General features: G+C 43.3%; 2 protein-coding genes across 5 annotated transcripts; one reads left to right on the plus strand and one right to left on the minus strand.

Annotated features, from left to right (window-relative positions):
* Positions 1-6,309: 6,309 nt before the first annotated feature.
* ELF1 (E74 like ETS transcription factor 1) lies at positions 6,310-83,307 on the minus strand. Of its 4 annotated transcripts, none has more exons than XM_066621873.1 (9): positions 83,172-83,307; positions 40,308-40,600; positions 25,140-25,314; positions 23,392-23,499; positions 21,412-21,573; positions 20,130-20,213; positions 18,100-18,292; positions 15,964-16,434; positions 6,310-7,558 (listed from the first exon to the last, which is right to left on the minus strand). In XM_066621873.1, the coding sequence occupies exons 2-9, from the start codon at positions 40,377-40,379 to the stop codon at positions 6,940-6,942; spliced, it is 1,884 nt and encodes a 627-aa protein (XP_066477970.1). In that variant the 5' UTR covers positions 40,380-40,600; positions 83,172-83,307; the 3' UTR covers positions 6,310-6,939. The 4 variants fall into 4 exon arrangements, with proteins under 4 accessions (XP_066477970.1, XP_066477972.1, XP_066477971.1 ...); XM_066621875.1 differs by lacking the exon at positions 83,172-83,307 and adding an exon at positions 67,859-67,942; XM_066621874.1 differs by lacking the exon at positions 83,172-83,307 and adding an exon at positions 61,321-61,399.
* Positions 83,172-103,403, plus strand: WBP4 (WW domain binding protein 4). Its single transcript, XM_066621876.1, has 10 exons — positions 83,172-83,416; positions 90,186-90,258; positions 91,795-91,857; positions 91,940-92,063; positions 92,929-93,132; positions 93,822-93,871; positions 95,808-95,874; positions 96,831-96,997; positions 97,546-97,748; positions 103,027-103,403. Coding segments are annotated over exons 1-10 (1,161 nt in total). The 5' UTR covers positions 83,172-83,414; the 3' UTR covers positions 103,235-103,403.
* Positions 103,404-136,906: the final 33,503 nt, after the last annotated feature.

Here is a 136,906-nt window from a genome sequence, read left to right on the forward strand (position 1 = left end):
GTTCCAGGGTTGCAGCCATAAGCCACTATTAGAATGGACACCATTGTGTGTTCAATGAGACTATGAGTAACACATAGCCAGCAACATTAAGGGGAATAATAAAAGCTTCTTCAAATATGTTAGAAGCAGGAAACCCGCCAGAGAATCGGTTGGCCCTCTGGATGGTGAGGGAGGGAAAGGGGAGATAAAAGGAGACTTAGAGATGGCAGAGAAATTAAATGAGTTCTTTGCATCTGTCTTCACGGCAGAAGACCTCGGGCAGATACTGCTGCCCGAATGGCCCCTCCTGACCTAGGAGTTAAGTCAGATAGAGGTTAGAAGAGAAGATGTTTCAGACCTCATTGATAAAGATCAATAAGTCACCAGGCCCGGATGGCATCCACCCAAGAGTTATTAAGGAATTGAAGAATGAAATTGCTGATCTCTTGACTAAAATGTGCAACTTGTCCCTCAAAACGGCCACAGTGCCGGAAGATTGGAGGATAGCAAATGTCACGCCTATCTTTAAAAAGGGAAAGAGGGGGGACCCGGGAAACTATAGGCCGGTCAGCCTAACATCTATACCGGGTAAGATGGTGGAATGCCTCATCAAAGATAGGATCTCAAAACACATAGATGAACAGGCCTTGCTGAGGGAGAATCAGCATGGCTTCTGTAAGGGTAAGTCTTGCCTCATGAACATTATAGAATTCTTTGAAAAGGTCAACAGGCATGTGGATGCGGGAGAACCCGTGGACATTCAGAAGGCTTTCAGTCTGGACTTTCAGAAGGCGTTTGACATGGTCCCTCACCAAAGGCTACTGAAAAAACTCCACATACAAAATTATGCATGGGAAGGATAAAGTGGATAGAGAGATGCTCTTTACACTCTCACATAACACCAGAACCAGGGGACATCCACTAAAATTGAGTGTTGGGAGGGTTAGGACAGACAAAAGAAAATATTTCTTTACTCAGCGTGTGGTTGGTCTGTGGAACTCCTTGCCACAGGATGTGGTGACAGCATCTGGCCTGATGCCTTTAAAAGGGGACTGGACAAGTTTCTGGAGGAAAAATCCATTATGGGTTACAAGCCATGATGTGTATGTGCAACTTTCTGATTTTAGAAATGGGCTATGCCAGATGCAAGGGAGGGCACCAGGATGCAGGTCGCTTGTTGTCTTGTCTGCTCCCTGGGGCATTTGGTGGGCCACTGTGAGATACAGGAAGCTGGACTAGATGGGCCTATGGCCTGATCCAGCAGCGCTCTTCTTAATTGTTTTTACACAAGCCAGGGAGCCAGGGTGGTGTAGTGGTTTGGGAGGTGGATTCAGACCTGAAAGACCTGGACCTGGAAGAAACTACTCCCTTTGGGAGGGGGGACATGCTGCTTCCCATCCACAGCCCCTCCAACGTGACCACTGATTGACAGCTCCGGGGAGCTTCAACTTCCCTCCCAAGAGAGACGGGAAATGGTGCCCACGGTGTGGGGCTCTGGTCTTTTCCTGCCTCTGAGTGAGACACGCACAGCCTCCTGGCCGGGGGGGGGGGGGGGAATAGAACGTGAGGCAACCAAAGAGACGCGAAGGTAGCTGTACTTCCTTGCTCACTAGACTGCTGTTGCCATGGCTAAGCCGCGGAGTCCTCCCTTGCACGCCAAAACTGACGCAGAGAACCAATACGAGGAACTGCACAGCTGTAGAAGTGGAGTGACTTTGGTTGCAATCCTAGCCACATTTTCCTGGGCGAAAGCCCCATTGACTCCAATGGGACTGACTTCTGAGTAGACATGCATAGAATTGGGCTGTAAGACTGCAATCCTAGCCACACTTTCCTGGGAGGAAGCCTCATTTGTAATGGGGCTTACTTCTGAGTGGGCATGCATAGGATTGGGCTGTCAGGGCCCAATCCTATCCAGGTTTCCAGCACAGATGCAGCTGCAATGCAACCCTCAGAAAGGGAACAACCTTCCCTTACCTTGAGGAGGCCTCTGTGACTGCCCCCCATTGCAGTGGCACACCTGGAAAGATGGATAGGAACTGGACCCTTCCCCACTCCCATTTTGCGTTATGCCCTTGGCAGGCTCATGTAGCACTAACAGCACAATCCTATACATGTCTACTTAGAAGCAGGGACATGGAGTGGGTGGTGAGAAAGAGCCTTTACATAATGTAAAGTTTGACTTGACCATTTTATTGAGAAATGTACCATGTTATTTCCAGAGAATGCAACTAGAAGCAATTGAAATATTTAAGCACAAAGATAACATGAATAAAAAGGAGGAAACCTTATCTCTGAATTATATTTGGATACCAATTTTGGAGCACTCTGGATCAGGTCTGCTGCCCAGAAAATAAAGTCTCATGTCATTAAAGAAATTGATAATTGTACTCTCTTTTAATATGATTGGAAGTATTTAGTAATGTTGATAGTAAGAACTAACTTAAAGGAAACTGTCACTTTAAGTGTTTCTTACAATTACAGTAGGATGAAGTCCCATGTGAATTGTATGCGACTAAGGGCACACTCCTAACCCCTCATGTCAGCGCTTTCCAGCACTGCCATAGCGGTGCCAATGGGACGTGTGCTGCATCCTGCAATTGGGTGTCACTCATGGAGGATTCCTCAAAGTAAAGGAATGTTTGTTCCCTTACCTCAGAGCTGCACTGCCCTTATGTCAATGCTGGAAAGCATAGGATTGCACCCTCAATTGAGTTTGGGAAGACCTTTGCTGTCAAATAGAGATCAGGAAGCTGACACACCTTGGAATGGTGGAGTTTTGTTTTGTATGCCTGATGTCTACAATGATTGTAGGATGAAACGTTGTTTTTAATTCATCAAAGAAAACTAGTTTTGAAATTTTATGGCCAGTACTGCCGCTATGAAATCAGCTCCAAGACTAATTTATGATTACAACTATGCAAAGACTTGCTTTTTCCATACTTTTGTATGTGCAGCTGTCACTTTTACTCCATTTGAAAAACTAACGATGATAAATGTAATCAGAAGTACAGCTGCTACAGAAGTTGCTGGAGAAATGGCTCCTGGATCCACAAACATCTTACAGTTTATATATTTTGGTGACACTGGAGATTGTGCTTATTGCTTTCAAAATGGTGATGGTTTCCTACATGCATTGATGTTGCAAAACTAGTCTTTCACAGTGAAGTTTGTTATGTCTTCAACTTCCCCCTCTTCCTTCTCCTCAATTGCAACACTCTTGCAGCTGTGTGGTGAAACGCTAAACTTTCAGATTTATAGCAGGCTCATCAGCATTGGAAAGTTTGAAAGGTTCAAAATCAAAACTGATTTTATATATACAGTACTCGCAATGTACCTGCAGTCAGAAAAAAATTAGGATAGTGGTTCTCACACATTTAGCACTGGGACCCACTTTTTAGATTGAGAATCTGTCAGGACCCACTGGAAGTGATGTCATGACTGGAAGAGACATCATCAAGCAGGAACATTTTTAACAATCCTAGGCTGCAATCCTACCCACACTTACCCAGGAGTAAGTCCCATTGACTACCATTGTTCAAAGAATATACGTAGTAGCTTGTTAAAAGTACAGGTCTGCAACATTTCCCCAAATGCAGTCACATACCATAGTAGAATCAAGTCTAATATATTAAAAATATTAAAATAGCAACCCACCTGAAATTGGCTCACAACCCACTTAGTGGGTTCCACCCCATCGTTTGAGAAACACTGCAGTAGGAAATATTAAGAGATATGATCCGTGCATATAGATTAACTTCTCAGAAACAGTGCATTAAATAAGCCAAATGTGGGATATGATGCACCCCATAGGTATTTATCTTGACAGTTCTTCCAAACATATCTCAACATGCTCCATTGCAAAGTCGTCCCCCCCCTTTTGATCTACAGTTATGGTAATCATTACAAAAGAACCTTTCAAGCTACTTTTTGTTCAGTTTGATTTTGTTGCAAATTCCAAAGACTCATAGGTTTGCTCAGGAACTATGGTTTTCAATATCTTGCAACTGATAGTAGCTACTGTACTCTAAAATATCACTAGTCACTATAATTGCAGGAAAGTTTGTCTTATATGAACAATTGCCAAGAAATCTAAATGCACTAACAGCAACATTTCTGCTCCAGAAAAACTGCTTAATGTTGTGGCCTCCAGACTTAACCATCACTCCAAGATTTTTCTCTAATATTTTTTCTCAAAGCTCCAATAACTTCTCCAAAATGGTGATGGCCATTGAAAGCCAGATGTGTGTTTCTTTGTGCAATGCTGGTGTTTCAACTCAGCTCCTTCAAAAGCAATGCTCATTAGGAAACAGGAAGTCCATTGAGTTGATGGGGACTGGACTTGGGGATCTTTGAAAAATTAGAAGAGTAGCTTTCGAAAGGCAAAAACAGGAGAATGAAGGCAAACAACAAATCATATTACTCTGAAACAAATAATTATTCCCATTTGCTAAAGTTGCTATCCTATACACAGTAACGAAGGAGTGTGTCTAATTGAACACATAGAACCTGATTCCTCAGGTTCCTACGATCAGGAACCTGCATAAGATCAGGCCGTATGTGCCACAAGATGATAGAATGCAAGAAACAGACCTCATAGAAAGGAAACATCCACTTTTATCTAATATGTGACACATGCACACCCTATTCTTCCCTGAAAGAATGCAAGAAATGGCCTGGTACCGGAACAGCTCAATTATACCCAACTATGTCCCTGAATGCTTCATTAGTTGGGTACAAAGAACAGGTTCAAGGAGATCCTAGGTATAGATTTACCCTGTATTATGACCGAAATGTATGAACTGGTAAGCAGGAAACGCAGGGCAAGTGTACGTATGAGCCCAAAGCATGTTTCACTTCTCATTTTGCATATAATAATGTATATCAAATCAAGGGCTCCATGTGCATCATAACGGCTGGGATCAACATTGTTTGCACTAGGATTTGTTTGTCTAAAGGTCAACTAACTTTCAAAATATGGTATCTGGGTATAAGTGCTAGTAGGCTCTTTCTAGCTTATTATTCCTGATACTTATTCTGGAATCATTTCTCAAAACTGCTGGGTTAGAAATGACTCCTGACCATGTACAAAGGGCTTGTCTTCCCATTGAGCCAACCACTAACTACCATGCTTCCATAACCTTAAGTTTAGACTTCTCAGACATTATTCCTAGGTGGCTCTCTGGGTTACCTGCTGCTTGCTAAATCACAATGGATTCCCAGGCCCTGGAACTAACTCTTGACTTTGCATTTCAGCAAGCTTTCACATTCTAGTTCAGACTTGTATACCGTATCAGAGAGCAGCACTGGGCTCTGCTTATTCTGTTCCTGCAGAATCCTTCCTTCTTGATCAAAACAATTAAAAAGTTTAGCAAGCTTGTCTGAGCAAACTGGGAATTTGATGCGATTTCTTTGCTAGATGCATTTAACGGCCATGTCAGCATAGGCATTTCATGTTATTTGCAGTACTGAGCAGCCTCAAAGTTACCAAGATAGGTTCATCCTGAACTATTCCACCTGCTATTGTTTTCCAGATCAATCTAAGTCAGTGTTTCTCAACCAGTGGTACAGATACCACCAGTGGTACTTGAGGTGGTGTCTAGTGGTATTTGCAGGACCCCTGGGTACCAGCCACCCAGGAGTGAAACCAGCAATGCAACAAGACAAACAGCAGTAGGAGGCTTGGCTTTGTGGGCAGAGCTCCAAAGCATGCTTTTCCACATTCGAAAAAGTCCTCCTGTCCACCCTGAGCCTCTTACTAGTGTTTGTCATGTTGCATCTGGCCTCCCAACCCATAAGTAACTGGTGATTAATGTCATCACCAGTTGCTTCCAGTGGTATTTTGAATAGGTGGACCATGTGAAGTGGTACAGCAGAGGACAAATGTTGAGAAACACTATTCTAAGTACCCAGAACACCAGACTTCCAGAATCAAACAGAAAATGGTACAAAGTTGTATACTTGATTTATTTTCATAATAAACCAATTAAAAATACAAAAAAAACAAAAAATTCAGAAGGAATCCACAATTTAAAATTTTGTTTTTAAATACAAATTCACTCTGTAATATATGAATACATATAACATTAGAGCTCTAAACATAAGGATCTTATTTGTATCTATAAAATATTGCTCTATGGAAACAGTTTTTATGAAAACCATTTCTGAGAAATTAAATTACATATGTACAATAGAAAAAGTACTCTTATAGAAACATTTTAATCTCAAAATACTTGCATAAATCAAATATATTTCTTATTTCACCCACTTATAAAAAATGGGAAAGAAAAAGCTTTTTATTTTTAATTTTGATGTTAAAATGGTCTGAAAATAATATTTGCACCTATAGTGATAATTTTTATTTTGTTCAACAGGTTTATCTAATATATGCACATTATGAAAATATACAAATATAAAATCAATAACAGGCACAAATGTTAAACATATCCTGGACAGGAAAGGTACAGTTCCTTAGCCTTTTTTCTTTTTAAACAATATATCATCTTTGGTGCAAAATGCAGCACAGTCATGACTGAGCGTATCCACTTGTTTACTGTCCATATAAAAGGAAAATCACTGGCAGATCTTTGGAATTTGTAAGAAGAATCACATACATGGAATGAAAAACACTTTTGGGAAAGCTAATTTTTGTTTTAAAGCACTGATTAGGAGCACTGATTATATCATTATGCAAGACAGACAGTGTAAGAAATTTAAAAATTTTAAAGAGTGATCTTAGAAAAAGACAGACTGCATGTTCCTTCATGCTTGTATTTTGAAAGTCATAATACATACAATCATTTAGCAAATAACAGAACACTGAAATAAATTCTATAGTATTACTTCTAAAATTTAATTTCAGAAATTAAAATAGTTTTGTAATGCCTGCTTCTGAATCAAATGATGCGTATAGAACTGAAGAAGTTTCTTCACCTTTCACAGAGTTCATTTACTTTTGATTTACTCATATGGACTTGGTTCCAACTGTTCACTTTCTTGTTTAATATGCACCGCTGAGGGAAATCCATTTGAACTGGATACCATCACCACAAAAGGCTGCTGCTGAAAACTTTCCTCTGAATGTTTGGGATCTTCCACTATGCTGTCCTCTGCCTCCTCTTTTATTACCCCCTGTATAACAGTAGGCTTAGTTTCTGGTGCCTTAATGACTGAAGTGATCACTGTGTTGGATGGCTGGGCAACCATTTGTGAACTACTGGGTGTGAAAGTTACAATAGGGGTAGCAGTGGTGAAGGATGGAGAAGAAGCCACATTGACAGTTCCATTGCAAATTGTCTGCACGTTGCTTGTGAGAACCTGGTGAACCTGAGCAGGGCTGAAAACAATGGATGAAGGAGGCGAGACTGGCTTTGGAGACTGCAACAGGATATTCTCCTTAAGTACCGTCATGGGCTGTGAAGCTGGAATGGCTTGTAGAATAAACTTTTGAGACGTTGCAGAAGTTGGATCTCCACTGGCTATCACTGTTGTTAAAGGCACTGTCTGGAGTGTCACAGTATGCAGCTGTTGGTTTCCAGGTGAAACAACTACTGGCACTTGGCCTGGGGCTTGAATGCTCCTATTCGGATAGATAGGAAAACAGAAATGTTGTTAGTATCTGGAAAACAGCTGACAGTGAACTGGCCTTCAGTCTGGAAGGCCAACACTGAATCAGTGAGATCAGTGACTGAAGGACTCACTGGTAAATACCAACGACTCTCTCTTGCTCAGTCTACATTCAGAATCTTTAGGGTAGGGTGAATGAGTAGCATGGTTTATTTATTTAAAATATGTGTACCCTGGCTTTCTTGCCTTGACAATGTAAGGCAGTTTACAAAATTGAAAAGCAAAAACATGCCATAAACATAACATAGAAGACAGCTCAAAAAATTTAATTCCCAACCCAAACACTGCAATATTACCCAAGCACAGTTGACCATCATATTCTCCCCCCAAAGAGTGAAAAAGACAAGTTTTTATACAATATTTGTAAGAAGATAAAGGAGGAGTCAACTGGGCCTCTGTTGGGAGAGTATTCCACAGACTCAGTATCACCCCCATTACAAGGATCAGACAAATGGAAAGAAAGGCCAAGACATATCACACATCAGGCATGCTAAAAGCATGTAAAACTGTTGAAGAATCTAGTGATTGGCTTACAATGCCCCCTTCTTCCTGCCAAGTAATGGCTAAAGTGTACAGTGGGCCCTTGGTATGTGCAGGCGATTCATTGCAGGACCCCCCACAGATACTGAATTCCAGAGATAGGAAAACCAGATAGGAAAACCCAGCAAACCAGAAGTGCCTTTCAGAAGCATACAAGGAGGTCTTCTGAGGTGCAAGGTGGCCATGTGTTACTTCCCCACACCTCGGAAGGCCACCCAGAGGCTTCTGAAAGACCCTTCTGGTTGCATGTGGGAGGTCTCCGAAGCTCTTCAGCTATGGGTATGGCATCCATGGATATTCAAATCTGCAGATGCTGAGCCCGCAGATAAGGAGGGTCCACTGTACTTGATGAAGTTATATTCACTTAGAACCACAATATAGTATGTTGTTACTAAGAAAACACAGTCCAGCAGTGATTTGCTTTTAGCCTGCTATAAAGATGATAAAAAAAGCCACAAAGTCAGTAGCACTGTCCCAAAATTCAGACTGCAATGATTAAAATGTTCAGACAAGTTTATATTGCAAATACACTCTGGCAGGCCCAATGCCAGAAATACTGTGGTAGTCATATGCACAGACTTTCATAGACGCACCTGCCATACCCTTTCTGGTGTCTGCCTTTTCTATCTCTGGTCAGTAGAATGTATTTAGTACATATGTATTTAGTATAGTATATGACTGCTCACAATGAGTTCATGGCAATCCAGATCTTTCCTCTGTTAATTTAAAAAGGCTGCCCACACCCAATTGCAAAATACATTTTTCCAACAGGATGTTGAAATATACTTGACTTCCTGATGAGTGGTTTGCAGATAGCCAAGCAACTATTTCTGATCTATCTAGTAATAAGAAGCAACCGAATATCCTAACTAAAAATGAAGTTGACAATACAAAAAAGAATTTGGGGGGAGGAGGAAGGTCGCGTTCATAAACTTCATCCAGCCCTGCACGTTTCAGTCCCTTCTCTGATTCTCACTCCAGCTTCTTCTCCTTCCCTAGAGTCCAATTTCTTTCTCCTCTGATCCTCTTTTCTTTTCGTCCAGTTCTCTTTGCTTTTGTCATCCGTGAATCACTCCAAATCTGGCACAAGCAGCAGAGCCACAAGGTCAAGCAAAGCAGTTTCACGTACTGCAAGACAACTTACCATTATCTGTAATTCTGTTTCTGCTGACCACTAATGCCTAAAGATCAGCAGAAATAGTAGTGGAACTGTTTGCAACAACTAGAGAATGAAGCCTGCGTTCTCCATACATAGTTCTATATATCTGGCTTCTACCCCATCTCCAAATTCAAACTTGAAGAGGGAACAAAAATCTCTTTTTTGTAAGACTATGAATGCTTTTTGCATGAATGCTTTTTTCTCCCCCATTCTTTTGCTATGTAAACAGCAAATACTTTTTGGTTGAGAAGCAAAACAATTATTTCACCCCAGAAACTCCTTGGCTTGCTCTCTGTAAAATGTTGTCATCTCTGTGAGGTAAACATCACACCCCTTGTTTTTACTGTTTGGCGAGTTATCAATTTTCAGACTTTTCAAATGATTGAGTGTCTCTTTCTGGACTTCACTAATAAATTACAATTGGCTAGAAAAATTAACTCATTAATTCTGAAGGAGATTTTATTTTGATATGCATTCTAGTTGTAAAAACTTTTCCCAGCAAAACAGTGTGTGTTTTGGAGCTAAAATCTTGTCTTCTCTTTCCCATTTATGTGAATTAATTGCCCTAAGAATCTTTTGAACCTTGAGATTTCTGTAGATTAGTGGTTCCCAAACTTGTGGGTTGTGACCCACCAGCCAGGGAAGCACTTCTCCCTGCCCCTTTAAGGGATAGGGAGGAAGGAAGACAATGATGCAATCCCCAGGATTGCATTACTGCGGGCGGGGGGGGGGGGTTAAAACTTACCTAAGGGAGTGCTGGCCTCCAGGGGTTGTGGGGAACACCAAAGATGCATCTACAGGGCTCCCAATGCCTCCCAAACAGTATAAAACACAATCAAAAACCACTTCCAGGGGCTTCCCACACCCCCTGGAGGTCAGCACTCCCTTAAGTTTTTTAAAACTCCCTTAAGTTTTTAAAAAAAATAACCTTCCCCCAGCACAATTCTGGGAATTGCATCACTGCCATAACCCCTCCCCACACACATTTACTGTGCTCCCAACTCCCTTGTAGGAGTTTGGGAAGCACTGCTGTAGATTCTATCTGCTTGGTAAATACAGACAGGTGTGGGTGTAATTCCTACCAGAACTACCAACCATGTATCATTGTGATTTTCAATATTCAGTTAATGACACTACCATACAGTCAAGAAGGTATAACAGCTTATAAAGCACAGATGCCAGGCAATTCCTCTTATAAATCAGGCCATATTTTAATAGTAGGAGAGGACACAAATTTCTATGCTGATTTTGTGGGAGCCAACTTACTAGTATTTGACTACATTTCAGAAATGCCATTTATTTATAAGATTTACACACTGTCTTTGTACGATAATGAAACAGATTAAAACTAATAGATAATGCTGCACGATAAAATGGATTAAAAGAAACAAATACATTATTGGAAACAAGGAAAATTGTAAATAGAAGGTACAAGTGGATACGCGATTCCTATGGAACCCAAGATAACTATGTTTGTTGAAAGATCAGGTGCATCACATATACTTTACAATTATTGGTAAATATGCTTACTGTTGCAAAAATTTCTATAGTTAGTGTACTTGAAAACAATTTGAAGCTTACCCACCAATGCTGCTTTGATTTTTAAAAAGTGTGTGATCAGTTTCATATAGTTCTTAAGAACTATAGTTATCAACTATATCATTCAGATAAATGATAAAAGAGTGCTCTGTATTTGTGAATTCTTGAAACATATTTCAAGATACTATTCTCGTACGTGGTTTTTAAAATGTTGTAAAATGGTTGATATGTTGGTTTGTTGTTTAATGTTATCATACTGCAATAAATATGAATTGGAAAAAATACGAGTAAACAACAACAAAAAACCAATACTTTAATTAAAAACACAATGGCAGAGAAAACACCACAGACACACTGCATAGCAGGCACAAAAATAAAAACAGCCAAGACTGTTCAGAGGCCTGCCACTAGAATGTATACAGAAACAACCCACTGGGCCTCCAGAGGAACAGTGTTGCACAACTTTAATTCCATAACTGAAAAAGCCAAGTTTGGGACGCTTGTCAATTCCCCTGACATCTGCTAGAAGTAAGCAGGGGTAAGAGTTGGGAGGTCCAGTAAATTTTTTGAGTTGCCTTGCTGACAAACTTATCTTTCAGAAGGTGACGAATGAAAAAAAGAGAAAGAAGGGGCTCAACTATCCTTGATTTAAACCTCATCAACAGGGAAGAATTGGTCAAGAAAGTGATCTGATCCACCACTCCAGTGGTGTAGCTAAGCGGGTGCAGGGGGTAGCAACTGCACTGGGAAACAAGCTTTAGGGGGGCAACAAGCTGAGCCTGACACTCATGGCCAAAATTGTGAAAATCTTGGTATGTACAATTAATACCATTATATTATATCATTAGAAAGGTAATTTAATGCAGAATGCAATGAAACAGACCACATTGGAATATCTGTATAGTATCAGAAGTTATGGCCCATTAACCAGAAAACAAAAACACAGCTGCCTTAAGGAACAAAAAGTGGATTTCTTTAACTCAAAACTGACTTATAAGCCTGATTGTTCTGAGAGCCAATGAGATGTTATTATGATACAGCATGAAACCAATAAGGTGTTAATAGGAGTCAGCTCTCATTTCCATGTATTATAATACAGTTAACTCCTGCTAACTGGGGAAAGAAGTACTTTTTCCTGTGGTGCTCCTTTTATATTTAGCAAGGGGAGAATAACAGTCCCTCTTCATCCCAACATAGTGTCTCTCACCAATAAGGGGCACACTTTTTATTTATTTACTTAATTAAATTTGATTTTGTCATGGGGGGTCTACAAAAGTCTTCTTTGACTCCAGGTAGCAGATAATGCCTTAGCTATACCACTGGTTGGAAGGAGACGGCAGAGCAAGTGGGTGGTGAGCTGCTGGGGGAAGGAAGCAGGTTTTCCTCCATTTTTAACTTTTTAAAAAGTCAGGGCATGATGTCACTTCAGGTTGTGACATCACTTCCAGGGCATCATTTTAAGCTTCGCACCAGGCTACACAATCATTAGCTTCGCCACTACACCACTCTGTTCATTTCTTCATTCCAGAGGTAAACCAGGGCTTTAGATGAGTCACCAATCCTAGTAGCAGGAAAAACCCCTGGAGTTCTCAAGAAACCCTGGATCCATCAGCTTCTGAAGGCAGACCATTCAAATTGATCCCTGGCAGAGTTAAGAGGCCATGATCAACCTAAATCCTACTACAGAATGATCAGTCCGTGACAGTAATCTTAATGTCTCCACATCCAAGATGACCACCCACCTGCCCTAGAGTAAATATCAGGTTGTAACATGTGTCCTGCCACATGCATTGGGTCCAAAATTACTCAAAACAGGCCAATGATGGTCACTTAATCCTGAGCTGCACCTATACTAGGGGATACTGAAGTCCTCCAACACCAACAGTTGTTGGCACTCTTAACACCATGCTAAAAATCACACCAGCCAGCTCAGGCAGGGAGACTATTGGGCTGCACTCCACTCTTGTCTCACCCATTCAGCATCACACAAAGACATTCAAACCTAGTGGACTGCTGGACAAGACACCTGACAAAAGGGATGGCTTCATGATAGACTATTGCAATTCTGCCTCTCTGCCCCTGCAGCCACAGCTACTATAGTACCCAGAAGCTTCACAGACAAAGCTGGAAGAAACCAACCCATTCCAGCTCATCCAACCAAAATCTCTGTAATACGAGTCCTGGATCCGGCTAGTCTTACAGATAGACAGGCTATGACTAACCTTACTTCCCATGGAACAGCCAGACCAAAACCCCATCACCATAACTCCCTCGACCTGCCACCCTCTCAATGGCAGCACTGGCTACCTCCCACCACCCTGTCCTGAAAACATATGCTCCCTCTGCCAAGGCCAAACCCACCATCGAGATAACCCCATTTAACAACAACAACAACAACCACCAGGTATTTATATACCGCCTTTCTGGTCATCGGATTACTCCTCTGACTTTATTCAAGGCGGTTTACATAGGCAGGCGTTTCTAAATCCCTCAAGAGGATTTTTACAATCACAGAGGTTCTCTCTTTCAAGAACCAACAACATTTCAGAATGGATCTTCCTGGTTTGGTCTCACTTCTGGCCTCCAGTTCTCCCACGCAGGCACTTCGCCCACTCCCAGAGCAGGCACGCTCTGCCACGCAGGCACATAAAAGGGCTTTTATGGTTGAAAGGGGGAGACCCTTGCTCCTCCCCAAAGGAGTACAGTGAGTACTTAGGCACTACTTGACATCCTGAAGGCTTTATTTAACTGTTTTTATCTTCTGCATGTTTAACTTTTATGTTGTACACCGCTTTGTGTATCACAAAAGTAATATAGAAATCTTTTAAATAAACAAATAAAATATCCCACAGACAGTGATAATTGCTGGGACTGTAGAAACCAAGGGGCAGATATTTTGGGGACATGCTCCAGGATCAATCTTTTTTGGTTCTTATATTACAGAAAATAGAGAAAAGGACAGAATATTTATTGTCATCTGATTATTTTAGTTGTGCTTTATGGATACATAAAGCCAATAGTGCTAGCAGATGACCTTCACCTCTTAACTGTAGCCTGTTTGCATATCAGCTGTTTCTGGAAAAATGTACATCCTACAACCTTAGTAGACTGGTTAAATAAGATTGGTCTATTATTAAACTAACATGTTTTGGTTAAGGAAGGAAGGCAACCCGATGACAAACTTATTACTGTAAATGACGTTTGTTTATACAGTTTTGTAATGATAAAGTCCAAGATAATGTAATCCATTAATTTTGCTTGGAACAACTTATGTTCATGTAAAATTGTATTTATTCCACAGTTAAGGATGAGCTCAGCTCATTATATGAGAATAATTAATGATTATTATTGAGGTGATTATGCTATGAATGTTGGTGCATTCATTCTATTCTATTGCGCTTATTCATTCTGTTCTAGAAGTTTGGTAAGAAAGTATCTATTCCTGTATAACTCATCTGAGGTTGTTAAAAGGAAAAGATGCTACAAAAACATACTGGTAGGACTACAGAGTCTTAGGTAAGCATATACAATTTTATTAGTTGCTATATGCTTATATGATTGCAGTTTAGACCATGTGTACAAATTGTATTTGTATAAATTTTTTGTGTGTATGTATAAATAAATGAATAAACGTAAATATGATTATTTACACCTCTCAGCACACATATCCAGGATTTTAAGAAATCATTAGAGGACAACAATTCATTTGCTTTCTCACTTGCACAGTTTATAGTTTCCTAACTACAGCCGTGCATTGCTTAGTGACAGGGATGTGGAGCTGCACCCCCGTTGGCAAGACAGGCTTGACATTATACAAAGCCTCTGAAGATGAGGGGAGCCACACTCCCCTTGCCTCTGAGGCTTTTCTGAGGCACGCAGAGGCTCAGAACGCCCATTTCAGGAGGAAACACGCAACTTCAGATGCATGCTGCCTCTGTAAGGCTCAGAAAAACCTCCGGAGGCGAGGGGAGATGACTCCCTTCAGCTTCGTAGGCTGGGGGAAGGGGGAACAGGAACCAGTAGCAGCTATCGCAAATGTGGGCTGTTGCTGGTCGAAACACCACTAAGCAACACTCACCTGTATAGTTTTTTTTTTTTCCCTAACTCTCCTCGGCACAAACATTTTTAAAGCAACCAGACCCATAAAGGGTTGGCCAATTTGCAGCACAACATTTTAATGTGCAAAATCTTTGAATGTGCCACTCTACCTGTATCCGGCAGCATCCCAGCTGCATGCCTCGCACTGTTGAGAGGGCGTAGGAACTGGCACAGCTTGCCTCTGGCAGTGGCCAGATCTGCTGCACCTCATCCTGCCCCACTCTGCCACCAAAGGCCCCCTCCATGCCTAAGACCCCATCAGCATCCTTAACAAAGCCTCAGCGCCTGACAACATTTACCACCTTGGCGCAAAGGCTGCCAGCAAGCCAGGTTAGTGCAGGCCAGTTGGCCGCCAGTCACCCAGATGTTAGGCCTGGAGTTAACACCTCTGCATGAATTGTGTGCAGCTCGACAGTGGCCTTCGCGCTGAGCCAGTCAGGTGCAGAAGCTTTGCCCAGGTTGCTGCTGGGGCCTTTGGTATGGCAGGCGTTTGGCATGGCAGGACAAAAAGCAGCAGGTCTCACTACCACCAGAGGCAAGCTGCATCAGTTCCTGCTCCTCTCAGCAGTTGGAGGCAACCCAGCCAAGCCACATGCAGCTGGGGGACCCCCCCAAGAATTCACCCACGTCACTGATGGGGGAATAGGCTCTGCTATGTGTGCCACTTGGAAAATGTCTGTGTGTCACAGACATGCACAGACACAGACACTAGCATGCATGCCACAGGTTGGCCACCTCTGATCCAATACTATGTACTATGATCAGAGTACCTTCCACTCTCACTAATTCAAAATACATCAAAGAATAGAAATTATTTCTTATTGACTATATATAATCATAATGTGATGCCTCTGATTAACTGCAACGCAGCAGGAGAAACTTTGTCATAGGTTTTTTTTTCCTTTTTAAAAAAACTTTCTTTTAGAATATTTCCTGTTTGGCAGTTCAAAAGTAAGAGCAGTAACCAGAGCTCTACATTTTGTTGCTCTTCTTATAACTAAGACCTCTTTCAGTTTTCTTACCTTATACTTTGAACTGAAGAATTCATCGTTTCATCCTGCGTGTTATTGGCTACACCAGTGTGTCCTTCTGGGATGGATTGCATTGGTGGCATTAAATGAACAGTTCGATAAAGCTGAGTTGGATGTACTGGGTGAGAAGACTGCACTGTCCTCAACATGTCTGATGCCATGTTAGGTAGTTGCTGCTGTACAATTTCCATGGGCTGCTTAAGTTTGGCTGAATTGGAATTGACTGGTATCTTTAAAACAGCAGTAGATCCTCCTCTTGGTCCTGTGTTTGAAGATGCTTTGGTCCTGCTCACTTGGTTTCGATTGGCCACAGGTGTTGAGAATAAAGAGGAATCAGTGGAGTTTGAACTTGAACTAGGATCATCATCATCTATGTAGATGAGGTCTTTTGGCATTTCCTTAAACTGGTATACCAAACGTTGTCCCTCTACTTTGGCCAGGATGCCTCTTTGGTAATAATATCTGTTCAAAGCAGAAAAATACAGCAAAAGGTTACACAAAAGAATACATACAGGGAAGAGAGGCTGCCGAAATATTTTTAACAACTAGTTTAACCTAATTAGAGATCATACCAACATACCCTTACGATAAACAGTGTTCATTTACTACTAGTTCTGCTTTAATGCTGAGCCTATGAATATCTGAGCAGGATTTTTTTTTTAAAAGATTATTCTCCATATGTGAAAGGTGTATAAGTCACCTCTGAAATGGCATATTGTGCAAAATATGAACCAAAAACTAGAAGCAATTTCATCTCATTTAAAAAATGAATTTTTTTTAATATGCAGGCTGAATTGCATATTAAGACATTGCATAATAACCATTATTTCTTGTTTCAAGCTATGGAGAATTGGTCAAAGGATACTTGTTTTAAAACCTTCATAACCAATATGGAATCTCTTTAATTTTGATACTTCAGGTCACTTTTTGAATTTCTAAAACTCACTGAACGTATATTAAAAGGAATATATTATATGGCTTGTATTAAACTTAATTTTTAATTAGAATATTCATGGGAATTCATTTGATTAGTAATGGCAATCACTAATCAAAAAGTGATTAGGGAAAAAAAGAAAAAAGGTAAGAGAAATAAAAGATCTAAGGTGACAGTACCAAAGTACTATCAAGCATTATCCAAAGCTGCTGCTCTTGAAGAGGTCAGAAGACAAATCAATGGAAATGTGCTTGCCTCATTCAGTTAAATTGGGAACTCATCCCTCTAGAGGGAGGAGGCAAGCATCAGATCTCTTGCTAAATTTCTGGAATTTTGTGAAGTTCTATAGGTATTGTGAATGGAATACCTTGTTTATACAAAAGCAAAAATAGTGGCTAGCACTGTTTTTAAAACATTTGTGCAAGAGCTAGTGTAAGAGCTCACACAGTGCTACAGGAGGTAGGTTCACAATTCAAGTTGCATGAGCAAATAACACATGTGGATTTACTTTTTTCATACAGTGCTGTAACACAAGGTATAAAACAGTTCTCCTGTGAGTAGGAGATAGCTTTTACATACAGAAGAGCATGTCTAGATCTAACCCATGCAGCCTTAAGTTGGTGTTTAAAAGGTAAAGGGCAAAATATTAACCAGGTCTACTCAGAAGTAAGTCCTATTGTGTTTAATGGGACTTATTCCCAGGAAAGTGAGGTTAGGATTGCGGCCTAAGTAGTTGCAAGAAAAGGATGATATATATTTTTAGAAATATTATTTCATAAGCTTACACTTTTATTTATTATTCATATTTACTACTATACAAATGATATTAACATTGATGAACATTAGAAAAAATAAAAAAGTTAAGAAAATTACTACATACATATAATTTAGTAAAGCATGGGACAGTAGGAAAGAGCTGAAAAACTCTTAATTTCTAAACCACTTTCGTTATTTTTTTCATATTTTCAACCTAATTCAAAGTTGAACAAACATGGGAATGAAACAGCACGGATTTCTAAGGAACAATGTACATTTAATATTTTCAATTAATATTTGTTACATATATTTTGAAATGATGTTTTGTTGCTCTGAACCAATTGACAATGCTTAATTTGAAATGCTAACAGGCTTTCAACTAATAATATTCATTTAGAATTAAGAGTAGATTCTCTTATTTTGTTGAGGTTACATACCTGAGAGCTCTGCCCATTGTTTCGTAATTCATATCGGGTTTGTTTTTGTGTTTTCCCCACAACTTGGATACGGCCTTGGAATCAACTAGCTTAAAAATGCCCTTCTCTCTCTGAGTCCATTTAATGTATTTAGGACAAGTAGCCTTGTCCTGAAGCAGTGCTAGTAAGAACTCCCAAAGATAAATGGTGTTTCCTGAAATAAATAAAAAGCTTTTCAGAACTAAAAAAAATGTGCAAAAAGAGGACGTGCAAATTTTTGACAGACATAAAGACTCTTTAGACTACCTATCTCAAACTATATACACAATATAGCTATCTCTGTTCATATATAATAGACCAGTGTTTCTCAAGCTATGGGTCAGGACCCACTAGGTGGGTCGTGAGCCCATCTCAGGTGGGTCGCCATTAATTTCAATATTTTATTTTTAATCTGTTAGACTTGATGCTACCATGGTATGTGACTACATTTGGGGAAATGTTACAGACTTGTACTTTTAACAAGCTACTATGTATATGCTTTTAAGAATGATAGTCAATGTGACTTACTCCTAGGTAAGTGTGGTTAGGATTGCAGCCTAGGATTGTTAAAAATGTTCCTGCTTTATGACATCACTTCCGGTGGGTCCTAACAGATTCTCATTCTAAAAAGTGGGTCCTGGTGCTAAATGTGCAAGAACCACTGTTATAGACTATTTCTTGCTTTTTGCTTGAACAAATATCATAATTTTAGGGAAAACAGATTAGGAGGAAGAGGTGGCCCACAGTGAATTGTGGGTAAACGAATGAAGCAAGCACAAAGGAATTTTAACAGCACCATGTTTCTTCTTGCCCCTATAGCTGGTGGAAGTTTTTAAAATGTGATGCTAAATAATTTTGCTGGGATCTCCTTTATGAAAAAACTGTCAAGAGATTTCTTTGACAAGAATGGTTTCAGATATCATTCAAACAACTTGAATCAGAGCAGTCAGCACAGAGCTATGTAATGAATGTGAGGGTAGGGTGGAATTTAACTCCACAGTCTTGGCAAAGTCCCATAACCCATAGTCTTCCAGGTTCAAGCAAACACGTTAGCCATTCTACCCTAAATATTGCAGTTATTACATGGAGAACACTGAAAGATGATTCCTTGTGGCACCAGCCCCATGCATTTGTAAACTGCTTTACCACATGGATCACCCCAACTTCAAGCAGTCTCTTCACACAAGTATTACATATTTCAGACAGTCACTGGCATAGAGAATGTACGTAGTTATCTCATTCCATATAGTCAGCATTGTAATGATTATAAAACTGCTTACAAGGAGGTAGAAGCATTTTTTTTTAGCAGACTCAAGCATGGCTGTAATATCTAACTTTGTTCTGACTTTCACTAACAGTAGCAGCAGGAAATGTCATACTATTGTGCTACTGCATTCAGACTGGCTATATTTGACTGGTACTATCAAAGTCAGGTGGGTGGATAACTGTATGTACACTGGAAGAAGCAATAGCCACAAATGAATAGTATCATATTATTCTAACAGAAACATGAAAAAGATCGCACTTGCCAGGGAACAGGGTCTGGGTTGACAGAATAAAGACGTCTCAATTACCCATTTTGCAGTTATCAGAACAGACTAAAAATTCACTTCTAGTAAAAGGTAAAAATATTCCTATTATTCCCTCCCCACCCTTGTGATCAGAATCTAGCAGCTGTCCTAAAGTAGGACCAGTTGAAACAGGATGCACCATCAGGTAGAGGCTCAAATGGCCCGTTACTGCAGAGTTTTCAATGGACCATTAAGGCCTTTTTGCAGGGCATTCAGCCTGACCAGAGTTCTATAACTGTTGCATGCTGTAATCTCAACTGCTGCTGTCCCTTGCTGCTACTTGTCCGTGTTGTTTTTACTGGTTTATGAATTTTAATTATGGGTCAGACTGAAGTCTTTAAGAGTGCAAACACAGTGTAATGATAATTCTATAAATAAGTTACCCAGAATTTGACATTTAATTATGTTCATCAGCCCACAACTTGCACTGTCCATGCTTACCTTTCCCATCTTTATTTTTCTTTTTCACTGAAATGTTTGGAGTCAGAGTAGGGGATTCTGGACGAGGAGCTCTCGGCTTTTTCGCTGAAAGAAACACAATGTTGTATAAGTTTTCACACTGAAACTAGGAAAGATACAGGACAATCAGTTTTAGTCCTGGTCCTTCTCCCTCTTTCCTTTTGAGCAGCTGTATTGCTGTGGAAGAGGTCAGTAGTTTGACAGGCTGTTAAGCTACCACACTGGGTTCCAAGTCAATAGTTTTATAGTGTTTTTATCACTGAATGGATTTAATAGTAGCTCAAGCATAAGCAGTTTAATTATCCAAAGTAACAATAAAACTTTGATAAATACATACAGATAAGTTACATTTATCCCATTTAAGGGCCAGGCTAAGAGACTTACAGTTAATGCCAATAAAGGTTCTCAAAATCAAATCGAATCGACTTACAGTTTAGTTAAATATGGCTGGTGTAGTGCAATTGCTAAAAGTGTGTCAAGAAGCACCTGGTTCAAACCTCACTACACACACTACGTGGCCCTAGCTATGTTACACTCTCCCACCTTTGAGCCAACCTACCTCACTGTATTGATATTAGATATTACTGAAGTAGCATGTGAAGTATGAATGCGAAGCATTATTACATACTGTATACTACTAATACTAAATACATGCTTATTAATACTCTTGGCATTGAATTTTATTGCTATTTTTAAAAAGTGATTAGCAATGGTGAGATTCCACAGTTAGCATTAAAAAAACCTTTCACTTCGTGCAGTGGCCCAAATGCATACAGAATGTTCATAAGTAGTCACCAGGGATGAGCAACACTTGCAAAGCTGCTGCATGAGTATGTATCAACACACACTGTGGGCGAGTACCACAGCTCTGTGGAGCTCTAACTCAATACAGTGCTTTTCAGTGTACTTCCCATTTTATGTTCAGGGTTTCTGAGTGTGCGAAGGTTAGCTTTAGTCGTCTTAAAGAAGGAGAGAAAAAATCTCTTGCATCAAGGAGGAAACCTCTATTCACAGAGTTCAGCTGAAGGTATTATTTCTCTGAAGAGGATCAAATTTGTCTTCTATAATGTATAGTAACTGCAGTGTAAAGCAATCTAGAACATATCTGCTTGCCTAAAAAGATATTATTCTTTCCTAATAAGCCACTACACCAATTTGGATTCCTTTTTCCAATTCATATTGTGAACTGGATACTATAAACACAGACATAACTAAAAAATTACATTTTTAGATGGCTGTTTAGGGCACACTCACATTTCCTTACCTTTTCTCTTCTTTGGTTGCTCCAGTGCTAGAGCACTTTGTGATTCAGCAAATGAATCTTGGATTTGATGAACTTCTACCACTTCTGGTATTCCATCCAAGGTGACCGATACATGAGTAATAGGACCAATGTCAACATCATCTTCAGATCCAAATACATGTGCTTCAATAATACAGCAAAGAAATCACAACCCACTTTAGAGTATTCTGTCTAAGAGCTTCTAGCAACTAAATTATTCAATATTTATTGATCTAAAAATATTTATAGCCTGCCGCTTTAGGATTCAGGGTGGATAAGTACATTTTACAATGATAAAAATCATTAATGAATTTCAAAAGTCACAAATGCAAATATTAATATTAGTAAGAGACCATCAGCGTTATACCAAGTGTTATCATAGCAGGACAACAAGTGGCTGCTGGAAAAGGAACATCTTTGCCATATGCTGAAAGAATAGTAATGAGAAAGCCTGCCACATCACATGGGCAGGGGAATTCCATGGTACGGGGTGCCTACAGAGAATACACCTTTCACAGGTCACAGCCAACCACACCTCAGAAAGAGGCACAACCTGCAAGTTGAACTTCCTAAGACAAAAGTTCCTATTCAGACTTTGGGATCACACTACTTTGCTGCAAGGGGCAGGGTGGGAGTGGAGGGTGGCCCAATAGCACTGCAGTGACCCAGGTGCTGAGAGGTGCCCATTTATGATTATGTGACACAATTATTGATGCAGCAGCATGGGTTTCCACTGCATTTCCTTGTGTGATGCTGGTTATTGCCTTGAAAGCCCTACAAACCACCTCAAGGACCATCTCCCAGAACACAAGTTTGCTTGTCCTGTGAGATCTCTTAGGGCAGCGATTGCCAAACTGATGGGTTGCGACCTACCAGGGGAATGGAAATGGACCATTCCCTTTTAAGGCAAATGGGTCCCGGATGGCGCTGCAGCAATCGCGTCACCATGGAAACCAGGAACATTGTAACATACTTAGGGGCATACTGAAGCCTCCTGGAAGGTCCTGGAGGTTCATAGCCTCCTCCATGACCTTCTGCATGTCTGTGCTGAGCTCTGGTCCTCATGAACAGCCCCATACAATCATATCCTAGACAGGCCCCCATCATGCATTAGCACTGACGCAGCCTCCACTGCAGGCTATGGGCCAGCCAGGGAACAGAGAGCCGAGGAAAGGTAGAGAGTGTTTATATTTACCTACTCCACTAGGCCATTGCCCCCAATGGGTCAAGACGGATCCACACCAGATCTTCTGCTGGTGTCAATCTGAGTAGGCCCAAGGGAGTGTGTCACACCCTGGCTGGGAGCACAAAATATCAGTGCCTGGATATTCCTCCCCCAGAATGCCCTCTCCACCAGCCTACCTGTTCCAGTGCAGGCTCAGCACTCTGCTGGGGTGCACATGGGGGCTGCCAGCTGTTTGAGCTGGAGGCCCTGTCCCATGTGCCAACACAGTGACTGCTGTGCCAGTGGCCCCAGACTTGTGCTGACAGAGTGCAAGTTTTGTCAGCACAAGGCCTGGATAAGAATAGGCCATGAATGAATTATGTTTGTCACTCTGATAAATTTGAACCATTTCAACTACTTAACCAGTACAAAGATGTACAAAATGTTACAGCATCTCAGTATAGACAATATTCATGCACCAGCAGGGAAGCCACCAATAGAAGGACAAAATATACTGTTACTTTAAAATTTAAAAAAACCATTACATTGACACATTCATTTCTAAGATCATAAAATTAGCACCACACGGATGTTTTGCTTAATGAACTTTCTGATAAGATCAGCCTCATTTCCTTCACTTTTTGCAACAGCAAATGTGAACCTACCAGAAACCACTTAATTCACAACGCATCTCTTGCAATATCCTCTTTCTGCAACATTTAGTGTTTAGAAGCATATTCATATAACTTATTGTTGCTTTTACACAGACTCCTCATATTTATTCCTTTCATACTCACTTTCTCTCTTCTCATCCAGCATGGGACCAGGGGAATCCATATTGAGAAGAGCTTCAGCAGCTTCAATGGTTTGCATTGTTTCGTCTCCATTATGACAGGATGCTCCAACTACAAGTTGAATGAGGGAAAGGGGGGGAGAGGATGAAGAGAGGTAATTCATAAAAAAAAAAAAACAATAGCAAGTGATACAAAAAAAAACTTCCTCTGATGTAAGCTTCACTTCACATGATATCTGGGGATACACTATAAATAATGAGAAGAGAGGCTATTCGTTGCTGACTTATTGTGTTTCACCCACTCCTCTAATAAATGAAGCCACTCGTCTTGTTCAGTTGTTTGTACCCTGCTTTCCATATACCCCATTTCTTTATTCATTGATTGATATTTTGTGCATACAATTTTTTAAAATAGTACTACTAATAGTGCATAAAATTAACCTGTCTCTGACTAAGTTCTTCAGATTTTCAGCAACACACCAAAAAGACTGACAAGTTTTGCAGCTTCTTTTGTAAGGGAACATGGACAAATAGAAACTGCGTTTTATAGAGTAATATTAAAAATTGAAGGTTACATCAGTGAAGTCGAAACTAAGATGTTTTATATACCTTAGGGCAGTTGTTCCCAACTTCTCGGGATTACATTTGTCACTCTGATAAATTTGAATCATTTCAACTAATTAACCAGTACAAAGATGAAAAACAATGTTACAGCATATCAATACAGACAATATTCATTTGGGAACCAGTAAGTATCCCAAACCAGTAAGTTTGGGAACCAGTAAGTGTTTGCGGGGGAGGAGACAGCAACATGATCACCACAGTCACATTGTTGCGGGGGGGGGGAGGGGTTTGAACTTCCCTGGGGGTTGCTATCGCTCTCCAGAGAGTTCAGGGAGCTTGCAACTCCTCTACAGGCCACTCTGAGTCTCCTAAGAGCTGTAAAAAGAATTTAAAAATCCTACTTCCAGTTTTCATGATGAAAAGGGAAGACAGGTTTGGCAACAGTGGCACATTCCAAATCCTGACACTCTTATCAGCTTTCCTAGGTCAACAGGGACTTGCACCAGTGATTGTGCTGGCACAGGTCCGAGTTGACCCAAAGCAGCTGCTGGACTTACCCCAGGGCAAGGGGACAAATGTTCTCTTACCCCTGTGGTTTTCAAACTCTCTGGGAGTTTGAAAGCCGCAGTAAGTGCTTGCAGAGAAGGGGAGGGAGGCAGCGGGGGAAGGCAGCAAAGTGATTCCCAGGATCTTGTCGCTAATGGGGCTGCAGGGACTTTGGTTTTGCAAAAGTGGAGCGCGATCGCTCCACTTTCACTTTCTGCAGGCTGGGGAGCCCTGCAGATGCTCGCACAGGGCTCCCCGCACCCCGGGAAAGCTGCTGCAGGGACTGGTGAGTACATCCCAGTCTGTGCAGCCCCATTAGCGACATGATCCTGGGGATTGCATTGCTGCCTTCCCCCCCTGCTCCTGTCCCTTAAGGGGGCAGAGGCCATGGCCCTCAGGTTGAGGCGTTGCAATGCTCCAGTCTAAATACCACTGCCTTATCCTGAAAAGACCTCCAGTGGCCAAAAATCCCCTGCAAGATACAGTGAAAGTTGAGCTGGTGCCGCTGCATAGCTGCACAGGGATTTAGTTAGAATTCAGTTGTATGGCATGGTGTAGGGTCTGAACTGACAAATCATAATTATCATAATTCTGCCACAAAAACCAGTGTATAACATAACTGATGGTGTAAAAAACACAAACCTGTAAGGGTGATGTCATCATCTTCTATAATTTCTTCTTCTGCAACATCCAGCGAATTCTCTGTAATCATGTCACTAGGTTCAGCAACACAGGATAAACCAGAGTAATTGTTCAGGAGATCAGCACTAGGTACATGTTCCACAATAACAGCAGGAAAGATAGATGGATCACCCAGCTATTAAAAAAGATGAGAGATAAAAAAATAAACTACTTTATCAGTGATCAGACAGAATATAACAAGCATGTATAAAAACAAAAAAAATCATTTGAAAAAGTTATGGGTACAGCAATCCTGATTCGGACCATGGTGCACAGGGAAAAGGTCAACTCTTTCCCTTTGTGGTATTTTCCTGCTGAAAAATCACCCCCTGAAGCAGCTATTTGCTGCAACTGGAGGTTTCAGGATGAGGAACTTTTTGATGGGAAAATGGTGCCGGGGCAGAAAGTTAACTTTTCTCTCTGCACATTCTGTAGTCTCCATCAGAATCAGGGTACCTGTGGCTGTGTGGTGTTGTTGTTTTTTAAAGTGAAAGAAGAGGCATTTCCTCTTGTTAAGCAGACAGTTAAGTGAACATCTAGTCTGACTACAAGAGCGTAAGCTGAAAGCCAGTAGCTCCCCAGTTCAAATCTCACTTCAGCCGTAAACTCAGCAGGTAGCCTTAGACACACCTTTGTCTCAGTCTGGAGTTATATTACAATAGCAACAATACTTTGCAATCTTGTTGTCAGAATTATTTGTATGTGAAGTTCAAACCGCACTATATAAACACAAAGTATAATAATTATTAAAAGTTCCTGAATGCTTTTTATAAAGGTACAAAGCAAAATTGGCTACCCATTCAGGCTGGGGACCAACATCACAAAATATTATATGTAAGCAGCACATTTAGTCTGAAGAAAAAAGCACTTAACATAGATCCAGATGGTGGCCATTTTACATCCTTGCACTTCAGAGGGAAAAACTGACAAATGTGTGCAAGAAAATAAACATAAAGGAAGGCAAAAGAGAAGGAAGGATGGCCTTTAAAAGATTCACAGGCCAATCCCATACTGACACTGCACTGTTCTAAGCAGCATATGCCTTGGCACATGTCTCCAGATGCTGGCACAATGACATTGGGGCAACAACAACCCAGCATACCTCAGACACTGGGGCAACTCCCACTAGCGGGCAGGGCAAACCTGGAGACATGGGTGGGACATGAGTGGAACGAGGAGGAGTCAATGTGCACCATATCTGAAACCCCTTTCAGACAACAGATTTTGGCCGATGCTGGAAAAATGCCACACCAATAACAAAGGTAGTATATGAAGGGAAAAACCCATGGGGAACAAAGGAAACACAGCATTCAGGTCTCACCTCCTGCCACCCCCCTCTAACAACAGCATAGGATACAGACTACACTTCACAGCCAATCACAGCATACCAACGTTAGTACTTAACAGACCTTCTAGGGAGGACAGATCCCTCATTCTTAAAAGCCCAATAGGTGAGTTTTAGGCTTTAAATGTTAGCTGAAGGAGACTGCCAGAATTTAGATACAAATGTGCTTCTAAAACTGCTACTGTAAACTTCTACATGTACAAACACTATGAAACATACATACTGTGTCTTTGCTATCATTATACTGTCAGTTTTCCCCCCAAGAAAAGAATCCCCCTCCCCATATTTTATTTCAGCAAGGGTCAATAGAAAAGCTCATTCCCAACCACAACACAGAGGCTTTGTATGAAAAATGAAACCTACAAGACAGAAGTCTCTTAAAAGCCAGCATCCAGCTAGTTCCAATCAGGCAGGTCTCAAACCGGAAGTGAAATGAGCCACAGATAGCTGTGTACAAACCGACAGCTAGATGGAACAGATTCAAACATCACAAAAACAGCAGCTGTTAAGCAGTTCAATATCATCATTAACTCCTTTAAAGGCACCTGCAGTGCCACTTACCAGCTTGAATTTGTAGCACATTGGTCATCCCTTGTCTCTATGTCTATTCTTTAGCAGCTCCCAAATTTAAAAAATCAAACCTGAGTTAACATTGCATTACACCAACCAGACCAGAGCTATTCAAACTGGGGCGTCACAACGACCCAGCCTGACAGCTCTGGCCTCTGCCCCCTTAAGGGGCAGAGGGAAGGCAGTGACACGATCCCCAGGAGCGCGTTGCTCAGGGGGACTGCAGGGACTGGGATGTACTCAACAGTCCCTGCAGCAGCATCCTGGCAGTGAGAGGAGCCCTGCGTGAGCGTCTGCAGGGTTCCCCAACATTCCATAAGTGAAAGTGGAGTGATCGCACTCCACCTCTGCAAAACCAGAAGTGCAGTGCGATTGCTCTGCTTTCACTTTTAGAAGGCTGGGGGGCCCTGCAGACACTTGCGCAAGACTCCCCGCACCCCCAGGATGCTGCTGCAGGGACTGGTGAGTGCATACCAGTCCCTACAGCCCTGTTAGTGATGTGATCCTGGGGATTCAGCCGCTGCCTTCTCCCCACACCTCCACCCCCCCAAGTATGCCACTGGCCCAGGCCTAATCTTTATGCTTTCTACCTTGGATGCTAAAATTCTTCCCAAGATAGATTCTGCATAGACAGCTTCAGTTCAAAAGGCTTGTCCAGGTCTCAGTTCTTTGTATCTCATGTGACAGCAAAATCAGAATCTTGGGAAGAAATCAGAATTTCTGGGAAACAACAGCTGCAGTTTACACCACGAACCAATAACTATTTTCCTCATCTTACTTTTTTTAAAAAACAGAGAATTATGAAAAGAGATAAAATCTCACCACATGATCAATGTGGTATAGTAGGGGAAAAGGCACACTTACTATTTTTCTATTGGAATAAGGTGAAGCAGAGAAAGACAAATTAGAAGGGCTACTCAGCAATGCTGCTGACGCAGTGGTTGAAACCAACGGAAAGACTGAGTTTTTTTCTTGTCCTGGAGGTGCACTTTTCCACTTGAGAACAGAGTCAAAACACTCAAAGCAACTCTGGAAGCTTCTGAAGTCGGCTCTGCACATACATATCCCTCCACTCCACATGACTGCACAGAGACCATGAGGAACCCCCACAGTTTTCTGCCATGTGACCATAGCCTCTAACTTCCTCAATCCTACACACTTCCTCCTCATTGCTCTCTTTATCTCCTCAAGTTCTCACACAGAACCACAACATCAAAATCCTGCAGTTCATGCAACAATGAGGTCTGAGGATTAATTATAGCTTCTAAACCAGAGTATGAAGTGGTTCGCAAGACTAGTTTTCAGTTTCCTGTATTAAAATATTCAAATCCTGCAATTTTCCCCTTCCTCAAGGGAGGTGCACAAGGCAGTTTACAAAAAACACCAGTTAAAGCATCTAAAAGCATAAACACACAAAACAATCACAACTGTAATAAAAAAAGAACAGCTTTCCTAACAGCAGCAAAACAACAGAGAAAACAAATACACAGCAGGAATCAAAAATGAAAAACTGAATGGAAAAGGAACGACATTAGCAGGTGCCAAAATTCAAACAAGGATGGGACCAATCTCTCCTCCAACTTGAATGCTGCCACAGAGAAAGCACTTTCATGCATGTCCCCCAGACTTTCACTAGCAGGGGCACACACGAAGAAACTCTCAGATCTTAAGCTAATGCACATGCAGGACAGACAAATACAGAGCTGTTTGTCATCTGCTTATTGATGACACCCAGCCCCACACCCCCTGATGAATTCCGCCAGCAATTTTATGTAAATATTGAAACAGGACACCACAGAGCAATAGCCTTCCAAAAGCTGCCTCATGAAAGGACAGGAGCCATTGTGCTCCCAAGCCTCGTCCGGTTAAACATCTCAGAAGAATACTATGGCTGATGGCATCAGAATCCCTGAGCAGTCCAAAAGAACTATCAGGGCTGAGCACTCTCTGTGCGCTCTCTTTCAAGATATTGCTATACATAATAACAACAGGTATTTATATACCGCCTTTCTTGGTCTTTATTCAAGACTTTATTCAAGGCGGTTTACATAGGCAGGCTTTTATTTAAATCCCTTATTAAATAGGGATTTTTACAATTTGAAAGAAGGTTCTTTCTTTCAAGAACCACTACATTCAAGGTGTTTCATTCTGATCTGGCTTCACATTCTGGCCTCCATCCTCCCACATTCAGAGCAGATGGAATAGCTCGGCTTCAGCTTGTCAGCTGCTTCAAGGTCGCACGGTGCCGGTGGCCTCAAACCGGCGACCTTGTGGATGTTATCTTCAGGCAGACGGAGGCTCTACCCTCTAGACCAGACCTCCAGACCACCCCATAAGGGGTGGGCAAACTTTCAACTTTAGGAATCCTGGACTTTTAACAATTGTGTAGGAGAGAGAATTTTACTAGGTGCAGCTTGTCATCTGTGAGATGACAAGTTGCACCTGCTGAAACTCCCTATACTCCACAATTGTTAAAGGTCCAGGATCCCTAAAGTTGAAAACTTTCCCACCCCTGGCATACATCATCAACTAGGGAGGTCAAAGACATTTCTATTCCAAACCTCTGCTGGAAGTCAAACAATCATGGCTGTGGCTGCTACCAGACCTGGAAGACAAAGCTAGGAATGACGCATCCCTCCCACTTAATTCAACCAGAGCTCTGAATCATACAAGTATCTAAAAAAAAGTCTATTCACACCTGGAAAACATGTTTCTAACCCTTCCAGGACATAGCTATCTTGCCCAGCTTGTTGCTGGTACCAGATGCTCCTGAAGGGCCTGATGTCCATGGAGCTGACCTAACTAATTAGTCAGTGTCTCTATTCCTTGTTCTGGCTCCTCTCCTAGCAAGGGCAGCTCAGTAGAAATCGATCTAATGTGGTGAAAGTTTACTTGTTTTTTGATTCCACGATCGCTATTTTGGGGCTGAAATGCACAGAGTTCTTGGTTGACTACACTTGTCTCTTCACTTTTGAATGGATTTTTTTTGTGTTCTGTGCTTCTCTTTACTGGCAAATATGAGCAAAACCTCTCAAGAACCTGAATAACTGCCAGATCATGCATATCTGTTACCAACACCTTGTGATCAACAATATGAAACAAAGAAAAACCTAATAGGAACAGAACATAATATTCCTCATCAGTCCCACAGTGGACAAAATTAAGGCCTCAATGTCATCATATGCAAGGCTCAGGGCCTCTGAGAGGAATTTTATCAGGGGGTACAAAGTTTCTTTTGGGCGCCTTTGCAAAGGGAGAGGGGTGAGACAGAGTGGCGAAGGTAGTGACAGGTGATCAGAATGGGGCAAGGAGGGGCAAAACAGGGTGGAGAGAGGATAGAGACAGGTGGAAAAGTCTTTGGAGCCCAGGTCTACTAACCCATGTGGCATCAGTAGGGTACCCAGCATCCCCAGTTGTGGTAGTGTCCCCAGCATCCCATGCGGACAACAAGTCTGAGTAGATAGGAAAATGTAAGAATTCAGGAAATTTCTGGGCCCCCTCCTTTGGCTCCTAGGCCCCCTTTGGACTCTGGGCCCGGGTACAAATTACCCCCTTTACCCCCCTCTCCTAAACAAGACGGAAAGGATCTAGAAACCAAAATTCTATATAAATGCACATGGAGCTGAAGTGCCAATGCTGTCACAACAATACCGAGAAAGGACAAGCAGAGTTTCCAAACAGGAGCTGAATGATGGCAGATTTAGGGCTGCCTAAAAGTCTACCTTCCTTCGATGATGCCGAATGCATAAGAGTCTTGATGGATCAGGCCAAAAGCTCATCTAGTTCAGAATCCCACTTCTCACAGTGAATAAGCAGATACCAACCGGAAGCCCATAAGCAATAGACAGAGGCATACCTCTCTCCTGCCACTGCTCCCCCAAAACTGAGGTATTCAGAGGCAAAGGGAATACCTAGCCTTTTCCAATTAACTTTTGCCAGTAAGAACATATACCAACTCAAAACATGCACATTGAAACTCATCTAAATAAAAATCCTCAAACAATACATCTGACAAGATGCAATTACATACTGAGTCCAAGGCAGGCAACTTTGTCCACAAAACAATTAAAAATACATCACAATGATCTGGTAGTGCTTTAACTTTGAGTGGACTCAATTTGGTTTTACTATCCACTGTATCATGAGCAACAGAAATGTGGACAGACTCAAACTCTAGAGTGGGAAACCGTTGGAAGTGGCAACAGGCATCTATGGGACAGAAAGTGTCCAGGCAGAACCAGAGTTTCATTGAAACTTGAGGAAGACAGACTTGCAGGAGCTGAGATAGAACACAAATAAAGATCTTACCTCCTGCAAGGTTTGCTTTATGTTAATGAAACATTTGCATCTAAAACAACGCCACTAGGCAAGACTCAACAGATACAACAGCAGTCAAGGAGAACTGCTTTAAAGGTGTTGCAGAATAGTTCTTTTGAAATGCTCTCTGCTGTCTTCACAGTGAAAGTCCAGAGTCACCAGCACTCTAATAATTTCCATTTTATCTGCCTCTTGGCCATTAATCTGCCTCTCATAACCAAGAGAGTCTGTGACAATGAAGTTGTGGCAAAGGGCATCTAGGCAAAAACAACATCAATAAGGTCAAACTATGCTTCACAGGCTCAATCAGGTAATTCACTAAGTAGCTGCCAAGACTAGTGTGTATATTCTCCAGAAATACCCAACTCCTGTTGGCTTCACAAAACTCCAGGAGTGGACCATCTTTAGTGGTCTCCTTTCATGATGGGACAGAGGTGGAGAGGACCACCTTATAAAATGGTATAATGAGACCATAGACCCCATTTCTGTCAGAGTGGGAAAGTTTGCCTATTTCTTAAATGTTTCTTAAACTCTGAAATGCAGCAAAATTTTTGTGCTTGCTATTCTTCCACTTCTAGTTACTGACTTGTTTTAGCTACTTGGGAGCAAAGACCCAGTCTTGCTGTTGTATCTTGTCAACAGGTTCTGGTTCTTTGTTTACTTATCTACTTACTCAATTTGTTCTATCCCATTGGCTCAAAGCAGCTTATAGCATTCTTTTCTAAATGATAGCAGGTACTATAATGTTTAGGGAAAGAAACATTATCATTGTTTTAAACGTTTATTTAAAGCGACAATGGTGTTTCAAAAATATCAACAAAATGCATTCCTCTATAGCAGGGCTTCTCAAACTAGGGCGTCGTGATGCCCCAGCCTCAGGGCCCTGGCCTCTGCCCCCTTAGGGGGTGGGGCCGGGGCACAGGGACTAGCATTTACTTATCAGCCCTTCCTGCAGCCTCCTGAGGATGCGGGGAGCCTTCCCCGGTCTTCAAAAAGTGAAATGCTCCACTTTCAATTTCTAAGCTTCAGGGAGCCCTGTGGACTGTTGCGCAGGGCTCCCTGCACCCTCAGGAGGCTGCTGCAGGAACTGGTAAGTAAATGCCAGTCCCTTGCAGCCCCCTTAGTGACACAATCCTGGGGATTGCGTTGCTGACTCCACCCACCCCCGCAAGCTCAAACACTTCCAGATAATTTGAGAACCACTGCTCTATAACATTAGTTCCCAAACTGTGAGCCATGGCTCCCTGGGGAGCTGCAGAAACCAGCCAGGGAAGTTGCAGAATCTTCATGAAAAGCTCAAACACTTCCAGATAATTTGAGAACCACTGCTCTATAACATTAGTTCCCAAACTGTGAGCCATGGCTCCCTGGGGAGCTGCAGAAACCAGCCAGGGAAGTTGCAGAATCTTCATGAAAAACCCGTCACGCTATCCAATGTATAGGATTGTAGCCCTAACGGAGAGCCATGGCTTAAGGCCCAGTAGGTCAAGGGAGCTGCCAGTCAAAAAATTTTGGGAACCACTGTCCTACAGAACTGCCTTTTCTTAGGAAAAAAATCTCTTCTTTTAAAAAGAAAGTGGTATTGCTTTTAAGCCTGAAAAAGTCATCCTTGGAACATAATTTTACTCCGTAAAATGAAAATTATATACAAGCAGTACCCACAAAAAGTTTGCATTTTTCCAACCTACCAATTGGCTCAAGCAGGCCGATTCTCTTTCCTTGCCCCACCCCCCACTGTATCCTGCCATTAACTTTATTCCAATTAACACTTCAACATTCCATGATTCCTGGAAGGCCACTGAACAGGCTCAAACTGCATTAAGCTGCTTCTGAATTTGTTTTAAAAAAAACATTTACTTCTTTTAATTTGCAAATGTACTGTACTGTACTGTTCAAGTCCTTATCTGTGCATACACACATATCATTTTGCATACAAACTGACTGGCACTCAATCACCTGAGTTCTCTGTTAGCATACAGACAGGAAGCATTCTATAAACAAAGTGTGACAATATGTAAATTCTCCAGGGATGAAGTCCCACTGGACTCTATGGGTCTGATAGAGTTAAAATATCCTGGATCAAAGTGTTAGGCTGCAGGGGCCCTGTGGAAGTTTTCCATTTTGAACACCCAGTTTTCTTATCTTCCCCTTCCCCTCCCCCCAGTTTATTTTATCTCTTTCCATTCCCAGTTTTGGCAGCTTTGTTGTTTCCTTCTCGTTCTATTCACCCCTTCTTTACAAATGAAGCCTTATGCAATTCAAATAAGGCTTATTCCATATCTCACTCTGACTCCTGGCAACTCACTGAGAGAGCGAATGTGTCAGCCTGAGTTCTGCTAAGCAGCATGCGCTGCACCAACCAATAAGAAGTTGGTTTCATATGAAGTGAAATACACTTGGATGGATGGGGCTTGCCTGATCTCAAAAGGCAAAGAATTCCTAAAACTGGACGCAACTGTGAAAAAGGCACTCGTGGGCATCACCATCAATTGCATTCCAAGAACAGGGCACACAAGTGGGCTTGACTGAATGACCTCAAGAGTTGGGCAGAAATATCCTTCGGGTAATAATCCACCCACGGTAATAGCATCATCTCTCAGTCTCTTCAATAAACCCATCACAGAACTCATAATATATTCCTATACATCAGGAGTGCTCAGACCCCGGCCCGGGGGCCACTTGTGGCCCTTGGGGACCCCCAATCCCTCAGGGAGCCCCCAGTCTCCAATGAGCCTCTGGAGACTTGCTGGAGACCGCACTGGCCCAACACAACTGCTCTCAGCATGAGTGCAACTGTTTGACTTCTCGCGTGAGCTGTGGCACAAGGACTCCCTCCACTGCTTGCTGTTTCATGTCTGTGATGCAGCAGCGGCAGTGAAGGAAAGGCCAGTCTTGCTTTGTGCAAGGCTTGTGCTATTGCAAGACCTTCTTTCATTCATATGTTCCATCTCTAATATATTCATTTATGTAAATTTATTTAAGTTTATTCAAATCTGAAATGTAAATTAATTCTTTTTTCCCCAGCCCCCAACACAGTGTTGATGATGTGGCCCTCCTGCCAAAAAGTTTGGACACCCCTGCTATAGATGATGAAGCCAATAAAACACACTGCAACACACTGAGAGAGAGAAGTGCTTACAATTCTGGTAACAAATTTCTTCTTTGGGATTGCATAAGTCTTCTTCATAGGTTCCAGGTATGGTAAGCAAAAGGTAACGTTTATAAGAAGACACGTAAGACGAACAGCAAAGAACACAGACAGAATTTTGGAGAAAGCAAAGAAATTTCTTCAGTTTCACTTTCGCATCCATAGGCAAGTCCTACAGCAATGCAGTATTGCCGATACTGAGATATGTCTGTCTGACATTCCACAAGCCTACCTAAATCTCAAACAAATGAGCAACCAGGGAGCAAGAAAACAGAACAGTAAGTGAAGGAGAAAGACTGCTACTATCTACATTCCCCTTGATCTTTTCTTTTTTCTTACTGTAGCCAGTCAGCAGCAACTCATATGTGCCTAACAGTGAGGACCTTTTGACAGTGGATGAGTAGGCATCCTGGAATACCTTGGTGAGCAGGGGATCTGAAACAATGCTTTTGAATTGGTTTCAAATCTACTTATCAGAGCACATTTAAAGGGTAGTTACAGACAACTGTCCTGTACAGTCCCACTTTATAAATCATTTTATTTAAAGTGCATGTGAGGCCACTGGAGTAAATCATCCAGTCACCAACTCAATCTTCTTTCTTCAGAAATTCTGGGGAAGGCAGTGGTGGCCTCCAAAGAGGACATCAGGATGGCTAGTAGGCCCCTCCCCATTTTTTTTTAAACCTGACCTCACACAGAGGCTACCAAGGCAGCTTACAACAACTAAGTTGCTATAGTGTTGCTTTTACATGCTATGCTACTGAGAATTAGAATTCCTATATAAAATGAAAAGAGGTCTCTCCTCTTATAGGTGACATGTATGTTGCTATGATGTATACATACAAGATTCTGGGATGACATTGCTCATATTACTGCAGAATGTTATTTACAAACCCAGCCCAGTAGCTCAGACAGTCAAAATGGAAAAGAACTTGAGACAAATCACTAGAATATGACCAGGAACTCTGATTTCTTCCTCTACCAACACTGTCCTCTCTCTTCATGGGAAGTAAAGGCATTTTATACAGGGTTTTTACTCCAAAGTACTGTATGCAAATCAGTCAAAGTGAAAGCAACATCAAAAATATTTACACAGTTGTGGAAGAAAATGTGACTTGTGCTAACAGAATGACTAAGTTTGTAGAAATGCAGCCCAGATCGCAAACAAAACAAATACAAAAAACACAAATAGAAATCCTAGTTTGTGTTGGTAAACTGCATTTTTCAGAGCTGGGCAACTTGCTCAATACTAAAAGTCACACAGATACAAGGCACTTGGAAGGGCAAGGCTAATTTTCTATTTGGTTGTATGTAATCAACATAACGTATGTGATCTTAGTGATTGCCAGACTGCAGTCTGTGAATAGCTGTGCTGGTTCCACAACATTGTTTATCCTGAAGCCTCAGCCCAGCTCCTTATTGAAGTCTTGATAGAAATAATGGGATTTGAAAAACTACAGATTTTGCTTCTGTTTACTCCTCCATGTTACATAGCATTTCAGATTTTTTGCCATTATAGGACTTTTTAGAGTGTTTTCGGTGCTTGAGTGATCACAGTTTGCTTTTCCCAATAATTATTTGTGTATTTCACCTAGAAACAGAAGGCAGCCACAACTACAACACCACAAACTACAAAAACCAAACTGAACCTTTCATTTCACTCAACATTCTTCTCCTGAATAATTGTAATCTTTAAATAAATCTTGTTTCATCAGTTTACACTATGACATTCTCTGCATCACTGGCCTGCCATGCATTTTGAACTCCCAAGGGAGTGTCTCACCCTGAACTGAAGTAGTCACTTTAACATTAGACCAGGGGTGCCCAAATCCTGGCCCGGAGGCCACTTGCAGACCTCGGGGCTCCCAATGCAGCCCGTGGGGAGCCCCCAGTCTCCAATGAGCCTCTGGCCCTCCAGAGACTTGCTGGAGCCCATGCTGGGCCAGCACAACTGTTCTCAGCGTGAGGACAACTGTTTGACCTCTCACCTGAGCTATGGGACAAGGGCTCCCTCCACTACTTGCTGTTTCACATGTGTGATGCAGCAGTGGCAATGAAGGAAAGGTTGGCCTTGCTTTGTGCAAGGCCTTTAATAGGCCCTGAGCTACTACAAGACCTTCATTCATCCATATAAGTTTCATCTCTGATGATGTGGCCCTCCTTCCAAAATGTTTGGACACCCCTGCGTTAGACTCTCATTAACAAGATAAGCTGTGTTGAGAAACAGGAAAAAACTATTTGAGACCCATAAGGAGAAATATGGGAATATATAAAGAGGATATACTCCTGGATCAGCAAATATTCCATCTGTTTGAAATAGAGTGACTTTCACCCTGCCTGATGCAATACAATCAACAAGGCATTGAGAGAATTAAAGTAGTCGTTAACAGAATGTGCAGGAAAGTTTCAATTTCAAATTCCATGTCTGCCATGTTCAATTACACGCCTGCAAACTTACTAGTTGGCTTTAAGTAAGCCATTCTCTTTTAGCTTCTGCCACCTGGCCTACTTTATCAGACTACTGAAAGGGTTACAAAGGTAATGCACATGATGTTCTCTGAACACTCAAAGGCACTTTATAAATGCTAGGATAGTTAGTAGGGGTAGCATCAAACATAAAAGACACCAGCTTTTCAGAAGATGTCACTTTCTGTCTTTCATTAGCACAACTTTGCAATCCATAAGCCAATTTTGATAAAGTAAGTCTAATTTAGGGTGCAATCCTAACCCCTTATGTCAGTGCTTTCCAGCACTTGCACAGTGGTACCAATGGGACATGTGCTGCATCCTGCAGTTGGGTGTCACTCACGGAGGCCTTCCCAAAGTAAGGGAATGTTTGTTCTCTTACCTCGGAGCTGTATTTTCCTTATGTCAATGCTGGAATGCACTGACATAAGGGGTTAGGATCGCACCCTTAGAGAAACTGGCTTTTGGACTGCCACTACTAACTAGTTTACAGTCAGAGGTTACTAGTTACTTTCAACAATGATCAGTTGTGTAACAGCAGCTGCTTTGGTAGCTGTAACAAGTGTATTCTGGACAATTCCTGAAAAAAATATTAGGTAGAGATGGCATTTTTCATGCAATGTCAAGGGCAAGTGGCCTAAATCTGCAAAGATCATCTTGGTCCCTCATTAGCAGAAGTGTCAAACATGGCAGAGTGCTGATCTACAGCACCATCATTCATTTTATTTCTCCATCACATTTGTAATAGCATCTCTTTTATTATGCCCTTCATACATGTCATCTTAGTATAAACAGCAAACCTGTAAAATAGCTATAGTTATGTGTTTCTCACACCTATGTCTTGGTCTTCTTCTAAGAAGGTCAGGGTAACATATGTGTCTTCCTTTATCCTCACAACAACCCTTTATCCTCACCAGGTTAGACTGAGAAGTAACAACAGGCCCAAGCAAGACAAAGCAGCTTCCAAACCTTTTGCGCCTTCTTTCTTGGCAAGCACCCCCTCTCCCCTGCCTCTTCCAATGGCTATCCAGCCACTTCAAAACAGGTCAGGTAGTTACAAGCTGGAAGCAGAAGAGGATGTTCTCCTCTACTCCTAGTACACTCCTGCCCACCTGTTTGATGCTGAAGGAAAAACTGGGTCACTACCCCTCCCCCGTCATCTTCTTGCTCATTCTCCTTTCAGGAGAGCAAGAAAGAAGAGGATTGGTGGCAGGATGAAGTAGCAGGTGTGTGGATGTGGCAGGCAGGTGAGAAGGGTGCAGGATATTCTCCACCATTTCACTGCTTCCCTCAGAGGTTAGAACTCAGAACTTCCCATTCTTGCTGATGCTTCTTTTTCAGCCTCTTACAAAAAAGGAAGCACTGATTAACAAAATAAGATTAGAAGAGAAGTAAGAATACGTTCAGACAATTTCTGATAATGGCAATCTTTTTTATCATTTACTGGAGGGATCATGATCATGAGGGTGGGTTTGTTAATGCTGAACAGGATGTGGAAAGAGCTTTTGGTTTAGCCTACACTAAACACCTCGTTTTTTTTGTCATTTTTTTTTCTTTTTAAATAAAGGGTTGGAGGATGTATACTCCAAATTATGAAAAGGAAAACTTAGCATCCAAAAAGGGAACTCACATAAGAATGAATATCGCCAACTCTCTAGAAAAGCAACCCTCAAACTCACTTCTGCAAGGAGGTCAGCTAAAGTATCAAGATAAATACATGAAGCTTGCTACTGCAGATTTAATATTTATAGATTGTCAACCTAAGTCTCCAAAATGGTTTACAATACAGTAATTTTAAAAAAAATCACAAGTAAAACAGACACAGAGGTTTCTTCACAAGCTTAGCCTTAAGACTATTAAGTTTTTACTTGTGTGCAAATCTCATCTATGCAATCTGAATTGAATCACAACAATGTAGTGGCATGGGGGAAGAGGAATCTGTGTCACCTGTCAACAGAGATGTCATGAGCACTATATTCAACAAATGGCAATAAGATTTATGGAACCACATTCCAGACAGCATTATAAATTACAAAGGCCTCTTTGATTGGAGAAAAAACCAATTTCCCAGCAACAATATGTTTTCCTATTAAAACTGCTGTATTAAAACACAACATCCCTGAAACAAAAGCACTTCCTTGACATAAGGCATCTTGATTTAACACAACAAATCAACTACCACTGTGCATTTGTTATACTATAACCTGAAAACTGGACAATGCCCTGGAGAATGAAAAAAACCACCACCACCACCACCACCAGAGGATTATTTTTCCCCTTTGGCCCAGCCATGTCACTGCAACAAAGAAAATGGAACCACTGTTTAGGTTTTGAAAAAAACCTCAGAGTTGATGGGAAAGAAAAGATGCTTAGGACTTTGAACATCTGTAAACAAGAGGACTATAGGCCCCAGGGAAGTTGCCTTCTGCCTTCCCAGGATACAATCTCAGCAAACCAAAGACCAGCCTGGCCCTGGTCAGACAGAGAAGGAGCTACTGCAAAGAACTCACATCCCCATTCCCTGGCAGAGAGAATTCTGCTTCTCCAAACTGTCAATTCATCAGGGAGTGCAGATTCAAAGGGAAGTACTTTTGTTTAAAAAAGTACAAAATCTATTTTTAACTCTTTTTAGGGCGCAATCCTAACCCCCTTTCCAGCACTGGCATAGCAGTGCCAATGGGCCGTGTGCAGCATCCTGCAGTTGGGTGGTACTCACGGAGGCCTCCTCAGAGTAAGCGAATGTTTGTTCCCTTACCTCGGAGCTGCATTGCCCTTATGTCAGTGCTGGAAAATGGGTTAGCATTGTGGTCTTAATGAGGTTAAATTGTTTTATTGTTAGCTGCCTTGAGCATGGTAATAAGGCAGGACCTAATCAAATAAATACTGCAGTAGAGCAGGTATTGTTGATTTCCATTCCCATATTACCTGCCAAACTGATACATTTGTAATTAAAACAGATTATTACAGTCTCCAGTGCTTTCCCCTCTAAGGAAAAGTGACAATAGAAGATAAAGTCTTCTTTGATCTTCCCACTGCTCAAGGAAGGAGAAGCAATAAATTTCTGAAGGATTATAGGTGTCAGAAGGCACAAAACCATAGCTAAATTGCTCACAAGTACACATGCACCAAAATATGATTTCCAACATAAATAGATTTTCCCCTTGGAGTAAAAATAATATTGTTAGAAAAGGGCGAGAGAATATTTTCAATTTCTTTAGAATGCTGTGATCTATATTCTAATGCTATAATCTAAAATAATCCAGATATTTAATTTTCTCCTTACCTGTTGCTCATCCTCCATGACATTACTGGCAAATTCAAACATCAGGTCATTCTGTTGTACCGCAGCTGCCATAATAAAGCATTCCAAGGTTTCAGTTCCGTCTGAGAAAAGTGTTTCTTTAGAGTAAAGGAACAGAGGCTACCACCAAGAAAATGTTGTGTGAAACAGAAGACTTGGAAGCCAGCGTGGTGTCCAGATAGAGAGTCCTTGTACAGTTAGTTTTCTTAGATTTTATTCTTCACCAAGACAGTTGAAGAAATTATTTCATTCAATATTCTTCTCACCAGAAACCCCTAAAAGACATGAGCAGAATTAAATCAGCAAGTCATAAAATCAATACATTGTAGATGACACGAAGTCTGCCATTTCCTGATCTTTGGGGAGTTTACTAGTTTTACTTTAAAGAGGCAACTGCAAATAATAAACTTTTAGAAATTCTGAAGTGTACACACTTTTTTAAGCAACCAAGAAATGCCTTGAAAGTCCACAACAAGGTGGTCAAAAACAAACTACTGGATACATCAAACGTTACCACTTTATGCAGCATACTTTTTTCCTTCATGTGTAGATCTAATTCATAAAGTTTCTGAAGTGTTGCTTGTTAAAGAAGTGTCCAACTGTACCACACTGCAAACTCTAATTACAGCTAGGCAATATTCTAAAGTTTCAAAGAGATTCCTCCAACAATTTTAACTGAGCAGACATTTGGGCACTTTTTTTTTCCAATGCTCTGTAAATGCAGTGTGAGTATATTCTTATCTCTAACTCCGGCTTGTAAGCAGCAGGAAGGAAACACTGACCACGTCATGGCAAATGAGACATGCAAAAACGACATGCTAAGAAACTTGATAAACTGAAAAGCACTACAAATGTGATGATGTGAGAAAAGGAGTCTTAAGCAAGAAAAAGGGTTTTTAAAAAAATGAGGACATTTTGCTAAGATTATTTTACAGACTGATCAAACAGTCCATAACCACATAAAACTGAATTATTTTTTCAGAAGTCAAATATTTCCCCAGTATAGTTTCACTTATTTTATGTATTCAACCTTCTGCATTAATTTATATAAACTAGCTTTAAAAAGGCTTTCAGTCACTGCAAAGATTAAGGATTTGTCCTTTCTGTCACCTAAGAGATCACATACCTTAATACTGTGCACCAAACAATTCTAACTCAAACAATTTAGAGAGTGACATCTCCCTCACCCCCAGAAACACCTTAGGGGATGCACCTACAGTTTATCTGAAGAAGGCTAATTCCATGCTTGGGAACATAAGAAAAGGTATTGGGGATATTATAATGCCGTTCTACAAATCAATGGTAAGGCCACACCTGGAGCATTGCATCCAGCTCTGGCAGCCACATCTCAAAAATGATATAGTGGAAGTGGAAAAGGTGCAGAAAAGAGCGACCAAAATGATTATTTGACTGGAGCAGCTCCCTTACAAGGAAAGGTTACAGCGTTTGGAGCTCTTCAGTCTAGAAAAGAGGTGCCTGTGTGGGGACATGACTGAGACATACAAAATGATGCAGGGGATGGACAGAGTGGATAGAGACGCTATTTTCCATCTCACATAACACCAGAACCAGGGGACATCCACTAAAACTGAGTGTTGGGAGGACAGATAAAAGAAAATATTTCTTTACCCGGTGTGTAATCAGTCTGTGGAACTCCCTGCCGCAGGAAGTGGTGATGGCATCTTGCCTAGGTGCCTTTAAGAGTGGATAAGACAAATTTCTGGAGGAAAAGGCCATCAAGGAGTACAAGTCATGGTAGGTATGTGCAAGCTCCTGATTTTAGAAGTAGGCTACCTCAGAACGCCAGATGCAGGGGAGGGCACAAGGACACAGGTTGTGTCTTGTTGTCTTGTGTGCTCCCTGAAGCACTTGGTGGGCCACTGTGAGATACAGGAAGTCAGACTAGATGGGCCTTTAACCTGATCCAGTGGGGCTCTTCTTATATTTTTATCAAAAGGATGTCAATTCAGCAAATACCAAAATCACTAACATCAATTCTATTTCAGCAACAGTTTTTTAAGTACGATCCTGATGTACAACATTTAGATGAGTACACTACTTGTTGTGGAAAGCACACAACTAAATAAATACGATTGAGAAATTACATATAAATAACTTAGGGTTTCAAATATCCTGTTCATAGAATCCTGGAACAACAGAGTTATTCAAGCTCAAAACCAATTTCAATACTAAGACAGGCTCCAACATAGTACTTGAACATTTCAGAGACAGTAAACACAGAGCTGCAACTAGGGCGGAGCCTGAGGGGCACCTGCCCCAGCCCTACACCAAGCAGGAGTTCGTGACTGCCCCCAGGCTCTGCCCTGGTTACAAAGGCAGAGGCACTTGTTGCGGCAGCATCATACACCCTGGTCTTGGGAAAGTCCAGAAGTGATGTCATGTGACATCACTGTCGCCAAGTGCCACGGCAATCTGTAATGGCTCTGAGTATACATAATATAATATGTAAACATCAGGGCACATACATACATACATGCAGCAGAGTTATACCCAAAGTGGCTAATTTCGGTGCTCCTGTAGAAATATGGAGTATTTATACATAAATGTTGTCTTACTATTTAGAGCAGCGATTTTCAACCTTATGACCATAAAGCTTTTACAAAAGTACAGGGAGCCATGTTATCCTCGAGTTCAGCTTCTGTGGATCTCCAGTATCTGTGGGTGCCAAATGCCCCCCCCCCCAATCTCTAAGCCTGATCAGAACAAAACACCAGTTGGAACTGGAGGCTTTCTGAGGCCCACAGAAGCCATGTACTCGTGGCCATTGCGGGCCTCAGAATGCCCAAAAATACAAAAAAAATTACTTCCAATTTTATCATAAAACCAGAAGTTTATTTTTTTATTTTGGGGCATTCTAAGGCCTGCAGTAGCCACAGGTAGTCGTGCGCAGCATCTGTGGGCCTCAGAACACTTCCAGTCAGGTTTGGAGGTTGGGGGGCAAAAACTGCAGGTTTGAATACCTGCGGTTTTCCACATCTGCAGAGGTTCCAGGGACTGAACCCCTGCAGGTAATGAGGACCCCCAATACTGTGTTATTAGCAGCCACTGCAGTTCTAACAGTCCAATCCTACCTAAATCTCAACCTGTCAAAGCAGCCATGCCACATGAGCATGTGTGCTGCATCCTGGGGTGGTGGAGGTAGTCCTGGAGATCTCCTCCAGGTAAGGGGACACTTGTTCCCTTGTCCATGGGGTAAGCCCTCACTGCTGGGTATAAGCAGACCCGCGCCAGCTCACACAAGTCCGAGTGGACCCAGGAATGTGGATCAAATCAAGAAAGGGTGACAGGATAATAGTGGTGCCGCTGCTGCCAGTACCAACCTATTCCCAGCTTCAATCCTCCCTAATTTCCACCCTGTTCCTTCCCCTTCCCACCCTAGCCAATTTACCAGAATCAGGGTCATTGGCAGGTCATTGCCACTTTTGTGGGCTGCTTGCTATTTGTGGCAGTGACTTTGCTACACTGAATAGCCAATTGCTATCTGAGAGAACTGTAAAGGACTTTGTGCTGCCAGAAACCTATTTCTGCAGAACAAGGCCCAAATAAGTCTGTAGGCTGTAAGAGTACAATCCTATGCACACTTACCTGGAAGTAAATTCCATGGAACACAGTGGGATTTTTTCACAAGTGCACATGTAACAGCAATTCTCAAACTGTGGTGGGTGTGGTGGGCAATTTCAGGTGGGTCCGCATTCATTACAGTGTGCATTTTATTTTTAAAATATTAGACTTGATGCTACCATGGTATGTGATTGCCTTTGGGGAAATGTTACAGATCTGAACTATTAACAGACTACTATGTATATGCTTTTAACAATGGTAGTCAATGGGGCTTACTCATTGGTAAGTGTGGGAAAGACTGCTGCCTTTGGGTGTTTGGGGAATTATTTTTAAACAGATCAGCAAGTGCTTGGAAGGGTCAGGAGTATGGTTCTTTATTTCAAATAAATTTTTAAACTTATACTTATTGTAAACTTTTAATTCACATACTTAATTTAATTTGATTTTGTCATATGGGGGCACCAAACATTTTCCTGCTTGATTATGTCACTTCTGGCCATGACATCACTTCCAGGTTAATGACACCACTTCAGGTAGGTCCTGACAGATTGCTTTTCTACAAAGTGATTCTCAGTGCTAAAAAGTTTGAGAATCACTGATATACAAGATAGTGCTGTAAGTCTCTTTGGACCTCTAGGCCAGTCCTCTGGGTTGTTCTAGCTCTAAAACTCTATCCTTGCATTGATCTTACACAGAAAGCCTTGCCAGCAATACAATCTAGGCCTTTCCAATCTTGCTGAAGTGGTCCCTTGCTTTTCCCTTGGAATCATAGCTGAATGCTGAGAACGAATCTGTTGATCACTATCTACCATATGAGACAAAATTAAAACGGCAAGAGCTATTTATACCATAACAAACAGTGGTTGTAAAAAAAAAAAACAAATGAAGACAGAGACAACCACAAATTTTGTTACTTCATTCTAGAATAGTAAGGACTAGGTTTTATTATGTATAAAGTATTATATATAATCCTGAGGACCTCTGTAGTGCAAAGGATAAATCAATTTTTTAAACACACACAAGCCCACACAACTCATGTTTTGCCCTCTCCTGACCAACCACGCAGTGTCTGAAGGCCATATACAACAGGTTACTGTAAGTCTCTTAAGCTATATGTTGATATGAAAATACAGCTTTCCTCCCTCCCCCTCTGCCTCTCACTTGCTGTCAACTGTGACCAACTTGAACAGTCACATCATTTACGAGGTCAGCTGGTATGATTCAGTCAGACCAGAAATTCCAGTTTTTACACATTGCTGTCTAGCTTCCTTCAGGAGTTTGCCAGTCCTACCCTTGTGTCAGATTACAGGGAACCAGGATTTTAGACCTTGCAAAACAGCTAAACATATCACATACCTTGATCTGTCTATACCTGTTGCTTCACATTTAGCCTTGTTCAGTTCCAGTGGGAGATCCTGATATGAAATCATTTAAAAAACGTTCAAATACCCCTTACAACCATTAGGTATGGTCAGTAAAGGTAGAATTCATATCATTGTGGCAGTCAATGTTAAACAATTCAAGATAACAAAAGTGACATGTCATTCTTGGAACATGCAACAATGAATTTGCTCTGAATGTAAAAAGCTGATAACAAGCCAGTATAAAAGGAAACAAATCATCTTTCACTTGGGATCGTTTTCTGTGTTTGTAAAACAGATTTTAACACACCAGGTCCCCTTGATACTGATATCACTGATACTGGTGCAAGTTCATTTTCTTCTAAGATATGGGAAGTATAAGCAGTTGCTTTGATGACTGCCACCTACTATTAAGTTGTTATCCATTTGTTTTCCCTGCTGCGAGAAGCTGCCTACAGAAAGCATTAGTAGTTCTTGCTCTCGAGCACCATGGGCTTAGCTTCCTTCTACAACAACCCTGATGCCCTCTCACCCTCCTCCTCTCTTACCATTCTTCAACCACTATCACCATCAGGAAACTCCCTTTACTGTTGCTGTTTTCAAAAACTCCCTAGTGCTCACAACAGCTCTCCCAACTCTGTACAACATAATTGCTCTGGCCACTGAGTGTTCAACTCTCAGTATAAATTTTGTAACAAGGTTTGGAATTTGTTATGTACTTTATGCATCTCTGAATTATCGCTTACCAGGACTGAAAAGTAAGGGAGAAAAGCCAGAACATGTTACAAACATTATCCTTAACTAATGTAACTTTTCTCTTGAGTGTTGGAGAAAAAGCATCCACTTTACAGGACTGTCCTGGTCTGTAACAGTTTTTTTTTTCAAATGCTAATTGCAAACACTAACTGAAAACTGAACTTAAAAGATAAATTTTACAAATAAAAACAAAAGCACCACATGACCAGAAATACTTCAGACAGGGCCTATGAGAGGAATTTTAGCAGGGGGTACAAAGTTTCTTCTGGGTCCCTTCCCAAAGAAGAAGGGGGGCAATGGGGGCAGGCAGAACGGGGGGGGGGACAGGGCAGGAAAGGGTGCTGACAGCCACAATAGTCTTTGGAGCTCAGGTCTACTAGGTTTCTTGATGCAGTGTCCAGGTCTACTCGACCATGTGGCATTAGCAGCTAGATAAAGTAATATGGAAAACCAAACACATTCTTAAATCTCTCTAAAATTTTTGAAATATAGAAAATGGATTGGAGAATATTAGCATTATCATATTTAGGCTCACACTAGAATGGATCAAAATGAACTTCTGCAGCAGCTGTAAACCCACAGCTGGGTCCCTGAGCTTCTATACACTCCTCCATGGCTGTGAGATCCACAAGCCAAAGAGCTACTATAGCAGGCCAGTTTCTTCCCAGATTTGGCACTCTGTTAAGGAGGATCGTGGATACTTTGCTTGTGTGTATGGCTTGCAGCAGCAGTTAACACATGGTTGTGCCCCAGCATTATGAGCTGGTAGTTAGTTCAGGTAAGATAGGAAAATGTTAAATCCCAGGAACTTTCTAGGCCCCCTCCTTTGGCTTCTGGGCCCCCTTTCTGACCCTGGGACCGGTAAAAATTACCCCCTTTACCCCCCTCTCCTCGGCCCTGACTTCAGATGCACCTAACCTTCTACCAAGACACAAATAGAGATGTCAGTCACTAGGTGGCTGTGTTTCATAGGTCCTGGAGACCAGCCATAGAGTGCACTTCCAAGGGCAGCATGTTAATAATCAACATGTACTCTGGCAACTGTCTGTTACAAAGCCAGCCCTGCAAAACACACACCTTACCCAAACATACAGAACCAGTGAAACCTATCCTCCAGTGCTCTTTCCTACCTTACTCCAAGAGACTTAAAATGTTTACCACAAACCCTTTCAGGGTCATTTTAGGGAACTGAGAAAGAGCAGCACCACAGTTGCAGGACCCAAGTTTAAAAACACAACACAAACTAAAGTGGACAATAGTTCTATGGGCTAAAGATTGTAACACTGCATTTCTACACAGTCTTTACAGTTGGTCTCATTCAAATTTGTCTCCCAATTCAAAATGGAGGAAACTGTACACATGACACTAGCTGAAAAGTGTTGGAAACACAATTCAAGACCAGGATCGTTGACTGGAAGAGCTAGTTTTGTTGTGCCATCAATGTGTTTGGTCTTTTAGGACAGCTTGCTTCACATGTTTCTCCATCTCTAGGATCAACCTGGCTACTGATACTCCAATCTACTACAGAGAATGCTGAATTACACCCAGTGGGAAGTTCAAAAGCAAAATGAAATTAAAACTGGAGGCCGAACTGTACTGAAAACAGGCACTGACATCGCAGGCTTGTTTTTATCAACCAGCTTGACTTTTTGGAAGCAACATCTAGCATCCTTTGGAACTTACTCAGATGTCTTCAAAGTACTTACTTCAAATAAGGGTGGAATAGCAGTACAATCTTTACAGCATGTTTAGCAAGGCATTGTGCCCCCAGTTTACGAGTGGCTGCCAGACAGCCAGGAGAGTATTGTAGGATAAGAGTACTTACAAATGCAGGGTTGGTGTTTTGTTCATTTGTTATAACCACTTAGTGTAATGACAAACAACCAAATGACAAAATATGGCATTATCATCAAATTTAAAACTTGAAAAATAACTGCTTTTTTTCTTTTTGGTTAACACATTTTGCAATTAGGCAGTTATCTCAAGGAAATGAGTAGCATATAAATACATATGCCTGCAATCCCTATAGGTAGCATATAAATACATATGCCTGCAATCCCTATAGTTTAGAACTGGCTAACTTCTTCTACCTAACAGATTTTTTAAACTTAAAAACCCACATATTATTTCACCAAGCTAAACTGATCCAAATGAAAAACAAATTCAATTATCCTGTAAAATATTCCTACGGGTCAACCTAGAGAGTCTTTTAAAGCTCCAAAGCAATGAGAGAAGCAACTGCACTTCCCATGCCATTTCTGCACTGGTCACTTGGCTCACCCATTCTCCCTGTCTTTTGGAGCAAGCTGGCGGTTTTGCCCAGAAGCATGCATAGAAGCTAGGAGAAGAACAAGGCAAGGGAGATAGCAGCAATTTCATTTCTCACTTGTTCAGAACTTTTGGTAGGATTTCTGGGCTTATACCTGACAACCTTTTGCATTTCATATTATGCATCTAATAAGCATTGATGAAAATCAAATTTATATTTTTTTGCCATAGGCATGCAATTGCTTTGTCGTTAGCTCCAAATGGATTACAGATTCCGTGATATTTTGCGATGCTCTGAGACAGAATGCTGAGTAACTAACCACCAGCTTTTCAATAAATACTAGATCCTCTGACCTGGATTACTCTTGTAGCTCTTGCTCATTAGAGCCCACTGGCCTTTTCCACTAAATAACATCTGATAGTCGGTGAGTAAATATGAAATTGAATAGATAATAATATGGAAAACAAATCTCAATAGATTTTCTTAGGAGACTGTTACACAATGAGAAAAATGTAAGAGGAGTAATATCTTGGTTCATCTGTTACACTTCTAGTGGTCTAACTGACAGGAAGCAGACGCACAGCTATGAAGTACAAGTGACAAGTGTTTCCTGCCTCAGCTTCTGCCTCTTTCTTTTACACTTGCTGTACAACAGTTCATTAGTGCTGCCATAAGTGGCACACCTCTCAGAAGCAACCAGTAAAATATAGTACAAATTTACTATGGGGGAACATTCTGCCTGAAAGTTGTCACTAAAGTTTTGCCCATATCGTTTTTACTGACCTGAAAGAAAAATGGATATGCAGATGTTTCTCACTCCTTTTATTCCTTATCATAATTTTAAATTCTATTTTAATATTAGTTTTAATATTTGGCTGGTAACTGGAATCATAATGTACTTTGTTTAAAAATTTAAACAAAATTTAGTTTAAAAAATGAAAGTTAGAGATTTAAAAAAAAAGAACTGGGAAGGGGAGAAACTAATGCTTAAATTGAATACATTTAGGAGCAGATGCAATAAACACAAACTTTGATCACAGATGAGCGATACATGACTACAAAACTCTGAGCTAAAAAATGCAGAGAAATCATGCAATATGTCTGCAGAAAAAATTCTAATCATCTTTTTTATATAGCGTAGAAGATAACCAAATAGTAGGTATTCATAAGATTATCCTGTTAAAGTTATTACTAGCAGCAAAAAAAATTTGTAATCTTGTTGCTGGAACCAACATTCTACATATCTCAACAGGTATAGCTAACTAAAATCTGTGACCTGATCATGTCAAGACAGACATAACAAGTTTGTAAAAACTGAAAATGGAAAGGAACTTTCATCTTCTATGATATTTGGTCCCCCCTTTTGAATTTCTTACAGTTCCCAATGAAAAATCTGCTAAACCTAACAAACCATGGCATTTCATTGTTCTAGCTGCTGTCATGAGTTTGGTATGTGACAAATTGTAGTTACAAGCATATTTAAACTCTTCTGTGTTTATATCTGATTTGTGCCGTTTGTCTTTCTCTGCTTTGTCTTTTGATTTGTTATACTCAGTTTCTGAATTAAAAAAAAAAATTTTTTTAATCAGCAAGAGTTGGGTTTTTTTGTTTTATCAGCAAGCACCTCAAGATATAGCAACAAACTTGGGTGCAAACTTCTCACTGTTGAATATCTCCAATAACCTGCAGCTCTCACATTATGTCAACATACTCTACTATTGAAATAGACAAAACAGGATGTTCAGAGGTATATATTGGTGCATATTTATATTTTAAATTGCAAGGATTTTTTAAAAAAATTATTGAAAATACTGGAACACTGTCAGCTAAACACTGTAGAAACTTTAATGTTCATAAAAGTGAGGGCAAGGTAGTAGCCGGACAAACAAATCTAACCAACCAACAGGCAAATGAAGCAATGGGGGTTCCTTTAAGGAACCGTGCGTACATATTTGCACATTATCATCAAAAGTCACACAGTAAGGTAATGGCAAGCAGTGAGCCAAAGAGCTTCCAACGTGTAATAGCCACTTCTATAAAATTGTGGGAAGAAGAGGAGGTCTGTTAAAGGAACTGAAACATTCTTGAGAAGCCTGGTAGATCTTACTTCTCAGTACATTGTGCATCAGTTGTGACACATGTCTCATTTGTACTTTAGAAATCGAAACCAAACACTTTACTTACTATAAGCAAAAAGACCCATTACACTCCTGGGACTAGAATTTCTATATCATGATCTGAATTACAAAATACTACCACAAATTATAAACACAAAGACAATTGGCATCCATATTTGGTCCCTCACCAAAGGCTACTGAAAACACAGTCAGGGAATTAGAGGGCAGGTCCTCTCCTGGATTGAGACCTGGTTGAAGACCAGGAAACAGAGAGTGGGTGTCAATGGGCAATTTTCACAATGGAGAAAAGTTAAAAGCGGTGTGCCCCAAAGATCTGTCCTGGGACTGGTGCTTTTCAACCTCTTCATAAATGACCTGGAGACAGGGGAGAGCAGTGAGGTGGCTAAGTTTGCAGATGACACCAAACTTTTCCTAGTGGTGAAGACCAGAAGTGAGTGTGAGGAGCTCAAGAAGGCAGAACTGGCAGAATGGGCAGCAAAATGGCAGATGCATTTCAATGTAAGTAAGTGTAAAGTCATGCACATTGGGGCAAAAAATCAAAACTTCACATATAGGCTAATGGGTTCTGAGCTGTCTGTGACAGATCAGGAGAGAGACCTTGGGGTGGTGGTGGACAGCTCAAGCAAGTGTAGACCCAATGTGCGGCGGCAGTAAAGAAGGCCAATTCTATGCTTGGGATCATTAGAAAAGGTATTGAGAACAAAATGGCTAATAATATAATGCTGTTGTACAAATCGATGGTAAGGCCACACCTGGAGTATTGTGTCCTGTTCTGGTCGCTGCACCTCAAAAAGGACATAGTGGAAATGGAAAAGGTGCAAAAGAGAGCAACTAAGATGATTACGGGGCTGGGGCACCTTCCTTATGAGGAAAGGCTATGGCGTTTGGCCCTCTTCAGCCTGGAAAAGAGACGATTGAGGGGGGACATGATTGAGACATACAAAATTATGCATGGGAAGGATAAAGTGGATAGAGAGATGCTCTTTAAACTCTCACATAACACCAGAACCAGGGGACATCCACTAAAATTGTGTGTTGGGAGGGAGGATTAGGACAGACAAAAGAAAATATTTCTTTACTCAGCGTGTGGTCGATCTGTGGAACTCCTTGCCGCAGGACGTGGTGATGGCATCTGGCCTGGATGCCTTTTAAAGGCAATTGGACAAGTTTCTGGAGAAAAAAATCCATTATGGGTTACAAGCCATGAGGCGTATGTGCAACCTCCTGATTTTAGAAATGGGTTATGTCAGAATGCCAATGCAAGGGAGGGCACCAGGATAAAGGTCTCTTGTTATCTGGTGTGCTCCCTGGGGCATTTGGTGGGCCGCTGTGAGATACAGGAACCTGGACTAGATGGGCCTATGGCCTGATCCAGTGGGACTGTTCTTATGTTCATAAGGATAAGGGCTAATAAGCAGAGACTAAACCCAGACAAGACAGAGGTCCTCCTGATCCAGAAACCATGACTGGGGTATTAGATGCCTCACACTGGATGAAGTTGCACTTCCCCTGAAGGAGCAGGTGCACGTCCTGGAGGTCCTGATGAATTCACAGCTGCTCTTGGATGGCATGGTGGCAGATGTGGCTGGGGAACATGCATCACCCAGCTTCAGCTGGTGCATCTGTTGCAGCCATATCGGAGTCAGTCAGATCTGACTATGGTGGTCTGTGATATCCATGCCCCTGGGGACGTCACAGGGCAGGGCTTCTCCCAGGGGCCAACAAGGGGCTGCGGACTTAATCCGCCGGTGCAGATCATGAGGAGCCGAGAAAAGTGGTTTGCTGACATGGTTTAATTGCGTTGCTTTCACATTTATCAGGGGCCTTGTTACTTCACAAGGACCCCTGCCACAAGTCTCTTAACATGACAGATGATGGAGTCTTTGATCTCCCAGGTAAGTAGCTTGATCGCTTTGCATGCTTCTGGAAGTCTTGGTGTTCTGAGGATGGTAGCTCAGGGGTTCACAGGGTATTGTGCTGGGGTGTCCAGGAGTCTTTCCGGCCCTTCCAGGAGGCTTCCCTGCTGCCTCCGCAAGTGCCAGTCCCAGAGTGTAATTTGGGGTCAGAATGGATGGTCACCAGGGAACCCAATGCTGTTGAGGCAGGCGGCTGCTCACACTGCTGCCAGCCATGGTGTCCTCCAGGGGCACTGCCAGTGCACTCCCCCAGGTCTGAGTGGCCAGCCCAGGTGGGGTGTGGGACTGCCCACCTGCTCCAGTCCTTCCCCCCGCCTCCCTGGAGCCTCGGGAGGTGCCTCCCTCCTGGCCAGTAGTCAGGCTCCTTATGAGCCCTCTCCCCATGCCTCCCGGCCCCGCCCCTTCCTCTCTCGGGCCGGGCCTGAGATCTCATGAGATCTGGCTGCTGCTCCTGGACCCTGTTGAGGCCGGGGATCATTCCGCCTGGGTGGGCTCGCCTCTCCCAGCCATCCTCTTGTGGCAGGTTCACCTCCTGCCTCCGTCCTGCTGCTTCCCCTCAGGGGGTTCTTCCTCCGCCCAGGTAGGTGCCTGGGCGTCATGGTCTATGCCTTAAATTACATCACATTTAGATTACTTTATCACACTGTATGTGGGGCTGACCATGAAGATTGTTTGGAAATTGCAGCTGGTTCAGAATGCGGCGGCCCATGGATTACTAGGGCTTGGCAGTTTGATTCTGTTGGGGTGCTGCTCCTGTAACTGCATTGGCTGCTGATTCATTTCTGAGTCTTTCAAGATGCTGGTTTTGACCTACAAAATCCTACACGGCCTAGGAGTGGATACCTTCAGGACTGCCTACTCCCATACAGTCTGGCCCATCCCCTTAGGTCAATGGTTCTCAAACTCCCTTGTAGAGTTTTTCAATCACTAAGTCTTTGTAGGCACTGAGGGTTTTTCTTCAACTCACCCCCCCTTGCACCAGCCTCCTATGGGCACAGGAAACCCTGTGGAGCCCTCTGCAGGGCTCTCCGCATCTCGGAATGTTCAAAACCCACATCCAGTTTTGCAATCGCAACTCAGAAGTGAGTTGCAATTGCATTTTTTGAACATTCCAAGATGCAAGAAGTCCTGAAGAGGGCTTCACAGGGCTCCCTGCACCTCACGGAGGCTGGTGCAAGGGGGAGAAGTTGAAGAAAAAGCCCCTCAGTCCCTGGCAGCGGCGTGATCCTGAGGAACGTGCTGTTGCCATCCAGCCCCTCACCCAGCCCTTAAAGAGAAAGGGGCAGTGGTTCTTGGACTGGTGGGTCATGACCCACCAGTTTGAGAATCACCGCCTTAGGTCATCTGGCTGGGCCCTGCTAAGACTTCCACTGCCATCCAAGGTAAAGGGGATGGCAGTGAGAAACCCTGTTGTGGCACCACACCTCCGGAACGTGTTTCGCTGTTGTGGCACCATACCTCTGGAACGTGCTTCTAGAGCTCACCAGCCAAAGTCCAGCCCATGTAGAGCTTGGCTTGGGAGGCAAAGCCTCCCGCCCAAGTCACCACATGCTGAAAGGAGAATGGTGGTGCCACCTGCCTGTGCTTACAGAGCACTAGTGCAGCTGCACAGCACAGGGACACTTCAAGCCCAACCGAATTACTCTGTTATTCTCCAGTCAGAGCACAGAAAACTGGGCAAGAGGCGTTGCCAAGCTGAGCTCCAGGTGCTCTGCAACTGGAAGTTTGGCAGTGTTGTGATGCCATCACCAAATGTTCAGCCCTTTAAAAGGAAAGGTTGCCAAACCCTGTTCTAAGCAATTTACGATCAGCCTTCCCTGTGGAGCAGTTCTGACGAGGCTTAAAAACATTTCTATTTCAACTAGCTTTTGATGGTGGACAGTAGGGGGTTGCCTCACTGCAGTTAAAATCTCCAAATTGCTAATACAGGTCCAGCCTATTTATACATGGATTTGATTCAACTCGAATGGCCCTTGCAAATCAGAAGGAATGTGCTGATCCCTGGAGAAGGGAAAAAATGCACCCCTTTAAAATCAGTTTTAAAAAACTGAACAGTCCTTTAACAATAGCCTCCTTAATGAGGGGGGGGGAGCTGGCTGACAATCCAACAATCCTCTCTCTCCAGGCAACCCCTCCCTTCCCCCTGAGCACTGAAAGAAAGGTGATCACTTTGCATTGGTGAAGGGAGGGACCTAGTAAAGCAGGACTGATTGATGGGTTGTCTTAATGATTATTATCTTACATCACAAAGGTCAAGGCTGCTTTTAAATCACTGGAGCAAAGAAACTTTGTTTTTAAAATTGACTTGCTATAGTGCATTTTTTGCCATCAACATGAGTGCTTGGAATGGAACCCAGCAAAAAAATGAGGCTCAACCTGTACTGCCTGTTTTATTGCTGCTATTTTACTGCCTGCTGTTTTAAAAAAGCAGACTGCGATGGTTTGGCCATGTCTGCTGAATGAACACCAGTCGGCTGCCATACAAGCTTCTCTGGCAAGAGCAACCCTACCGGAGGGTTCATTAAGCAGTACAGAAGAAAATATGGCTCAAACACATTGAGGAAGATCTAAGGAACCAATGATTGACCATCAATGAGGCTAGACATATCACTACCAATAGCCAAGAGTGGAGGCATATTATGAATGACACATAGACTCCAGTAGCACATACAGCAGCCTATTGCTGAGAGGATGACCTGCTCCCCAGCTATGCACTAGCTAAAGACTAAAGAAGAATTTCTGAGTATGCAAAGCACTTCATATGTATAACCTTGATGCAGTCCTTACAATAATCCTATAAGGTGAGCAAATATTCTTTGTTTGCAGCTAAGGCTCAGAGGGTGTGGTTTTCTTAAGGTCATTGAGTGAGTTCACTGCAGAGGAGAGATTCATACCAGGGAATTCCCAATTTGCAGTTCAGTCTTTAGTCACTATGCTACACCAGCTCTACAAATGCCTAACAATAAATAATAATGTCATAAAATACAAATACCTGATTCTGAAACAGCAGTTTTAAAAAAAAGCATTGAAAATGGTGGTGAAACAATTCAAAAGACCTGGGAGAAGAAAAAGGTATTTGCCAGTATATACCAGTATAAGACAACAGCATAATGAGCAGGTAAGCCTTCCTGTAAGAACTCATCTGAAATGCAATGGGGAAATGGAAGTCTACATTTCATCTCTCTCAAGGAGACTAGAAGCCACACATGGTATTGTACCACTTCGACTGCCCTACTGTTTGGCCCAGAACAAACAATGAATAAAATGAAGGCAGCCATTTTTTAATTTACTTAAAAAAAATTACTTTGGTTAAACTTTTAAGGCTTAAAATGCTTTTTTCTTGACTAAGTTGTTTTGGTTTTTTTTACACAAAATTATGAAAGGTTTAGGTTGCCTCTCTCATTATTTAAGCCTCTCTCATTATTTATGTGACTATGTGGTTAATATGGAAGAAAAAGTGGAAGAGAACTGTTTGTAATGCAATGAACATTATTAATAGATGATATAGATTTAACATACTGATTGAATGAAGAGCTGCAAAAATGCCCTTTGTAACACTCACTATAACAACACCTGAGAATTCAATCTAACAGCTCTAATTCATTAAAGCAGTGGTTCTCACACATTTAGCACTGGGACCCTCTTTTTAGAATGAAAATCTGTCAGACCCACTAGAAGTGACAATATTAAACAGGAAAATTTAGGGTACACAAGGGTGGTATATTTATTGGCATATCTTGATATAAGTAACTTAGCCAATACAAAATAAGTCACCACTCTTTCAACAAACACAGCAAACAAATGTATTCAGTTAACCGAAAACTGAATGTAGAACAGGTTGAACCTCAATATCCATGGGGGATCAGTTCTTGGATGCTCCCACAGATACAGAAACCTATGGATAATGGAATTCACAGGTAGGGTCCAATAGGATCTTTGGATGCAACTGGAAGCCCCTTTTGGTTGCATCTAGAGGTTTTCTGAGGCCCACAGAAGCCGTACACTGCCTCCCTGGGCCCCAGAAAGCCCCCCAAATGTGTTAGAAAGGCACTTCCAGTTTTTGTGAACTTCCTGTTAACGTCGATCTAGCCTTTTCAAGCATTCAGGCTGCCAGCAGACCATCTGCACATCACTATAAGCTTGAATGCTTACAGCAAACTGTAAAAAGAAAACCATTTTTGCCCCATAAGGATCTGAACTATGTTAATTGTTGCATGGGGGGGCACATGGGGGCCCCTGGATCTACGGATAATTGAATCAGTGGATATTGGGCCCTGCCTGTACACACGATCTTCATTCAGAACTATAGGTGCTACTTCAACACTTCAACTCTTTAGTGATGACATTTGCAAGTAATACATATATTTAAACATCTGAAAAAGATCAACCATGCTTTTAACCACCATATAATCTGCATAAAATCAGTAGGTGAAAGCGTTTACAGCATGGAGATAAGCATGGGACTCTATTATTTGTAGATTAAACTGCTCTTTAAAAAAGCTGGCAACTTTAACTTGAAGCCAAAAAGATATGAGCAGCTGTAGATAGTATCATTTAAGTAGCATTAAAAGATGTTCCAATAAACTTAGAGCATTGGTTGTTCTTCATCAGGAGAATATTCAAGGAGAATGCTTCCTCATACTCCAAAGGAAGTTACTGACAATTTAGGTCTTCTAGAGACCTTCTGATAACTACAATAGTTACCTTTATCATCGCTGGTGCTCCAAAAGTTGTTTGCTGCTGATACCAAATCAGCATACCATTTAGTGTATTGTAAACAAGCAAGAGATGCTCATAATTCTGCCCAGTTCATGGAAGGTTCACTGCCCTCCATTCCTGTTGACCCACTGCACAGAACTCTCTGTATCATGGTTAGAAAATGAGTAGAGTACATCACATTTTCGTTAGGGGGAAGCTTGAAGGAGCAAAGGGAGTTCAATGGCACTTATCCATGTTTAGACTGTGGCCCAAGGGCCATTGTTAACTGGGCAGGAAGGAAGAGTGCTTCTGGCCAACTTCTAAGTGCACTGCAAACCTCAGGTTATGGACTACAATTTGAAGCAAAAAAAAAGCATCCTGAAGTTTAACATAGCACAGAGTCGTTGTGTGAAAGGGCACAGAAGCTTGAGGAAGACATTTGAATTAAATTTCACCACAAGTTAATGTTGCCTTATCTAGTCTAATAACCATCTTGAATAGCTTTAGTCTACATTTTTCCTTCACAAAGTATATGTAAAACTTTAAACGGTAGTGAACTTCTGATACTAGAGCTTTATTATTATTATTATTATTATTATTAACAGTATTTATATACCGCTTATCAACTAAAAGTTCACAAAGCGGTTTCCAGAGAAAAATCAAATAACTAAATGGTTCCCTGTCCCAAAAGGGCTCACAATCTAAAAAGATGCAAAAAGAACACCAGCAGACAGCCACTAGAACAGACAGTGCTGGGGTGAGGTGGGCCAGTTACTCTCCCCTGCTAACTTATTTTCAAGGACAAGTTTAATTATTCTTCTTCCACATAAGAGGTACCTGTACTTAAGGGGAAAAAAATTAGATTTTTACACTTAATAATAGAAAGGCAGAAAAGTTAGAGTCTCAGTGATCAGCAACTGGATGCCCACACCTGGCTGAATTAGTCCAAAAATCCTTTCTAACTCTGGTAAACAGTTCAGCAGCCAACAGAAGCAGATTCATGGACTGAGCATGGGCTTTCCCTTCCCACACCAATATCAGCACGATAGGTAGGATGGACACAGCACTATCTAGAAAGAGTTCAAGATTAATGTGCATTTCACACGATCAACCAAGCTGCACACCTGATAGCATCTAATTCAGAAGTAGAAGCCAGAACTCAGGCAGTAGCAGTCAACAGGAGGCAGCTGTAGCAGTGCAACATTTTCAACAGCTACCCTAAAGTCTCCTGGTAAAATATCATCAGAAAAGGACAATCCGATACAATAATTTACTTTAAACATGCACTAGTAGGAATTGCTATGTTTGAGGTAATGACCAAAACACTGAAATGACAACAACAGTTCCAGGGTTAGAAATACACCACACTTTCTGAAAACTGATTCTACTTACTGGAAACATTTCTGCCAATAGCCCCATGTTTTCATCCAAAAGTACAACAACTTAACACTACAGGTCTAACTAGCTATTCTTGATTCTCCACTACTTCATCTCGGGATAAAATCACTCTATAAATACTGATTAGCAGATCATTATTTCAGGCATGCAGAGGTGTGCCATGTTCACAATTCAATGCAGGCTACAATAATCAGGGTGTGCCTGTGGATATTTAGGAAGGGAATGAAAAGGTACACAATGAAAGAATCTGATATTTCAACAAGGGGGAAAAAACCAGCACTGTATCCCAACTTGTGCTCATGCCATTGTGGCATTCCCCATCCCATCCTCCCAAGCCAAATCAGATGGTTGGGACACAGGGAGCAATTTCCTCCATACAGCATAAGCATCTAGTTTTTGGAAATTTCCTCTCCCTCTGCAGCTCACTGCACTCCAGCCTATCCCATTCCCAAGGATTCCTCAACCCTCACAGGAGCAGCTTTGGGTGGAGGGTGGCTGAGGGAGATGGAGGAAAATGTTTCATTGCACTTCTGTCACTGCAAGAACATACGTTAGGATCGAACCTGTGATTGGTAACTTATGCATTGTGGACACACAGAAGACCTGTACAGTACTCTTATTGGAGAGATGTCTATTATTCTAAAGCTCAGCTGCAAAAAAAGCTGCAATGGGTTCTTGTGGAAACACCACTTCCTTTACTGCTATTCTCTTTTTTTTTTAAATTGTTTTGTGCAATGTACTCCCTACATTGAATTTTTTAAAAGATAAAAATAGCAATCAACTGAGCAACAGTTTTCTACATTATGAGCTACCATGGAAGTCAGCATGTTAGTTTACTGTACTTCTTACTTATACAAATCCTAAGAAAATGCTAATCAGATTTTAACTCCTGATATCATGACATGGATAATAACTGAATGGACAAGCTAGAGATTTAAGTGTTTCCATTTCTATGCTCTAAACAGACAAACATCAACATAAAAAACAATAATACAAGGTCTATAATGGAGTGGCTAGCCATTCTGGGGTGATTTCCAAACACATTCGAGTTACAAAAGACTACATACTTGTTTCTTTTACACACAGGGCGTATGGAATCTGCAAGATGATACCAAGCACAGACACTCCAAAATCTTACCTGCTTTTCCTTTTTTATTTCACGTATATACAGTGTGCTTCTCAGTCCTTGCCATTGTGGTATTATTATTGTTACAATTAATAAAAATATTTCAGTACCTCTTTTCAAGAAAACAAGTTCACAAAGCGGCTTACAGAGAAAAGCCAACTAACTAAATGGTGCTTGGTCCCAAAAGGGCTCACAATCTAAAGATTAAAAAAAAAACACCAGCCAGTCAGCCACTAGAAAAGATGCTGTGCTGAAGTAAAGACAGATAGTTACTCCCCCCCGTGTCGAATATCAGGTGAGGACCACTTGAAAAAGTGCCTAAAATGTCTCTTAATATGCACAGGCACTGTTCACAAACGGGCAATGTTTCTGTGGCTTGCACACTAACTGTTCTCCTGGGCATGCTAGTTGTGCATTTCTTTGGGTCCCAGACATGATCTGGATTTTTTCCACACATTTATTTCTTTAACACACACCACAACTACCCAACAGCACAGTTTACTAAAATGTAGGCAATGCAGTCACTTAAAACATGAGATGCTAAGAAAGCTGATGACAAAAACACAAAGGTTGGAACTAGGCAGCAGTGCCCCAATTTGGAGAACATCTATCTTTTCTCCCCTCAGAGGAGCAGAGTACTACTATCAAGACTTACATCTTGGTAATGGTAGCTCTAATACTAAGGTGAACAGCCCCATTGCATTCCCATACACACTGACAACATTACTGGCAGCCTTTCTCCTGGCATTACATCTTCTGTTTTGAGAAATCTGACCTGGTTTTAAAAGTTGAGCAAGTTTTGTTTTCAGCTGAACAAGAAAAATAAAGAGGCCAGGCTGTCTTCAACAACACTTCAGCTAGCAGAGTGGTAAATATTGCCCCAGACAAGTAGAATACTCCACTTAATATCTTTTAGGGAAATCAGCATTTTGACAAGTTTAACACATAAGGTAAGTAATTTAAAACCTCATGTACTCTTCTCCCACCACAACAGCTTCTAAATGCTGCACTGCCCCTCCTTAATCCCAACCCCAGACATTTTATTAATGTCACCACACAAACTCCTCTGTGTAATACATTTCGTAGAATGTCATTACCAATATTAAAGAGTAAAAGCCTTCGATAATGCAATTACACACTTCTTATTCACTCAAAACTGATTATTTTCCATTTTAATTCTTTTTAAGCTCAGGTACAAAGAAATAACACTTTGGGTCAACTCAATTTACTAATGTGTCAACTGAAGCATTTTCAGGAGGCCTACCTAGTCCATGCTTTTAAAAAAAAAACCTAAACACATATCACTGCTTTTATAAACAAGAATGCACAGACTGCTGGGTTTCCACAGCTGATTTTTGCTACATTCATTCCCCTAATTCAAAAGCATAAAATGCATTTAGGTTTTATTTATAGGTGAATCAATTAGGCTCACAAGCACCCTTACAGCCATTTTTATTTTGTATCTAGCTAACTGACTGAGCTCCAAAAGGAAATTTTAGTTTTTCCAGGTTCACCCTCCAAACAGGATTTTTCCCAACACATTTAAATATGAACACTACATTACAGTCTCTATTCCTTCTTCTTTGTTAAATGCTATCAAGCATGGAACTCAGTTTCATTTATTAATTGAAGGGAAAAAAGCACAGCCATATTTGTGTCTGAAACTCAACAAGTACTCCAACTCTTCTACTAAAATCTATACACTCAAGTTACAGAGTCTTTACCGAATCAAGCCAATTTTAAAAAATTACCTTGATCCAAGTTGTTTGCAGGGTCCCAAAAGTTAGACAGTAACAAGAAATCCAACAGTTTTGTGCAGTTAAAATGGCTACTGTAGATTGGGGAAGTGGTGTCTGTGCTTCAGCTTATGAGTCATACATGAAACTAAGTGTTTCTCAGAGAGGCACGCCCAGGTTGCTGTGGGCCCAATTACTCCGCCAGGTCAAACATGCAAATCTTCAGGTAAGAGGGGAAAAGGAGAACAATCTGAATCAGCCAGCCACACCTTAACTAGCAAGAGCAAAGGCCGAATGATCGCTGCAGCAAAGTGGAGCACACAGACAGCTCACACAACAAATGGGCAAAGAAAAGCTGGAGCAATTTATGCAGCACTATCAGATCTACTTCCCTGCACTCTGTAATAAAAGATAAAAGAAGTATTTCAAATAAAGAGCATTTTGGTGTTCTGAGAAGTTAATGATCAATCATCAAATCCTTTATACTGTAAAGCAGTTTAACACCATTTTGACAAATTGTCACAACAATAATTGTTTTTGTATATAACAATTTGTATATTAATTTATTTCAATTAGACTGCAGTGAAATAATGATTTTTCTCAGAGCAGTAATTACACTGCACATGACTAGCCTTGAACTGCATAATTTAGAAAAAAAGGAATAGCAAATTAAGTTCTATTGCTGTATACCTGAGATATTCAATCTGTGCCTCAGGGCTCCCTAGGGAGGTGTGGCTAGCCCCCAGGTGGGTCATGAGGCATCTTGGGGAGAGAGGTGACTGTAGCTGCTCTGCTCAGCTGCACGTGCTGCCTCCCTACTTGCTGCTTTTCTGTGCTGTGAATGAGGTGGGTGGGGCAGTGTGAGGTGGGGAAGGCTTGTGAAACATGGTGAGGGGAGGTGGGAGAGAAGGCTGGCTGGGTAGCAGCAGAGGTGCTGCATCTCATCAGCACAGCACAAGCTTTGACTCCAAAAATTGATTAAAAATAAAAATACCCATTCCTTTTCAGCCATCCCCCTTTTTCCTCCTGCCTCCTTTTGGGGGGAGGATACTTCCCATGTTGGCTGCTATTGTAAGACAAAAGGCACAATTCTAGCTAGGTCTACTCAGAAGTAAGTCCTAATGTGTTCAATGGAACTTACTCCCAGGAAAGTGAGGTTAGGATTGCAGCCAAAAGTCTCTGGGTCTCAGTTTCACAAGCAGATACAAACAAAACAAAGTATTCCCCTCCTCCAGCAAATTTCATCACTTCTCCCCCTCTTACAAAAAAGAAAAAACGTCCCTTTCCAAAACCCTCCAGGTGTGCTGCTAACAAACCCAGGGCACAATCCTAACCTTGTCTACTCAGAAAATGGCCTATTTTGTTCAATGGGGCTTACTCTTAGATAAGTGTGGTTAGGATTGCAGCCTCAGAGTGCTGGCAGCTCTGCTGAAGATTTGACTTCTCTTGCTTTTTTGTTTCTAGTGTATAATTATAACACCTTCATCCCCATTTAGGGGGTAACTGAGGTGAGGTGATGTAACGGGGAGCCGTGGCCAATGGCCACAAGGATCAGGGAAGTTCGAGAACCACTGCTGTATACTATACCTTGCTAAGGATGCTTCCAAACCAGAGCAGTTTATGCTACACATTCCTACAGTCAAGAGCCGCCTAAAATATTCACTCAAAAGCATGGTCCTTTCCCATTCTAACTGGAGACTATTGCTTCAGTTAACCTGTTGCTGAAATACTGCAAGTTCATACCATTTGATTGCTTCTCCATTCTGCATGGGTAAGGAATTTGTGCTGAAGTGTCCAGGCTGTCCCTTCAGTAGCTCTTTGAATTGTCCCAATGTCAGCTTCTTTTTGTAGGGAATCTTGAATAACTTATTAAAGCAAGAAAAAATAATGATGAGAGAAAATAAAGTATCTCCCCCCCCCCCCATACACACACACTGTCCATGGACAAGAAACTGACATTGGGCAATTAAGGGCAAACTATAGGTTATTCAACAGTAACTCTTCACCCATGCTGGTAGAGAGATCTTTAGAGGTAGTTTGGAAACCTTTAAAGCCTTGATGAACACACACACACACACACACAATTAATATAAAAACCTTATATCATGTACAGATGGCACAGCTGTTTTATTCTTGTTTTTATTGTTATCTTCAAGTAAGATTATATCTGACCTTCCAAAACAAATTGAAGCAATATGGGGAAAACAAATGAAGCAATATTTTAAAAAAGCAACAAGAATCTATGGCAGGAAACAATGGCTCAATCAGAAAAAAGGAATCTGGAAAGCAGATCCAACTACTGAGGATTAGAACGAAGAGCCAAATCACAGAAGGCAGTGAAGAGGCAGCTAGTAAGAGCCAAGAAAATAGTCCAGTCACTGAATGCAGTGAGTCCTGTCGCCAGGCCCAGTGTCAGCAGTTTACATGGCAAGGCATCTGCCAGGGATTAGTAAATGACTATTCTGCTCACACATTCCCTACAATGGGGAATTACAAGCCAATTTTTAAAAGCCACACACATTACTTGACAGATCATCTTCAAAATTACAAAAAGGGCACTTCAGTAAAATTGTGAATGTTTCTAAAAAGGTTTAGGGCACAATCCTAATCCCTTATGTCAGTGCTTTCCAGCACTGGCATAGCGATGCCAAAGGGACATGTGCTGCATCCTGCAGTTGCGTGTCACTCACGGAGGCCTCCTCAAAGTAAGGGAATGTTTGTTCCCTTACCTCAGAGCTGCACTGCCCTTATGTCAGTGCTGTAAAGCACTGACATAAGGGGCTAGGATTGCGTCCTTAGGAACATAACACAAGAGGAAACTCTAGCCTTGATTTAAAAAAAAAATTGGTCACAGAATGTGTTCATGGTCCCCCAAACTCAGTAATACTGTACTTTAAACTGCTATAATGCTGTTATTTCTCAACAGATTTAAACCACATTTGGTAGGGTGGTGGAGGTTCATACTTAATTCCATGGTGCCAAACTTGAAGATTTGTTTAGATTTCAAAAGGAAGAAAATATTCAGGATGCATTATGCCCATTAGGGAGATAAAGCAGGGTATACATGTGTAAATGAAGTAGTAAATAATGTTAGAACAGTTTTTTTTTTCATCTAGCGAGTTCATGGAAGACTTTTCTGATCTGACTTTTCTGATCAGTAGGTTGGTCTCTATGCCACTATGCTACATCAGCAGTCATAATTATGGTAAAAAAATAAACAAAAGGAGCAATTTTGAGAAGATCAGCAGGAAAAGGTGTGCATACGGGCACATGCATGCACAGAACATGACAAGAATCTCTCTCCTAAAGACCTTACTCATGGACTTACTAAAAAAACAGAAACACACTCCAATCAAAATGTTAGGCAAATAGCTACAACATAGACTTTTAAACATATTTTCTTTCCTGGAATGTATGGCTAAAACCAAAATAACTATTGCTCTTCAAAGAAATGGAAGTAGGACTGTAGAACCATCATCATCTGTAGATGCTCATTCATTGTTTTGCATCCCACTATGATTAAACCAGTTTTGTTGATTTATGTAGTGCTTCAAACTGTATCCTGGAAAACCCCAAACAAGCCCTGAAGTAAGGTAGTACAGCTAGAATAACTGCAACTGTCCTATGATGCAAGTGCTGCAGATGTATCATGGAGAGGGACCATGCTAAGCAACGTGGTGCTCCTGCTCTTCTGCTCAAAAGTCCAAAGCAATTTTTGAACTCTTAAAAGTTTTGATTTGGTTTTTTCTTTACATTTCTTGTATGTTTATGTTAGACACATATGCGTTCAGGTAACCTTTAGAACCACAAAGTTACTAGATTTTCCAGCCTTATCACTTTCCAGCCTAGAGTTTTTAAAGGGCATACAATCAGGTTTGTAACAGTCAGATTTCACATTTTTCATTTGCCTCAGCAAAGGTGGTAAGAATCATAAGCCTCAGCTTGCCTCTCAACTTTGAAGCTGCCGAGAGGGACAAGGATCATCCCTGTAGTTACCCTTCCCTACCTGCTCCCCAGCTCCAAGGCTGGAAGGTTGCTGGGGGTAATTTCCTGCTCTGTTTGTAAGGCACTTGAAGTATGTTACAAATGCAAAGGCCAAACCAAGCTTTCTTTCCACCCTCAGTCTAGCTTCAAGCTGGCGGGAGGCAATGAGGTTTGCCAGGTATCTGAGCGTCCCCAAACAAAGCAGCCAAGCATACAGGTTCCTCCCACACCGAGTCAGAGAGGAGAACTAGAAATGATACCCAACTCCTCCTCAGTTCCCAGTGGCACACCTGGGGGGCTCCATGGGTACAAATGACCCCGGATGGCATGACTAGAAGGGGTGGCACCTGCTGCCTCCCCTTGGAGGTGTTATGAGGGCCAGAGAGACCATCCTGGCCCTCAGAACGCCTTCTAAGGCCTTTTGAGTATCTTAAAACATCACTTCCAGTTTTCAGCTGAAAACTAGAAATGACTTGTTAAGGCCTCCGGAGATATTAGAAGGGGGTGGCACCTCCAGACATGCCCTCTGGTGCCACAGTAGCCAGGATCATCACTGCCTAGTTCCATGTTGGGGGTGAAAGTAGTAAATTGCCCATTATCTTGTACTGTGTTTTAGAGGTAAGATACAAAGTCTGAGAAAAGACCCAAAGTCAGTCAAACAACATTGGCTTCTCTTACTTAGCTGTCTGTGGTAAGAACCGATTCCAGGTAATTAAGCACCAAAATTCCTCTGCCCTTTTCAGGCCATCTTGATGACTTACCAACATAGGTATGTATGAGCAGGCAAGCCAGTCAGTGTTTACATGAGCTGGTAACTTCTATAGACTTATTTGCAAAGGCTGACATAATACAGGTCTCCTATTACCTAAAACATTGGGAGACTTCCTACAATTCTTGAACTACCTCAGAACTACTTGCACTTATAAAAATAGTCACCTTCAGTAGTTACCCCATATCTTTACATATATAACATGAGAAGTAAGATTCTTAGCAATTCAGAGATTTGCATGATACAGTTAATAGCTTATTCTACATAGGAAAAACTTTTTGGATAAGGCCAAAAAATCCATCAGTAGGTCCTCTGTCTTGAATAGTGATTCTAACAGTCTCCAAAAAATAAATCTCACATGCTTCATTTTAGATACTTCAGTTCAGAAATCAACCACTAAATATGCAAATATTCGTATCTATGGAATGCCATTTTTTTATAGTTGAAATATTTAGTATGAGCTCAAACATGCAAGTAGATGTGCACTGAAGTTACTCAGCAATAAAAGTTGTGCCAACAGTATTTGGTTGTTCACCTTTCTTTCAGAAAGTGTTTCTGTACCTGCTCCAACAGGGGATCAGCAAGAATGCTTAAGCCAAACAAATATGACTCAAAGGTTAGAAAATATTTATTTCCCTTTTTCTTCCTCTACATTTTGATGTCCAAATACAATCACAGGTCAAAATACAATCATACGCCATCACCAGCTGTAGATACTCTCTGAAATCTATACACTAGAATTAATAATAATAATAATAATAAAACTTTATTTTTATCCCGCCCTTCTCCCTAACGGGACCCAGGGCGGCTAACAACATATTAAAAAAAAAATAGATTTTAAAAACATTAATACAAGCAGATAAAAACATTTAAAAACACACTACAGGGCCATAAAAACAGCAGTCAGATTAAAAGAGTAAAGAGTAAAAGAATTAACGTGTACTAGTTGTAGAAGCTTGCTAGAAAGATATACACTATCTATTGAAAATACCCATGAACAAAACAAGAGGAAGTACTCCTTCATACAGTGCCTCAGTGATTTAGGAATTAACCACCACACAAGCAACAATGGGATCACTAGCATGAAATGCTTTTTCAACTAGTTCAGATAAATTCACAGAAGATGAACCTTGCAACAACGATTAACTATGACAGCTAAATAGGGTCTCTATGTACATCACAGAGTACCAGTTGCTGGGAGGCAAGTGCAGGGGAGGACTTTGGCCTTCACAGGTTTCCAGAGTCTTCCCAAAGACACATGCCTGTCCACTACTGGAAAAAAAACTAGATTCAATGACTCCAGCAAGGCAAAACATGCTTTGAATAGCCTAAGAAATTGATCTTTGTTTACAAACCTGACCCATAAACAACAATTGTGTTTCCACATGCAGATCTGCTGCAGAAAGAGCACAAAAGCTTGTGGAAAACAGCTACATAAAGCAACTGACTTTTGCGCAAATTACTTAGTCACATTCATGCTTCCTGTTGGAGAGAGTACTCAGTCTGGGCATTCAATACTGCACTAATCAGAGCATAAACACAAAAAGAACAAGTCTTGTACTTCCTGAATTGAGTAAGAGAATTCTATCATAAGAGGGAATTTTGCTTAAAAACACAACAAATACTCATACCACAAAATTTACAGTTAACCAGATAGTAAGAAGTGCATTTGCAAATCAGCAGAGAAAAATATTAGTGGAGATGTTATGCCTACAGTCACAAAACTAAAAATGCAGGAACCTAGGGAATAGACACTGCTACATCCAAGTTAGAAGGAAACATAACTTAACTCAATCCTACCTAATTCCCTGTGCAATGATACCATGGCACCAACATGGGGTCTGCTGTATCCTGCAGGGGGGTTTCAGCATGTTGAGCCCTCCTTGGGGTAAGGAAACATAAGAACATAAGAACATAAGAACAGCCCCACTGGATCAGGCCATAGGCCCATCTAGTCCAGCTTCCTGAATCTCACAGCGGCCCACCAAATGCCCCAGGGAGCACACCAGATAACAAGAGACCTCATCCTGGTGCCCTCCCTTGCATCTGGCATTCTGACATAACCCATTTCTAAAATCAGGAGGTTGCGCATACGCATCATGGCTTGTACCCCATAATGGATTTTTCCTCCAGAAACTTGTCCAATCCCCTTTTAAAGGCGTCTAGGCCAGACGCCATCACCACATCCTGTGGCAAGGAGTTCCACAGACCGACCACACGCTGAGTAAGGAAATATTTTCTTTTGTCTGTTCTAACCCGCCCAACACTCAATTTTAGTGGATGTCCCCTGGTTCTGGTATTATGTGAGAGTGTAAAGAGCATCTCCCTATCCACTCTGTCCATCCCCTGCATAATTTTGTATGTCTCAATCATGTCCCCCCTCAGGCGTCTCTTTTCTAGGCTGAAGAGGCCCAAACGCCGTAGCCTTTCCTCATAAGGAAGGTGCCCCAGCCCCGAAATCATCTTAGTCGCTCTCTTTTGCACCTTTTCCATTTCCACTATGTCCTTTTTGAGATGCAGCGACCAGAACCTGACACAATACTCCAGGTGTGGCCTTACCATAGATTTGTACAACGGCATTATAATACTTGCCGTTTTGTTCTCAATACCCTTCCTAATGATCCCAAGCATAGAATTGGCCTTCTTCACTGCCGCCGCACATTAGGTCGACACTTTCATCGACCTGTCCACCACCACCCCAAGATCTCTCTCCTGATCTGTCACAGACAGCTCAGAACCCATCAGCCTATATCTAAAGTTTTGATTTTTTGCCCCAGTGTGCATGACTTTACACTTACTGACATTGAAGCGCATCTGCCATTTTGCTGCCCATTCTGCCAGTCTGGAGAGATCCTTCTGGAGCTCCTCACAATCACTTCTGGTCTTTACCACTCGGAAAAGTTTGGTGTCATCTGCAAACTTAGCCACTTCACTGCTCAACCCTGTCTCCAGGTCATTTATGAAGAGGTTGAAAAGCACCGGTCCCAGGACAGATCCTTGGGGCACACCGCTTTTCACCTCTCTCCATTGTGAAAATTGCCCATTGACACCCACTCTCTGCTTCCTGGCCTCCAACCAGTTCTCAATCCACGAGAGGACCTGACCTCCAATTCCCTGACTGTGGAGTTTTTTCAGTAGCCTTTGGTGAGGGACCGTGTCAAACGCCTTCTGAAAGTCCAGATATATAATGTTCACGGGCTCTCCTGCATCCACATGCCTGTTGACCTTTTCAAAGAATTCTATAAGGTTCGTGAGGCAAGACTTACCCTTACAGAAGCCATGCTGACTTTCCCTCAGCAAGGCCTGTTCGTCTATGTGTTTTGAGATCCTATCTTTGATGAGGCATTCCACCATCTTACCCGGTATGGATGTTAGGCTGACCGGCCTATAGTTTCCCGGGTCCCCCCTCTTTCCCTTTTTAAAAATAGGCGTGACATTTGCTATCCTCCAATCTTCTGGCACCATGGCCGTTTTGAGGGACAAGTTGCACATTTTAGTCAAGAGATCAGCAACTTCATTCTTCAATTCCTTAATAACTCTTGGGTGGATGCCATCAGGGCCCGGTGACTTATTGATCTTTAATCTATCAATGAGGTCTGAAACATCTTCTCTTTTAACCTCTATCTGACTTAACTCCTCGGTTAGGAGGGGCTGTTCGGGCAGCGGTATCTGCCTGAGGTCTTCTACCGTGAAGACAGATGCAAAGAACTCATTTAATTTCTCTGCCATCTCTAAGTCTCCTTTTATCTCCCCTTTCCCTCCCTCACCATCCAGAGGGCCAACCGCTTCTCTGGCGGGTTTCCTGCTTCTAACATATTTGAAGAAGCTTTTATTATTCCCCTTAATGTTGCTGGCCATGCGTTCCTCATAGTCTCGCTTGGCCTCCCAAGCCAAACATTTTCTTTGCTGGGGGTTGGCCCCAGTGGACACCATGGAACAACTCAGACTTGCACCAGAGATATCGTTTGCACACATCTGTGCTAACCCATGAAAATGGAACTGGCCTGGAACGGGGGTTTGGATTTGGTGGGCACCACTGCTTCCAAACTCATCCCTTACCAGGTCTGATCCACCCTGCACCTCACTCCATCTCCTCCCTTATCTGCCCACTCTGCCCCATTCCATGCCTCTCCACCACTCTGACTCCTGTGCAGCCTTACCTGCACCAGCAGGCACTCCTTCTGGCAGTGTAAACGGCCCATTAGGATTTTGCAGAATACAGACCTGCCCCTCATGCTCACATGCCCAAAGCACTGCAGTATCCTGGGAGAAGGGAAGAGTAGGAGGGAGGACTAACACCACCACTGAAGCCACATCTCCAGTACACTGAACCTCAGAAATGCAGCTGAAGGGACCAGAAGCTAATGGCGCTTTAATATTTTTGTTTCCCCACTTCAACCCATCAGGCTGCATCTTCTTTTTCTTGAAAATAACACTGATCTTCAAACACTGATCTAGCTCAGACTTGTCATTAGTTTCATTGAAAAAAATATGAGACCAGTTGCTCTCACACATTTAGCATCAGGACCCACTTTTCAGAATGAGAATCTGTCAGGACCTACTGGAAGTGATGTTATGATCGGAAGTGATGTAATGACTGGAAGTGACATCATCAAGCAGCAAATTTTTTAACAATCCTAGGTTGCAATCCTACCCACACCTACCCAGGAATAAGTCACATTTACTACCATTGTTTAAAGCAGCCATTTTCAACCACTGTGCAGCAGCACACTGGTGTGCAGGTCTGCAGGTGTGCTGTGAGAGTTTGGGGGAGGGTCAAGATTTAAAGATTCACATCTTTATTTATTTAATAATTTGGGGGAGAGTCATTTGTTAATAGGGCGACTGGGGGATGTCAGCCCCTGCTGTCAATGGTATGACTTGTCAATGGTCAAAAAACCGATGGTGTGCCTTGACCATTTTAGCACCTTGTCAGTGTACCGTGAGATGAAAAAGGTTGAAAATCATTGGTTTAAAGCATATACATAGCAGCCTGTTAAAAGTTCAGGTCTGAAACATTTCCCCAAATGCAGTCACATACCATACCATCAAGTCTAATACATTAAAAATAAAATATTGAAATGAATGGGAACCCACCTGAAATTGGCTCATGACCCCTAGTGGGTCTCGACCCACAGTTTGAGATTCATTTCAGTATTTATTTTTAATATATTAGATTTGATGCTACCATGTATGTGACTGCATTTAGGGAAATGTTAGACCTGTACTTTTAACAAGCTACTATGTATATTCTTTTAACAATGATAGTAAATGGGACTTACTCCTGGGTAAATGCGGGTAGGATTGCAGCCTAGGATTGTTAAAAAATTTTCCTGCTTGAAAAAATTTTCACTTTCAGTGGGTCCTGACAGATTCTCATTCTAAAAAGTGCTAAATGTGCGAGAACCACTGAAATAGAGTATTGTTTACATTTATAAGAAGATTCCTGAGACATGCAGCTGCTATTACAAACTTACTAGGGTAGTCATCTTAGGGTGGGACTTCAATGCTCTGTGCTGTTCCTTACAGAACCCAGTTACTACATCACTGCTTTGTCCCTTCACTCCATGCTCCTTCTCCCTATGTTCCCTTCCACTCCTTGTCAAAAAGTTTACCAAGTTCTCTGAAAATCTTAAGAATGCATTTCCCATCATAAATTAGATGATTTTGTTAACTCGTCATACATGAACCACTCAAAGGATTTTGCAATCTGTAGCAGAGAAGTTACTGGTTATTGTCCTTTTTCTTTTTTTCTTTTTTTTGGGAGCAAAGTATGCATAAGCCCTGGATATTAAGCTGTAGTGAATGTTTTGCAAAATCTCTTGTGTATATACAGGCTCAGGGAGAAGCAATGGCTAAATGGAATCATTTAAGTCCTACATATAGCAAGCAGAACTACAGGACCTAGGTTACCACTGACGCACCCAGATATGCGGCTGGGCAGCCCCATAGAATGAACAAGGAAATACATGCCTGAGCATGTATAACTGAATCACAGTCTGACTAGGACAGAAGGCAGAAAAGAAATTGCAGAGAGCAAGATTAGCAACTTGAGTGACTCCAGTCACTGAAATATTTCTACAGCCCTGCAGAAAGAATCAGCAGGGCCAATTATTCCCTTCCCTTCAACAACCTGGTCATTGGTTAATGACCACTTATTCTAAGAACATACAAAAGATATGCTTGCAGATGTTTTCCCCCAGAGTAAACAGTAATGTGAAGATAACTTCACTTATATCTACTTTGTCTTGGTTTCGTATAAGTATGCACACACCCAGGCAGGCTCCTGATTTTCACTTGCAATAGTTTAACAGTACTTCATCTTGGAGGTCTATTTCATACCCCATTGAATACTGTTCCGAAAAATCCCTGTAACTTCTCCATATCACTACTTTCTGCTCTTTCTGTTGTATAGCTTTGCAACAGCGTATCAATTCAATGTGCAGATTATTAAAACTCTCACTTTAAGTCACAGATGTTTCAATAAGCAAGTACCATTTCTTATGAGATTACAAGGCATGTTGCTTTTCAGAAGAACATCGTTGTTCTACATAATTCTGCCTACAAATTATGTAAAACAGATGTACGAGTTGGGGCACAATCCAGACCCAACAATGGGCTGGCACAAGTCCCTGTGCCAGCATAATGATGTAGCGAAAGTGTCATAAAGCACATGGGAGGCCGGCACATGGATGTGGGCTGGCCTCTGGATGCTGACCCAAGCCCCGTGGGGCCAGCAGAAAAGGTAAACTGGTGCTGGCCAAGTCTGCGGGTCTGGGAGGGTGTGGAGAGGGCAGGAGGGAGGCGCTTCAGGGTAAGGGAGAGTGGGCGGCGAGCGGGTAGGGCCAGGATCCAGCATTTGTGCCAGATCCTAACCTCGGTCCCAGGCAGCCCGGAGCTGCTCGGATCTGCGCCACCTCTTGATCTGAGTAGTCCCATTGGGGCTGCTGTAGCGTGACACAGGGAAAGGGGAAGCAATTCCCTATGCCCCAGGCTGAACCGTTTTTGGCCCAATCCTGCTCTGGATGCGGGGTCAGCCAGCTGGCCTGCCTGCTCCACAGCAGGTTAGGATTAGGCTGCCCATCCCTATACCAGAACTGTTAATAATACCAATTTATCACATACTTCCCAGGATGAAATATTTGAAGAGTGGTGTGTAGATGCATAGAAAAACGCAGAAAGTGGCACTGGGCAAATTACTTATGAGAATGTTAACTTTCAGAGTTAAAAATAAGCAGGTTTCTAGTCGTACTAGCTATAAAGATATTCAGTACTTGCATGTGTGTGGAATGCCTGCTGACATCTCAGAAGAGCTTAGCCAGAGGAATTGTTAAATTTCAGTAGTCAGATGCAGTGATATCTCTGGTGCCCTGTATAGCTTCTTCCTCCTCCCCATAACTAGCAAAATAAATTATGCAGAGAAAGAAAAGACAAGCAGGTTGCTCAATATGCATGGTATCTACAGGTTGTAGCATTCAGCTTTTCCTGGTGCATAATGTTATAGGTTTTAACCCTCAATATCAGCAACTTTTAGTAGAAACTAAATGCTTTAAAAAAAACAGTATTTTAGACCAGTTTTGGTGTTTCAACATACTTCTTATATCCCCGTTCAATACTAGCACAACACACTCAGACCAATCTATTCAATGTGTCTGCAAAGGAATCTGCCCCTGCATATTTCATCATAGCGATGCAGTAACCACTTTCCAATGGCTTCATCTTACACTGTCACACTAACGTTGAAGCACTACAGGTGTGAGAACAATTACACAAGCTGTTCTCACCCAACCATCATAAAGAAACACGAGAGAGAAGATTCTACTGGCCTTTCCACAAGAGCCCACATTCACTAATGGGAGACCAACAGCAAGTGAGCTGAGCCACCCAGTGTACATAGTCAGAAAGTGTGTAAGGGTTGGCCTTTAGGGGTAGGTTTTGCTCATTTAAAAACTTGTGGGTTGTTCTTTCCCTGTATCAGACTAACCTCTCTTTCCCTGTCTTTTTGTGTTTTGCCTGTGTTAACAACAGCTGCAGTGGTCCTCTCTTTGTTCAAGTGAGGCTTAACTAATGTCAGTTTTGCTGTGTGTGGGATTGCTTAATTCCCCTAGCTCTGCTAACATAAATGTCATCACACCAGTGTGAAATGAAGCCACAAACTAAGCAGTTCCTCTATAGCTGCACTCTTTATATTGTTGTGCCTGTTTTGTTTTTTGTTGTTGTTGTTTGGTTGAATTTGTGCACATTGGATTTAAAATTGTTACATTAGTGAATTTTTTTTAAGCTGCTTTAGGAACCAATTTGGTTAACAGGTAGAAGATAAACTAAACAGGATGAAAGTACCCACCAAGGAAGTGCAGTAACATACGAAGCACCATACAAGTATCTTAATTTCACAATGAAACTTGCAATGGTTACAGAATATTTGAAACAGTAAAAGCAGCTCTGCCTCAAAGGCAGACATTGAAGGTTGTTTAGACCAGCTGGCTCAAAGTAGGAGTTAATGCATCATTTATACTTACTGACAATTAGGTTATAATTCCAGACCAACTATTACTACAAATATTTATAAAATGTTTTTCACAAAAAGTTCAGAAAGCCATCTAGATAGCAAAATAAATTTAAAAATTCCAAAACAAGCTTTAAGAGAGCTTTTCTTTCTTGGCCTAAAGTACCCTGCCTGTTGCCTGTGTTAGCTCACAAGCTTTGGTTTGCTATATCTCACATCTTCCACTTATTTTACAGTTGTTGAACTCCAAGAATCATTCAGTAGTCCAGTGGTTCTCATATGTTTAGCACCTGAACCCACTTTTTAGAATGAGAATCTGTCAGGACCCACCAGAAGTGATGTCATGATCAGTAATGACATCATCAAGCAGGACCATTTTTAACAATCCTAGGCTGCAATTCTACCCACACTTACCCAGGAATAAGGCCCATTTACTATCATTGTTAAAATAATTTACATAGTAGCTTGTTAAAAGTACAGGTCTTTAACACTTCCCAAAATGCAGTAACATACTTGTAGTAGCAAGTTTAATATATTAAAAATAAAATACTGAAATGAATGGGGACCCACCTGAAACTGGCTCACGACCCACCTAGTGGGTCCCAACCCACAGTTTGAGAAACACTGCAGTAGTCCCATCTATCTCAATGTTTCTCTAACTGTGGGTCCTGACCCAATGTCCGGTGGGTCCCGGGTTGAACCACCTCCCCACCACCCTTGTGTCCAGTTGATTCCAAATTCACCAAGAAGTGCACGCACCATGAGTGCATATACTTTTTATCACGTGGGGTCAGTCTGGGAAAAGAAGTATCATTCAAACCATGCATAAGTGTTTAGTGCATCTTCTACATCACTGCAATCTACTATACCACAGGCTAGTTACCACTCCTTGCCTGCAACAGTTTCAGGAGCCTTATTTCAGGTGTGCATTAACTGCATATTGGCCCTATAACATTCTGTTAGATTCACATCTTTAATTATCTTTTGTATCCTGGTTCTGAAACATTTTTAGGGAAACAAATATAATGCTCTAGAACTCATAATCTACATATACTCCACTAACTGGACAAATAGTAACTTTTTCAAGTGGTACTACTGTTATACTTAGCAGGAGAAGAATAATCAGTTCTCTTCACACTGTCTTTTCTAGTGGCTGTTGTTGGCTTTTTTTTCTTTTTTGCATCTTTTAAGAATGCGAGCCCTTCTGGGACAGGGAACTATTTAGTTATTTGATTTTCCCTGTAAACTGCTTCATGAACTTTTTTGTTGAAAATGGATATATATGAATATTCTTCTTAATAATAATCCTACCTATCTAAAGTCTGTTTATGAATACAATAAGACAAACACCCTCTGTCACCAGACCTTCAGCATTCCACCAATACCATCTCTGCTGTGTTTTTAGGTCCATGTCAGTCACTAAAGATGAGTCACACAATAAAGAGTGAACCTATCACAAACCTCATGAGACAAATTTACAACAACAAAGTTTATGATAGCTTCAGAGTTCACAATCCTGGCAGGTAATTACCTGCTCATTTATAATAAAAAGACCTGTAAAAGTTATAAGTAAATTTTAATTAGCGGCAGAGATTACACTGGAGGGAGACCTTCATCCATTTTAGTATTGTATTGACTAGTAAATAAACTACTTAAATTAAATTTTAGAGAGTTAACGCAAACCTCACCTGATCATATAATAAAAAGTAATTGATAACGTGTGAACTATATTTCAGTACAAATACAGTACATAAGTTGTAGTGCACCTCTTTGTCCCCAGGCTACAGGGGCTTCATGCTAATTACCACCAGCGGCAGCACCCTCCCAGGGATGTGGAGAGCCCTGCAGAAGCCTCTACAAGGCTCCCAAGCCTCAGAAAATGTAAAAATAAAGTTTGCGACCTACTTCCAGTTTCACAATCGAAAAGGGGAAGTGGGTTGCAATCTTTATTTTTACATTTTTCAAGGCTTGGGGAGCCCTGAGGAGGTTTCTGTGGGGCTCTCTGCACCCCTAGGAGGCCGCTGCTGCTGGCAGTAAGTATCATGAAGCCCTTGTTGCTCCTGCAGCGGCATGACCCTGGGGGTCACATCCCTGTATTTCCCCCTCCCTGTCCCTTAAAGGGGCAAAGACAGAGCTCTGCAGGTTGGGGCGTCATGACGCCCCAGTTTGAGAAGCCCTGGTACAGTCAATGCACTTGAGGCAAACTAGATGCCGCAAAAGGACTACCAGTCATATTCCACTCGTTCATATATGAAACAAGGTGTGTGTATCTTATTTTAACAGTCATAGGAGACAGGTGCTGAACCTCCTCCCTCTGCCCCCTACACCTTACCTCACCATGGCTGGCTGCTCCAGTCACTTTTCTTATTTCTAAGCTGCAATGGACCCAGGGGAGCAGACACTTAAAAAGCTAGTGGTAACATGCCTGATGACTCTCTTAAAGACAAATTGTACTGATTAAAATATTTTTCCCTATAGGATTTCTCACAACTGTGTTCTCTTTACATTAACACTAAAACTTTAATTTTTTATTTTTCCACAAACAAAATCTAAGGTTAAAGAGTTAACAAGCAGGCAATGAATTTTAAAATTTAGTTATTTTTAGATGAAAATTCTTGTAACAGTTCTAAACAGTTTCATTTTCTAATTTGTTTTTTAGCTTGTTATTCTTCCATAACTCCAGTTGCTCCTTGGCAGCTAATTTCAAAGACATATACATAACCAAAGTTTCAATATTTTTATAATGCTTATTTACAGGCAGCACATTCTATGGTGGGGAACTATTATAAATATTAGGGTAGAGGCCTAATCTTTACCACTTCAGCATCTGTCACATTGGAAAAGGTCAGAACTACAACTATGATATTATCAGAACACATTGTAGAGAATTCAAAAGTATGTGCTTTAACAAGTCTGAGGCTCAATAACAGATTACCAATTTAATTTTGCTTTCATAGTAGGTTTAAGATAACTCTCTGGATCCACTCCCAGAGCACATGTTTAGGCAACTACCCCTTTCTTCTAACAAGCAGAGTCACTGTGTATTTAATGACTAACTATAAAGATTTCCATTAAAATTTAATAATAGTGCTAATAAACACACTGACCAAAATCAAAGACTGAGGAAAGGGGAGTGAATCAATAATTTAAGAATAAAGTAGTGAGGACATGAAGAAAAAATACAGTATAAGGTGCACAAGTTTTAACTTTGAGTGAAAAGTATACATTTCTGTTTTTTAAAAATGGCTTTCCAGCCAACTCAGTATCTAAGAGTCAATGACAGAAAAAGACCCATACAGAAACAGCCAAATTCTGAAGATTTTAAGCTAAATGCAACACTCCAATAATAGAATAGTATCCTTCTTCCCTTTCCGAACTAAATCCAGACAAGACAGAGGTTTTCCTGGTGGGGAAAAATACAACCCAAGTAACTGACTATCACATTGCTGTAAATGAGTTGGACTCCCCCTGAAAGAGCACATTTGCAGCTTGGGGGCAGGAAGTTCACCTGAATGTCCAGATGTCTGTGGCCTGGCTGTGGAGTGCCTTCGCTTTCTACCAATTTGCCCAAAACAGACATTAAGCTACCTGGCTCAGCATCTCCACAGGATTTCTTTTTTAAAACTAGCATTGTATTGGCTATTTTGAGTCCTTTGATATGAAGGCCAATTTTTTGCATCCCTTTTGGAAATGCATGTTTCTTTTGGCAGATACATTTTAAGCAATATTTCTAATTTCTGCAGGTAATGTTATTTCCTTTTATAAATTCGTTGAATCTGCTCATAAACCATGCTGGCATCTTTCCAAATCTGTAACGCACGGGATCTTCCACTGAGTCAGGGCCTGACAAGCTTGGACTTACATTGAAATGATTTTAAAAGGGAAATTTTCCTCCATAAGAAATAATGTAAATAGGGGTTAATGTGGACCATGCATACTTCCACTACCCTTCATTGGACATAAACAGGGAAATTTTTACCCTGAAGAAACAATGGAATAAGGTTGGGGTACGGAGAGTAGCAGGCATATAAACTAGTACACCTGCTGCAAGAACATACAATTTGAGGTGACACTTCATGTATGGCATCAAACTGGAGAAAGTGGTAAATTGGAAAGGGTTTCCTATGCTCCTATGCTGCCTCCATGGTGTCCAGACCATCTCACACTGTAGAATGTGAGAGGAGGTTGAGAAAAATTTAGCACTCCTGGCATCCAGCATGCTGTCAACACCTTTGTCCTTAATGGTCAGCAGCAGGAACTCTGGGAGCCAAGTATGCCCTTCATGGATATTAGATGTACATAAGATGCACATTGGAGCAAATAATCAAAACTTCACATATATGTTGCCACATATAGGCTAGTGGGTTCTGAGCTGTCTGTGACAGTACAAGAGAGAGATCTTGGGGTGCTTGTGGAAAAGCTTGATGAAAATGTTGACCCAATGTGCAGCGGCAGTGAAGGCCAATTCTATGCTTGGGATCATTAGAAAGGTATTGAGAATAAGACGGCTAATATTATAATGCCATTGTACAAATCAATGGTAAGGCCACACCTGGAGTATCGCATCCAGTTCTGGTCGCCACATCTCAAAAAGGATATAGTGGAAATGGAAAAGGTGCAAAAGAGAGCAAACAAAATGATTACTGGGTTAAGGCACCTTTCTTATGAGGAAAGGCTACAAGGTATGGGCCTTTTTAGCCTCGAAAAGAGGCGCCTGAGGGCAGACATGATTGAGACATACAAAATTTTTCAGGGGCTGGATAGAGAGGCACCCTTTTCCCTCTCACATAACACCTGAACCATAACAACCAGAACTAAAGTTGAGTGTTGGGCAGACATGATTGAGACATACAAAATTTTTCAGGGGCTGGATAGAGAGGCACCCTTTTCCCTCTCACATAACACCTGAACCATAACAACCAGAACTAAAGTTGAGTGTTGGGAGAGTTAGGCCAGACAAAAGAAAATATTTCTTTATCCAGCATGTAATTAGTTTGTGGAACTCTTTGCCACAGGAAGTAGTGATGGCATCTTCCTTTAAGATGCCTTTAAGAGGGGATTGGACAGATTTCTGGAAGAAAAGTTCATCATGGATTACAAGTCATGGTAGGTATGTGCAAGGTAGAGGTAGGCTGCCTCCGATTGCAAGATGCAGGGGAGAGCACCAGGACGCAGGTTGTGTCTGTTGTCTAGTGAGTTCCCTGAAGCATTTGGTGGGCCACTGTGAGATACAGAAAGCTGAACTAGATGGGCCTTTGGCCTGATCCAGCGGGGTTCTTCTTATGTTCTTAGGCAGATGAAGTGGCAGTGGTGCCACTGAATGCACTGAAGGAAAGAGGTAATCCTCCCCAATCTCCTTTCAATGACCCCCAACCCGTTTCCACTTCACTTACCTGTTTCCTCAAGTGCCACCACCGCCAATGGCGACAGAAGGAATGCTGGTCTCCCAGAATTCCCTCCATCAGGCATTGAAAGAGGAGGTGATGGCACTGGATGTTGAAGGAGCAGGGTAAATGGAGTGCTTAAGGTAGGGTTGGCAATTCCTTTCACCAGCCACTGGAGGAGAAGGTAATGGCAACACCAAGGGATAGAGGCAAGCCCTCCCCATCCACTTCTCATTATCCAGTGATGCTGCCACCATGCTGCCATCCTTCCTCCTAATGGTGGTGAAGGGAATACTGAGAGACCAGCATTCCCTCTGTGGCCATCATTGTAAACTGTGGTGGTGGTGGTGGTGGTGGTGGCACTAGATTCCAAGGGAGAGGGATAAGACAAGTAGAGAGGGATTGGGGTTACTCTCTCTATTATTCCAATTCAATGCTGACAACAATGCCAAAACCAATAACAATGGTTGAGGGTGTGGAGAGGAGAAAAAAGAGCATGCAGGCCAAGGAACAACAAAATCTAAATATCAGGGATGCACCTTTAAGAGCTGGGAGGAGTAAGAAGGTATACAGACAGTGCTAAGTCCAGGTAATTTTTATATCTAGTTGCTCAAGAAGTTGAGGATTTAGTGTGGGGAAACTTAATGGGACCCCCCTTGCGGAACATCTGCTATTTTTTTAAATAGCATCCAAGCTTTTCTCATCTAAAAGTGGCCTATTATAAAGAATGTCTGTACTACTTGCAGAATCCTAAATATAATCGCTTATCTAATCAGCCTTATATTCTAAATCTAGGAGAAAAAAAGGTGGGTCATTAGAGAAGGGAGCAAAGGAACTGAAAACATGATTAGTTAAACTGGACAATAGCTGGAAAAGTCTCCTGGGGCAACAAGGAGAGACTGATGTATAGGAATGGAAGAGATAGGTGAAACAGACTGTTTTAAGAACTGAACAGAAGAATCTCATACCACATCTGCTGGTGATTGAAGGCATAACATTGTGTTTCTCAGAAACAGTATAGGATTTTAAAGTGGAAAACAGTAAGAAAAACCTATGCGGTAAGACAGGAAAGAGGGGTTTTTAAGATAACCAAAACAATTACTTGGGAGGGATTAAAATGCTGCATTACCTGAGCACACCTTTACCGATTACCTGAGCACACCTTTACCAAACGTGATCATACAAAAATACTCATTTCATACTACTTTTAAAATTGCATAAGACACACTTTAACTTATGTAGTGACTTTTTCACACTTTCTGAAATGCAGGCTGATGCAGTATAGTGGTGAAGAGTTCAAGAGGTAGAATTCAAGAGTTAAGTGGCAAGTTACAGGGCTGTTTTAAGAGTTATTTAAATTGTGTCGGTGAAGTACTTTGAAAACTCAAAATGTATTGTGTAAATGACACACAGCAGTATCAATCAAAAAAATACCACATTGGCTTGGAAAAGCAAGAAATTAAGACATCTGTAACAGAATGCCTGGAGAAGGAGGGCAGGGAAAAATAAAGTCATCATCAGAACCAACCACAGCCCTTTTAATTGGATCTGTGAGGCAAAGCAAATCCCTTGAGGCAATGCAAATCTTCCCCTCCCCACCTACCACCATGGGTAGTGGCAGAAAATACACAAATTCCAGGCACCATGTTTTCTTATACTGCAATACTATTGTCCACAACAGGGGTGCCCAACCCCGGCCCGGGGGCCACTTGCAGCCCTGGGGGGGGTTCCCAATCCAGCCCTCAGGGAGCCCCCAGTCTCCAATGAGCCTCTGGCCCTCCAGAGACTTGCTGGAGCCTGTGCTGGCCTGATGCAACTGCTCTCAGCATGAGGACGACTGTTCGACCGCTCACCTGGGCTGTGGGACGAGGGCTCCCTTTGCTGTTTCACGTCTGTGATGCAGCAGTGGCAGTGAAGGCCAAAGGCCCAATTATGAAGATAATAAAATTAGACTTTTCCTTGCTGAACTAGTTTTCAAACTGTAGTGAAATTATTTTTATATATATGTGGAAGCATTGAGAAACACCACCCCATTATCTACAGCAGGGGTGCCCAAACCCCAGCCTTGGGGTCACTTGCAGCCCTTGAGGACTCCTAATGCAGCCCATGGGGAGCACCCAGTCTCCAATGAGCCTCTGGCCCTCTGGAGATTTGTTGGAGCCCGCACTGGCCCAAAACAGCTGCCCTCAGTGTGAGGGTTACTGTTTGACCTCTTACGTGAGCTGTGAGGGCTCCCTCCACTGCTTGCTGTTTCACATCTATGATGCAGTAGCAGAAGCAAAGGAAAGGCAGGCCTTACTTTTTGCAAGGCTTTTTATAGGTGTTGAGCTACCGCAAGACCTTCATTCATTCATATAAGTTCATCTTTAATATCTTTGATATATTCATTTATGTAAATGTATTCAAATTTGAAATGTAAATTAATTATTCCCCCCGCCCCCGACACAGTGTCAGAGAGACGATGCGGCCCTCCTGCCAAAAACTTTGGACACCCCTGATCTACAGCAATGATTTTCAATTTTTTCCATCTCAAGGCACACTGACAAGGCACTCAAATTTTCAGGGCACACCACTGACAAGGCACACTGCGCTCCAGCAGGACATTCCCATCTGCCAACGGCCCTACTAATAAGGATCCTCCCTCAATTCCTGCAGCACACTTGGGGAAAACTCGCAGCAAACTAAGCGCCAACACACTGGCTGAAAAGGGCTGATCTACAGCCTGAAGGGGCCACTGCCCGCCCAGGCCACCTCCTCATTCTAGCGCGTGCCACCAGCCGGGCCACAGACATGGTCACTGAGGCCACGCGCCCCTGGGAGGAAGCCCCACCGACTCCAATGGGACTGACTTCCGAGTGGACGGGCGCAGGCTTGCCTGTAACTGAGCGGCGGGGGCGCGAGGGCTGCGCTGCCCAGACGGCCGGAGAGCGAGTGAGGTCGCGTGGAGGGAGGGGGAGGCGAAGAAAGTTGGAGCGCCGCCTGGGAGCCGGAGGGGGCCGTGGGGGAGCGGAGGGGGGCTCGAGGCAAGACCCCAAAGGGTGTTCGGCTGGAGGGCGCTGCCCTTCGGGGCGCAGGAGAGAGCCGGAGAGCGCAGCTGGCGGCGCAGAGCCCCCCGAAGGCGAGCGCACCCTGCCCGAGAAGGCGGGTGTCGAACCTGCGACCACCTGGCACTCGGAGGGGGGAGGGGGAGCTCTGACAGGCACGTGCGAAGAACTTCACTCACCGCGTTCCGCCGTCCCAGCCGAGGAGCGCGCGCTCCCTCCCTCCTCCCCTCCCTGCTCGAGGGGAGGGCGGACGCCCAGAACGCAAGCGCGGAAAGTATTGGGCCTGCTCGGCTCCCGTCGCGACCCGAGTGGGGAAAGGCGTTCGCTGGGCTTTCCCGTCTCCCGCCCCGCCGGAGTCCTCCTGCTGGTCCGGAAAGGAGACTCGGGCCGCGCGGCCGGAAGGTGGCGGCAGGAGGAGCAGCATGTAAGCGAAGCGGGGGCGGGGGCGGGGGCGGGGGGGGTGAGGGTGCGCGCGCAGGGCCGTGGGGAGGGGTCAGTGGCCGGTCGCCGGCCCCCCGGGAGGCAGTCGTAGCTGCCTGGGGGCGGCTGCCGCCCTTGGAGCCGCCATGTCGCAAGGCTGCCTGCACCCCCAAGACCTTCCTGTGGGCAGCCCCGCCTTCTCCTCACCCGAGCCCCCCGTGCGTGTCTACTCAGAAGTCAGTTCCGTCACAGTCAGTGGGGTTTCCTCCCAGGCCTAAGCCCAGGACAGTGGGGCTTCCTCCCAGGGAAGAGGGGATAGGCTTGCAGCCCTAGAGCCCCATCCTGTGCATGTCTACTCAGAAGTCCATTATACTCAGTGGAGCTTACTCCCTGGAAAGTATGGATAGGGCTGTAGCCTAACATGTCACAGAACAAGCATGGCCCTTCGACTGAAACCTGGAGGCCAGGCAAATCCTTGAGGCAATGTAAATCTATCTTCCCCCCACCACACATCGTCACCACATGAGTGCTGACACTAAATACACAAGTCCCAGGCACCATGTTTCCTTATACTGCAATACTGTTATACTTTGTTATTCCTTACACTGCAATAATGCATCATCTTCACTCACCGTCCAATTCAAGTAGATTCTTGCCTATGAAACTTCATGTTAAAGTAGGGGTTTTAAGGCACTACAAGAGTTTACTGTTTGCACTGCAATAAATGGATGATATGCAAAAGAAAAAAACCAACAACAGTGTGAAGGGAGCAGCAACAACAACCAAGGAGTCAAGATAATGCCTTTCCATGGGGGGGGGGGGATGTACCTACATGTAGCCCACTGTTATATACACAAAATATTCAAAAGAAAGAAAGGCGGGGGACCACACTCTGTGGTCCGCCCCTGGAGGCTAATGTATCCTGAAGGTTTCCTGAGGGCTCTGGGGGATTTTCCCACTGCCAAGACTGGTGTCTCATCTGAGGCCCTGGTTGACCTCTGGAATGGGGAAATGACCAGGGCAGTGGATGAAATTGCTCCGGAGCGACCTCTGCCACGTCACAGACTCGGAGCGGCCCCTTGGTTCACTGAGGAGCTGCGAGTGATGAAGTGGCAGGGCAGACGTCTAGAGCAACGGTAGCAGAAAACTTGTGATGAATCCAATCGTACACGGAGCAGAGCTCATTACAGAGCCTATTCCATGGCGGTGGTAGCAGTGAAGAAATTGTTCTTCTCTGCTACCATTGCATCTGCTGAGAACCGTGTGGCAGAGCTGTTCTGTGTGGTGCGGGGCCTCCTCCATCAGGCCCCTCCAGCAGACCAGAATGAACACACGGTCAGCCACTGTGACGTGTTTGCACAACATTTCACAGATAAAATTGATCGTATTCGTCACGACTTGGATGCCACATTGACAATGTTTGATGATGCCTCCTTGGCAACTGCTTGTCCGATGTTGTGGGATTCTTGTACAGCCTGAGGATGTGGACAGACTCCTTTGGAGTATGAGGCCATCTGCCTGCCTGCTTGACCCTTGCCCAGCTTGGCTGATAAGAGCTGCCCAGGGTGGACTGACTGAGTGGACAGTGAGGGTGGTCAACTCTTCCTTGATGGAGGGGATGTTACAAAACGGGTGATGGTTCGCCCCCTCCTAAAGAGGCCCTCCCTAGATTAGACAACTACTGGCCACTCTCCAACATCCCGCTTCTGGGCAAGGTAATTGAGCGGATGGTGGCGTCTCAATATCAGAGGGTCTTGGATGAAGTGGATTATCTGGATCCTTTTCAATCTGGTTTCAGGCCGGCTTTGGGACGGAGACTGCCTTGGTGGAAGACCTACGCCGGGGACTGGACAGGGAGAGCGTGTCCCTGTTGGTCCTGCTGGACCTGTCAGCGGCTTTCAATACCATCAACCATGGTATCCTTCTGGGCCGACTGGCTGAGTTGGGAGTTGGAGACACTGTTCTGTGGTGGTTCCGCTCCTACTTGGAGGGTCGGTCCCAGATGGTGGTGCTGGGGGATGCCTGTTCGACACCCTGGCCCTTGAGATGCGGGGTGCCACAGGGTTCAATTTTGTCCCCCATGCTATTTAACATCTACATGAAACCACTGGGAGAGGTCATTTGGGGATTTGGAGTAGGGTGCCATCAATATGCCAATGACACCCAGCTCTATCTCTCCTTTCCTCCAGACTCCAGGGTGGCAGTTGAGGGCCTGGAGCGCTGTCTGGAGGCAGTGAGGATCTGGATGGGGGCTAACAAGCTGAAATTAAATCCAGATAAGACAGAGGCTCTCCTGGTTCGGAAATCCTCAATGCAGGGGCTGGACTATCGGCTTGCGCTGAATGGGGTTGCACTCCCCCTGAAGGAGCAGGTCCGCAGCTTGGGGGTCCACCTGGACTTGCAGCTGCTCCTGGATTCCCAGGTGGTGGCTGTGGCTAGGGGGGCCTTTGCTCAGCTTCGGCTGGTGCGCTAGCTGCGGCCGTACTTGGATCGTGCAGACCTGGCCATGGTGATCCATGCCACGGTGACATCGAAGTTAGATTATTATAATGGGGCTGCCCTTGAAGACGGTTCAGAAACTGCAACTAGTGCAGAATGCGGCGGCCCGTGTAGTTACTGGAGGTAGGCTGTTTGACTCTGTCAGTCCACTTCTCCAGCGGCTGCATTGGCTGCCTATTCGTTTCCGGGCCCAATTCATAGTGCTGGTTTTGACCTTTAAAGCCCTATACTGCTCTAGACCTGGGTATCTTAGAGATCGCCTACTCCCATACAATCCAGGCCGTCCTCTTAGGTCATTAGAGAAGGCCTTTTTACAAGTGCCGCCGCCTAGGGAGGTACGTGGGGCGGCGGCAAGAAATAGGGCCTACTCAGTAGTGGCACCAACACTCTGGAATTCCCTTCCCCTTGACATAAGAATGGCTCCCTCTCTTGAGACTTTTCGGCGAGGCTGAAGGCCTCCTGAGTTGTCGGCCTTTTTTTAACATCTTTTCAAAATCTTTTAATATCTTTTTAAATACCTGGTTACAGGCCTGATTCTTTTATGATTTGCTGCTCTATGCTCTTTTTACCTGACTACTTTTATCTGAATACTGTTTTTATGATATGCTGTTAATATGCTTTTATCTGTTTTTAAATCATGTTTTTAATTTGTTTTAACCTTGTTGTAAACCACCTTGAGTCCCTCTGGGGAGAAAGGCGGGGTAGAAATAAAGTTAATAATAATAATAATAATAATAATAATAATAATAATAAATGCTGCTTTTGTAATCGTATAAGCTCTGCGGTGGGAGGAGGGAGACAGATTCATTAGAAAAACATCCATACAGCAGTTAAAACTTAATACCTTTATTGCAATGGACCAAAAATTGTGACGTGAAATACAAGCTTTTGAATTTACTGATACAATTTTTCAGGCTTACTTGTTAAGCAAAAAAGGAGAGAGTCAGAAAGAGAGAGAAGATATTCTTGGGCCCCATACTTCAATTTAGAGCAGGGATGTCAAACATAAGGCCATGGGGCCGGATGCGGCCCATGAAAGCTTTTTATCCGGCCCTCAGGCTCTCAGCTGCTGAGCCATGCTGAGGTGTTACTGCTGAAAGGGCAGTCCACTTGAAAATTGAGCTCTCCCTTATCTTGAATATGATCAAGATATGTATATTTTCTCTTCTATCATTTGTAGCTAATGAGTTCCCAAGTGAAAAAAAGTGCTTATTTTTTGTCATGACCTGCCTAATGACACCACTTTCGGCCCGCAGCAGGCATCATGAATGCTATTCAGCCCTCTATATGAAATGAGTTTGACACCGCTGATTTAGAGTGTTACAAAGATAGATTGAGGAAATACCATACAGCATAAGAATATAAGAAGAGCCCCACTGGATCAGGCCAAAGGCCCATCTAGTTCAGCTTCCTGTATCTCACAGTGGCCCACCAAATGCCCCAGGAAGCACACAAGACAATAGACACAATCTGCATCCTGGTGCCTTCTCCTGCATCTGGCAATCAGTTGCAGCTTGCCTCTAAAACCAAGAGCTTGCACATACCTACTATGACTTGTAACCCATAACGAACTTTTTCTCCAGAAATTTGTCCAATCCCCACTTAAAGGCATCCAGGCAAGATGCCATCACCACTTCCTGTGGCAAAGAGTTCCACAAACTAATTACATGCTGGGTAAAGAAATATTTTCTTCTGTCTGTCTTAACTCTCCCAACATTCAACTTTTGTGGATGTCCCCTGCATGAGCCTATGTTGTTGTTGTTAACAGTATTTATATACCGCTTTTCAATGAAAAGTTCACAAAGCGGTTTACAGAGAAAATCAAACAACTGCTGGCTCCCTGTCCCAAAAGGGCTCACAAGCTAAAAAGATGCAAAAGAACGCCTTCAGGCAGCCACTAGAAAAGACACTGCTGGGGTGAGGAGGGCCAGTTATTCTCCCTCTGCTAAATAAAAGAGGAAAAATCAAATATCAAAATATCAAAGGAATTTACTTACTCCCAGGTGTGTACAGTATGACTGTAGCCTTAATTAAATCTCAGATTAAAAACAGAAATGCTGAGACAAAAAAAATCAGTGATTGTGAAGCTGAATCTATATGTATGTACTACACTCAAATATGTGTCATTTCTGAGCAACTGCAGATTTTTAACTAACACAATTACAACCTTTATATGTGCAGCTCAATCCTATATACATATATATTTACTGAGAAGTAAATTCCACTAACTGCAATACTAGGCAGTTTACTCAAAAGTAAGGCCTATGTTCAGTGGGACTTATTCCTAGATGAATGTACAGTATGTAACATTGGGGTATGCTTGAGATTAATCCCTGTTGAACTAAGTGGGATTTAATTCTGAATAAATAAATTTGGATTATCAGGCTGTAAGTACCAGAGACACTTTGAGTGTTGCCTCTCTATGTAGCACAGAGGCTACAGAAGAGGAAAATCAAGTGTCTGGATTTCAAATTTGTCTGGATTTTGGAATAATTGCATAAATATAATAAGAAATGCTTCCTCTTGCTCTTTTCTTTTTTTTCAATTTCAATTTCAGAAACCTTTAATGGCATAGCAAAAAGAAAAAAAGAGCTACAACATACACACAACATACATAATTAGTTAAATAGATAAACTGCACCAACACAAACCATCAGTTAATTATATAACCACAGAGAGATTATACCCACATGCGCCAATCAGGGCTGCTTGGAACTATTAGCAATAAGGACCTTTGTGAGGAATTCAGCAACGAGAGATGTAATATCGTGCGAGAAGTCATGAAGAAGAAACGCTGCGAGAAGATGTGGGGGGCCAGAATAATTAGAGATAACTGGGCCCAAAATGGAGCAGCGGAGTTTGTTGAATATTGGGCAAATACAAAGAAAATGGATAACAGAATCAGGCTCAATACCACACCAATTACAGCGCCTTTGATCAAAGGGAACCCGAGAGTAACGGCCATTCAACATCGGGGAGGGAAATATGTTAAGCCAAGCTAACATAAAAGCCCTCCTCTCAAGGGGGTTCACAAGAAGTTGAAAATAGGAATGGCCATTAGCTAAGGCGGGAGAGATTCCATAATAAATGGGGGAACAGATCCGGTTCATATTAGAAAATATCCGCCGGTGTTCAGACTCCTGAAGTCTCTCAAGAATGTGGGATAAAACCTGATCAAAGTTGTAATTAAAAAGAGAGTCTAAAGAAATGCCAAGAGAGGCTAATTTAGAAAAAAAAAAAAACGCAGACCAGGAAGATTGAAAAGGGTCTTTAAGTAAATAAACAAGAAAAGAATCAGGATCAATCTTTAAAAAAAGACGTAGCCAAAATTTAAAAGTAGATTTCCAGGCCAGAATGGAAGGAGGATGAATACCGAGCTCAAAAGCCAGAGTGGCCAGCTTAATATAATTGAGGACCCCAAGGATCCGCCTAAAGAAAGAGGCTGCCAGCTGGTCAGTTTTATTGGACAAGGCCTGAATCCAAGTTGGGACCCCATAAAGAAAACAACTGACCGATTTGGCATTAAAAATTAAAAGAGCAGTTGGAATGTACTGATTGCCTGATGAATAGTGGAATTTGGAGATCGCAGCAGTTAGGTGGGAGGAAGAGGTAGTCACGAAATTCAGCTCTTTTCACTGTTACCCATACGGGTTTCTGCTGGCCTGTTTGATATTTTTCAACAATGTCTGTACCACACCATAGAGCAGAGAACAGAACTTACACCTGCACTGTATATGGGAATGAGCACAAGACCATCTAGTGTTCACACTACAGAAAGTTTTTTTTTTTAAAGTCTTGGACAAAAATGTCTGGATTTTGGAATAATCCAGATTTCGGGTTGTCCAGATGAGGGAAAATCTGCCTGTATGTTAGTCTGAAAGCACTTCATGCTTCAAGACAATGTTCAGTAAACAGAATTTGGGGCTCAAAAAACCATGTTGGTATCTGTTCTCAGCTGTGAATCTGAAGCTTTTTAGCCTCAGAGTAATTGTGGGTATAAACAAGGTGTATAGTTATGTAAATGGCCAAGTATACCAAGCATTAAAAGTTCATTATTCTTCATGATATATTATGTCGTGTTCTCAGCCTAATCCCTTTTATATAAAACAAATGGAATTTTATTCATCAATAAAATTAGTTGTGGAAATGAAATCCTTGGCATTGGAAACAAATAGTTGTGAGAAACTATGTTCTAGTTTGAGTTGCCGGCTCTTGCAAAACTGCATGTAGCTTTCGAATACGTAGACATGCTGTTTCCAATTTCTCTTTTCTAGGGCCGACTACTGGAAATCGCAACCCAAGAAATTCTGTGATTACTGCAAGTGCTGGATAGCAGACAACAAGCCTGTATGACCATATGTCTACTGTACTCTTAAGTGAATGTGAAGTACAAGAATTTGAATTATATAGTTTTAAATTAACTTTTATCAGTAGTTCAATACAACCTTGGAAATAAGCATTGTAAGGAATGGTCATCCATGTCAATCTCCTTGGAGACTGTCAGGGTGCACAGTTGTACGGCATGGCATCGTGGCATCGTTGCTCCCTGCCCTTGGCACCAGAGCAGTAGCAGAGCTCTCTCCAACCCCAGATATGGTACCTAGATATATTGCTGCCTGGAAGCTCTGTGTAATGGGTGCTAGTGCTAGTTTCAAAGGCCCCCCTTTTCAGCCCCCTTTCCCCCCTTCAGCTCTTCCTGTGACTGCTCAAAGCAACCATATAAATATTGCAGGACACTGCTTGCATAGAAGCAGTTATTTGTCATGTTAACTTTGCATATAATCACTTGATATGCATGCTTTCTGCAAAATCCTGAGAAGCTATAAGTAGTTTGAAAATGGTGTTATTTATTTGCATATAATCACTTGATATGCACGCTGTCTGCAACATCCTGGGAAGCTATAAGTAGTTTGAAAATGGTGTTATTTGTTTTCTCAGAAGTAAGGCCATTGCATTCAGTAAGGCTTAGGCTGTAATCCTATCTTACTCACTGGAAACGAACGCCTCTAGTGATAAGAAATCACTTTTCTGCCTACAGTTGAAAATTGAAGATAGGGATGACTAGTAAAATAAATTTCCACATTGTTAATTTGTATTCACTAGTACAGCTCAGTACACAAGCACTGTTTTTTCTCAGTCTCCATATATTTCCTTGGGAAATAAAATCTTATTGGGTGATAGATCACCACAGAAGCCGTGCTTGGTTGGTCAGGACCATAATAGTGTTCACTGTTACTGCCATTAATAAGATGTTGTTAGGTGTTAACATTTCAAAATTATTAGGAAAATGCAACTCTGTTTCGATCCTTCCTGTTTGAGTTTTTTATACAGCCCAACCTCAGTATCAAGGTACCAGGGTCACCAATTAAATGCATTTAAAATGAAAAGTGCCAAAACTGCATTGCGATGCATTTTGGGGTGACTCTGGGAGGGGCAAGGAACCTCTGCACGACCCAGAAGTGTGACTTTTGATCTGTTTTTAGCTATGATAGGCATAGAAACCATGTAGTTTGACCACATGAAGGTAAGAAATGCCGTTTTGGTGCTTTTTTATTTTTAAAGGCATTTAAATGGTGTCTCCGGTATCCATTGGCATCCTCGGTGAGTTAAATCTGTGGATGCCAAATCTGCTGATACTGAGATGGCACCTGTATGTGTTATATTGCAGCCTGTAACGTAGAACATTTCATTGATGCAGGTCATCAACCTGCTTAATTTCTGTTCATCAATTGCGATGTTCATGTAGTGGTCTTCTGTTGAATTGTTAGGGTGCTTATCCTTAACCAAATCTCTTTTGTTCTCTGTCTCATGTGCATTCAATTATAAATCAGTTTTATGTCAGCTTGTATTTTTTATGTGTTAATTCTCTCTTTTCTTTTAAAGAGTATTGAATTTCATGAAAGAGGAAAGAACCATAAGGAAAATGTGGCTAAGAAAATTAGTGAGGTAATTCAAATCTGACTTTGTTTACCCACATAAACATTTTTTTAGTTGCAATGACATCTGCTCACTATTTTTTCAATTGTAGATTAAAAAGAAAAGTTTGGAAAAGGCAAAAGAAGAAGAAAAAATGTCAAAGGAATTTGCAGCCATGGAGGAAGCTGCCATGAAGGCTTATCAGGAGGATTTGAAAAGACTCGGAGCTAAAATAGGTAATACTATCTGAAAATACCAAAAAATTGCCACTTTTTAATGCTTTTTGTAGTTTTATGTTTTAGCAAATTTTCTCCTATTCCTCGGCACCAGCCTCACAACATAGTACATTAGCAAGGAAAAAGAACGATAAATACGGAACTGGCAATGAGGTGCTCATGGTAATAGCACAGCTCCCCCACCAATCATGACATGCCTGCAGATGCATCTCTAGCAACTGACCAGAGATGTCATCTGCAGGCATGACATGCCAATCAACTAACAGTAATGATGCTTATACAGCAACACTGGGTCTGTAAACCTTCTGCCATAACCAGTGAATAGTAATCGTCTGAAGGTGTGGTTCATGTTACCCTTGCTGTCTGAGGTTTGGCAAGTCCTCAACAGGGCATTTTTAGTAAGGGCACTAACCTTGTAGAATGCCTTCCTGTTAGAAACTCATTTATTCTTTACTCCTTCAGGTGCCAAGTGAAAATGTCACACTTTCAACAAGCTAACAAAAACTGTCTTGTTTAAACAGTTTTGTTTTATGTTCTGGTTTGTTCTTGGACAGTTTTCATTTTGACTTCTTAGTTCTGTTTTTCTTGCAGTACTGCTACTGTATTTGTCATAAACCTTCTGTTTTTTTACTGTATATAGTGTTCTTATTTTATTGTCATGGTTTGCAATCTCACAAAAGGCAGAACATAAATCTTGAAAAGTAGGCAATAGATTGGAACTCCAATTCCAGAGCAGTTTCTTCCCAGAGTTACAAGTGAAATAAGTCTTAAACAGTTTCAGGATTGGTTTAGCTTAGAACAAGAACAGGAGCTGTGGAAGTTGTGAGGTCCATGACTTTTAAAAATCTGGTGCTTTGTGTTTCAGAATGTGCAGATCAGACTATAGAACCAAAAAAGCAGGAAGAAAAGAAACAAAAGAGAAAAAAAGAAAAAGTCAAAGAAAAAGTTACCAAAGGAAAAGTCACTGTACAAAAAGTCACCATAGAAACGTCATCAAGTGAAACAAAGGAATGGGTTCGAGGATTTTCTCCAGAAGGCTACATGTATTACTACAACACTGTATCAGGAGGTAAACCTGTTGCTGGTATCATATGAATTCAGATGCCTATAATTGCAGCTTCTTTCCAACTCTCCACTGTCCTCTTTAACCTTTGACAAAAGAAGAAAGACATGTGTCGCTCAAATGAACCCTCACTATATGAAGCATTTGTCATTGGCTTCTTCCTTTCTGACTCCACCCTAGTGTTGTCCATAATTTTTCACCAAACAAATATATAGCAAAAGCTTTGTTAACTGTCATTCATGGGGACCAAGGTTTGCCAGTTAATGTCAGTTGTGATCCATACCCCAGATCCATACCCCAGCAGATCCATACCCCAGTCTTACCATTGCACCTAGAACCCACACAGCCCACTTTACTGCCACCACTGGACTATGCCTCATGGGCAGTGGCAAAAGCACCAAGCAAGTGGTGGCCATGTTCAGGGCCTGCTCTGCCACTGGACTTGGCCCACTGACCAAAAGCAGCAGCAACAAGCAGACAGTGAATATGTTAAGCTACAGCAGCACATTTAGGACCCATTTCCTGCTCCTCTGCCAGGCTCAGATGCCAGTTAACCAAGTTTTCCAATTACTTAAAGTGCCAGTTTAAAAAACTTTTACTATATATGGCGTTCATAATATATGAGAATAATTTTTTAAAAGTGAAAACATGATTGAAGCTTGATATCTGTTCTGTTTTGTTTTTTTAAAATCAAGAATCACAATGGGAGAAACCAGAAGGATTTCAGGATCAAAAGCCCCAAACGGTAATAGCATATAGAAACTTGGACTTTGTTGTCTCAGTATTACATTATGTCTCTAGTTGTGCTTCATACTTCAAGTTGGTTTACTTCTTTGAGCTTATTAATTCAAACAGAAAAGCTGGTTACAGATATTGGAGGGCAACAAAGACTCAGAAAGGTAGTAGGGAGGTTGACATCTTATCTGCTATTGCAATTTGTGGAGTATGTAGTTATAGCAATCAGGAAGCAAAGAGGAGAGTATGTTAAATCTCATGATGCTGTAAACCAGTTCTTCCCAATTTTACCTGGGTCACGGTGCCCCCACAGCCTCTTCTTCCTGACTCTCTCTCTCCCCTCCCCCATGAGATCCAAGATGATAGTGCCCAAATTTCACAAGATTTTGTGAGATCCAAGATGGCAGCACCCATGAGAACAGGTAGGAAGGGCCACCAGGGACATCCTGCTGCACCACTGTGAGTGTGATGCAACACCTTAAGAACCTCTGATGTAACCAGATATGTGTACATGAATTTTTACAGTAGATTTTAGTTCCTGTTTACAGGTGCAATCCTAACCAACTTTCCAGCACTGAGGTAAGAGCAGTGTAGTGTCTTAACAAACATTCCCTTATCTTGAGGAGACAACCATGACTGCCACCCAACTGCAGGATGCAGCACATGCTTCATTAGTACAGCCTTGTCAGTCCTGGAAAGTTGGTTAGGATTTGAACCTACCAGAATGCCAGAATTAAGAGGCAGTAATGAGACTGTCAAACAGTTGATATCATGTGCCCCCTGGTGGACCACAATCCAACGTTAGCATACATAAACAATTTTTGTAGAGCTATCCCAAAGAATTAAACTAACTTGTTTCATTTAATTTATGTAAGCTGTGGTTGGCAGTTCTCCATGTTGTCAGTTTCCAATTTTCCTTCACATAATCATGAGCAGTCAACTTTCCCATTATTTAACATCCCACATTCTTAATTTCTACTTTGCTTTGATTTCAATGGATATGATTAAGAGCAGAATTATCTTATAGCACATTTGTGCTGCAGGAATTTGTAGCTCAGGTACGTTCATTCACAAGGGGAGTTTCTAAGGGTATGTATTCTGAGCTCCATATTGGACTTCACAGTGTAGTGTTTTCTCTAGTAGAAGAACAAAATGGGGATTGGTGGTAATTCTTTGTTTTTGGTGTTGCGTGTGTTTTTGACCACCTACATTTATCTCGATTCCTTCTCTGTCCATGCCCTATTAGTCTTGGCAGATTTTTCCCAGTTATTTTAATGAGAGTTGAATAGAATCAAGCAAGTCCAAGGTTTCCCATTCTGATAGTGTGATTTTGGACCCAATTTTGTCAGGCCGTAGTGCCAGCACTAGGCTTCAGTGCCAGGTGTCGTAAACGTGCCGTAAAGTGCGTTTACGGCACCATTGAAGTAAGGAGCACTGGCACCGAGCCATTGCCAGTTGGTACTGGGCCCAACACCAAGAGGAGGATGCTATGCAACTGCCAGAGGCAAGCAAGACTGCCAGGCGACAGTGTGGCATTTTGGGGTAGGGGAAGGGCAAGGCTGGAACTGGCTGGGTGCGGTGGGACAGATGCTGTTCTTTGCCAGATCCTATTCTCAATGTCGGGATGAAAAGCCTGACACATAGCTTCTCATCTGCACCAGCAAAATAGCCAGCACAGACTCAAGGAGGCCCATTGTAGGGCCTGCGTCTTTACTCAAGGGAAGGGGAGACCTCCATCTGCTTTACCACACCCATAGGGTACAGCAATAGCCTTTTTGGGGAGATCTTCAGCAGCTTCCCCACCCCGATAGGATACAGCAGTAGCCATTTTGGTGCCATTGTTCATCCAGGTGCTGGAAAGCATAGGATTGGGCTGCTCAACTGTATCATCAGTGAGTTTTTTTTATTACCGTCAGTAACTTTTGTCTTTCCTGCGTTTTCATCAGGCAGCACAATGGATAGAAGGAGCCAGTGAAGATGGTCGCACCTATTACTACAACACAGAAATGGGAGGTAAGTAACAACCCTTTCTTCAGAATGTTTCCTATGTTGAAAGTGTTCATTTTGTAGGAAATGGAAAGTTTGCCTGATTTACTATACAAACTTCTGGCTTTTTAAGGGCAGTATTTGAATTTGTCGTTCGTGTTTTGTTTGTGTGCTTACGGATATGTAGATACAGATATAAAATACATATTTTGGCAGAATTTAATCAGCATTAATTGTACTGTTTCTTTGTTGTGAAACTGTATAAAATGGTGAATGTATTACCAGATTTTTAAAATCTTAATAAAGCAAAAGGCATGTTTTTAGAGTATTATAATTTCTTGCTGCTCAGCTGATTCTCCATTCCCTCTGTCTTGTAGATGTCCCAGCTGATGCAACAATGTCTTGGATATTTTGGTTTTAGAATTCAGAATCATAATTACAATTTTTTTGCACATGTTTTATGAATTTAGGGCTGTGTATCAGGGTAGTATACACCTAAACTCTGGTTCTTCTTGCTGAATTTGTCTGGATGGATGTACGACTATCTGGTAAAAACCTGCCAACCATCTCCATGATGGAAGCTGCACTTTTTCCAGAAGCTGCAATTGTGAAAATGGTTGCTAGCTCACTGCATGTATAGACAAGTTCACGCTGACCTTTCCCCATGTGACAAGGTATCAACAGAAGGATTTGTCAGTGTGAACCAGGGAAGTAGTGCATTAGAGATCATTGTAGCCACAGTGATCTAAGCCTGTCTTGTACAGTAGGCCTGAGAAAATAGGACTGGAATCTGAGCGTGCATGTTCCAACATCAGTGAAGTTTAAAATGTGATACAATTTTTAATATGTTTAAACTTGCTGGCTTTGTGCCCTTAATTTTTTGGTATTTGTTTGCGTTGCGTTGCATTGACTGTTACTGCTTCACATTCGCATAATGCCAATTTACCGGTAGAATCCAATAGCGGTTGTCTGTTTTTGTTCAGTATCAACCTGGGAGAAGCCTGATGATTTTGTGTCTCCTTCACATGAGGACAGTCAAGATGAAAATGGTGGTGAGGAGAGATCACAAACAGTTTCAAAGGAAGCTGAATTGGGTACTGGAAGGGAGGGCAGTGAAAGTGAACTACAAAAGCCAAAACGAAACTTTCAAGTAAGTCAACTCCTTTTCAGTCCAACTTTGCTAATTAGTATAAAGCCACATGTCTTATCAAACCATATTGATTATTTAGGTAGAGAAAGTTAGAATAAAAAAATTCAGAATCCTTGTAGGTAACTATGTTGGCCCATAACAAAAAGCCAAAATCTAGAGATACCTTTTATTACGACCAACAAAATGATACAAAATCCTGTATAATGAGCTTTCAGATTCTCAAGAACTCTTTATCAGACTGGATGTAAAGCAAAAGAATATGTGGAAGGAAAGGGTGAAGCTGGGCATGGTATCTCTTGCACGATCTGAAGATGGGATTTTGGGGTAGGGGTGTTAAATGCTCCCACAACCAATTTTGCTTCCATTGATTTTTTTCCTTAATGTAATACCTGAAATAAATCTCCAACTTTCTTAATATGAAGACTATTATGTTCTTACATTTCTGTTCTCTGCCTTGCAAGTGACCCATATGCTTCAATTAGTACTAAAAGTTAAATCAGCAGCAGATAATGAGAACTGACTGTATTGCTGTATTTCTTCTTCTTCAGAGGAAAACACAGAATAATGAAGTAGAACAAAAGCCTCATAGACCCCCAAAAATCAACCCTTACGGAGAATGGCAGAAAGTAAAACAGGAAAGCACTGATGAAGAGGATGCAGTACCTGTTCCACAGAAAACATGCCCAAAAGCATCTAAAACAAAAAAGCCTTATGGCGACTGGGAGGAAATCACCGAAGAAGAAGATCCTTAGTAAGTCCTACTAATACCTGCAGCCCCTTGGATCATGAAGGCTATATTTGGCCAGAATAACTTGGAATTTTTAATTGAGTAAATTTTATATTTTACTTGCTTAAAATATTTGAGGGCTGGCTGTGAACACATCACTAGTTCAGTCTCACCTTGGCCATGTTCTACCAGATTCCCAATCCAAGCTGCACTTAGGGAACTTATGCCCACTCTAAGCTAATTAGCTCCCCAACAATGGCCCCAGTTCTCTACTGCAGTACTGCTAGACTCCACCATCAGGGTCGCTTGCCTTTTTAAACTGCAGGGACCCAGTTCCTAAGGCAGCAGTCCTTCCAGGTATAGCAGCACACCTCAGCTCCCCAGCTCTCCACAGCCTATTTGAGTAGTCCATTAGTCAGTGAGCCAGATAATCAGTTAGCCAGAAGGTCAGTCCACAAGGCAGAGCCATAAGTCAGCAGTCCAATAGGTTCATTAGCCACAAAGTCAGTCAGTATCCAGGCCAAAGTCCAGAGTCAATAAGCCAAGTCACAGTCCAAGGTCAGATTCCAGGTAAGTCAGTCAAATCAGAGTATCCAAGCCAAAGTCCAGAGTCAATAAGCCAAGTCACAAGTTCAAGATTCCAGGTAAGTCAGCGTTGCCAAACCAAAGTCTAGAGGCAGTCAATCACCTCTTCTTTCCTCCAACCTGCACTCCTTCTACAACCCACAAACCCTTCCTGCCTCAGGTGCTCCTTATATCCCTAGGGACCTCATTGCCTCTAGTGGCTGCAGCTGTGCAGCACACTCTGCTGGATGCTCAGGCCTTACCCTTAAAGGGGCCACTGCTGATACCACATCACCAAATCTTCCGTGATTCCAATACAGGCCATAAACTCAGTATGTGACAACATCTATCAGACTCCCAAGTTCTCTGTTTAATAAATACTCATCTCCAGGAAGGAATTGTTGTATGGTATATGAAGAGCTTCATAAATGCTAAGTAGTCATAAATGCTAAGCAACAGTAGAAAGCTGAATTTCAGTGTGTTCTGATCTTGAGATTTAGAGCATGTATCATTTTCTTCTGTGGCTGGTCCAAGTCCTCCCTGTGGTCCACCCACCCTGAAACACCCCATCCCCACCTCCTTCCCTCAGCCCTCTCCCACCCCTTCCTGGGTCAGCACAAACTCACCCTGTCCTGGCACCACCCTAGCTTTGCTGGGCTAGCGCATATCCATGCGCTGGCCCACCTTGCTCCCAAGTAGCTCCAACCATGCTTTATGGCCCAGCAGAAGTGGGAAGCTCCCACTTGGGAACCGGCTCAAGTCCCTCAGGGCAATGGTAGGATTGCAGCACTACAGGGCTGCAGTCCAGCACACATTTTCCTTGGAGTAAGCCCCGTTAAACACAATAGGATTTACTTCTGAGTAAACATGCATAAGATTGCATTGTACTAAGGCAGGTATTAAGTTTGATGGGACACTCAGTGGCATAGCTAATGGGGTGCAGGGGTAGCAGTCGCATTGGGCAACAAGCTTTAGGAGGGGCATCAAGCTGAGCTTGACACCAGTGGCCAAAATTTTGAAAATCTTGGTATGTACAAATAATACCATCATGTTATATATCATTGGAAAGGTAATGTAATGCAGAATGCAATGAAACAAACCAAGTTAGAATATCTGTATTCTATCACAAGTTATGGCCAAATAACCAGAAAACAAAAAACAACTGCCTTAAGAAACAAAAAGTGGATTTCTTTTAACTCAAAACTGACCTATGAGACTGATTGTTCTGAGAGCCGGTGAGATGTTATTATGATACTGCACAGAACCAGTAAGGTGTTAATATGAGTCAGCTCTCATTTCCATGTAATACAGCTACTCCTGCTAACTGGAAAAGAGGCACTTTTTCAGGTGGTCCTCCTCTTATATTTAGCAGGGAGAGAATAACTATCCTCTTCACCCCAGCACAGTGTCTCTAAGGGTCACACTTTATATTTATTTAATTAATTTTGATTTTGTCTTGGGGAGCTACAAAATCTTCTTTGACCCCAGGTAGCAGATAGATACCTTAGCTATGCCACTGGCTGGGGGCAGGTGGCAGATCAAGTGGGTGGAGGAGGCAGATTTCTTCCCAATTTGCACTTATTGAAAAACCCAGGTGTGATATCACTTCTGGTTGTGACATCACTTCCGGAGCATCATTTTGAGCTCTGCACCGGGCTACACGTTCATTAGCTACGCCACTGGGGACACTTTTAAGGGAATGGGAAGCTTTTCAGGATTTCCTGATATGTAGAGCAAACACATTTGCAACCACCATATGTTGGCAGTTGCCACAATACTTCTAACTTTCTTTGTCCTTCTATCTGCATCCTTTAAAAAATCAACTCATAGAGGGTTGGAACAAAATGGGTTGCAGCAGAAAGTGGGAATCGGCAAACATTTGGAAAATTGTCTTCTACTTGAATAAGAGCAACTTGGGATACAAGCCTGTTTTTCTTTTAGTTCAGTACAAGGATTTACAAATTGGCAACTGTTGCACAGCACCTTTTCCAAGTTTCTTGTCTCCTGCTCTGTGCCAAATGTCACTTGTTACCTTTACTTCTGTTAAACGTAAATATTAAGTAAAGGTAAACGTTACCTTTACTTCTATTACTAGCAATACTTCTATTTACAAGGGTCGCCCAGAAAGTAATGCACCACATTTTTTTTCTCAGCCTACAGTAATGGTACGAATGTGAAACTTTAGATATACTTTATTTGAATTTTCAGGAGTGCGCACACAAATTTTTGGTTTCTTCAGACAGATAGCGTAGCTGCAGCAGTGTTTCAAAATGGCGTCTGTAAGAGATGTACGTTACAAGCAGCGTGTTGTTATTGAATTTCTCACTGCGGAGAAAGAAACTCTTGGGAACATTCACAAACGTTTGTGTACGGTTTATGGAGAATCTGCAGCCGACAGAAGTACGGTTAGTCACTGGGCACAGAGGGTGAGGCCATTAGAAGGCAGTTTGGCAGAGCTCCAAGATTTGCAGCGTTCGGGGCGGCCATCCACGGCTGTCACGCCTGACAAGATGCAGCTTGCTGATGTGCTCATTTGCGAGGACCGACGCATAACGACTAGGCAGTTGGCACTGAAGCTGTCAATCAGCAAAGGAAGTGTGGATACAATCATCCGTGCTCTTGATTACTCAAAAGTGTGTGCACGATGGGTTCCGCGCTGTCTTACGGTGGACCACAAATCTCTCAGAAAAAAACATTTCTTCTGAGTTGCTGAAACGTTTTGAAGATGAGGGGGAAGCGTTCTTGTCCAGGATTGTGACAGGTGATGAAACCTGGGTTCACCATTTTGAGCCTGAAACAAAACGACAGTCGATGGAATGGCGTCATCCTCAATCTCCACAGAAGAAAAAATTCAAAGCAACTGCTTGCGCCGGTAAGGTCATGATCACTGTGTTTTGGGACTGTGAGGGCATCATACTCATTGATGTGATGCCAAGAGGCAGCACCATTAATTCTGAAGCTTATGTGAAGATATTAACCAAACTCAAGAAGCGCTTCCAGCGACTTCGGCACCATAATAACCCAGGTGAATGTTTGATTCAACATGATAACGCTCGGCCTCACACAAGTTTGAGGACTTCGGAACACATCACTAAACAGGGTTGGACTGTGTTACCCCATCCACCCTACAGCCCTGACCTAGTTCCCTCAGACTTCCACTTGTTTGGGCCATTAAAGGATACCATTCGCGGAAGACTTTTTGAGGATGACGAAGAGGTGATTCGCACAGTGCAGAAATGGCTTTGTGACCAGAACAAGGAGTGGTACCGACGGGGCATACATGCCCTTGTGTCTCGCTGGAGGAAGGCCACAGAACTGGATGGAGATTACGTGGAAAAATAGGGAGTGTAGAAGAAACATTCTTTCTTGTGTGTAAGTTTCATTGTGTTCAATAAATAATTGTTGAAGAAAAAAAATGTGGTGCATTACTTTCTGGGCGACCCTCGTACATCTTGCTTTGTTGAGTATACCAGAATGTTTCTGCAAGATTAGGACTTTGATAACTTTTTTATTATTGTTATTATTAAGAATGTTTATATGCAGGTGGCCCTCATTATCCATGGGGGTTCTGGTCCCAGGAACCCTGGGGATACAGAAATCTGCAGATGGTTAAATCAGTGGATTAAGCCCCCCCCAAACCCTCCGAATGTCATCAGAGATGTGCTCCAGTCATGTCCAGAGAGTGTTTTGAGAGCTGAGGAGGCCGCATGCCGCAGACCCTCAGAATGGCCATATCTGGCAAAAAAAAGTGACTTCCTGTTTCCCCTGAGAAACCGTAAGTCACATTTTTTTTCCCAAAATACATGCGGCCTTCCTGGCACTCAGAACACCCTCCAGATGTGACTGGAGCAGAACTCCAGTCATGTTTGGAGGGTCCAGATTCCCTACCCCGCCCCTTGCAGGTTCGGAATTCGCAGATGATTCACAGCCCAATCCTGAGCTGCCCCAGGGCATGGGGCTGCAGCAGCGCTGAAAATGGCTGCTGCTGCATCCTGTGCACTTCAGGCAGCCACCAGCGGCTCCTCGGCAGAAGGGGAATTTTGTCCCCATCCGTGTTGAACGGAGTAGCCTCGCAATGAAAAGCCCCGTCAACGAAAAGGTTGACAATGAATCAAGAGCGTTTGTTACGGGCAGTGAACCCAAAGCAGAGGCTGTAGATCTGGTGGAACAAAGCTCCACCAGTCCCTCCTCCCTCCGGCACGACTCCTCCCCAGAACGCCTCCTCCCTCCACACCCCCAGTTACCTCTTCGCTGCTTGGCTGTCCCCATGACCATCAAGTGGCAGAGCACTAGTGGCCACCTGGCGGTAGCCCAGCACTGTGCTAGCACTGCGCTTGCCCAACGGTAGGGCCCAACAGTAGGGCCCTGGAGGTACTATCCCGCAGATACCAGTGACATGAGCCCGCCTGTATTGCTTTTAAACAAAAATAGTTCACAAAGCAGTTTATGGACAAATTCAAATAATTAAATGGCTCCCTGCCTTAAAAGGGCTCACAATCTAAAAAGATGGAAGAGAACATCAGCAAGTGCTAGTAAAAGACGCTGGGGTGTATAGGCTGAGTTACTCTCCCCTTGCTAAATATAAGAGGAGCACCACTTGAAAAGTGTCTCTTTATCCAGTTCCAGGGCAGCTGAAGGATCTTGCCAATTATACTGTATATTTTTTTATCTAAAGAGTCTTGCTGGTTGCAGCAACATCAAAAAAAATAATTTCTTTCTCTTAATCTTTTGCTCTCAGTGAAAAAGTAGACTTGGAGCTTCCTGGTACAGAGAGTGACTCTCAGTCAGCATCGGTCCTGGAAGTACCAGAGGATACCAAAGTAATATTTAAAGAAAAAACTGTCACTTCACTTGGTGACACTACAGCAGGAATACCAGTTTTCAAAAAGCGAAAGTTTGAAAATGGAAAATCTAGAAACATACGACAAAGATGGGATGATCACTAAAATTTTCACCACATTGTGAAAGTGTTCTTTTGGAACAGAAATTACGATGGTAAAAGGAATTATGATGGTAGTGACAAACAGGAATTATTTGAAACAATTTCTTTAAAGGACACTAAGAGCTTCTACTTCTTCAACAGTATCCGGGATGTAAATAAAATGAATCCTTTTATTTTGAGCTGATTACATGTATATTTGTTAAAAAGAAATTTGTTTCATTTATGCAGTTGTGTAAATATATTTACATGCCAATGAATTCATGTTTGTCATGTCTTGCAGTCAGTATGTTGTACTATGTTTTTGAGCATAACAAGAAGTTAGCAATTTCAGAGTTTGTCTTGCACAGTAAGTAGGTAAGCATCACTTATTGCTAAGAAAAAGTTCATACCTCATGGCAGCTGGTTTCCAAAATAGTATCATAATATATAGTTCTATATTTCTTTCATAGTATTATTCTTTAATGGGGGCTAATAGAAGGTCACAGTTCTGGTTTTTTAATTTTAAAAAGTGAATGTATGCAACTCTTGATTCATGTTTAAAGAGTTGTGAAATTTGATCCAGCAATTAGCATCAACGTTTTTTCTAATTTACCCAAATAGAAAGCAATATTCCATTTAAATCTTCAGGTCATAAGGAAGGATTAAATGTGCTTAACAACTTTGGGCACAATCCTAACCAACTTTCCAGCACAGACCTAAGGGCAATGTAAGGTTCAGAGTAAGGGAACAAACATTCCCTTACCTTGAAAAGGCATCCATGGCTACCTCTAAACTGCAGGACGCAGCACATGCCCCATTAGCAAAGCTATGTCAGAGCTGGAAAGTTGATTAGGATTTGGGCCTTAGTCTTCCATGTTATAGGGTAACAATACCACCTTTTCCATCTCAACTTTTTGTCTCTAGTGTTTTCCTGCCACACTAATATGTTGTGTTGTGACAATTACTGTATATTGGCAACCTTCAGTCTCGAAAGACTATGGTATCGCGCTCTGAAAGGTGGTTCTGGCACAGCGTCTAGTGTGGCTGAAAAGGCCAATCCGGGAGTGACAATCCCTTCCACACCGGGAGCAAGTGCAGTCTGTCCCTGGTCTGTCTCCCTGGCTATGGGCCTTCCTTCTTTGCCTCAGACTGCTGGCAAAGTGTCTCTTCAAACTAGGAAAGGCCATGCTGCACACCCTGCCTCCAAGCGGACCGCTTAGAGGCCAGGGTTTCCCACTTGTTGAGGTCCATCCCTAAGGCCTTCAGATCCCTCTTGCAGATGTCCTTGTATCGCAGCTGTGGTCTACCTGTAGGGCGCTTTCCTTGCACGAGTTCTCCATAGAGGAGATCCTTTGGGATCCGGCCATCATCCATTCTCACGACATGACCGAGCCAACGCAGGCATCTCTGTTTCGGCAGTGCATACATGCTAGGGATTCCAGCACATTCCAGGATTGTGTTGTTAGGAACTTTGTCCTGCCAGGTGATGCCGAGAATGCGCCGGAGGCAGCGCATGTGGAAAGCGTTCAGTTTCCTCTCCTGTTGTGAGCGGAGAGTCCATGACTCGCTGCAGTACAGAAGTGTACTCAGGATGCAAGCTCTGTAGACCTGGATCTTGGTATGTTCTGTCAGCTTCTTGTTGGACCAGACTCTCTTTGTGAGTCTGGAAAACGTGGTAGCTGCTTTACCGATGCGTTTGTTTAGCTCAGTATCGAGAGAAAGAGTGTCGGAGATCGTTGAGCCAAGGTACACAAAGTCATGGACAACCTCCAGTTCATGCGCAGAGATTGTAATGCAGGGAGGTGAGTCCACATCCTGAACCATGACCTGTGTTTTCTTTAGGCTGATCGTCAGTCCAAAATCTTGGCAGGCCTTAGAATTTTGTCAGTGAAAGAATTTTGTCCCTGCAGCTTCAGTCATCAGCAGGACCTGTCACTCTCATCGGTGCTTATGCACCGACTTTGTCGTCTCCAGCCAAAGACAAATTCTATGATGACCTGGCCACCACTATCAAGAAGATCCCCGTAAAAGAGCCATTGTTCATCCTTGGCGATTTCAGTGCTAGAGTTGGTGCTGATAACAGTTCATGGCCCACTTGCTTAGGTCAGTTCGGCATTGGGAAGATGAACGAGAATGGCCAACGCCTACTAGAGTTTTGCTGTCATCATGGTCTCTGTGTCAGCAATACGTTATTCAACACAAAGCCCCAACATAGAGTCTCTTGGAGACAACGAAGATCAAAGCACTGGCACCAGCTCGACCTGATTCTCACCAGACGCTCCAGCCTTTCCAGCACCAAGATCACACGCAGCTATCAGAGTGCTGCCTGTGACACTGACCACTCCCTGGTGTGCAGCAGACAATTACTGTATCTTTCTTTGATTCTGTATGTTCCTCCCCCTTGAAAAAGGAAGGATATTCTAGTGTTGACCAGATGTAGGCAAGGGTTAAATCCTTGCTTTGCTAAAGCTTTCTGTATTAGCCTTAGGCTTAACAGTTGCTGTATTAGAGTCTTAGGGCACAATCCTTTCTAGCACTGGCATAGCTGTGCCAGTGGGGCATGTGTTGCATCCTGCAGTTGGGGGGCAATCATGGAGGCCTCCTCAAGGTAAGGCAATGTTTGTTCCCTTACTTCAGAGTTGCATTGCCCTTATGTCAGCACTGGAAAGTTTGTTAGGATTGCAGCCTTACTGTCTGATTTATTCAGTGGGAGAAGTCTGGGCTCGGCTCTGCCAGGGTAACTGGACTTGTGTTACCTGTAAAATGTTGCAAAAGTCAATGTATGTATATATTTATTTTGCATTCTCTATTATCAATCTGTTAGTAACCAGGGGAGGCAAAGAACTCTGCAGCAGCTCCTTCTCAGACATCATCAGGCATTGTCTACATACACTCTAGCACTCCCTCTGTCCTCTCTTGCATGCAGGCTTCCTGTCTGTTTCCTGCTAGATCAGTGGTTCCCAAAATTTTTAGCTTCAGGAGGACCCACCTAACAAAAAAGCAGTTTTTTGTTTTTTACCAGCCACTCAAGCCTCTGTGGCTATAATGGTGATTGGGCAGCAGTGCTCCCCCCCCCCAGCAAAGTAGCAGGTTTGTTTAACTCTTGATGCGCATAGTTTAATCTGCCTTGTCAATTTTGTGACTCATCCAAAATTGGATCTCAGCCCACTGGTGGGCCACAGACCCACAGTTTGGAAACCAGTGAGCTAGCTGTAACATTTGTTATCATTATGTGGTTAAAATCAGACCATGATTTTGAGGGGGTTACTTTTTGTGGTTTACACAAGGTAAGCTCCAACCATAGCTCTGGGTGCTTTGTTGCTTTGGACTTTTGAGAGTTAATAGCACGAAACAGAGGGAAGATGTGCAAGGGAGGAAGGAGCATACCACTTGTTTCCATTTTGTTTGTGCTCAATATATAATTTCAATTATTGTGGTACAGAAAGAGTTGATATAATGTGATGATCAGGTCAGAAGAAAATTTATATGCTACTTCCCTGCTTACTGCCCAGTTTGATCTGATCAACTGTCACTAATTGTGCTCTTTAGGCTGTTTTTTCTACCATTTATCTTTTTTATTTAGGTTTCTTTATCTTTCTCATGTATAAAGCAAGCCGAATAGCTCTCCTGAAATAATTTGCTTCCTTCTCTGGATTTAAAAAAAAAATTACAAGCTCAAGGAATTAATCCAAAACAGGAGTAAATTGTAAAGCAAGTAAAGAGCTCCTAGATTTTTTTATTTTTTTTTGGGGGGGGGGGGGGGACTCTCCAGTTGACCTTTTGTTTCTTGAAAGAAGTGACAATGTAAAATAACAGTGTGATTAATATCACAGGATAACTTATCAATGTTTTCTTTACATGTAATTTAGGGCTGCTGAAACACTTGGGTGTTTTCACTTGTGTTCAAGGTTTGTGAACTCTGCTTGGAAAGGGAGCAAGATGTAGCCTCTTCCCCTAAAGCAGTGGTTCTCCAACTGGGACGTTGCGATGCCCCAGCCAGAGAGCCCTGGCCTCTGCACCCTTAAGGGGGGGACAGGAGACAGCAACACAATTGCTGGAATCATGTTGCTGTTGAGGGGTGCAGAGGTTGGAGCAGGCTCCCAGGGATTTGGGGAGCACTGTGCCAGCCTCCGTGGGGCCCCCTGAAGCACGCAGACACTCAAAATAAAGATCGCAATCCACTTCCAGTTTTGTGACCAAAAACCAGAAGTAGGTTGCAATTGTTACGTTGAGTGTCTGCATGCCTTGGGAGATCCTGCAGAGGCTGGAATGGGGCTCCCTGCACCCCTGGGAACCTGCTGCAGCCTCTGGTAAGTCAAAGCCAGTCCCTGCACTCCTTGACAGTGTCTCGATTCTGGTGATTGTGATGCTGCCTCCCCCTGCAAGAAGTTAAAGCTGGGCTCAAATCCCCTGTGAGTTTGAGAATCACTGCCCTAAAGATTGGGATGAAGAGGGACAGGTACTCTCCCCCTGCTAAATATATAAGGAGCACCAATAGAAAAAGTGCCTCTTTGCCCACTTATTGCATGCTGTCATATTCTGAAACAGTTTTTTGGAGATCGGTTGATGTTAGAAAGCAAATCACTAGAAATCATTTCATTCTAAGCCTAGTAGAGTCAGTGCACATCACCCATGAGGTGTGAAGAAGAAGCTACCTCAAGTGCTGATGGAGGCAGTGTACCCAATCCCACAGTTCATTGTGATTTCACTCCCATTCTGCCTTCAGAGAGTGGGAACGGGAGCCAGAAAAAGAAAGTATGGAAGGCTAGAATGGTGAGTTAAACAGGAATGTTCTAGCTCAGAGGTGGAGAACCTTTTCATGTCAGAAGGCCGCCTTAAGTTGTAGTCTGATAAGGCCACATTCAAGAAACTTCAGATATATTTCAAAATGTACATTATTTTGTAAAAATCTAGCTTCAAACTTCAATGTACTAACTTTAAAAAATGAAAAAAATGTTAATTTTAAAATTAAGCTATTACTTTGTTGTGACTGCTTTTTACTGGAAAAAATTTGAATATTTAGTTGCAACATGCAACTGGCCACCCATGCCTTTCTTCTCTGCCTTTCCCCCACAACTAGCCAGCACTCATGCAGACAGGCAGGCTGCTGCTGGGTCTTAAAGCCTGCCCCTTATGAACACAGTACAACTGTAGGTTGAAAAAACTCCCTTCGCTTCCTTTGTCTCCCTCTTTCCCTCTGGGCTGTTCCAGTGCACTGAAAGGGGGAATGGCACACAGTACTGCATAAGCACCTCATTAATGTCTTCAGAAACCGTGGCATGGTTTCAATCAGTCTCTGGAGCAAGCTGCAGCTCTTCTTCACAAGCACCATTCCCCAAATTCCCCCTCCCCCCATGGACTTACCTGGGAACTCATGCAACATTCCATGATTTTTGGCTGAAAATCTGCCCTCATCTTATTTGTGAGATCACCTTAGAGTCAAGTAACTTCAGTACTTTCTAGAGTCGCATTAGAATGAATCAGGAGCATGCCAGGTGCCCAAATAGCCCTTATGACTTAATAATGTTTTAATTGTGGTTGTCAGTTGGGGCTTCTTTTACTCTTTGATATTTTAAATATGTGTCATTTTAAGATTAAAATAAAAATGAGATTAATAAAACCATATTAATAAAAATAAAACGATTTGTTCTGCAAAATTTGAGTTCACCCAAAAGGCCACACTTAGGGCATAATCCTAACCTCTTATGTCAGTGCTTTCCAGCACTGGCATAGCGGTGCCAATGAGACATGTGCTGCATCCTGCAGTTGGGTGTAGCTCACAGAGGCCTCCTCAAATGTTTGTTCCCTTACCTCAGAGCTGCACTGCCCTTATGTCAGTGCTGGAAAGCAATGACTTAAGGGGTTAGGATTACACCCTTAATGGTCTAGAATGCCGCATACAGCCTTAAGGCCACAGGTTATCTAGCTTATCACACTACCACTTAATACCACTGCCACTACCCTTAATTCTGGATCTCATTCTGCACCCTCTGCTTTTTCAAAAGGAGGTGGAAGAACACCTTCCAACGTAAAAGGGAAGGTGAAGAACGAGCAAAAGCTGTGGTAGCAGGGCACCTCACTCTACAGCAGGAAGAGAAGCTGTGGAGGAACTGGTGTAGAGGGAATAAGAAATAGGGGCATAGAGAAGGGTCACTCTGTGCCTGAGGGAGTTGGATGAGGAGGGATGTGCCTAGGAGGGAGTTGTCACTCAGGGCATGTACTAAACCAAAATTTTGTAATTAATGTTCCAAGAGGCAGATAATTGGCAATCATTGTAGGCCTCAGGACCAAGTTCTGCATATACTGTACAAGATATGGGATTCTTGCAATCACTACTTTTAAAAACCAACACTATATTCACAGTACAGCAGTGGTTCTCAAACTTTTCCGGCTCACACCTCCTCTGATCCTTGTAGCCATCGACCACAGCTCCCCATTACAACACCTCACCCTGAGGTGCCCTGAGTTTGTTAGCAGCACATATGGAGGGTTTTGGAAAGGGAGAGGGGAAGTGATGAATTTGCAGGAGGGGAAGACTTTGTTTTGTGTGAATCTGCTAATTGCAAACTGATGCAAACTGAGACCTAGAGACTGTTTGGCTGGAATCCTAACCCCAGTTTCCTGGAAGTAAGTCCCATTGAACACAATAGGACTTACTTCTGAGTAGACCTAGCTAGGATTTTGCCTTTTGTCTTACAATAGCAGCCAACAGAGTAACCCCCCTCCCCCCCCAAAAAAAAGGAGGCAGGAGGAAAAAGGGATGGCTGAAAAGGAATAGGGAATTTTATTTTTAATCAATTTTTGAAACAAAGTCATCTTTTTGTGACTTTTTTTCTTTTTTGAAAGGGGAGGAAAAAGAGAAAGGTGAGGATCCTGGGTTAAGCTGACACAGACCCCAAGCCTACGTAGGTCTACTCAGAAGTCATTTGAGTCAATGGGGCTTACTCCCAGGAAAGAGTGGAAAGAATTGCAGCCACACCCAGCAAGATTACAACTCACCCCGAAGTAGATGGGGGCTACTTACACACATACATCCAGCATGCAGATGCCACCCCTGTTCCCCCCCCCCCCCAGGCAAGATGGAGGGATGCAGGCTGGGGCACTTAGACACACACACACACACCCCACTAGGAGCTGGCTGGCTCCTTTCTTCCCAAGCAGCCTTGACCAATCCCAGGATGAGGGGCACACGGGGAAATGTAGTCCTCGGGGCAAGGTTGCAAATGGAGAGAGACCCATGATGAGATGTGGCACACCTGCCTGTCCAGCCAGCCTTCTCTCCCACCTCCCCCCACCATGTTTCACACTGCCCCACCCACCTCGTTCTCAGCCTCGGAAAAGCAGCAAGTCAGGAGGCAGCCAGTGCAGCTCAGCTGAGCAGAGCTCAGCAACAGAGCAGCTGCTGGCCACCTCTCTCCCCGAGATGCCTGGTGATGCCCTGGAGGCTAGCCACACCTCACTAGGGAGTTGGGACGCACAGATTGAATACCTCAGCCTTACAGCAAGGAAAACACCAGCCTAGCCAACCATCAACCAGAGAAGCAATTGTTGCATACAGCCTGCTTTCCTTGCAGAGAAGGGGAAATAATCACTCTATTTTGCTCCAACTGCCAGGGTCCTCTCCACAGGGAGAGGTACAATTTCAAATAAGCAATAAAAAGCGTGTTTCTAGCCAGATTACAAGTGGTAAATATGCCTTCAAATAAAGGCTCGTGTATTTAATAAAAATCCAGAACAGCCATACCAGCAGTAATTAAAAGTGGTTTAATTTCTGACAATTCAGGTAATAAGTACTGGCTGAAATGAACTTCGTGGCAAAAACTCAGAAATAAGTCATGTACTGTCTGAAGATGAAGGGCAATTCAAGATCCAAGAGTTGGTGCTTCAGAGTATTTGTAGTTCCGCACAAGTGATTTTGGTGTGTGGTTCAACTCATGGTCTTGTTTCCCCCAGTCAACAATTAACAAAATAAGTCTTGGCAGAAAACAGATGCAGAATGTAGATTTCCTTGGTACAGAGTTTTGATTTCTGTTTTTCCTTTCCACTGCCTATACTCTTAAAAGTATATTTGAAACTAATTAAGTGCACATACTTGAATAAAAAGTTGTTGATGCCATTTTAGATCCAATGCACATATTGTGCAGCTGGCATCTACATTCAAGATGGTGGCACTCACTAATTGCAAAATACAGGTGTCTTGTAAAATACAGGTGTCCTGCCCAAAATACTTTTAGGATTTCCAAACCCTAGTTCACTTCAGGCAGCATTACCGATACAATTAATGTGGCAAAGGACAGGGGATGTGCTTGTCACTTCCACTATGTACTCCAGTATATATCATTCTTAGATTAGGTCCTTGAAAGAATAGTAGTAGCCCAGGTTTTCTGGAAAAGATAGATCTTTTCGGTCTGGTTTTATAACCTGCTTTTGGGTGAAGATTGCTTTGATCACCTTGATGGATGACTTGTACCAGTAGATGAACAGGAGAGAGTATGTTGCTGGACCTCTCTGGGATACTGGATACCATTGGTCATGATATCTTTCTGGATCACTTTGTGTTTCTCAAACTGTGGGTTGGGACCCACTAGGTGGGTTATGAGCCAATTTCAGGTGGGTCCCCATTCATTTTTATATTTTTAATATATTAGACTTGATGCTACCATGCTATGTGGCTGCATTTGGGGAAATGTGACAGACCTGTATTTTTAACAGGCTACTATGATTATACTTTTAACAATGACAGTAAATGGGACTTACCCTTGGGTAACTGTGGGTAGGATTGCAGCCTAGGATTGTTAAAAATTTTCTTGCTTGATGATGTCTCTTCCGGTCATGACATCATGACTGGTGGGTCCTGACGGATTCACATTCTAAAAAGTGGGTCCCGGTGCTAAAAGTTCGAGAACCACTGCTTTGTAAGAATGTGAGTGGGATGCACTGTGTTGTACCAGCTCCAGTCATTCCTGGATTATAGGCCCCAAAAGATTGTGTGGTTTGTGGCCATATTTTGTGGTATTTGTAGAGGTGTTTGTTGTTTGTTTAAATACATTGATGGTCCATCCTCATTGGCAATCTTTCCAATGTAACCCACACTCGCTTCATGTTTTTGGGTCTAGTGTGACTGTTGTTCAGTGCGGCAGTCCCTGTTGTTTAAATGACCTGGAAAAGGTATCTGACCAGCAAGCAGCCGGTCGGCTGAGGGTTCTTCTGACATGGTATGGGATCCAGTGCGTGATTCTGGTGCTCTATCAGTCGTCTGTTCGGCGGATGACATGTCCTGCCTATCTGTGCTTTGCAGAAGCCATGTACTTGAGCGGGTCGTGGATCTTGTATTCTTGCCGGAGGTCTTGACTTCTGAGACCATGTTGCCATTGCTTTTGGCAGTTCGTCCCAAGGAGGCATCTTTCAAGTGGGTGGTTCACATGGCAGCAACTATGGTCTTGTTATCGGCCCATGTTTATGTGGCATAGCAAAAAGCCGGAAGTACTATGGAGTCAAACAGGTGGGCTCTCAGCTGCGGATCCTCGATCTGACTGGTGACTTCTCAGATTGATCTCATGGCAGCCCACGCAGCTTTCCTTCATCTCCCGATCTCAATCGTTAGATCGTTGGCCATGTTCACTTCACTTCCCAAGTAGATGTAGCTGTCAACTTTATCCAGGGTGGCACCACAGAGTTGCACGTTGCCGTTGTCGCACCATTGGTTGGTTATTGTTTAAGTTTTCTTCATATTCATCTCCATGCCGATAGCTTTGCCTACTTTATTTAGCTCGTTCAGCATCTTGTTCATCTCCATTGTATTGTTGCTGATAAGCGCGATGTCGTCTGTGAACCGCAGGTTTGAGAGCTTCTTTCCATTAATCAACAGACCCTTATGGTCCCAATCAAGTTGGCTCATGGCATACTGAAGGGCTGAAGTGAAGAACTTCAGGGAGATGGTGTCACCCTGTTGGACTCCTTTTTCAATGGGGATGCACAGCTTGCGGTCAAACAATTGCATGGTTGTTGAAGTCCTGGTGTTGCATTGTTCTAGGATGTTGATGTCCACTCTGGGGGTCCACTCCGGCATGCAGGAGAGAGTTGAGGACAGCGTTGACTTCTACTGAGTCGAAGGCCTTTTTGTAGTCCACAAAGGTCAGTATAAGCAGCATCTTGTATTCTCTGTATCACTTGATCAGCTGGGTAATGGTGTGGCTATGATCTATGCAGTAAAAGCCTTTTTGGAAGCCGTCCTCTTCCACTGGCTGGTATGTGTCCAATGTTGACTCCAGTTGGTTCAGGATGATCTTGGTAAAGACTTTGTAGGGGATTGATAGCAAAGCGATTGGCCGGTAGTTGCCGATGTCTTCTCTAAATACATAAAAACACAAAATAACACATTTTGGTGTTTAAGATATTTTCCAGAAATTAACCTACTTTTCCAGTTAGCAATAATACAGTGGCTGTATCTGCTGACACTCCATCATCATGCTGGAAGTGACATCATCAGGCAAATTAAAATAAATAAGTATAAATAATTAAAGTAAAACAAATAATTAAATAAGCAGAAGCCAGCCCTGGTCCACCAAGTGAATTTCCTCTGTAGCCTGCCTGCAATAACAGCCCCCTCCAAAATCAGTAAGGTTTTTAGCCCTACTGTGCCCAGTTCAATTTAAGAACTTCTGTTTCAACCAGATCACTGTCAGGATCCACCTGGTTTTGCAAGTCTCAAAAAAGTTCACCTTATCAGATGAAGACTCTGTTTTGATCCTTTTTAGTCGGGGGGGGGGCTGCCTTCTGGAGCATTTGTTGAGCTCCAGTTCCATCAGATCAGGACCATTCTGGTGGCTTCACATTCCCCTTTGCCTGGCCTGACCACCAGCCAAGGCATGTTTGCTTACTCACTAGTAAATGTGACTGTGAGGCTTAGTTTCTCTTTCCATAGGGCTCAATACATTTGTCTGCTTGGAGGGAGGGTCTTCCTTCTCAGGTGTTTTTGGGGGCTGCATTCATTGGATCAGGACCATTCTGGTGTCATTGGATTCCTCTCAGTCTGCCCTTTCCAACGGACTAAGGCGTGTTCACCTACTCACAAGTAAATGCATGATACGGCTCACTTTCACTTTCCATAGGGTTCCATGCATTTTTGTTCTCTGGTTTTTTGGCCATAACGTTTGATAGAAAGGAGATATTTCACTCAGGTTTTTTGCATTGCATTCTGCTCGAAATTCCGCATCCAATGGTGTATAATACAATGGGGTTACTCCTAACCACCATGATTTTAGCATGTCACCTCCCCAGTGTGCATCACCCCCCTGTGCGCATCACCTGGTGCGGCTCACACCCCCGGCACCCCCTAGCGATGCCACTGGTGCAGACAAATACTGCACATTGGTGGTGGGGAGTGGTAACAGGCACAATAGTGCAGGGGCAAGGCTTATCAAGATGCTCTCAGCTTCCTCACCCCAACACTGCATGGACAGCCGCCATGCCATGTGTGATCAGGGCTAGAGCTACTAGGAAAACTTGGATCTCTAAACACTGCGCCCCTCCTTTCCTCCCAAAAAACAAAGGTGTACTCCTCTTTATTATAACCTAACAACAACCTAAAAGTTCAAATTTAAAGTTTCTTGCCAATCCTCAGAGTGTGATCTTGGGGAAAAAAATCAAATGCTTTGTCATAAAGTAGTTTTGGAAAACTTTGAAGGAGATATCACCAACTTATCTGCTGCCAGTTTCTTGAGAACTCATGAAGTATAGGAGTTAGGGTATTGGACAAGGAAGGATTGGACATGTATTATCCAATACAAGTTAGAATATTGGACAAGGAAGACAACCAACAATGCCTGCTCAGCCATAAAATTCATTGCACAACCTTGGACAGTTACTATCTCTTGACCCAACCTACCTTACAGTGTTGATGTGAGGCCAAAAGGCTGTGTACACCACCCTGAAATTCTTGAAGAGCAATATATAAATATGGAAAACTCAATCTTGGAGTTTCCACACCAGCTGGAGAGGCAGAGTCTCCAACAGTTGTTGCAGGAATGGAACTGAGTAGTTTAATGTATTTTGTTCAGGTAGCTCAGATGATAATTGATCATCTTCTCTCTTTAAAATTAGAAGGTACAGAGAACATTTGGTTAGTTCCCCAGGGTATGCAAAAATGGTGACAATAAATGTGTCTGAGTCTCCGAGGATGAAGTTTCAGCTAAAGCAGTGATGGAGTGACAATGTGACTCCCACCCCCCACCTCAGCCCCTTCCTTTTGAAGCTAAAAACATGTCTGGACAGTCATGAGATGTGAAATGCATTGAAAAGGGCTGGGCTAATGGAGACAATTTGTTTTAGAAACCGTTCAGAGATTGCTAATTTCCAAATAATAAGGAGCGGCTTGCTTGACAGCTTTTTGCTGTGGAGTATTTCTGCTGCATACCAAGTAGAAAAGGTGCAATGAGTGGATCGAAGCAAACAAAGCACAGGGAAACTTCAAAGATCTTTAACTGCAAGGGCGTCCCCTGCTGTACAGCTGCAGGAGCAGATTTGATTGCAAAGCCACATGCAAATCCTATGTAGTGTCTTCCTTGCAGGATGCCCACTGTGTGCGTGGAGGGAGACCTTTGTTGCCACACTGAACTGTGAGTGCAATGTGTTGCCTTGTGCTCTGTGCACAGATCAAGACAAATCTCTCTCCTTTGGGATCTCTGTCAGCCCAGTGATGAGCTGGCGGGGGGGCAGGTTCTGCCCTCACTGTAACAGTATTCCATGGTCAGTGGAATTTTACATTTCTCCACAAAAGTCCAGGAAATCACTCACTTATATGGGAAAAGGAAAGTGGTACAGTCAGAGGCACTCTTGGAGTGGGGCTGAGAACTGTTTCTCCCCTAGGCAAAAGGGAGTATACTTCATTCTTAATGACTAGGGTGGGGAAAAGTATTAATGGCCTACATCAGAGAGTTGTGCAGAAGATCCTAAGTGGCTTTTGGGCACTGTATTTGGGCCAGGGGCTTGTCAATTTCAGGATAAAGAGATTCTTACAGAGTCCTCCCTAAGGCAAGGGATTGTCTGTTTCAGCTAGAGGTATGCAGATACATGAGGACAATCTCTGCAGGAGAATGAGGACAATCCAACTCTGTCAATTGTCACGCTCAGCCTCTTTTCAAGGCAAGCTGAAGGTTTCCAAGAGTCCGATATTTTAAATTTGCAGACATATTGAAATCATCTTAAGCTTTAGAGCGACTTCTCTTTCCCATCTTAATTGCGCTTTCCAGTATCTTCCAAAAAGTTCAAGGAGGGAAGAGAATACAGATGAATAAGAAGGCCTCAATGCTTCGAAAGTAGTACAGACAAAAAGAGGAACTCCTTGCAGCAGAGCAAGAGAATGAGTTCAGTTGATTCTGGGCTAGAAAACTGTCTCCCATCACAGGCATGAACAGTTCTCTCTTGAATGGCAACTGAGTGGCTTCTGATGTGGGCAAGAACTGCGGGTAAGTGGAGGGGTGAGTGTCTGCGGGTAAGTGGAGGGGTGAGTGTCACATCTTAGTACATACAGCAGATAGATGAAGTTAAGAATAAATGGAACATGTCTGTATTGCACATTTATACTGAAAATGGGTATAAGCATCTTTATAATAATTGCATGGAGTATAGTCTACCCTGGGGGCTGGGGGCTAAGAATAGGCCCTCAGTTTGGCTGTACTTGTCGTAAGAGGCAACTAAACAGCCACCGGGTAGATGGGACTCGTCAGCCTAGGAAGGCAGCTCATATAAGAGAAGGAAACTCTGACCTCAAACCTCCACTGCCTTGTGGCTACATTCAGTTCTGGAAAAGGCTTCAGGAGTCAACCTCGAGGCAAAATCAGGAGCCGGAGTCCCTTAGGCAGTTCATGGCTGAACACAGTCACGTTCTGGCAACTCCTGCGACGCCGCTGGAACCAACCGTATTGGCTTCTGCCTTTCCATTGGACCATTCCAGCGACGTGGAGAGGGGGGATTTGCTGCATGGGTAACAGCCTATCCTCCATACCTTCTTTACCCAGGCTTCGCGCACTGGAGAGGACACTCCAACTTCGCCATACGGCGTCGGCACAACACGGGAAGCAGCAGTTTACCGGTTATAAGTCTTTGCTCGATTGGCGTAGAGCATGACGCCAGGGGCTGCTTCCGACGGTGGGAGAGATCATTGCATCTCATTGGGCAGCTACCGCCCGCCTTAAGCTGGGCAGTCCCCAGCCAGTAAGGTGTTGCCTCGCCACGGTCCGTTAACCTCATGGGGTGCGTGGGGTTTAGGGTGAAAACCGACAAGCGGATCGACAACTCTGCACCATGCAACAGAAAACAGAAAACTACTGCCCTAAAGCTGGGCACCTGGAACGTTAGGACAATGACACCTGGCTTCTCTGATGACCTGCAAGAAATAGACGACGCACGCAAAACAGCTGTCATCAACATGGAGCTGAGCAGACTGCAGATGGACATCATCGCCCTTCAAGAGACTAGGCTGCCAGATTCCGGATCTGTCAAGGAGAGAAATTTCTCATTTTTCTGGCAGGGAAAACCACCAAACGAAGCCAGGGAACATGGCATTGGCTTTGCGGTCAGAAATACCCTGCTGAAATCCATCATCCCACCTACTGTGGGAAGTGAAAGAATTTTGTCCCTGCAGCTCCAGTCATCAGCAGGACCTATCACTCTCATCAGTGCTTATGCACCGACTCTGTCGTCTCCAGCAGAAGCCAAAGACAAATTCTATGATGACCTGGCCACCACTGTCAAGAAAATCCCTGTAAAAGAGCCATTGTTCATCCTCGGCGATTTCAATGCTAGAGTTGGTGCTGATAACAGTTCATGGCCCACTTGCTTAGGTCAGTTTGGCACTGGGAGGATGAACGAAAATGGCCAACGCCTGCTAGAGTTTTGCTGTCATCACGGTCTCTGTGTCAGCAACACGTTCTTCAACACAAAGCCCCAACATAGAGTCTCTTGGAGACATCCAAGATCAAAGCACTGGCACCAGCTCGACCTGATCCTCACCAGACGCTCCAGCCTTCCCAGCATCAAGATCACACGCAGTTATCATGGTGCTGCCTGCGACACTGACCACTCCCTGGTGTGCAGCAGAGTGAAACTGCAAACAAAGCGACTGTATCACACGAAAAAGGAAGGTAGACCTCGCATTGATACCAGCAAGACCCGGGATCAGAGAAAAGTGGAGGAATTTGCACAAGCGCTTGAGGAATCTCTTCCAGGCCCGGCCGACGCAAACGCATCCAACAGATGGGAACATTTCAAGAATACCATTTACAACACCGCCTTGTCCATATTCGGCAAAAAGACCAACAAGGTGGCAGACTGGTTTGAAGCCCACTCTGAGGAGTTGACACCAGTCATTGAGGAAAAGAGGAGAGCTCAAGCAGCATACAAAGCCTGTCCCAGTGAGCGCAACCTGCAGGTCCTCCGAACTGCTCGCAGCAAAGTCCAACAGACTGCCAGGAGATGTGCTAACGACTACTGGCTCCAGCTCTGTTCCGAGATACAGATAGCAGCTGACACGGGCAACATCAAGGGGATGTATGATGGTATCAAGCAGACCCTAGGTCCAACACAGAAGAAAATTGCCCCTCTGAAGTCTGCCACAGGCGAGGTCATCCAGGATCGGGCGCAGCAGATGGAACGCTGGGTGCAGCACTACTCTGAGCTATATTCCAGAGAAAATGTAGTCACCGAAGAAGCACTGAACAACATTGAGTGCCTGCCTGTGCTGGAGGAGCTTGACAGTGAACCAACCCTAGAAGAACTTCACGTGGCCCTGGACTCCCTTGCCTTTGGCAAGGCACCTGGAAAAGACAGCATCCCTGCTGAAGTCCTAAAATGCTGCAAAGAGATCATCGTCACTGAGCTGCATGAAATCCTCTGTCTCTGCTGGAGAGAAGGTGGAGTACCTCAAGACATGAGGGATGCAAACATCATCACGCTGTACAAGAACAAAGGTGACAGGGGTGACTGCAACAACTACCGCGGCATCTCTCTCCTTAGCGTTGTAGGAAAGCTGTTTGCCCGAGTTGTACTAAAGAGGCTCCAGGTACTTGCAGAGAGCGTCTATCCAGAATCGCAGTGTGGATTCCGAGCCAACAGGTCCACCACTGATATGGTATTCTCCCTTAGACAACTGCAGGAGAAATGCAGGGAACAACGACAGCCACTCTTTATAGCCTTCATAGATCTCACAAAGGCTTTCGACCTGGTCAGTAGAGACGGCCTCTTCAAGATTCTCCCCAAGATTGGATGTCCACCCAGGCTCCTCAGCATCATCAGATCTTTCCACAAGGACATGAAGGGCACTGTTGTCTTCGATGGCTCCACATCAGACCCTTTTGACATCCGAAGCGGAGTGAAGCAGGGCTGTGTTCTTGCACCAACCTTGTTTGGGATTTTCTTCGCTGTCCTGCTGAAGCAGGCCTTTGGAACTGCAACAGAAGGCATCTATCTCCGGACCAGATCAGACGGAAAGCTCTTCAACCTCTCCAGACTGAGAGCAAAATCCAAAGTCCAGCTGAAATGTCTGCGTGACTTCCTCTTTGCCGACGATGCAGCTGTCACTACCCACTCTGCCAAAGATCTCCAGCAGCTCATGGATCGTTTTAGCAAGGCCTGCCAAGATTTTGGACTGACAATCAGCCTGAAGAAAACACAGGTCATGGTTCAGGATGTGGACTCACCTCCCTGCATTGCAATCTCTGAGCATGAACTGGAGGTTGTCCATGACTTTGTGTACCTTGGCTCAACGATCTCCGACACTCATTCTCTCGATACCAAGCTAAACAAGCGCATCGGTAAAGCAGCTACCACGTTTTCCAACTCACAAAGAGAGTCTGGTCCAACAAGAAGCTGACGGAACATACCAAGATCCAGGTCTACAGAGCTTGCGTCCTGAGTACACTTCTGTACTGCAGCGAGTCATGGACTCTTCGCTCACAACAGGAGAGGAAACTGAGTGCTTTCCACATGCGCTGCCTCCGACGCATCCTCGGCATCACCTGGCAGGACAAATTTCCAAACAACACAGTCCTGGAACGTGCTGGAATCCCTAGCATGTATTCACTGCCGAAACAGAGACGCCTGCGTTGGCTTGGTCATGTCGTGAGAATGGATGATGGCCGGATCCCAAAGGATCTCCTCTATGGAGAACTCGTGCAAGGAAAGTGCCCTACAGGTAGACCACAGCTGCGATACAAGGACATCTGCAAGAGGGATCTGAAGGCCTTAGGGATGGACCTCAACAAGTGGGAAACCCTGGCCTCTGAGTGGTTCGCTTGGAGGCAGGCTGTGCAGCATGGCCTTTCCCAGTTTGAAGAGACACTTTGCCAACAGTCTGAGGCTAAGAGGCAAAGAAGGAAGGCCCATAGCCAGGGAGACAGACCAGGGACAGACTGCACTTGCTCCCGGTGTGGAAGGGATTGTCACTCCCGGATTGGCCTTTTCAGCCACACTAGACGCTGTGCCAGAACCACCTTTCAGAGCGCGATACCATAGTCTTTCGAGACTGAAGGTTGCCAATACAATACAGGAGTGTCTGCTGCTGCTGCTTTTTGTTCCTCCATAGTGATGCTGGTAGAGGAACAAGTCCCAAACCTTGTTATTTTTTTGCCCAAGGCAAGCTCCCAATTCTATCACCTCTCTTCTCCCCAACTGGCACAGGAGAGCAAGAATTGATGTGAATATTTAAGGTTACTGCTCATTTATTTAAAATTAGAGGTCTATAAACGAGACCACACACCATAAGCGTACCTGGAGGGGGACAAGTGGGGAAATGCCCCAGGTGCCGACCCTCCAGGGGCACCTCCTCAAGCCTCACCCCCCTGCCACCCATCCACCTTTTTCTTTAAAGGGAGAGAAGCCAGCAGCTCCGCCAACTTCTGTCCCTTTAAAAAAAAGCCTCCTCCCGACAGAGGAGGGGCATCCTGGGTTGCTGAGGAGAGGCAGCAAGAAGCTGCCTCTCCACCAGCGACTAAGCGCCAGACTGGACTGCCCCCCACCCTCCTCCTTTACAGAAGAAGAAAGGGGCTCCCTAGAGAGGCAGCACAACGGGAGTTGCAACTCCCATCATGCTGATGCTCTAGGCTGGGTGCCCCTCCCCTCTCGCCTCCTCCTCCAGAGGCGGGAGAGCACCCTAGAGCATCAGAGCAGCTCCCATCGTGCTGACGCTCTAGGCTTCCTGGGCCCCAACAGAGCTTTCCGCGCCACTTGTTAGTGGCACAGAGGTTGCCTTTGGAGCAGTCTGGGGCTGCTGGAAGCAGCACCCCAGACAGGCGGGCTTCCAGCAGCCCCAAACCACTCCAAAGGAGACCTCCGCACTGCTTATTAGCGGCGCGGAAGGTTCCATCACGGCCTCGGCTGCCTCCTTCATTCCCCCTTTTTTCCAAAGGGAGACTGCATGGAAGTAATTGCGGTGACAATGATGTCACAGCAATTACTTCCAGGTCGGGAGGGGGGTGTAGAAAAAGGGTGGGGGGCAGAAAACTGGGGGTTGCCCTGGGCGCCAGGACCCCCAGGTTTACCATTGCCACATACCACCTTGTTTACAATAAATCTCTTCCCCATAAGCTTGGGAAAAATGGGGCCATTTAATAAGCTATTGTGCAGCTTGAAAAATTTTCCTCCACCACCCCCTTAAAAACGACAGCTTACAATACATTTAAAACTTTTAGTGATTGCTGTAAGGCACTTCCTCGACATCCTGAGAAGAGTCAGTGTCTGCACTGGCTCAGCGCTAGTTGGCATTGTGCTCAGTGCCAGATGGACACCATCTGAGCAGAGTAGGAGCTCTGGGTGATGGTGAGAGCCTTGGGGGTGAAGGGAGGCATTCTGGGGTGGGGGTAGGGTGGGGTAGGGATGAACTGGGGTGGGAGGGGGGCAGAACTGGCAGAGCCCTGCTCCGCCAGATCCTATCCTCCATGTCAGGCTGCAAAGCTCAACACAGAGCTCCTCCCATCTACGCCAGCAAAATAGCTGGTGAAGAATGGAGGAGACCCATTGTGGCCCCTGTGCCCTTACTCAGGGGAAGGGGTCAAAAGTCCCCTTCACTAAGGAGACCTCCAGCAGTCCTGGCAGTGCCACTGAATGCAGAGGTAGCCATTTTGGCACTGCTGCACCCAGCGGAGCTGCTGGGAGCTGCCCTTCCCTTCTTGCATCTCCCCTGTCTCCTTTTGACTTCCTCCAGTGGACACCACTGCCACCCTGTGGAAGTTCTTTATATGACTACCTTCACTAAAGTAGCCCTCAATCTTGGCATACTTTGAACCAGCCACTTCCGCAGTAAGCAACAGATCTAGGCTGGTAATAAGGTAAAGGTTTCCCCTGCACAGTCGCATCCAACTCCAGAGGGAGGTGCTCCTCTCTGTCTCCAAGCCAAGGGAGCCAGTGTTGTCCGAAGACATCTTCCGTGATCAGCATGAGTAAACGCTGAAGCTGAAGCACGGAAAGCTGTTACCTTCCCACCAAAGTAGTACCTATTTATCAACTTGCATTTACAAACTTTCTTTCCGAACTTCCTTTGTTCTGATTCAGCCCCACTTAAATAGGAAAATGCTGAGCCTTTTATCCAATCATTTATTTTTTATCCAATCATTTATTTTTTATCCAATTTTTATCCAATCAAATAACCAGTTCTAAGGGTTATTAGAACTCGATGGTGGCTGGATCCTCTCCTTTGGAAAGAAGCACCATCTTTTCTCATTTGAAGTTACAGGTCATCAAGATATATGACTATCTATGCAAGAGTGACAGAGGTACAGCCCAGGGGAATGCAAGAACTTAATCACAGCTGCCCAGAAAAGGTAAGTTTTCAGCTGATGCCAAAACACCAACCAGGATGGAACCAATCTCATCTCTCATGAAAGGGAATTCCACAAGATGGTTGCCACAACATAGCTCTGATGTGTTGCCACCATACAAGTCTTGGAAGACAAATGATAATGCAAGCAGGTTCATATGGGAGGAGGAGGTCCTTTGAGTACCAAAGCCAGTTCAAGTTCCTCCTGTATGTGTACACATCCTGTGTATGCAATGTGTACACAACTGATCAGTGGTGTCACTACAGTTCACGTCACCTGGTATGGGATGCCAGCACATCACCCCCATGCAGTGGGCGGGGCAACACCTCAGGTGGTGGGCGTGGTGATGTACCATCACTCTGCCCCCACACGTTTTTTGGTTGTACCTTTTGATAGAAAAAAGACAGAACACATTCTGCATGAAATTGCGCATTGATTGATATATAACATGATGGTATTCTTCCAAATTGTGATTTTAGTGATTTTGGTCACTAGTGGTACCACCTCCCCCTCCAAAACCAGTAAGGTTTTTCAGCCCTACCCAGTGCCCAGTTCAAGAATCGTATATAGTGCTAAATACACATTAACAGAACAGATCAATAACTATGGGCGCAATCCTAACCCATTTTCCATCTCTGACATAAGGACAATGTAGCTCTGAGGTAAGGGAGCAAACATTGCCTTATCTTGAGAAGGCCTTCAGCCACTGCTAACTCAACATTATCTCTTCCTTTCCCCAAGCACATGGTGGCACATGGCCTTTCATCTGGTGGCACATGGCCTTTCATCTTTCATAGCTGGCAAGTCACTTTTTCTTGCCCTTATCACCTAAGCATACATCCTGCACTTTCAACCAACCCTGGAAAAACAATTGTTTATGGCACAATTAATATTGTGCATGTTTATAGTACAGTTGGGGAACTTCCCGGAACCAGAGGGCAGTTCAAATTTCTGAGAGCTCAGTTTTTCTTGATACTGGAGAACCTGCTCTCTTCAGCCATCTTCTCTGGCTCACACATACCCACGTATCCTATTATATTCATCTAAGGTTAATTCCAGAAATTAAAACCTAACAAGACTCACGATACGATGAAAGCTTGTGCGCAGATACCTGTATATGCATTCAAGATAATGTGTGAATAGCTGTTATGTCTGACAGTTCTCCACGTGTTAGATTTGCTTATTAATTGAATGGAACCAAGCTTCATTTCAAAGTCCTTTTATCTAGACCTGGGGTCGGCAACCTGTGTTTTCAGAGCCGCATGCGGCTCTTTCAGTCCTCTGATGCGACTCTCCAGTGGGGGCTGGAAGCGGGGCGCCTTCCTCCGCGCAGCCAGCCCAGCCCCCAGGGCGCCTCACTCCACGCAATGTGCTGCGGGCGCTGGCTGCTGGTGAGTGCGGGGCGCCGCTCCTCCCTGCAAAGCTGCAGCTCCTTCCCTGCAGCTCCTTCCCTGCAAAGCGCCCCCCCCCCGCACGCACAACAGCTCCTTCCTCGACAGGCAGGCAGGGGCAGCGACGCTCTCCTGGACCTGCTCTCCGCGCCCCACTGCGAGCAGGTGCAGGGGGGGCCAGCCGGGCACCTCTTCCCTGCGCTCTTTCTTTCTTCGCCCTGCAGCGGGCAGGGGGCTGAACGGAAGAGGCGAGGCTGGTCGGAGAAGTGCGGGAGATGCAGCACTGCTGAGGCAAAGGGCAGGAAGGAGCGAGGTGAGCTGCATTCCTGTCCACACTTCCCTGGGAGGAAGCCCTGTTCACTCTACTGGGGCTGACTTCTGAGGAGACAGGGAGAGAAGCCTGTCCACACTTCCCTGGGAGGAAGCCCGGTTCACTCTACTGGGGCTGACTTCTGAGGAGACAGGGAGAGAAGCCTGTCCACACTTCCCTGGGAGGAAGCCCTGTTCACTCTACTGGGGCTGACTTCTGAGGAGACAGGGAGAGAAGCCTGTCCACACTTCCCTGGGAGGAAGCCCTGTTCACTCTACTGGGGCTGACTTCTGAGGAGACAGGGAGAGAAGCCTGTCCACACTTCCCTGGGAGGAAGCCCTGTTCACTCTACTGGGGCTGACTTCTGAGGAGACAGGGAGAGAAGCCTGTCCACACTTCCCTGGGAGGAAGCCCTGTTCACTCTACTGGGGCTGACTTCTGAGGAGACAGGGAGAGAAGCCTGTCCACACTTCCCTGGGAGGAAGCCCGGTTCACTCTACTGGGGCTGACTTCTGAGGAGACAGGGAGAGAAGCCTGTCCACACTTCCCTGGGAGGAAGCCCTGTTCACTCTACTGGGGCTGACTTCTGAGGAGACAGGGAGAGAAGCCTGTCCACACTTCCCTGGGAGGAAGCCCTGTTCACTCTACTGGGGCTGACTTCTGAGGAGACAGGCAGAGGAGCCTGTCCACACTTCCCTGGGAGGAAGCCCTGTTCACTCTACTGGGGCTGACTTCTGAGGAGACAGGGAGAGAAGCCTGTCCACACTTCCCTGGGAGGAAGCCCGGTTCACTCTACTGGGGCTGACTTCTGAGGAGACAGGCAGAGGAGCCTGTCCACACTTCCCTGGGAGGAAGGCTGGTTCACTCTACTGGGACTGACTTCTGAGGAGACAGGCAGAGGATGTCCCCTGGTTCTGGTGTTATGAGAGAGTGTAAAGAGCATCTCCCTATCCACTCTGTCCATCCCCTGCATAATTTTGTATGTCTCAATCATGTCCCCCCTCAGGCGCCTCTTTTCTAGGCTGAAGAGGCCCAAACGCCGTAGCCTTTCCTCATAAGGAAGGTGCCCCAGCACCTACAAGGGAGCTACAAGAAGGGGCTACATTATAAAAATGGGACCTGTAAGAGGGGTGCGCATTATAAAAGTTGCATATACAAGAGGGGAGTGCATTATAAATTGGGACATACAAGGGGGAGTAATAACTATAAATCTCTTTATTGTATTGAAAAATACTAGTCATTAGATTTTGTATTTCATTGTACCTCTTTTACATTACTGTGGAAAAGACACAAAGATGACTATTTACTGTTGGTCAGGATTTTCTGCTAGGGAGGGCACTAGCCCAAGTCTTGCCTATAGCACCAAATTGACTAGGACAGACCCTGGGAAAATAAATTAGTATTTAATTTAAATATATTTTATTTTAGCTCTTTCATTTTTTATATGTAATTCTAAATTTAAGATTATGGTGATCTTGTAACATTAAAATATGTTACATATTGTTTTCTCTGTAGCAGTTCATTCATTTCAAAAATGCAACACACTATAGTTTTTTTATACATAGCATAAAGGTAAAAAAAAACTATATATGCAGTGTTATCTTCATTTTAGATGTCAAAAGGGTTTTGTGGCTCCCGAGGTTTTATTTTCTCCAGAAAATGGGTCCAAATGGCTCTTTGAATGTTTAAGGTTGCCAACCCCTGATCTAGACTGAAGTGGCTGAATAATTATCTCCTAATAATTATCTTATTAGACACTTTGATCACTCATTGAAGCCTCAGTAAAGTTTAGCATCTGCTAAAAATATGTCTTTTTAATGCTGAAGAGCCAGTTGCCAAATGAATACCTTTGACAAGTGTCGGGGTTCCCCTCCTCCTACAAGGTCCCCAACATACCCAGGGAGAGGACTTCTGGGTCAGAGGATCAGGGAGGAAGCCGGTGGAGCATGGGGCCACCTCCCCATACAATGCCTGGGTACTCCTGTGGGCGGCAAAGCGCAGCAGAAGAACACTGCGTGCCGAACCCCCCCCCCCACTTCTCCCTCCACCTTGGAGGAGGGAGGGGGGAGACAGGATGCGGACCATTCGGCTGCTGGGCAGCCGCCCCTCCCCTGCCTCAGGGGAGAAGGGGAGCACTCCCTCACCCAGCCAGCCAGGGCCTGCCTTGCCGGGCGGGGCACCTGGCTGTGACATCGGGAGCCCACAGCTGAACCTCTCGATGTTGCCTGCAGAGCTACAGGACCCAGATGGGCAGGGCCAGCCCACCCCCCAAAGGCAGAGACCAGAGCAGAGGCAGCAGCCTTCCCAGCCCTCTCAGGAACAACCCTGGCAGCTCCAAGTGAGAGAAGGTGGGAGGGGAACAGAGAGAGGAAGGGGAGGAGTTGTGGTAATCCCAGGGGAGGGCAGTCCCAGAGGCAGGCCCTTTTTGTACCATTCCTGTGAGGGAAGCGGAGGGGCCAAAGGGGAGGGGTCTGCCCTACATGAACCTGGAGGCCAGGGATGATAAGGCAGTTGGGAGTTAGGAGAGCAGGCAGGAGGATCTGCTGACAGCAGCCCCTGCTCCTGACTCTGGCAAATGCTGCCAACCCAAAGAGGGGGAACCAGGTGACACAACCCCCCTTTCTTCTGGGAAACTAGTCTGAGGCCTCCACAAGGGGGTCCCCCTCGGAAAGGCCAGGCGGGCCCTCCCCTTCCCCCTCAGGGAGGCCTCACAACAAGTCTTCTCCAATGGATTTAGCATCTCACATGACAACTGTGGTCCAAAAGACTGTAGCGGCCTGGAAGGCCTATCAGAGCCAATAGTGGGGCCTACTAGAATGTTGATCACAGGTTTGCCCAATGCTCTTTTCCATCAGTCAATCTTTGAATGAAAAATGAAATCTTATAGACAGATTTTTTTAAACTTAATTACCTAAATTAAAGGAAGCATGTTAATAATGCCAAGATAGCAAGGAGAAACAGGGACATTTCAACTGTGGTTCTCAAGCTTTTGAACAAGCATCTGAAGGAAATGTAGTGGTGCAACTCTCCGTCAGCAAGATAGCTGTACAGGCTTTGATTTCTTTCGTAGCATGTATGGCATCACACAGGCAAGAGGGATGCCTGTCACATACTGCTGTTAGTGTTATTTTGCTGAATCTGTGTGTCCAGCACCCAAATCTAAACAGCATGTTCTTGATCCAGCTTAGTTGTAACAATGGCTGCAGTCCTATAACATGTTTCTTTGAGTGAGTGCCATTGAACACGAGGGAATTTACTACTGAGTAGACATGCACAGAATAGGTCTCATTGATGGCAATGAGATTTTAGTTAGGCTTGCAGCACAATCCTATGCATGTCTACTCAAACATAAGTTCCATTGACTTCTGTAGGGCTTATTCCCAGGAAACAGTGTATAAAATTGTAGCCTGAGAGCGCAATTCCAACGGGGCGCTCAGCAGGTGCAGGCTCCCTGTGCTGGCTCAGTAGAGTTGCAAACATGCTGTAAGATACATTTGCGCCTCCTCATGAGTTGGCTGGGCTGGCACAGAGGCCTGCACTAGCTCCCAGAGGCCAGATATGGCCTTCGCGCCACCTGGAGCCGGCATGGAGGATGGGAGAGGGTGGCGGGAGGGCTGAAAGGGGGCATTTTTGGGTGGGGGGAGGGTGGACCAATGGGAGGGTGGGCCAGTGGGTGGACCAGGCCTGGCAGGGGAGTGGAACTAGCCTCAACAACTTGGGCCGGATCCTAACTCCCCCCCCCCCCCTCAGCTAGCCTGCAATTACACAGGGCTGCTCAGATTTGTGTCAATGATTTTGCTGGCATTGATCCGAGTAGCCCCATAGGGGTGGCTGAGGCGTTACTTGAGGTAAGGGGATAAATATCTCTTACTCCAAGTTGCGCTCCAGGAACCTCCTACCTTGCACTGGATATGGCACAGGCCAGTCGGCCTGCCTGTTTCAGCACGTTAGGATTGAGCTGTCAGTCCATTTCCTCCATTAGTTTCAAAAAGAATTACAGCATGAGTGGGAATGACAGCATTTTGTAGAAGAAACTCCAGTAGATGTCAATGGAAATTATTTCTAAAGTCATAAGTTTAGCTGAAATGAAAAAGGGATGTAGCAATATTTGTTCTGAATGTGCCTATTGAAAAATGAGGTTTCATAATAAATGGCATAATAGTACATCTTGCAAACTTAAAAATCTCTCGGGTACATACAAAAGTAAGTTGAAGGAAGGAAGCAGTGAATGTAGTATCGTATCTGCCACATACTGGAAATTGTATGCTATGTACACAATTACTTTTCCTTCAAGGAAATTAATCCGCTGCGGTTTCCTTGTTTTGCAACATGCAGGTCCCCATATCTGATTAGTTTGAGAAAAGAAGCATTTTGCTATCAGATTGTGCAAAAAAGACCATTGCCTGTCTTGTACTTTTGTGTGATAGCAGGGTCACATTTTCATGGACTTTTGGCCTTGATCCAAAATTATCTTGGGACAGGTGGTCCCAACTTACTTTCAAAAGTTATGGGCAAGCATTGTTAACTTCGCAATATAAAACAGAACACAATACAAGACAATGAAAACTTTAACTTAACTGAGGTCACAGTGAGTTAACTGAGGTTTGTTTAGCAAGATAAAAAAAAACCCATCCAAGTCTAATGTTTAATGTTTGTTTTGCCAAGAAGAAAGAATTTTTGGGTTGAGATATCTGCCAAGTTAACCTATTTAAAAACCTTGTACATGTTTCCCCAGTGATGCACATGTTGTGCCATGATGTGAACTTTTAAAAATTAAATTCACTGGTAATGTTCTGCCATGAGATTTCTGACTTTTCCACATTATTATTATATCATCACCTTTCTAGCAAAGTATTAAGACAATGCCACACAATCCAAAGCAACAGTGCCAAGAAACACAATCTATTACACCTTTTGAAGAAGATTGTTGTAAGAAAAACATTTTAACAAACAGATAGTTTGGGTCACTAAGGGTCACTGTCTACAGTGCAATCCTAACTTGTGCTGGAAGAGGCAGGCCGGCAGGCCTGCACTGTATCCAGCGCACATTTTGGACTGTCTTGAGGCTCGGCCCGAGGCAAGGGGAAACTTTTCAACTTACTCTGGTGAGAGCCGCAGCAGCCCCAATGGGGCTGCTCAGATCTGTGCCACTGAAATCAGTGGTGCAAATCCAAGCAGCCTAGGACTACCCTGTGATGCCAAGGAATGGGGCTAAGATCCAGCATAAGTGCTGTTTCCTGGCCTTGCCCCCACCTGCCTGCCCCAGGAATGCCCACTGCCTGCCCTCCCCCACCCTGAAATGCCTCTCTCCCACCTCCTCACCTCCCTGCCCATGCCCCCCGAGACCCCTGAGCCAGCCAAGCTTGGCCAACAGAAACTAACCCATTCCCGGGCCTGCGTCGACACAGGGGGACCGGTGCGTGTCTGTGCACTAGCCTATCTTCCTAAAGTGTGGCACAAATGTGCTTTACAGCACTTTCACGACACTCTTCAGCCAGCTCAAGGGACTTGCACAGGCCAAAGGGGCACTTAGGATTGCGCCCTAAGCGACTGTGTCACTTTGGGGCAAACATCTGCTTTGGAGGTGACTTTTGGCTCAAAAATTATGCAGGGAGAAAATGTTAAACACAGCACACTATGCTCCTGAACTGGATTGCCCCCCCCCCCCGGTCAAGTTTTAGAAATAATGAGACAGCTTCCATTCCACTTTTGCGTTAAGCCTGCCTTCTAATGGTGGCTTTAATGTCATATGTAGTTTGGCCCTGAAGCCGCACTATGACCCACTTTTGGGTTCCAGCCCACCTGCTGGAGACCTGTGCCATGGCGGCAGTGCCACTGTCATGGATTACGGTCTGCCCCAGACACTACGCTACGGTATTTCACTTCCAGAAAAGATGTGGCTGGGAAGCAGAAGACCAGAGTCCAAGAGTCTTAATATGAGGAAAAGATGCTTCCACAGATACACTGGGTCAGGTTCATCAGCGAACTTTGCCCTGGATAGTACAACAAAGGGGCTAGTACAACAAAATGTGCAATGGCAGAGACTCAGTAAGACCAACATGCTGTGTTTTGGGCATCTATAATACAGTTACATGCTAAAAGAACAATGTGCCTCACATACACTATTCAGTAATATTTAGAACATTATCATCATGGTTATTATAACAACCACAGAAATAAATTATCTCACTCTTCCGGTGAAATGCTCAGTATGGCTTACAACAAAATACAGTCATCATAAAAATTATAAAAACATAAATAAAATTAAAAGAAATTTGAAAAGTTCTAAACCAACAATAAAACAATCAGCCTGAGTAGCAAACCAAATAATCCATAAATCATCAGTTCAGTTACAGTACAGTTCTGTGCATTTTACCCAGAAGTACATTCTATTTGTTCAATAGGACTTACTCCCAGGAAATAGGAATGTGCAGGATTGTAGTCTTAGAACTTTAGACTTGTTGAATTTTTTTTAAAAGGTATTTAATATATTCCTAAAAATGTGATGGCAAGGTTTGGCCATTACTTGGAATCATGGTTCTGATTGATGTTTGGTTTCACATGATCATCACTCCCCTTCCCTGCATGAAGGGAGAATGTTTTAAACTTCTGGTCCTGGTTTTGACCTAACCAGGATTATTGAAATGTTCAGATTCAGAAAATCCTGGCTTGTTCTAACCAGATTTCATGACCAAACCAAAATATGAAACTGTTTCTATTGTAACGAAGCATAACAGATGTCTTCAGGAAGGGCGTTCGAGAGTTCCAAAAGGTCCTGTCTCTTTTATGTTCCTGTTTGATCACTCTGTCATCAATTACTCTCCTGCCATCCACAGCTGTTGTTGTCATTATCTACGGATGGGCTATCTCAGAGGGGCCCTGTCATCGTTGCAGAGGCCTCTAGAGCAGCCATTTTCAACCACTGGTGTGCCACGAATGGTCTGCAGATGTGCCACGGGAATTTGGGGAGGGTCATTTATTAGTAGGGCCATTAGGGGATGTGAGCCCCCACCAACAGCATGCTGTGTCTTGTTAATTGTCAAAAGACTGATGGTGCGCCTTGATAATTTTAGTACCTGGTCTAATTGCGGTACCTGCCACAAGATGAAAAAGGTTGAAAATCACAGCTCTGGAGAAACCCATTTATGGATAGGGTAAAGGGGTGACAGTGCAAGTTTGTCCCCGTAATAATAAACAAGCTGATTTTGTGGAGGACAGCATATATCTTATAGGTGCAGTTCTTACGGTGGTCTTGGCCTATCTGTCTTCCAGACTGCTACATATATTTTTAGGTTTTAAAAACAGGTTATATAAATGGTAGGGACATAAAAGAACAGATGGTCACCACCTTCATGTCTTGTTCATGAATTTGCAGAGCCATTTAGCTGGACATTGTAGGAAATAGAATCCTGGACTAGGTAGATCCTTGGTCAGATCCAGCAAAGCAATTAAGAGCGCAATCCTGAGATTAAGCTGGGCCGGCCCAAGTACCTTATACTGGCCGGGAGGGTTACAAATGTGCCATAAAGCACATTTATGCCTCCTCTGAAGTCAGCTGGGGTGGTGCACAGAGGTGCACCAGCCCACAGAGGCCATGTCCAGCTTCCCCGGCAAGGGTTAAGTCTGTGCCGGCTGAGCTCGGCTAGATGGAGGTCTGGGGGGGGGTGTGAGGAGGGTGGGAAGGAGGTGTTTCAGGGTGGGGGAGGGTGAGCAGCGGGCGGTGGGAGGGCAGGGTTGGGGCCAGGATTCGGCACTTGTGCTAGATCCTGACCCTGTTCCCAGGCAGCCCAGTGCAGCTCCTGATGTGGCGCAGATCCAAGTTGCTGTAGGGGCTCTCACCAGGGTAAGGAAAAGCAATTCCCCTTGCCCCAGGCTGTGCTGCTTTCAGACCCAAACTCATGCTGGATACAGGGCTGGCCTGTCAGCCTCCCCGCTCCTGTGCAAGTTAGGATTGCGCATTATAGACTCCTTTTTCAAATTTTTATACCCCCCTTCCTCCAAAGAGCTCAGTGTAGTATACAGTACATGGTGCCTTTCCTCCTTTTAACCTCACAACAACTGTGTGAGTTAGGTTAAGTTGAGATAGCGACTGCCCCAAGATCACCCAGGAAGCTTCATGGCTGAGTGGAGATTTGAACTTGGATCTTACACACCTGTTCTAATTAACCAATCTGAATTATTAGCTACGTTTTCAAAATGGTTGGCTAAGTAACTCCAAATAGAAAAACACTGTTTTTAATTTATCTCCAACTTTCTGTAATGTTGGTTGCCCAAAATGCTCAACTGCAATGAGGCTGTCTGAGAAGAAATGTTTTGCTGCCCAGGAGTTGGCCTTTGGTCATTGTTTGTGAAGTAGCAGCCCCAGTTTAATCCAAACCACACTTCTGTGTGCATATGGCCTGCCTTTCTCAAGGGATATTTCATGATACATTTGTGAAAGTACAGGTTGTCCCTCCTTATCCGCTGGGGTTCTGTTACAGAACCCCTATTGGATTAAAAAAAAAAATCAGTGGATAAAAAAACAGATTTAAAGACCCACTTCCAGGTTTCTTGCCTGTCTATTGTGCCTAATGGAATAAGGTCTTGCCTCGACATCTGCAGGGGTTTGATTCTGGGACTCCCTGGTGATATCATAAAATGTGTTAAGAAGTTTAAAAAAATTAAAAAGTGCATCCCTTTACAACTGTGGTTTAAAAACAACTTTTCTTACTGTTGTAGCGTGGCAGTCAGCAATCAGAAATGCAAAAGACCCCTGCCTTCGCTTGACTCAGCTGAAGAATGGAATGATCACTTGCATGATTGTCTCTCTACAACAGTAAGAAGATCAGTTTTTAAACTGTGATTTTAAAGTGATCAGAATCCGTGATTCTCAGCACATTCCTTCTCATTTGCAGTGGCCATTTATGTTGAGTCAAATCTGTGTTTAAAAAATCAGTGTATAACAACATTGGACCTGTACAGCTTGCACTGTCTTCTTGATATAAGGTATAAAGGACTGTTAGTTATGCCATAGTATGCTTACCTGAAACGTAAACAGCATGGTCCATCTCTCTGAATGTTAAGTTAGAGTACAGAAAAAGAAAAAAAAACGGTTTCGGGTTTTTTTTCCTACAAGTCAAGTGTTGGCTGGACTTGGCAGCATGACAGTTGTTCTCAGGACATTCTGATAAGACTAAGCAGCCACAATGAATAAGCCTTTGTTTTCGAAGAAGAGTAAAAAAATGTGTTTGTGATTTTAAAATCCATTTGTCTTGCTTTGTAACATACAGGCTCAGTATCATGGCTTCAAGCTCAGAGATTGCATATATAGGCATATAAGGGTAGCTATATAATATTTTTAGAGCAAAAGGCACACACATTCTGGGATACACTAGATCTCATAGAAGATAGTGGTCAGCTTAGTTTTCTTTTATTTTTCTTATTCTTCATTTTAAAACCAGTTTTGGTGCATACACAGGTGTAACTAACAATATAACATATTATTTTAAGTGAGTTTTAGTAGTGGAACAGCATTAAAGGTTTAAGACAACATATCAAAGCTATTTTTCGGTTCACAGCAAAGTCATTTCCGGTTCACATTGCAAAGGTCAAGTTCCCAGAGAAAATGCATAAGATAGCATTTTCTCTTCCACCGGCAAGTATGTTGCATTTCACGAGCTACAACGAAGGCCAAAGTAAGTCATTATGAGGTGAGGTCACTTTTGAGCAAAATTGAAGTGCAGTACCATTTACTGACTGTATGATGGATGTATGGAATTGCATAATCTGAAACAACTGGTGATTTGTAAACCGACCAATGAAATGTCTCCAATGAGAAATGTATGTGTTTCAAGAAGCGAACCCTAGATTGTAATAAAAGCAAGTCCAGGAGGGCGCTCTGGGTGATTTCTCTCACTTTGGATTTACAATAAAGGCCTGGATTTGATCACCACTGCCTTCTGAGTTTGCTTTGGAATCTTGGGATCTCTTGCAACATCTGGGATTACCTTGTAACATCTTTGGAACCTGGCAGCGTTCTTAGTTATAGGACTAGGGGCCCAATCCTAATCTCATTAGCACCTGCTGGCTCTCAGCATTGCAAACATGCCATAAATCACATTTGCGACATCCAGTGAAGAGGGAATGTCAGTGCTGGGCCTCAGTGCCAGGAGGATGCTCTCAACAAACTGCCAGCGGTAAGTAGCACTGCTGGGCGGTGGTGTGGCTTTTCAGGGTGGGGGGAGGGCGGGATGGTGGAGGTACTGGTCCAGGAGAGGAGTTGGACCAGCAGAGGCCTTCTCTGCCAGATCCTATGCCTTGTGTTGGGCTGCAAAGCCAACACAAGGCTTCTCAAGTCTGCACCAGCAAAATAGTTGGTGCAGACTCGAGTATCTCCATTGTGGGGCCTGGGGCTTTTCTCAGAAGAAGGGTACGAAAGTCCCCTTCCCTTGAGGAGACCTCTGGTGGTTTCTGTATTGGAATTGCAGAAGATACCTCGAGAAGATAGGATGTGGTGTCAGCAGTGGCCCCTTTAAGGGATAATGCCTGGGCATTCAGCAGAGGGTGTGCTGCACAGCTGCAGCCACTTGAAGGCAATAGGGCCCTCAGGCATAAAAGCACCTGATGAAGGGAGAGTTTGGTGTAGGTAGCAGTAAAGCATGAGGACAGACTGGATTGATGGACTATTGGAACTGCTGATGGACTGATGAGTGAATGGGCTTTGGAGACTGCTGGAACAGAGACTGCTGGAGACAATGAAGTTTGGTGTGTGGCTGCTGTTCCCAAGCCCTGCTGAGGACCAAGGGGCTACTGTAGTGGTGGGAGGCTGCTGGCAGGACAGAGGACCTCTGCAGATTGAACAGGCTAGCTACCCCAGTGGTGGGGTCCAGCAGGACTGCAAGGCAGAACTAGAGTCATTGTTGGGTAAAAAAGGGAGCTAATTAGCTAAACGTGGGCATAGGTTCTCCAGGCAGAGCTTGGATTGGGAATCTGGCAGAACAGCTTCCCTGGCCCCATTGGATACAGTGGAAGCCATTTTGGTGCTGCTGCACCCCACAGCGTCGAGGAGCTTATGACTGGGCTGTAGGACTGTATATCTGCAGGGTCTAAAAAGGAATGGACATTATGCTCTACTTTTTGACTTTATGTGCATGATTCTACAACCCACAAAACAAAATCGGGGGAGAAGGCAAGTCCTAATTCAGGCAGAGGGAAATTTACGGGAAATTCCCTGGCCATTTAGAATAGGCTTTATTTTGTTTCTACTTTTTCTTCTCCTGACTTCCTCAAAGCGCCTTTGCTTTGCAACCCATGCAAGGTGAATATCCTTTGCTTTCACTCTCATAATTGTCCTTGCTGGGCCTTCTGACACTTTGGGTACCAATCTTTATTCAAGCTTGCTCTACATTTGTTTCAGAAAGATGATCGCTGGGGCTGACGTTGTGATACATGAAATCAATAGTTTAGGAACCTATCCTGTACCAAGCCATGCCATTGATATGTCTAGCTCAGTATGGTAGACACTGACTGGCAGTGGCTCTCTAGGGTTTCAGTCAGAAATTTGTCTGTCATACCTAGAGATGCAAGGGATTGAAACTGGGAATTTCTGCATTCAAAGCTCATACTCTACCTCTGAGCAATGGCCCTTCCCCAGTGAAGGAATATCCTCTTCCACCTGGAAGTAGCTTTGTGTTGCATTAGTGCTCAAGTAGAGCATGCTGCTATTTGCATAATAATATATGGAGGGGATATATGCATCTCTAAAGAATCATGTACACATAAGATGGACACATAGCACAGAACTATGGGCCAGTCTTGACTGTCCATTGGATGTCCATCATGTGTGTTTTTTTTTTGGGGGGGGGGTGTATATCACTCCAAATTATCTTTTTGCCTGGAACATTTTTGTGCCTGATGGTTTGGCTCAGTGCTTCTTGAAACTTTTAATTTGGCAAAAATTATGAACAGAATACTTGAAATCTGAGCAGCCCTTAAAAATTATAAATAGGTGGGAATCCTAGGTAGAATTCCAGAATCATGAGGAAAACAGAGTTAGCTTTGGACCTTGGAGAGAAGATTTTAAATTAGGTTATGCACTACTTTCAAAAAGCTTTAAAACTACAAGAATGAGAAAAAATCGAGACTACGTAGGAGAATAACAGCTGGTATGTAGAGGCAAACAGCATGTTTGCCTATATATTTGTTCA

Source organism: Tiliqua scincoides, chromosome 3 (assembly GCF_035046505.1).
Source record: "Tiliqua scincoides isolate rTilSci1 chromosome 3, rTilSci1.hap2, whole genome shotgun sequence".
Classification (NCBI taxonomy): Eukaryota; Metazoa; Chordata; class Lepidosauria; order Squamata; family Scincidae; genus Tiliqua; species Tiliqua scincoides.

Coding starts and splice junctions, on each gene's coding strand:
- WBP4 (XM_066621876.1), top strand. Junction 90,259..91,794: donor GGATAGCAGACAACAAGCCT/GTATGACCATAT, acceptor TTTCTTTTAAAG/AGTATTGAATTTCATGAAAG. Junction 91,858..91,939: donor TGGCTAAGAAAATTAGTGAG/GTAATTCAAATC, acceptor TTTCAATTGTAG/ATTAAAAAGAAAAGTTTGGA.
- ELF1 (XM_066621873.1), bottom strand. CDS start 40,379: ATGGCAGCTGCGGTACAACAGAATGACCTGATGTTTGAATTTGCCAGT. Junction 23,500..25,139: donor TGATGACATCACCCTTACAG/GTTTGTGTTTTT, acceptor TTCAACTTGTAG/TTGGAGCATCCTGTCATAAT. Junction 18,293..20,129: donor GAAAAATAAAGATGGGAAAG/GTAAGCATGGAC, acceptor TATTTATTTCAG/GAAACACCATTTATCTTTGG.